The sequence below is a fragment of the Mauremys reevesii genome, linkage group 2, assembly GCF_016161935.1.
Source record: "Mauremys reevesii isolate NIE-2019 linkage group 2, ASM1616193v1, whole genome shotgun sequence".
NCBI lineage: Eukaryota > Metazoa > Chordata > Testudines > Geoemydidae > Mauremys > Mauremys reevesii.
This window is the reverse complement of record NC_052624.1, coordinates 210,707,200-210,851,378: the sequence shown is the minus strand read 5'-3', so window position 1 is coordinate 210,851,378 and position 144,179 is coordinate 210,707,200. Positions and strand designations below refer to the sequence as shown.

At 42.2% G+C, this 144,179-nt stretch overlaps 2 long non-coding RNA genes across 2 annotated transcripts; both read left to right on the top strand.

The window, feature by feature from the left end:
• The first annotated feature begins 96,842 nt into the window (after positions 1 to 96,842).
• LOC120398612 lies at positions 96,843 to 101,523 on the top strand. The gene is made up of 3 exons (XR_005594577.1): positions 96,843 to 96,922; positions 100,616 to 100,697; positions 101,387 to 101,523. It is a non-coding gene; the product is annotated as an uncharacterized LOC120398612 (long non-coding RNA).
• Positions 101,524 to 120,774: 19,251 nt separating this feature from the next.
• Positions 120,775 to 126,696, top strand: LOC120398613. Its single transcript, XR_005594578.1, has 3 exons — positions 120,775 to 120,841; positions 122,004 to 122,227; positions 126,546 to 126,696. It is a non-coding gene; the product is annotated as an uncharacterized LOC120398613 (long non-coding RNA).
• Positions 126,697 to 144,179: the final 17,483 nt, after the last annotated feature.

Sequence of the window (144,179 nt, the reverse complement as noted above, 5' to 3'; positions counted from 1 at the left end):
CACCAACAGAAGTTGGTTTATTAAAACATATTACCTCAGTCACCTGGTCTCAGGAATTTCAGAGACAAAATTGCTTTGTAAACAAATTTGAGAAATCCTTCCTGCAGGATCATCTGGTATATCCCTTTTTCCTGGAAAGAATAAGGAGCAACATCTGAGGCACTGTCCTTCACCCCACACTGACACTCTCCCCATACCTTAAGCGGGTTTTCTAGGAATCCAAAGACTGACATATAGGCAGAGGGCAAAACAGACACGCTCCACCCTATAGCCAGCAAATATGGATGCAAAAGCAAATACAGCCTCTGTTTGCCTAGCCTTTTGTTCAGCTCCTTTCCATACTATGGAACCTTTCCTTTCACAGATGTTCCAGGCACAGTCACCAGGTCAGGATTCCCTGCACCATTGCTCCAGTGGGATTTATTCTTCCAAGAAAGTAGGGAGCCCAGTGCTGAAGACAATATGGAGGTACAGGGACTCTATGTGGATGACACTCTTACTATTAGATCTTCAGCAATTCATGCTGAGCTTGAGAGATCCATGAGTTTTGGAGGTCAAACACTGTAATCTTTGCCAGGAGGAACATGCTGTCCCCAGTGGAACTACTGAGAAATGACTCTGTAGGGAAAACCACACAGAGGTTTCCTCCACTGCTGAAGGAACCCCCCTGGAAGAACATGGAGCGTTTGGCTATAATGAACACCAAAACCCATAGCAGACAGACAGACTTAAGAACACAGAATTTAACACTGATTTTAAGATCATATACCAGTCTCAGTACTTCAAAGAAATAGGTGAATCACATCAGCTAAAATAAGAACAGTCCTTAACTTCCACTGCAATTTTTTTGAGGTTTGAAAAGTTTAACATTTTCATCTGTGTGTTCCTCTGTACTTCATGATTTCTGCCAGTCCAGGCTCAGACACATATCAATTGCTGAGCTCATGATTTCTCCAAACCTAGTTCAAGAGAAAGCTATGAAAAAGTGTGGCCTCTCTGCATGTCATAAAGGGAGGATGCATTATACCATTACTCTGCATGCTTTGTCAGATCTGTGTGTATAAATATAATGCGGGGAAGGGACTTTATTTTTGCCAGATATGAACTCATGTATTTTCAATTTACCCTATGCATTTTCAGTTTACCATGTGCCTCATTATTCCTGTTCTAGTCAGAGTGCACTTCCTATTTATTCTGGGGCCTCACTGGTAACATTGACTAAAATGTGTCACTTTTGTGCTCCCTTGATCCCAGGGCAGTTGGACACCAGTTCACCCCCTGTTGCAATTTACAGCAGTCTAATAACTTGCAACAACCTGCTACGGGCTTTTATGACAGACAGGTAACACTAGTACCCAGCGTGCTCCAGCCATACTCCCTTCTTTGCCCAGCACAACCCCCAAGCTGCGGTGCCAGAAAGAGCTGGCTTACAGCTCTGCACTAGCTGGGGATTTCCCAGCTGCTCATCTGGGGCAGTTGTACAGTTCCTTTCAACTGCTTGGGCAGTGCAAAGGGGTCATAATATTTACCTCCATTTCTCTTAACCTATTAGCAAATGCTGCAATCACACATTCCATGTAACTCAGCAACACTATATACCCTATCAATATGTATTGTATGGTAACATTTTGTAGTTGGAACATCATAGCATGTCTTTCAGTGCACTGAAAGGCTTATCACAAGCTGGCTTTTTGATTGTAGCATACCTAAGTGGACAGGCTAGACTGGGGCATGCCTTTTACTTCACTAACAGGCATGCTGTACAACAAAATGCAGACATCTCCTAACATTGTAATTTTCTCCGACCGTATGAGTCCATTAAATAAAATAAAACTATTTCTAAAGTACACTGAATTATCTTCAAATGACTTATTAACTGAAAAGTACAACATCTAATACAGAAAACTAAACAACATATATGGCTAAGTATAAGCCATTCATTGTTTTATGGACTCACAGACACTAATCCACATAAGGTCTCTGACTGCTGGATTTCAAATTTACATCAGAGTTAGCTGAAAGATATAAAAAAATTACACCTAGGCAGAGAGCTTCCTTTTGTTTATGTATCTGAATTGATTGTTCTAGCAAACTTTGCACGTGAAATACCTTTCGCTCATGAAGTGTGTTTACAATGAATATATGTGAATGGCTGAAGTGGAGAGATGTACTCTTCCCTTACTGAAGAAGCCAGGTCTGTTTTCAGGGTATCTTATGACATACATTGCAATTCTTTAGGGGGGTTGGTTTCACCAGGTGTTTGCTAAGGAATTGTAGGTATATTCTTGTCTAGTCATGTTACTGGACAAATTCCTATTTCATCTTTTATGAATATCGCATACACATGTACCAATATATATTCTTTATTTTACTAATTTGTGTAACATCTCCATGACAGCCAGGCACTTCATCAACAGAGATTAAAACACTTAACACATATTAACAAGAACAAGCCTGCAAAACCAAACATGAAAAGCAAAATAAAATCATTCAGACGAATGCTAAATAAAATCAATGGGCCTTACTTTGTTCCCAAAGGTCACCAGAATTTGCTCTGCTGGGTTGAAAAAAGTAATACATTCCATAGCACGGATCCCACAATATTGAAGTCATGAAGTACTGAGACTCAGGCCATATTTACTCTAGGAAACTCAAAGTTTCCCACCATTGCTACCAGCAGTTAAATAGCAAATTTAATGTAAACAAGTCATTGACGGCCTCTGGCATTTTTGCCACTGTGTCATGCCCAACTGCATTGAGGACGGGTGCCTACATCAATGCTCTCTCATTGTTCCCACTGTATCAGCTCCACTGGTGTTAGCAAGAGTGGAAAATTTGTGGTAAAAATAAAAAAGAGTCTTATGCAGATGCTACCGTGGGAACCAACAGAAAGATCTTAACTACTCTGAGTGATTCCCATCCATATTAATGATGGCAAAGCAACTTAAGAGCCTCCTGTGAAAGGAACTGAAAGAGTGCAAGTAGTCAGATCCATAGTATTATTATTTAAATACAGAGCCAGCTTCACTAGTATATTCCACCTGCTTTACTTTACTTGAGCTATGCAAAGTGGTGAATCCGACCCACTGTTTTTTAATTATGGAGCACCAGTTCCGGTAGTCACTCTGTAGGTAAGGTTGAAGCTAATTTCGCATCATAAGCCAGATTTTCAATCGCCCCCTAACTTGCCCCCAAATCAGTCAACACCTGCCAAGTCTCATCTCAAGGACAACAAATGTTGATTGAGATTATAATAATACAATTGAGAATACAAAGAATTGAGATACACCACAGTCACTTTTTAATGGAGAAAGCAGTACTAACCCTCCTGCCCTTTACACAGTCTTGATAGAAAGATTTTTACATCTTATCAGGAAACAGAAACCTCAGGACTACAGTGTAATGCCATTACTGCATTAGTTTGCTCTACCAGCCTCTCAGACTTCTGTGGTCTGAGCTCTGCTGTGATATTCAGATCACAGCTTTGGTAAGAACTGTGGGACACATGAAAATACCACAAGAAGACTTTCAGATGTCTGTTGAAGCAGGACATGGGGCCGCAGCTGTCCTCTCAAGGTGGTAGGGGACGAGAAGGAAGCGTGAGAAATTAGTTCAAGCTGAAAACAGGCTACCGGTTAAAAAGCTGACATTGACGTACAATCACCATAGGGGCTCTCAGGGCTGCTCCAGGCTCCTCTCTTGCAGCGCTTCACTGAAGGTAAGCCCTGACAAAAGAAAGAAAATAGCACTAATGCTTCCACCTCCTGCCTTGCTAGGAATTGCTCAGATCAAAGGAAAACCAATAAGGAGCTTTCAAAAGCCTCTTCACCAAACCTTGTGAAAAGTTCTAGAGGCTCAGATTAAACCTGAGCCAGTATCTCCTACCTATGCCAAAAATAAAATGTACTGACTGATTTCAGAAGCTCTTGGCTTCCCACCAAGTAAGGCATAAAGATTCCCTTGCTTCCAGCCTGGATGTTCTTTTATTTAACATCTTAATTCTAACAAATCTTACCTTTTATCGATCCCCCATGGTTTTTTTAACAGTTCAATTAAGATACTGTGTTGGCTGTAGTCTTGAAACAGCAATGTTCACCACTACCATCCAAATGTATTGCAGCCTTTAATTACAGGATGCTACAGCAGTCATCAGTGGCACTTGGGAATTCCTAAATTTTTACTCCTTGTCATAGGTAAGATAAATGGAGCATCTCTAGTTTACAACCTCCTGTTCAAAGCCCTTTTGTGGACAGCAGAGCTGCCTTAAAATATATTAAACCTTCTGTGACAATGATTGCAAATTTCTCCTGCTGGAGACTGAAGTAGCAGTTAATGTATGCTGGCAATGTTACAGACAAAGAAAAGGGAAGTTTGAGAAAGAACGCAGTGAGGCAAGGAAAAGAAATACATTTTCATTGTTCTGCATTCTGAGCTGCTCTGATGCAGCATGCCTCTATAGCATTCCATCATCTCTGATCACCTTGTGTCTGTGGCGAAGGATCATTGAGAAATAAAAATAAAACACAATCCTTCTAGTCACATAGAATCAGAGGAATACTGAAAAAAAATCACTTAGGTCAGCTCCTAGATGATCACTTTCTGCTAGTGCAGGATTGAAGGTTAAGTGCATTGTAATGTTATTTACTACTGCTCATAGCAGCCAGGACTCCCATTCCAGAGCTAGAGTGACCAGATGTTCCGATTTTATAGGGACAGTCCTGATTGTTGGGTCTTTTTCTTATATAGATTACCCCCCTGTCCCGATTTTTCACACTTGCTGTCTGGTCACCCTATCCAGAGCATTTCATCCACCATGGATGGAGCATTGTTATGCGGCTAGTGAGTAGATTATCAGTGGCATCACCACAAACGTAGAAGCCCCTGATTGCTGGGTAACAGAGTGGGGACTTTGCAGAAACCAAGGAAGCCTCAGATCTGTGGGGACTCCACTAACATTTTGTAGGCATCATGATATTTTGTGGGCAGATCCCCTACTCTTAAAAAAGGCAGCATGAAAAATCACAACTACATTACACCCTTCTTTGGAACTGCATTAGCCCATTGGTCCCAAAGGGATGATGGGTTGATCTGGTGGCTATCCTAAAGCCATGGAACTGTGTCAGTATGTACTCCCCTTCTGTACAGTGTTACACAGGAATGGCAGCATATAGGCCAAGAAAATAAATATCATAGCTTTCTACTTATGCATCTATATAAAAAGGTTGGTGAATGCTCCTAGGAAAGTTTGGAATGGACTAACCTTTCAGATCAGGGCCACTTGCATATTTTCACTTGCCATGAATTAAAGATTCAAGGGATCTACCTTCTCATTCACTGGTTCAAGTCATTAATGCCCAAGAGTCATTACCAACTGATAGGTCTTTGATAGCATGTGCAAAATATTTGGTGGTCTCAGTCCATCCCTAAAGGGCAGGTGCTCACGTCACAGAATCTAGCAGCATCTCTTAAGGTAGTGGCACCTGAGAGATATTGGAAAGGCTCATTAAAGAGGCAGGAAAGATTTATATGGAAACTTTTTTAAAAAATTAAGAAAATAAATGGTAAAGACAAAAAATATGTGTTTAGTACCCAATTCTACAGGCAAGAAATTAACTACTATTCTGCAGCACAAGCTAGCATTAATACATCTGGCCTAGAGTCTACTTCTAGAATTAAACTTCTTCTGGGCTGCCCTTTTACCTGTGGCTTAGCAGAACCCTATCATGCCCTGATTCAGCAATGCATTTATACACCTGCTTAAGCGTATCCCTATTTGGCAAAGCACTTAAGCACACACTTAACTTTAAGCACTTCCTTAAATCCCATTGATTTCAAAGGACAGTAAACACGTGCTTATGGTTAAACACGTGCTTAATTGCTTCATTAAATAAGCGTGTACTAAAGTCCATCCTTAAATGCTCTGCGAAATTGGTTTCTAAAAGAGAACTGCCTTCTCTGGTCAACTCAGCCTTCCAAATAAGAAAGAGGATGTGTATTCTGCATTCAAAGGTATCCCTATAATATGTTTGCTGTAAACCCATCACCACCCTTTGGTTAAAAAGAAAAGAAGATTGCAAAATTATGTTTGTGACCCAAAATTTAATTAAAACCTCCAGCAACATGTAGTTATGTAATTACATTTCCTAGAGGATGATGGGAATGAAGGTCAAAGTTCATGGTTCCCACCCATATAGAAAAAGAACCCCTGGCTTCTGACCACCTCTCTCTACCTGAGAGCTCCAAATTTCAAGTTGGACCCCCAGTATGAGTATCAGCTTTCCAGCTCTTGCTGGGCATGCTGTTGCCTAAGCTTACAAATAACAAAACAGAAAGATAAGGTACCTTTAAACAGCACATAAATTAATGAATTATACACCAAGCCTCCCTGGGTTGTATATTTACGTACTGTAAAATTAGCTATGTAGTGAGACTCTTTTAATTATTTATTCTTCCTCAGAGAAACTAAACAATTCCTTCTCACATCAAGCCTTCTTAATGGTACAGTGCCTTTAATCCAGTGAGTCTCTCAAACAAAGTACGACTTGCATATTTCACAATTACTGCAAGACATGCCACAAAATAAAAGAAAATATAAGCTAATTATCAAAATAAATATACCCATTCTACCTATTTGCTCTCATACATTGTACACTCATATTGACAGTGACCTGCATTTCCTATTACATGCACACAATCTGCCCCCTGTCCAGTGACGGGAACTCAGTATTTTAAGCAAACACTTAGATTCTGATCCTGTGATGAGCTATATGAGGTCTGATTTATTGACTGGAGTTTATTGCAGGAATATAGAACTCTTTGAAGGATTTGGGCCTGAGACTATAAACAGGCGATATCAAAATAGCTAGATAAAATCTTTCCATTGCCACCGTCTTTGCTGACATCCTCAGCAGGATTAAAGAGTATAACAAACTGAACTAGGTGAAGGATTTCTCCCAGCTAGGTAATTTGTTGAAATGAGCACAAATGCATTATTGCCAACCACAATCACTCTAACCTCATGACTCAGGCTCCCAAAACCATGAGATTGTCTCAACAATAAAGAGATTTGTTTTAAAAGAATTAATTTTGGGGTCTTTTTAATGGCCTTCTGGTTTGTGAGTCTTTAGTGTTCATTTTTTCAGGCTTTCTTCCTCAAATACAAGACCTAGAAACTTATTTTTTGTTGTTTACTGAAAGATGAGGTTTTCATGTCTGACTTCTGCAGCTGGAGCTTTAAGACAACCCCTAAGTATCACAAGAACTGCAACTAAATCACATAAGGTGGCAACCCTGCTTTCATGAAATGATTCTCAAATCCTCTGTTCTTGCGCAGCTATGATCTGTGTATCTAATTTCCTATAGCACTCAGCATCAAGGTCCTGTACATACAGGAAAGCAGAAGACTGAGACTTAAGTCAGCCATCTTGATACTCCAGACTGGAGCTAGTCGACATTTTTCAAATTTCAGAATTTGAAATTTAAAATTTCAAAAGAAAAAACGTTGAAAGAATTTAGACTCCTAACTTTCAGTATTTATGTTCCTAACTTGAAATTAGGTTAGATTAAATCTCAGGGAAAACTTCCTAACTGTAAGAACAGTAGGACAATGCAACGAACTGCCTAGGGAGGTTGTGGAAGCTTCTTCACTGGAGGTTTTGAAAAGGAGGCTGGATCGCCATCTGTCCTGGATGGTTTAGACACAACAAATCCTGCAGCTTGGCAGGGAGTTAGACTAGATGACCTTTGCAGTCCCTTCTAACACTATGATTCTATGAAATCTATGGGAGTTGGGCACCAAAGCACCTTTGAGCATTTGGGCCAAAGTCCCTGTTTTTTTCACCAGCTCTGCTCCTGACACAGCGTGGTATATAAGATTAACTTATCATGAAAAAGAAAATGTGCATATCTAAGTGGTCACTTGCATATTACATATCTGGCTCTTAATGCCAGGCACCCCCGCCAGAGCAATTAGCACTGTGTCAGTTTTTGCACCCCATACGGAGGCATCAGCTGATTAAATGTGTTTATCAAAAGCATGATGATATTTAATAAGTACAACATGACTTCAATGCGCAAAAGCTTCTTGGGGCTGGGATCTTGCCTTACCTTGTCTACCAAAGATAATCAGAGAAATGGAGTAAACCAGGGAGGGATGGGTGGGAAACCAGGGAAGGATGATCCTCCATGTCATAGATAAGCAATTTGCTCTATTCTCTAAGGGCTATTGGGGAGTGGAGAATCAGCTGTTAAATTGGCAATACCAAACTGTCCCTGAACTCTGAGGCATAGAGTTATCCTCTTCACCTGTGCTGAAGAGTGTTCCACCAATACTCTTCTGTGTTCAGAACCCTGTGGGAGAGGACAGGATTTCCCATGATGTTTGCAGATCACCATGTAAACTTATACTGTTATATAATATTCAGCCAACTTTGCACAAGCATTGATTTAGGTGGAAATTTTAGTCAAGTCAGTAATAGAGAATTCAGTCCTCAGTGATCTTAAATAATAAAACTGAAGTGTTAAAGTCAACAGATGACCTTAATAAAAGGAAAAAATAGTTTGATATGCCATAGTGATTCTAGTACACTTCAAGTATATGAGAAGTACTGTATGGTTTCTCCAATATATATTAGTTTTTCAAAAGGAATCTTTGCTCTGAGAGGTACTTACTTGTATTTCTGCTTACTGACTGAGCATATCATTTATGAAAGTATACCTCTCTTAAAATGATCTTGAACTAACCAGATGTCCTTATGGAAGCAGAAATATTTGTCACACATGAACAAGAATTCATCTTAAGGCTATATTTCAGGTGGAAAATATACACTTGTATCTGTTTGATTTGGAAGCTCAGCCAACCACTTGAAGTGCTACAAATTCAAGGGTGGTTTGTATTTTAAGTTAAATATCACCTTTTGAACCACTGATTATTTCTCCAGATAGTTTGAAAATGTGACATCTCAATTGTATAAGATTTCCCAATAATCCACAGCTTTTCAGTGGCACTGCTTTGGAAAGAAAACAGAAGTACAATATATGCTTCTGGTGAAGAATCAGATAAAAGTGAGAACTCTTGATACAGTTTTGGGCTAGCTCAGTGTTTCTCAAATTAGCGCTGCTGCTTGTGTAGGGAAAGCCCCTGGCTGGCCGGGCCGGTTTGTTTACCTGCCCCGTCTGCAGGTCTGGCTGACCGCGGCTCCCACTGGCTGCGGTTCGCCGCTCCAGGCCAATGGGAGCTGCTGGAAGTGGCGCGGGCCGAGGGACATACTGGCCGCCGCTTCCAGCAGCTCCCATTGGCCTGGAGCGGTGAACCGTGGCCAATGGGAGCCACGATCGGCTGAACCTGCAGACAGGGCAGGTAAACAAACCGGCCCGACCAGCCAGGGGCTTTCCCTACACAAGCAGCGGCCCCAGTTTGAGAAACACTGGGCTAGCCTATTTTAATAACTTCATTTACTGAGCATATTAATAGCATTAAAAAGATCTCTGAAGAGTTTAGAGGTGTCTGACTGTATATTAAAAGCTTCAAGCCACCAGACTATATTGTTAGGATGGCATCATTATTTTAAAACAATTTAGCATGGTTAGGCAAAGCTGACTTTTTGTTAGTGTAAACTCATCTTTCTAAAATCTTGTGTTTAAAAAAAGAAGAGTTGAATAATTATTTCATGTGCTAAAGTAAATAGACAGATATTAAATGGAGCAAATATTTGGCTAAAAAGGAAAATGTTTTTAAAATATGGCACATGTTTGCAGATGCTGTACACATTTACTTAGCCTTGTTTACTTAATGTGTGACCAAATATTTAATAACCCACATTCAATTTATTTTCTTTTTTTGAATCCAGATAAGCAGCTTTGAAATTTCCTAATTTGTTTACACTTGATACCTTGCTGAACTGACATGATATTACTTTCTCCCACTCATAGCAACGTCCACACATCCAAAATATTAAGAAGTTTAAGGCCTTGTCTACACTACCATGGTAAGTCGACCTAAATTACACTACTCCAGTTACAGGAATAACGTAACTGAAGTCAACGCAGCTTAGGTTGATTTACTGTGGTGTCTACCACGCTGTGTCTATGTGAGATGCTCTCCCACCGACTTCCTTTACTCTTCTCGGGATGCTGGAGTACTGTAGTCAATCGGAGAGCTCCCTATGATCGATTTAGCAGGTCTTCACTAGACCCGCTAAATTAACACCGCTGCATCAATCTACTGGTAAGTGTAGACATGGCCTAAGAATGCTAGTCGAAATTTGGAAAAACAAAAATGGTTCCTTTCTCTTTGTCTTGTTGTCATAGTATCACAAGAAAGTTTTAGATAGAAAGGTTCTTGTTTTCTGCTCCATCCATCAATTCCTATCAAAGTGTGAGTAAACTTTAAACATAGGAAAAACCTCATCTTATCATCCAATTTGATGGCTCCTAGGCTATATTAGTACATGGCTAATTTCACATACATAATGCTAGAAATGCTGCAGAAGTGTGTAACTTGAGAAGCAAACATTTATTTGCATGTAAGTATTGTCCTATTATATTGTGCTCTGTTAGAGTTTTAGATTATTCTTGTTTATTATTATTTGTTTTGTCATAGCACCTAGTGGCCCCAATTAGGATCAGGGTCCATCATGCTAGGCAAAGGAAAACACAGTCCCCATTGCAAAGATCTAACAACGTAATTTAAGTTGACATGCAACAAGTAAGTTGAACAAATAAGAGAAGCCAGGGGAGTAGAATTAAGGAGGATACGAATATGTTATTACATGGGTTATCTCAGTGTTTCTCAAACTGAGGTCGCCACTTGTGTAGGGAAAGCCCCTGGCAGGCTGGGCCGGTTTGTTTACCTGCCCCATCCGCAGGTCCAGCTGATCGCGGCTCCCACTGGCCGCAGTTCACTGCTCCAGGCCAATGGGGGCTGCTGGAAGCAGCACAGGCCAAGGGACATACTGGCTGCCACTTCCAGCAGCTCCCATTGGCCTGGAGCAGCGAACAGCAGCCAGTGGGAGCTGGGATCAGCCGGACCGGCGGACAGGGCAGGTAAACAAACCAGCCCGGCCTGCCTGGGGCTTTCCCTACACAAGCGGTGGCCCCAGTTTGAGAAAAACTGGGTTATCTAAATGTGCAGCACTGGTCTGTTATAATAGGACCATGGATTGGGTGGAAGATAGAAGGGAATGATAGTAGAGGAAAATACTAATTGACATGTCGAAAGGAATTGGAAGGGTTAAAATCACACACAAGATGATGTTTCAGATTGTATGTAGTTTTCTGCAATACTCAAGCAACGACTGTCTTAGTGTGACTGAGGTTAGTAAATGAATATTTTCTAAATCACAGAGAATAGTCAATCAAAACAATATAGCTAAATGGAGTAAGAAACACTCACTTAAGAGAGGAAAAAATGTAAGTTGCCCCTGGAAGTGTGTGGGGGGGGGGAATCCCACCAGGATGTACAACACACATGGCCTTCATCATCTCTGGCTCAATATGGACTTTGTGGGACTATTGCTCATTTTATATCAACAAATACATTAATCTATTTCCTCAAAAGGAACTCAATGAATTATCTTCATTCAGTACAAGCAGGGACAAAAATCGGAATTATGCCACCCTCACTAACATTGAGTGTTATCTTACTCCCCAAAATCAATGTAGACTACTTACAAAGTAAGGAACTATGCATTATGAGTAAGGGTAGTGGTATCTGCTCTGCAAACAAGTCCATTTATTAATTCCATCTCCACTTCAATTTGATCTAAAAATATGTTCAATCCAAACTAAACACAGTATAGTAACAGACTAAATTTTATCTATAAAGTGTCTAGCAAGTGGTGAGGTGATATCATCCCTACTTACTTCAGATTTATCTTCAGTAATTAATTGTTTCAAAGGTCTACTGGTCTCTCTCACATATGACAAGCCACAAGGTCATATGAGTATATCATATGTTATCAAATACCAATAGATATTTTCCTATCAATTAATGGATGATTAAAGTAGCTACTTTTAAAGTATTGTTACAGTGGAAGATTTTTAAAAATACAAATGTGAGCCAGGCATCCAACTGCTATTGATTTTCAGTTGGAGATGGGTGCTTATATACCCAATGGGTATGTCTAGACTACCCGCCGTATCGGCGGGTAGCAATCAATTTCTCGGGGATCGATATATCGCATCTCATCTAGACACGATATATCGATCCCCGAACGCGCTCCTGTTGACTCCGGAACTCCACCAGCGCAAACGGCGGTAGCGGAGTCGACAGGCGGAGCCGCGGACGTCGATCCTGCGCCGTGAGGACGAGAGGTAAATCGATCTAAGATACTTCGACTAAAGCTACGCTATTCATGTAGCAGAAGTTGCGTATCTTAGATCGATTCCAGCCCTTTGTTTCTTTAAGAAGCACCACCACAATTACTTCATGGTAAATAAGCAGAACTCCTGGGACAAGGACCAGATGACAGATGATTTGTTTTTATATAATCAATAGAATCAGTAAAACATATAAATTCTTATTTCTCTTCTTAGAAATCAGTGGCAATTCCTTAAATAGATCAGATGAACTACTATTTAATCTTAATATATCTCAGTATTTCCTAATGGCTTTATTGATTTTTTTAAATGGGACTACATAGTAACAAAAGGTATTCCAATTTTCTTAATTTTAGTTTCAAATGTTATCAAATACTCCCTATGCGTTATCAATGCTTTTTATACATTTATCTGATAATCTTCATAAGACGTAGGTATAAACCTTATATACATAGCTGAGATGTATGAATTCTGTCTGATTAGAAAATATTCTCCTAACACTCAGGAAATGAGAATATGGTAAACTCCTAATTATAACTTCAGAATGAAAACAAACAGGATACAAGTAATTCTTCTAATCTATTCTTTTTCTATAAAGACCTGTAAATATTTTATTATAAAATGTAGCAACCTGCATATCCAAAAAGATCCCCCCAAACTGTATGATCATCAATATTTATTTCAAATTAAAGAGAAGAATGGAGAAGGATGGTCTAGTGATTAGGCTTTAGACGAACCTTGGCTTTTGCCAATCTGGGTTCGAGTTCCTGCTCTGTCACCGATTTTCCATGTGTCATTGGGCAAATCAGTTAGACTCCCTATGCCTCAGCTCCTTCCTCTAAAAGTGGAAATAATAGCACCATTTTACCTTACAGGGTGTTGTGAGGACAATTCTATTAAATATTGTGAGGTGCTTAGATATTATCGCAATTGGAGCCACGGTACTGAAGATAGAAAAAATACCATTTAATTCAGGTAAAACAATCAAAGCTATCAAGTTCAGATTTCCATAGAAAAAAATCTCATCTATAAAATGAACTCATCTAATCACAGATCTTTACAACAATTGCATACGATTTATACATATAAACTTGTGCTGGAAAAGCCTTACTCATGAATCAGATCCAAAACTCATTGAAGTCAATGGAAAGACTCCCAAAGACTCCCCACCAAGAGCAGCTGCTCTGAAGAAGAGGAAGTTCCATCCCTCCCCCGCTCAGCTGGGACTAGCAGCTAGGAGGTCCCAGCTGGGGCGCTTCCAGAAGCATGGGGGAGATCAAACCAACCTCCCATTGACTTCAGTGGGCATTGGCTCAGGCCCTAGACTACCAGATGAAGGTGCCATTTAAGAACTCCCAGCAATACTTCTTTTCTGAAGATAAAGCTTTTTCAGAAGTAAAATATTTTTATTTAATGCCATTTGAATTAATAGACTCTGGAATTCAAGAGCTGAGCTATTATATTGCTCATTATTTTTTAAAAAAATGATGAACTGCATGATATTCTGAGTATAAAGACTCTTTACATCCAAAAAAGCTAAATACCATTTGTCATGAATCTCAGTAATAGCAGATAATTTATTTTAAAAGAATCTCTTAAGAGTGATGAAAGTTGATACAAAAATTCTCTAAGAAAAATAATCAATAAACTACAATATTGGTTGATTAAGAGAACTGACACCCAAACCCATAGGTAGGACCCTACCAAATTCACGGCTGTGAAAAGCTTGTCATGGACTGCGAAATCAGCTCTCCCCTGTGGAATCTAGCTATTGTGGGGGGGGCATTCACCAGACTCCAGCTGCTAGTCCTGGTGGGACTGGGGTGGGATGGGACTTTCTCTTCCCCTTCCCCTTCCTCTCTCAGGGGGAGATCAGACCCACCTCTGGATACCTACCCCCAGCTGCAGGAAGCTCCGCAGTTGCGCTCTCTTTCAGCGCATTCAGTAACAGTACTGAACAGCTCTCTGAAAGTAGCTGCATTGCATGTCATTTCCCCCCGGTCAAATAAATACACTGCCAACAGAGTGGCGCTACCCTCAGGATCTTCCTAGGATCACTGCTTGCATAAAACTCCACCCATCCTTTTAAATAAAAATGATAGGTGCATGGGACTTGCCCCAGCAGCCTGGGACCACAGTGTTGAGGGCTTACAGGGGGTTTCTACGGAACTATTTGCAGCCATCAAAACCCAGCAGCCTCCTCCCTGACATAACACTACCCCCACAACATTGACTGTGAAGGCAATTGTCCACTCAGTAGCATTATTTGAATGCCTGTCAACCTTTTCTCCAGAAACCCTGTGTTTTAGGGGTTCCATCACTCAGCCATTTTCAATCATGTTAGCTGGGAACTCAGTACAACATTTATCTGCCTTGATCAAGGAGATCTACTCTAAAAAATTGGTGGCCAGATCCTCAGCTGCTGTAAATTGGCACACCTCTGTTGAAAACAGTGGAAGTGGGTCTGATCTCCCCACCAAGAGCAGCTGCTCTGAAGAAGAGGAAGTTCCATCCCTCCCCAGCTCAGCCGGGACTAGCAGCTAGGAGGTCTCAGCTGGGGCGCTTCCAGAAGCATGGGGGAGATCAAACCAACCTCCGTGAACCTCCCCCAGCTGCAGGAAGGTCCGTGACTGCTGCCTTCTCAGAGCAAAAGTGAGGGTCGCAATCCTGTGACCCCTTACAACAGTTTTGCGACCCCCCCAGGACCTGCTTTTGGGTCAGGACCCAAATAGTTACAGCAATATGAAATTTCAAATGTAAACATCTGAAATCATGAAATTGACTATTTTAAAAATCCTATGACCTTGAAACTGACCAAAATGGACCTTGAATTTGGTAGGGCCCTACCCATAGGCCTACCTATGGTCAAGCAGTGAGGTAGTAAAATCTGTAAACGGCACAAAATTATTTAGGTTTGTCAAGACCAGAGAAGACTGTGAGGAACTTCAGAAAGATCTAACAAAGTTGGGTAAACAGACAACATGATCACAGATGAATTTCAATGCTGACAAATGTAAAATAATACACATTGCAAGGAATAATCTGAACAGTGCATAAACCTTACTGGATTCTGAACTAACTGTAACATCCCAGGAAAAACATCTGGGCATCATTATGGACAGCTGAGTGACTATCCTCTGCTCAATGTGCAGCAGCAGTCAGAAAAATAGACACGAGAATAGATTGAAAATCATACTGAAAATATTATATTATGTTTATATAAACCATTGGTTTGTCCTCACCTGGAATAATGGTTTCAGTTCACATCATCTCTGTATAAAAACATCATATAGCATACAAAGAGGTACTTCTGGGATAGGCAATGAGAATATTAGCAGTATAGGGGAAAAAATCTTCCATATGGAGAGAGATTGAAAGGAATGGGGCTTTTTATTTTAGACAAATCTGAATATAAAGGAACATAATAAATATATAAAAATAACAAATGGTATAGAGAAGTTATAAAGGAAGACACTTCTATGCACCTTTTTTACAAAACTGTCTTACACAACAAGAAGGGAATATTAAATTAAATTGATAGGCAACAAATTTAAAACTAATAAAAGGAAATCCTTTTTATATAACACACACATAGCCTGTAGAACTCCTTGCCACAAGATATCAACGTCAAGAGGTTAGCAGTATTCAAAAGAGGATTAAGCAAAAAAACAAGTTTGCAAGGGATATAAAGGAATATATAAATCCCCCATTAGTCAATCTCTGACAGATGGGAATTAGGAAGAAAGTTTCCCTAGGACTACTGGTCTGAATTAGTATAGTATTTCATATAACAAACTTTATCATTTAGTTATTGAAGAATCTCACATCTTATTTTTTAAAATCCATTACAGAAATTGAGCTCCTTTTATCCACAGATATATTTAGGATAGACTTATTATTTGAAACATTCCTTATGACATCTTTTTTTCCTCTCCACTAATATTATTATGTATTCTATGATTAAATTTCATTTTAGATATTCCCTCTGAACCAATTTTATATAGGTCTTTATAAAATGATCAGAAGGAGGAGGAATAACTCTAAGAAATATTACATATTTTATATTAATTATTTGCAACATAGTCTCATGCTCAGAAAAATCTTAACATATCCAGAAGACTCAAACAATATTTTAGCCAACATTTTTGAAATTTAATCTTCCAAAACCTGAAACAATTCAAAATGATGAAAGCACTGAATTTAGTAGTAGGTATAATAGAATTTTCCACATTGCCACATTTCCAGCTGGGAGATCTCAGTGTGACATTACCAACTAGCATCTTCTGGGAAAGCTTTGAGGTTGAATGTAATTTCCTCCTCTTTTTAGCGTTCTTCATCCAACACCATTTCCTCTGCCTTGTTCAACTCAATTTGTACAGTTACATTGCGTAACAAGCCCGAGAGTCATCAGTGATGATCAAACCTTTACCGCCACGGGAGAAAGAAGCAGACTTTCAGCCACTAGAAGAAGTCATGATCACGTGCCCTACATCAATGAATTACAAATGTCACCTGTAAGAGAAGTTTGCTCTAGCTGTATCTGTAGGGTAACCAGACATCCTGTTTTTAAAGGGACAGTCCCATATTTAAGCCATCCTGCAGGTGTCCTGACTTTTTCTTTAAAATGGTCAAATTGTCCCGTATTTTCTGTCTCCCCCACATCAGTACTGGCAAGTCTTGCTGCTGGCCAGATCCCTGCTCGCCAGCCACCTGCCCACCATCAGTGTATGGGGGCTCCAGTGGCCAAGATTGGGGTGGGTGTGCAAGGCAGGTGGCAGGGCGAATATGCAGCGTGTGGGGCTGGCCGCTCCCCCTGCTGGTCTGTCAGTGTAGCCTCTGTGGCATTTTGGCTCTTGGCCAGCAGGGCCCCGGCCCCCATCCCGTTTCCAGACAGTGCTGGCTGTGCGCTGTGAACTGCAATGGTTGGTGAGTGCAGGCAGGCACCAGGCTGCGGCTGGTTGTGTGTCACCTCGGCTGCCCACCCATCAGCCCTTTACGTGCTCCCCTCTCACTGTCCTTTGTCCCTTTGCCCCCCACCCCAAACCCTGCTGCTCTGCAATATCTCCCCCAGCAGGGCACGTACCACTCTCAGTGCTATGGGGAGAACCAGCCCCTGGTCAGAGCGCTCAGCTCACCAACAGACTGACCGGCAGGATCCTTCCTTCCCCCACTGCTTCTGGATGGGCCGGCACCCTGGGAAAGCCCAAGACCCTCCGGCCCAGGGGGCACTGGCCCCGCACAGCACTGGCACAGGGAAGCATCTCAGCCCCTCAGCTAAGCTCTGGAGTCGCAGGGGGGGAGTAAGAAATTTCCAGCCTGTTCGCACCCCAAACCTGCAGGTTCCATAACAGCCCCCCAAACAGTGGCCTAATACTATCTTCACCTGCATTCCCCCCTACTCCCAGCCAGTGGTGAGCTCCAGCCGGTTCGCAGCGGTTCGCGCGAACCGGTTGTTAAATTTAGAAGCCTTTTTAGAACCGGTTGTTCCAGGACAACCAGGTTCTAAAAAGTTTTTAAATTTAACAAAGCTCAGGCAGCTGTCTGCCCAGCCCCCAGCCCCAGCTCACCTCCCCCTCTCCCCTGAACGCTCCGCCCTCCTTCTCCTCCCCCTCCCTCCTCAGATGTTCGCGGGAAGCCTGAAACAAGGAGCAGGCAGGTAAGCCGGGCGGGGCGGACGGCGCCCGTGGCCCAGTCCAGCTCCACTTGAGTGGCTCCCCCTGGCCCTGGCCAAGCTCCCCAGCCCGGTCCCGGCCAAGTACCCCCGGCTTGGTCTGGTCCCGGCTGAGCGGCTCCGACCCGGCCCAGCTCGGGACCCGCGGCACCGGCCCCGATGCCAGCCAAGCGGCTCGGCCCCGGTGCCGGCCCGGGGAGTCGGGCCCCGTGGTTCCGGCCAAGCGGTGCCTTCTCTGGTCCAGCCGGGCTCGGGGAGTTGGGCCCCGCGGCGCCGGTCGTGGTCCTGGCCGAGTGGACCCGGTCCCCAGGCAGTGTGGTAAGGGGGCAGGGAGGGTGGGTTGTGGGGGTGGATAGGGTCAGGGCAGTCAGAGGGCAGGGAACAGGGGATTGAATGGGGCAAGGGTCCCGGGAGCTGTCAGTAAAGAGCAGGGTTGGATGAGGTGGTGGGGGCACTCAGGGACAGAGAGAAGGGGTGGTTGGATGGGGTAGGGGTCCTGGGGGGCCATCGAGAATGAGAGGAGGGGTTGGGTGGGGCAACAAGGGGCAGTCAGGGGACAGGGAAGGGGGGGATGGGTCAGGGGTCCCGGGGGGGGGGGTGTCAAGGAACATGAGGGGTTGGATGGGGCACGACCCCCCTCCCGGGGTGGGAGGAGGGAACCGGTTGTTAATATTTTGGCAGCTCATCACTGCTCCCAGCCCTCGATCCTGACCCCAGGGAGTGCGGGGCTGCTCTGTCCCCTAGGTAACCTCCCCTGCTGAGCCACCTCTCTGGCTGGGTTGTTGAAGCCCCTGCAGTCAAGTTCCCTGGGCCCTAGTGCATAATGCATCCTTAGGGCTTAACCCCTTCATGCCTGCACTGTAGCCGGAGGCGGCTGGATTATGTTGGCGGCCAGCAGCAGCCTGGAGGTGTTAGCAGCCTTTCAACATTGTTTGGGCAGGAAGGGACAACTGCTCCCAGCCACATGTGGGAGCAGGAGAGAAGAGATGAGTTTTGCAAAGACATGGGCCAGGTCATCTCTTCCCCCCCTTCCTCCTCCCCTGCAGCTGGAAGCAGCTCCTGTCCCTTCCCTCCTGCACAGTGCCAAAAGGCTGCTGCTGGCCACATTCTGGTATAAACCCTGGCAGAATCTGGGGAGGGAGGCATGTGACCCTGTGTACCCCTCCACACATGTTGCCTCGGGAAGACACAGGACCAGGTACCAGGAAAGGCAGGTCCCTCCCGGGGGCCCAGCCAGGCATGGAGGGTCAGATCAGTCAGTCACACACCCCTCCATGTAAGAGAGGTATTACGGGAGTGTGTGTGTGTGTGTGTGTGTCACATCTCCCCGTGTGAGTGTGTGGAGCGGGTAGGAGTGTGTGTGTCATCTCTCCCTGTGTGAACCTTAAAGCCTTAAAGATAAGAAGGTAAATAAAAAGAATCCAGCTACGCAGTATTTCTTTTTAACAGGGGCTCAGTCAACTTGATGTTAATTTGAATGTTTATACTGGACAGTTCCAACTGATTGCCGTTAAACTCGCTTGAATATAAGTAATTTTACCAGGTGTCCCATATTCAGCATAGGGAAATATGTAAAAGCAGCAAAGAATCCTGTGGCACCTTATAGACTAACAGACGTTTGGGAGCATAAGCTTTCGTGGGTGAATACCCACTTCGTCGGATGCACGTAGTGGAAATTTCCAGGGGCAGGTATATATATGCAAGCAAGAAGCAGGCTGGAGATAACGAGGTTAGTTCAATCAGGGAGGATGAGGCCCTCTTCTAGCAGTTGAGGTGTGAAAACCAAGGGAGGAGAAACTGGTTCTGTAGTTGGCAAGCCATTCACAGTCTTTGTTTAATCCTGAGCTGATGGTGTCAAATTTGCAGATGAACTGAAGTTCAGCAGTTTCTTTTTGAAGTCTGGTCCTGAAGTTTTTTTGCTGCAGGATGACCACCTTAAGATCTGCTATTGTGTGGCCAGGGACACCTGTAGTGTTCTCCTACAGGTTTTTGTATATTGCCATTCCTAATATCTGATTTGTGTCCATTTATCCTTTTCCGTAGAGTTTGGCCGATGTACATAGCAGAGGGGCATTGCTGGCATACGATGGCGTATATTACATTGGTGAACGTGCAGGTGAATGAACCGGTGATGGTGTGGCTGATCTGGTTAGGTCCTGTGATGGTGTCACTGGTGTAGATATGTGGGCAGAGTTGGCATCGAGGTTTGTTGCATGGATTGGTTCCTGAGTTAGAGTTACTACGGTGCGGTGTGCAGTTACTGGTGAGAATATGCTTCAGGTTGGTAGGTTGTCTGTGGGCGAGGACTGGCCTGCCACTCAAGGCCTGTAGTGACATGAGTAAAAGCCTATAGGCACATGAGGTAAAGGTGAAGTTCTTTAGCTGTGGGAAAGTAGTAGGCTTCATAGTCACTAGAAGTCATTATCACATGCAATAGGCCCAGTGTATTACACTTACCTTTCTCAGGCATTATTCTTTTTTTCATTTGGGGGAGAGGGTAAAAATTACTGTGCTGTTTATTTAAGAGTTGAGTATTATTAATGATTATTATTATTGTATGTGTTAACCTGCTATATACAACACTTCTGGTCTGAAAATATGCTGTTTACTCTAAATATGCTGAATTAATGTAGCTAAATATGAACTGATATAATCCTTTGAAAACAGGCATGTGGCAGTAATGTGGTAGGGCTGGCACACAACATGGAACTATCAAAAAGATGTTTTTTCCCTTCTCAGTGGGTTGCTCATATGAACCCTTTGTTGTCTGCCACATAGCCCAAGGCTGGAATACTGAGCCACTTCCAAGCTGACACCTTGCCATTCTACGAGATGAATGGCAATGTAGGCAGTGAAGAGACAATGTATGTCAAGATATTTTTGTAAATATCACAGCTACCTTGCGGGGGTATTGAAATGACTGTCCATTATCAATGTGCCTAGTAATAAAGGTATTTGACCACAGATTACATTTAAAGACTTATGATTTGTAATCTGACACCATAATACACCTGATATCTCTTATCTAAATAACTACTTTATATACTTTCCCTAATTAGCTGCTTATTGTTAGTTTAGAAAATTTATAGGGGAGTAATCATGAGCTGAACATACCAAAAATGTCCAGAGGATACATCACTGGCATTAATGCGACAGATAGAGAGATCAAAAAGAAACAATGTCTGTGCATATTAGGAGACCAAAAAAACAACAACTTAGCCAAAACCAGCATTTGAAGAGGAATGTAGTTCTGCTAATAAGTGGACATGGTCCAAGGGAATTAATTATCTTGGCTGGATGTGTTGATGTAATCACAAAATGCTACAAGATACTTTTAATGCCTGGATTCCAAAGGTGCCAAGGGACTATGAGAAGAGATGATCTCCTCTCACAGACGCAAACTCTGTGAGCACTCTGACTGTCATGCTGTTCCGAGAGGATTTAGAGAAAAGAGCTGGCTTATACCATGTTGGATGTCTAAGTAAATATTTCAGCCCCTGGAAATAAAGTTTAGGGGCCTGCCTACCAAGGTTCTGCACGTTATTCATCTAGGCAAGTTTATTTTTACCTTATATTTTATGATTTTCTATCCAAAATATTATTTTGTTTAAACATATCTCAAAATAAATCTCAGAACTGTTAGGACAATTACTGACTAATGTCTCAGGAAGTGAAAATGAACTCTGGCGTACGTGAATGTGAAGCAGACTCTGCTGTGGGTATCAGTTCCAAAGAATAGAGGAGGCTGTGATGAAGCCATCAATCTTTAGGAAACACCAACTAATACAGAAGAATGTTCCCTCAACAACACAAGCTACGGCAAGCACAACAGACTTGACCTACGTGAACAGTTGGTATTTTTGGTTTGCCAAAAATATTTCAAAAAACAAACATTTTGAGTCAACTCAAAATGAACATTTTTCAAATATTTTAACAAACCAAAGAGTCAACAAAATTTAATTTCAGGTCAAATGAACAATTTTGTTTTTGAGTTTTTAAACATTTTTAAAATAACACTGAAGTAACTTTCAAAATGAAGTCATTCATTCATTCAAATCAAAACATCAAAACATTTCATTTCAAATGTGCTTAACTGTTTCAAATTTTGGGGAGTCAGGGAGAAGTGGAGAATATTTTTTGACTCAACAATTCAGCAAATATGACACAAATTCACTAAATGTTTCAGTTGACCTGAATCTGCATGTTTCATTTTTAAAAAAAAAGCCAGTTTTGGCTGAAAAAATTCACCTGGCTCTATATCAAACCTGTCCTTTGCCCTCTACAACAGCTTTCCGTAGAATATCATCACATCTTTGTCTTCAAGACACTTCATCATGGGATCAGGAAATCTAAAAGATCACCTTCAGCTTTGAGATGAAGACTGTGGTCGGCAGCTCTGGTCCTTAGGCACAATGCAACTCTCTACACTAAGGGTAAAGCTCAAAAGCTCATCTGTGCAGGAGATAGAGCTCTCTGGGGGGCTGATCCAAAACTGTGGAACCAAACCTCTACAGGATCGAAGGACCATCACAAAACTCAGCCCCTTCCACCCCAAGTTCAAGGTGCACTTTTTTTAACTTTTCCTACTCTAATATAAACACAAAGCAAACAAACAAACAACCAAGCCAAAAACCTTCCATTAACAAAATCCTACCAAAACCAAACACAGACGTTAGTTATATTATTTAATGCACTGCTGGAAGGCACTCAGATACTAATGACGATGAGGGCATTATAAGAAACTATATAGTAAGAAGAAAATATATCTCCCTTACATATCACAACCAGAAGGGCTGGCAAAGGTCATTTTGGCACAGGGAACATTGAACGTAAAGTATTAGACATGATTACACAATGCTATTTCAACACTATATTTACCTTTGAAAAAACACATTTTTGGGCCAGCTAAAGTGAATGTCTGATTCTAGGGGTGAGCTCCATTCAGATCAAAATCCAGACTTCCTGAAAGTGTAGGGAATTCAGACCTAGGGTTTTGTTTTCAGCCCATCTCTAGTTTAATGCAGGGAGCATTCTGGGTGAAAAAAATTCTTTTTATAAAAGTCTACAGGAAAGATTTATCTTCAGGAGTCTTCAAATACACAGGAAGGTTCCTCCCCACATATAGTTTGAGTATTTAATTGTTTGTTCTGTCCTCCAACAACAACACAGTGATTTCATTTTCTCTGATTTCACTGCAGCTGTATCTGACAGTAGATAAATTGTTTTATGGTGTGGTCACTAAGAGGCTGATAGATAAGGGATCCCCCAAACCCATCTATCTCTAGTCTCCAACCCCGATTGTTTCTCTTTGGGAGTCACTCCTCAGAGTCTGTCTTGACAAATACACCCGGTCCCAGAGAAGTTTAGAATTAGGTCAGCAGCCTGAAGAAAGTTGCTCTTCTACCTTTTCCTGCATTTCATGCACAGATGGGATATAGAATGTATGTGCAGAATAGAGCCCCCAGCACTGAGTATTCTAAGAGTTAAGAATACACAATCACTAAAAAGTGTCACTATTTTTAGATGTTACATATTCCTATTACACAGTTTCAAAAGCATTAGCCTTATCAGCTGTTCTTTAATGGAAGCAGCACTTACACAATTATGTCCACATTCTCCTAAAAGCTGGCAATCTATACAACTTGAAAAAAACAACAACCCTGAAATGCTTACTTTCCTTTTATGTCGAACAGTGTTATTTGAGTAAAACCGCATTGTACATTAAATGGCAACAATTAGTGTATGCAGCTGGAAGCTGGACTGAAATCATTGTCATTGCATGGTCTTACATTCAAATTTCAGCTCATGTGCATAAGTTAACCATATGCCTGTAACAGTCACAGTGGGCTCCCTAAAGTGTAAGGGTCTATTAAACTAATAAACATTGGTAAAGTAAGTCTAAAATGTCAGAAAGCTATAGATAGATTCAAAATTCCTCTACAAAAGTTACAATGCAATCAGGCCTTTGTCTTCCTGAGCCCTTAATGTCCAAGATATTTTTTATTTATTTAACATGTTTACTACAGTAGTGCCTAAGGGCTAACCAAGAGTAGGGCCCCGTTGTGGTAGATGCTGAACAAACACAGAATAGCAGATGGTCCCTTCCCCAAAGATCTTTCAATCTAAAAAGACAAGACAGACACAAGCTGTGAGAAGGGGTAAATTATATAGGCAGAGTGAATGTTATGGTGGCAAACATATTAGTTCCATGGTTATTTTTTGAGGTGGGAGCTTAAAAGGGGATAAGCTAATTGGAAAGAAAGGGGAAGGGAGAGGGGATGTTCAAAGGAAGATGAGGGCAAGAGGAGCAAGTGTAGAGTGAAGGTGAGGTGAAGATGCTATGAGGCAGGGGACAGGACAGAGAAAGTCCTGTCAAAACTGTAGAAAGTTCTCCAAGTGTCCAAAGGACCAGAGGTCATTGCTTCTGCTCCTACTGACTAGAATGTCTGGCTGGCCCCTCTCTGCCCCAGCCCACATGGTGGAGGAGAGGAAGCATGACCTGGGTCCTAGTGCCTCGGGGAGGGGTGGTTTCCTCCACTACTCAGTTCTGGGTTCAGGGATGTTATGGGGAAGGGTGGCCCTGATTAAGCCCCATTTTACCCCTCTCCTCCACAGCAGTCCCTGCTTTTGCTGCTTCTGTCGCTACCATCTGGAGTCTCTGGCTGTCTCCTCTGCAGAGATAATGAGCATTTTCTCTAAAAGATGAAGGCACTCAGCACCTCACAGGTTCAAGTTCTTGGTGTGCTGAGTGACAGAACATCTGGATTTGGGAACAACTCTGATCTTTACTCCCCGCATATATGGAATATTGGCACAGGGGCTCCAGAAAGGGGAGGAAGAGCTGATTATTTTCACAAAAGACATATACTAGGCATGTCAGTAAGCAAGCCATATTAAATGAATGATCACTTTTTTTCTCTTCCCCAGTATGGCTGAGCCTAGGAGATATATTTCCAAGGTATTAGACTGTAGTCACACTGTAAACTTGCACCAATGCAAGCCATAGCAAAGACACTTCTCAAATTTGCAATGAGTATTTACAACAGTATATTTCTCTCATAAAAATCACAAGAGCTTCTCTTTAACATATCATGACATCTATAAATGGGAGATTAGTTGAATTAGTTCAACCTTAAAATGAATACTTGAAATATTGGTGAGAACCAAGTCTACTTCCTCTCCTGTGACCACTGTTATCTCATATGTTTATCTCCAGCTGGCCCCTCTAACCAGTAGTCCATGACTGCCATTGTTGAGCTGTGGTGCAGGTTGGAGTAAGGAGCAGAAAGAAGCAGCAGGTATGCTTGCAACAAAGGTAGGTGTTTTATTAGCGATAATGTGACACAGGACAGTCAATACTAATGTGGTGAGACTGCCTGTCTCCTAGCATAGACCACAAGCGCTTCTTATCAGCATCAATTTGTCATTCTAATCTTTCTCCCCTTTTAGATGAAGTATGTGTAGAATTGATGCAAAAAAGAACTACCTGGTAGTGGCCACCAGTCTAGAGTGCCTTCTGGTCAGTAAAATAGTTGGGATAACTCACTGCTACTAGCTGTCCACCCTTTTGTTGAGCATCTACTTAACCTGAAACTCCAATCATTCTTAAAGATAGAAGAATAACCTTCATCTGAGACATGAAATTGCCTTTTCATTTGGGAATTTCAGCAGGCACAAACTCCCTGAAGACATAACTAAAAACTTTCAAAAATTGGAAAAACTCCCATTTCATCTGAGCTCAGAATGAAAACTGGTCTAGCTCAGCCCATCTATGGTTCATCTTTACCATTACCTACTTTCTAAGGTGCTGCCTTCTTGTTTACTGTAAACTTATCAAAATTCTAAAAACTGTGAGATAGCCACTGGCTAGCTTATCGAAATATTGTCAAATTGCTACTGCATCATGCTACCATAATTCACAGAATATGATAGTTAGTAAAATCAAAGCTCTCTTTTTGGTGTGAACAAGGTAACAATAATGCAGCTATTGTCTGTAACAAAAATAATGGGAAGCATTGGAAATGGCACAAAAGCCAGCCGTTGCTTTAGACTGTCTTCTAAAATGCTACCCTGCAGTAACTAAATAGTATGATCAGTTTCTTGCCTTCTGTAATATGAGTGTACTTGTGCAGACAGCACAGTCCCAATTTTAGAGAAAGAGTTGACATGAGTTTATGTCCTAATGTTCAATCTATCATTCATAGAGCAGAACTCTGTGCACTAAAACCACCTTTTGCCATTAAGAAAAGCAATACCAAATTGGCTGATTAGCATAAAAGAGTACAACCGTGTTGTCTCTTAAGAGCCATTATTATGCTCTCCAAATATACTTGTTTCAGTTGTTAAATTTATGAATTCTCCTACATTTTTTCATATCAATCTTGGCACCTACATCACACATGCTCTGAATCCCAGTAGGTAGAAAAACCCAGAGAAAACATAAAATGTACTTTTAAAGATATATATGAATATGAAAAAGAAGCAACTGAATTAGTCTTGGCAACAACCTCCAATAAATTCAGATTGGGAAATTTACAGAATGCAATCCATTGAGACTCTGTTATGTCTTAATACAAGCCACATAAAACAAATAAATTAGTCTCCCATCCTTCAGCTGTAAAAAAAGAAAATACTCTCTCACTTTTAGCACAGCAGTGATAAGGAAAACAATGAATACCCTACTGTAATCTTATTGACTTGAATAGGTCTAGCTGAATCAGGAAGGGTTGCAGGATTCGGCTCCAGCCCATCACTCTCAACATTGGGTCATAAATCACAAAAAGATATATTGTACTGTGTCTGCCTTTAGGCATAGTTCAGCCGTTGAAAGTTGTACTGTGGGTAACTCTTATCATCCACTAAAAATATACGTAAGATAATAAAACTATGCATTACCCTTTTAGATTTACAAGTCTGACATCACATGCAATGTCTGTTCTTTTTCTAAATTAAAATACAGAAAGACATTTCTTTATATTCTAAGAACTTCTTCTTTCTGTTACCCATTATTTTAGAAGTCACTTAATGAACAGAGTCATGATTTGATGGAATTCCCTCCTCCTTATAAGTTAGCTAATAAGTATCTAACATTTTAAGAAGTGCTGCACTATCTGTATTACTCCTCAGAAAGGTTGCCACTTATCCAGAAGACAAAACCCAGACTGGCAGAGGAGCCGTAATTTGGCTTAACTTCACATACTTAGCCTATCAAAGAATTTCAAATTAGAGCTGCACCATTAGTGAGCTCATTCATAGAGCAGACACTTCCCCCAACTTTTAGATATAGCCAGGGGTTTGTAGCTGATCTTGGGAGTACATATATCTCTTACATTCTGGGCAGTGGTGCTTTGTATATTGTAAATTATTCACAACACCACATTGGCCATAAATAGGCAGACAAAAAAGAGGGTCAGTAAGTTTTTTAATGAAAATATTGGTGGAGCTTATTCAATTATTTTGCATTCGTAACACAGCTGAGATCAGCTTCCTTACCTATCATTCTGAAAGCATCATCCTCTCTTTGAATCCACCACTAGTTCTACCTTTGCTCCCGCATCAAGTTCAACCCTTGCGTCTTTACCTTCAAGGCCCTTCATAACTCTACCCTTCCATATTTAGCTACTCTTGTATCTTATTACATCACTCATTGTACCTCTACTCCTCAACTGATGATAGCCTTGACTACTGTTTGTCCACTTCTCCCAATGCTAACTTTGTATCTTCTTCCACACCATTCTCCATGCATCGACCAGCCTCTGCAATGCTACTCTCCTTATCTCCTTCTGATCTAACCTCAAGATTCCCTTCTTCCATGATGCCTAGAAGAAAAAATAGGTTGAGGAGCAGTTGTATGTACATATAAAAATTGTACATATTTGATTGTATCCTTTCCCCAACATCTCACAGGCCACCTTAGATTGTAAACCCCTTGTGAAAGTTACTATGTCTTTCTATGTGTTTGAACTGCACTCAACCCCCAATGAGGGCCTCTGGACACTGTCACAGTACAAATCAGGAGTGATTCATTGTCAGCAGAGGCCACATCAGTCTGATCCTAGGTGGAGGTATGACTTCCTTTGCAGATAGACTACCCACAGAGAAGCTTGTCAAACACATGAGACTATCTCAGCAGCATGTAATCTGAGCCCTCTGGAGCCAGCTACTCTGCCTTATGTGCATGAGTTGTGTGACCCCTCGTAGAGCACTAGGAGTTTGGCTCACACCTGTGTGCTGTTCCTTTGGGCATTCAGCCTCCAGAGACCAGTGCACACACTCAGAACCCAAGAGGGGAGCTTATCAGTAGTACAGAAGGTAATGATGAAACCTTCCTTATGAACTGGTGAAGGGAATTCTTTTGAAGTTTCCGATAGTCAAGATCTCCCACTTAGTGGCTGTTGCTTCAGAAAAGGAGTCTGAGGATGTTGGGTGCTTTATACTTCAACTGATCTTTGCCAATGCAATGCTTTTCATTTGGCCCCACATTAAACTCCCCCTTGCACAGAGACCGTGCAGTTCTTCTTCTGGCTTTTTATTCTAAACCCGTTGTGTCTTCACTACCTCAATGTGAAGTGAGCCTCAAAATTTTGGTCGGCCAGGATTAAGGACTTTTAGGCAACAAAAATTATTGTTATTTTTATAGGTTCTGATAGGACCTTAAGGATTCAAAGACGACTATTTCCCAGTGGTTAAAATACTCTTTGGGCAGCTTCTTCTCAAGATGGAAGACATTGCCAGACCAAAAGGACATCCAGCCATAAAGATGATGCCTCTTTAAGGCATCTGTAAGAAAACCTCAAGCACTTTTACCACCTGCTGTAGATGACTTCTGATGTCAGTCATTCCCACTTATTTCAGAAAGAAACTTTAGCAAGCCCCTAAATAACAGGTATGTTTACTTCCTTATTGATAGAAATCTGTGGAAATGTATAGTCAAGGAAAATTACTTACAAGAAGTAGTAGTCTCCTTTACCTCCCTCCTGTTTCTTGTTTACCTCCCCTCATAGTCTTCTCCTGTACATATGCAGTGTAAATGAAGCCTCTAGATTAGAGGAAAAGAGAAGAAGGGAAGAACTTATGTTACAAGGATAATAGACAGTCCTTTTACCTCCAGATTCCTGGATCAATCTTGAACTCCTTGTTCAGTTTTTACTAAGGGAAAACTGTCAGTCTTCTGTGTGCATTTTATCTGAGTACAGATAGCTGAGTGCAGTTTGAGTAAGGATATGAATATTACCCTGTCTTTGTAGGCAGACTTATAACAGCTTAGCATAAGAAGGGAAAGATGAAACAACTATGGCAAATGCCAATTAGTGGCAAATAATTTCCCTTTTTCTCCCATCTGAATTGTCTGTTCCATGCACGATTCAAAAATTAAAATGCAATTGGTGACTGTCCTTAGTACCATGAATAGAGAGGAGAGAAAGGATTATAGTGTAGTAGGCAGTCTAGACTTGGGTAATTTCGCTCACTAAAGACCATGTTGTTGTTGTTTTTAAACAAGGGAGCTATTCAGCACATATTGTTTCCTTAAAATGTTATTTACATCCAGATGAAGTATTGACAAATTGTTGTATGAAAAGCTTGCACCTGCAGAACTGCAAATCTTTATCTAGGACCGTTCAAAAAATAAAATTAAGCCCAAACAACCTTTGCCATCATTAATCTTATAACACAAGTGATTAAAACATTCTATTTGCCCCAAAATAATGCCATGTAAATTTAGCGCATAAAGGCCATTTAAAATGAAATAGGCACTGATTCCCAGAGACCCCCTGATGGCTCCTGACATATACATTTTATAACGTACAAATGAGGACCAGTTGCTGCAGTCTGTTTTGTTTGTGCAATTAGTCATGTTACTTAGCAATACAAAAAAAGTGCATTTTACACCAACCTCTAGGGAATAAGATATGCAGAATTCATGAGATACAAAACACACAAAATTCATCTCCTGAGCAGAAGCACTGCAACATTGTATAGCAAAAACTATTACTTTTTTTCATTGTGTTTGTAATAAAGAACTCAAGCAACCATACCCTTCAGGGCTGGGCTCCTCATCACTTCACTTGAACTCAGCCTCAGCACTCAGCTATGGCATGTGAAGTTAATTACTCTGGGCATTGGGGCTCTGAACACTAGAATGACCCTATTTGCAGCTCCTTGTACTGTGTACCACGCTACAGTGAGTTCTTTCACTACCTACACATTGCACACTCACTGACTCTGAATGGAGTAATAATTCTAGCACACTGAAGGAAAGCTCAGCTGTCATCTCATTTTCGCAGGGACACTTGTCTTCCCAGGTAACCATTTAATGGGGGCTGACATCAGTCTACATTCAGTCATTGTCACCCTTCTAGTTTAAATGGCATCCAAATCCAAAGGTTATGACTTTCTGGAGGAGTTAGCCATCACTGTGGGTCTTTCAGTGGCATGTCATCCTGGCTCCTGCAACTCTGGGGCTTTTCGGGGCCAGTTTCAGTGGCAGGAATGTAAGATGTAAAAAACATGCAATTGTGCACAGCTCTACATTCATAGAATCAAAGGTTATCTACAGAATGTCAGGAGACCTGGTTTTTCTATATTCCACAATGTGATTGCCTTGCTGGGACTTTATTTGATATTTACATAAGAACAACATAGACCGAGATGAACATTGTTAAAACATATAAGAGACTAAAAGACAGCCCGGATGGTCACATGTAGCCATGTGTTGTATCCCCACCCTGCATCCTCTTCACCACGGATGTACTGAAAAGTTTCAGAGCTGCCCCACTGCAAAGCTAAAAATAAATAAATTACATTTTGCTAACACTCTAAGACTCAGCAGGGGATCTTCCAGTCAATACATGAGTAAAATTAGGTTGCATAATCAAGAATGGTGCCAGGGGGAGTGATGTATGTCTGCCTAGGGTAGTACTAATTTGGGAGGGGAAAAAATAGGGCCAAATCCTCAGCTAGTGTAAATCAGCTGAAGATCTGGCGCCAAAAGCAAAGATACTACTTTTAAGGAAGGGAAAACAGGATGGGGCCTCTTCAAAAGGATTTTATATCTGTGACCGGGCACAAGCTGTAGCACCTTGATAACTGAGGTTGCTGCAGCACCGCAAAAAACTGCAGGCTTAATTGAAGAAGTCGATTAACCTGTTTCTGTTGATTATTGACACTTGAGTGGCAATTGCTGGGCTGATGAGGCAATTGACTCAGTAATCGGGAGGGTATATATATTTGTGAGGAAAAGGAACAAAAAGGGAACTAAGAGATGAGCCTGGGAAAAAGAGAGAGTTGTGTGAAGGTCATCTCATCCTGCTGCACACCTGTGGTATGCTCTGTTTTGAGCTGGAACTGAAGAATAAATTCATATGTGGTGAAAAGGAAACAACCTGGGTGTGTCTGTGGGCAGGAGACCACAAGAACAGGCGAGGCAGTGGCACTCACAAGGTAGGAAAAGGGCTGCCCTGTGGCAATATCATATTCACTTTTAACATAAGGATAAACCTCCCCCGTGTTTTGCTTTTATGAAGAGTCACTCCTCACCAGGGCTCCAACTACTGTTTTGAACAGCAGTCTTGGGCTGTTGAATAGCAACTTCTAGTAAAAGAACATTGCTGGGCAACTGTTCTTTAGAATACTTCTGCATTTTACTACAATTCAAAGCAAAACTGTTGGAGTTTCCTTTGACCCCATTGCCCTCCTCTTTACTTTGTTCTTCTCTGACTTCATTTCAAAACTTTAGCCTAACCTAGCAGCATGCGAGTGGCTGGCATCTTTTAATGTCATTGCTGCTGTTGGCCTCAGAGACAAGCCTAACAGATACACTGCAGGGGAAACAAGGGAGAGCTGGGAATTTTGGGTTATAGGCATAACTCAGTATGGGGTGAGAGAACTCCTCTCCGTTAGTAACTAATAAGTTTGCAAACATACTGATACTCATCTAAGCCATTCTTAAGCGCACATGACATACTGGGATAGTAGAAACACTGGCCCAAATTCTGTGCTGCCAAACATCATCAGCCTCGTTGAGTCTAATTGGATTTGATTGAGTCTAGCTCAGCACAGGATTGGTCTCTTCCTACCAAGTGTGAAATCAACTGGGCTAGAGAGGAGGCAGAGATGAGCTATGTGAACCCAAAATGAGAACATCCCTTATAGGTGTTTAATTTTTTTGTGGCTGGTCCTCCTTCTAACCACATTGACTGACAGTCCAGTGGAACATTAGGACATATTTTGAACACTCAGCAGCATGCCAGGTGTTTTATAGCTGACCATAAATGGTCTGCTGCACAGCAATCAAATGGTAAATTTCTTCTTTTTTTTAAACTAGACAATTTTCCCCATTTACTTCAGTTAGGTTTTTCCAGGGCCCATAAGACTGGTAAGCTTTTTAAAATAAGAAAAAAGTAAACATTCACATCAGCCAGGCTTTTCCAAACTCTCTCAGTTCTGAAAGGCAGCTGACAGCTCTCCAAAAAAACACTGTTGCAGAGAGATCCTACATTCTTTTTTTGCAAGCTCTGAGCCATTTTTTCCTCCCAAGCACACAATCTTAAGCTTTAAAACAGACAGCCATGAAGGTGACACTTCAAGAAAGCTACAGTAGGTGAGGGTTGGAATGGTTTTGCTTGAACTGACAGTTTAATGCACAGAACTTTCATTTGACCCAGACTAAAAGGGAAACGTCAAGATTTCCGGAAGTGGTCAGCTAAGTCATTAGAATGTTTACATGTGGGAGAATTTGCTCATTGTGAGATGTGTGTTCCCGTAAAATCCTACTGAGTAAACCTTCAGAGAATTAAACTGTAAAATGGAAGTGGTGGTATCTAACTTCTTGCCTGCCATAATTATGAAACTCGTCTCTAGTATCTCACTTCTTTATGAACAAACTATTAAGGCCAGTCAAATTGTTAATTGCAAAAAAATAATCGTGGCAAATGTAGCCTTTTTTCTGCTTGTAAATTGTTTATTGAGCCAGTCCTGATTTCTACAAATACATTTGTTTTTTAGATGTATTCGTGAAACACTTAAAACAAACATTTTTCAGCTTATGATTGTTCAAGAACTGTTCACTTTGATTATTTGCTATTCTTTCTTTATGGTATGTAACTGGTCACATGGCACTGTTTCTTCTCTCTGATTGGATTATTAAAACTTTTAAAACTAGAGAATAATGAATGGTGAACAACAAATAGCAAATTATAAAACAGCATCTCTAGTATGCAGCTTTGGATGAGTATAAATAATACTCATGTCTGAATAATTATGAATAACAAAACCTTAAAAATAATAATGAACTAACCAAAATCCATTTACACCAACTGAGTAATTCTGCCTCTCCATATTTCTGATGAAAACTGACCATCATTTTTAGTATTTTTCTTAACTGCCATTGTCTACTTGTGAGAACTCAAGATTTTTCTTGTTTATATGATTGGATTTGATTTAATAAGTGTTGTTTCTTTCAACTACAAACTGTATCATTCATTAATTTCAATTAATATCTGTCATTTCAAAGTTATAATATTTTATGTACATACTTGTTTTGGAAGATACAAAATGTGTCCAGGAAAATCACTCTTATGAGGGCTTTCTACAGACATGCAGTGATTGCTTATAATCACCTTCTGTGCAGTTCTGTACATCTGACATAATGATGCATGTTCAATGTATATAAGAGATCAGTAATGGACAGCTGAAGGGCTCCCAAGTTGAAAAATTTACTTTGCTGATACAGAGCCATAGTAGCACCAGAACAGTGTGAGCCCAAATCAGATCTCAGATACGTGAATGCTTGAGAGAATGTACTGCACATGGAGGTGGATAATTTTTATTTCCTCCATTCCAATATTTTAATACACACAAAGGATAACTATAGTAGCATTAAACAGTAACATAATGGTAAGTCTTTACTGAAACATACAAAATCTGCCCCCTGATGCATGTACAACTCCCATGGACCTTTGTGCTTATTCTGGCTAGAGTGCATTGATTTCCATGGGGCTATGCCGATTTCTCCTAGCTGTGGATTTGGTCTAGATAGGGTTGCCAGCTCTCCAGGACTGGCCTGGAGTCTCCCAGAATTGGCATCAATCTCCCGGTGACTACTGAAAGCAATCCAGGAGAATTTAATAGGATAGTTTAAGAAAATGACATTACATCATGTTGGAAAAAGAAATCTTCCGGAATAGCTTCAGTCAGAGTTGGCAACCCTAGGTCTAGAATATGTAAAAGTGTCTTAAGTTAGGCATGATGCTTGCATGTGTCATATGTTCTTTTAATATTGTGGAACACTGATAAGCACTGTTGCCTTTTTACTGTCATTGCAATAAGAAAGGTGGGCACAGAAGTAACCACTTTTTTGCTATTCTTTTCTTTTTTCCCTGTGATCTCAAAAATGTAGGCCAGTATATGTCCCTTCTTTTTATTTCCAAGCTGTTCCTCGTCTTCTGTCAGTACACCACCAGGATATGCTTTCAGAAAGGACAGTCAAAGAGGGACTTAAAGGCAGTATCTAGCTGTCAATAGCCTGGTCTGCTTTCACAGGAAAGCACGGCCTAGTCAGGGGGAAAAAAAAGTGACAGGTGACTGGAGAAAACAGCTTGTTCTAGCAAGGTTTTAAACCCTGAGGATTTCTTTGTACCTGCCAATTTAGCACTGTCCAGAGAGCAGAAATAATAATCAGGTAGACAAAGTACCAAGAATAAGCTCCTACTATTCCTTCTGGCAACTCTTTTGTTATTTAAAACAGGGCCACCACAAGGAAAGGAGAAATGCTTAAGCCTGCTCCCTCTATGAAGGTAAGAGACAAGTTACTCTTAAGCAGAAAGCATCTCAGGAACCATCTCTGAAGATGAAAGCCAGCCTTTCCAGTCACATCTGCGGTGAGAGCAAGACCCAAAGTCTACTTTTGAAACTGGATTTGATTTGATTACAATAGATCAAGATAGTTCTTAAAACTGCAAGTCCTTAGTCTGTGTATATTTGTCAGAAGTTCCATGTACCCATGTCAGAATGGTGCAGTACTATATACGTTACATCTATATTCTACTATTTCCACAGTTCATAAACTCTGTGGGCCAAGTTGTCAAAAGGATATTTTAGGATTATGTGATGTATTTTTAAAGTCTTTGAAAATTTAGGCCCCATTCCTGCAAACTCTTTAGCACATGCATAACTTTATTTACATGAATAGTAAGCCCAGATCCACAAAGGGACTTAGCTGAGCATTGCAACACCTAACTTTTAGGTGCCTTGAAAATCACCAGGATCCACATAGCTTGAGTTAGGTGCCCAGGCTTCCTATACAAAGGAGGAGAGAGAAAGGGGTCTGACAATAGAATTCACAAAAGCCAGGATGTTAGGCAGGGAGCCACTTAAGCAAGCCAATGGGACATGCTGATGAGAAGGTGTGTCCTAAGCCCCACCTCTCTCACTAAGTTTAGCACCTAAATTCAGCCTTCAGAGAGCCACCTACCTCTGACTGTGATCCACAGCCAGAGTCAGGTTGTTTCAGCACCTAAGGCATTCTTGCAAGAAAGGGCTTAGTGCCTCCATAACTCCTTACAGAACACCTGATGGACTGGGGAGAAGGAGGAGCTTATGATGATGATGATGGAGACCTTTATAGTGCACTCACCCAAGATGTGGGAGACCCCGGTTCAATTTCTCCCTTTGCCTGATAAAGAGAAGAGATTTGGAGAGAGGGCTCCCATCTCCAACCACTGAACTGTAGAGTCATTCTCTGGCCCAATTAATATTTCATTAAAGTGGAATGGTTTCAACAATAGAGATTGAGAAATCCCTCCATAGCAGAGTAATCCATATCCCACTCAAGTGTGAGCTGGGAGACCCCAGTTCAAATCACCTCTGCACATCAGGCACAGGGAAGAATTGAACTAGGGCCTTCCACATCCTGAGTGAGTGCACTAACCACTGGGCTCAAGGTTATGAGAGCATCCCTTTGCCATCTTGTGTGGAGTTAGGCATGCCTACCAGACTGAGCTCTGCAGATGACAAGGTGCAGCTCACTTGTTCTGAGATTGTGCAAGGGTTTAGACATGAGAGTGACATCCTGAGGCCACAGTGCGCCTGTGCAGAGGTAGAAACGTGGGCACATAGAGAAATGTAACAGTAAAAATGTAGGTGCCAAGTGAGTTTAAGTGCCTACAGTAGCCAAGCAGGGGTTTTCTGGCTCAAAGTGGTGTCTAAAACTGGGACTTAACCACCTGTATCTGGACTTTAGGCCCCGAGTACCTTTGTGGATCTGGTCCACAGAGTATGTAATAATGTACCAAAGTGAAAAACAGACACCATGAAAAATAAGTAGTGAGGAAGAGATACAGAGTGTTCTTGCAAGATTTCCACTACATCCAGAAACAGCAAATGGAACAATGCGAGAGGGACATGTTTGAGTATGGGACTATGAATGACCTTCCATCAGTTCTAAGGAGCTAATTAAAATATCCATGGGCACAGTTATGGCACATTCAGTTTTCACTAGGGGAGGGAGTAGAGGATTTATTGTTCTTACCATGTAATTGAACTCGCAGCTCCCTATTTTCCAATGATGCTAAATGTACAGAAGTTTCGGAGGCCTTTCTTGTACCTGTTGCTCTATATTTATGTAAATTCAGCTTGTCTGCTCCAAGAAGTGACAAACTGCCTCAGGACAAGAGGTTGGACAGTAGGAGACAAGGCAGCTACATTTGCTGGCTTCTGTTTTTCTTTATTCATTTAACTTTTGACAAACATGTAACTCAACAACTTGTCAAAATGATACATGTAGTCATATTATAGCATGATGTGATATGGCACTCAGCATCAAGCACTGGGGAAACTATATTTTTCCTAATCAAGCTCTCAATTCTGGCTCTCCATTCTGGTAGCAACCATTCAGTCTGAGGTTGTGGGGGAGGATGAGGGGTTGGACAAACTTTCTTAAACACAGTTGTTCTGAGTGGTTAGTAGTACAAGCAAATACAAAGTCACAAATGGGTGATGTCACTTCTGGTACCACACTTCCCTTTCAGCATTATACGAATATACCACTGTCCATATGGATGATCCATATGGGTCTATGGACACTGCTTTTGTCCCACCCTTCAATGCCCTTTTTCTTTTAAAGGAAAAAATACACATGTATTTTTTTCTCTTTTTCTATGCCATATCCTGCCATAGGCATAGAATGTTAAGAGTTATAGCTTTCTCACAATTCTAGATCCAGAAACAGTTGTTAATCATAGCCAGATATGCACTGACTCATACTCTTCGCTCAAGGCCGGCGATTCATTTTACACTCCCACATCTTACATCAACCTGCCTGGCTTCCCACTATACTTTAAAGCCCCTGACTAACCACAACCACCACCCTTTTTTCTTATTCTACTTTAAATACCTGTTCAAAACTTTCTTCTTCAAGGTGATTTAGAGGACCAGATACTCATCGGACCTTTAAACTATAGTATTAGCCATATTAACTCAGTATTATTTATTATTTGTATTACCATAGCAAGGAGTCCTAATCATGGGCCAGGAAGTGCTGTACAAACACATAAAAAGATAATCCTTGCCCTGCCCTCCCAAAGAGCTTAGAATATAGGCCTTACAGTCTAGTAACTTGGGCTGAGTTAGGGCAGGTCCATACTCACCATGCGGGTCGACGTGGTGAGTTCGACTTCTCCGAGTTCAAACTATCGCGTCTAATCAAGACACGATAGTTCGAACTCCCCGCGCGCTCCGGTCGACTCCGGAATTCCACCACCGCGAACAGCGGTGGCGGAGTCGACCTTGGAGCAGCGGAGTTCGACCCCGCCGCGTCTGGACGGGTAAGTAAGTCAAACTAGGGTATTTCGAGTTCAGCTACGCTATTCGCGTAGCTGAACTTGCGTACCCTAGTTTGACCCCCGCCCTTAGTGTAGACCAGGCCTTTGAGACCGAGATCCTGGCTTCAGTTTTGTAAAAGAATTTGTGGGGCCTAATTTGGGACGAGTAATAAGAGGGTTTAGATCACTTGTCTGCACATATAAAAGCCAGCCTAACTTTGGGAGGTGAGGCAGAGACAGAGCTAGTAGGGGTTTGTCTGGGGAGATGTGCTCTGGAAACAGTTTATCCAAAGCATTTTTCCTTTGCAGGGCTTTTGGCTAGAGAGGTGTTCCCCTGAGTTAGTTTTTCTCTGTAGAGCAGGGACTTGGTTTTGATGAGTTTTGAAAGTATATTTTAGTGTTCTACAATTTGTCACTTTTTTATTTGCCATAAAATAAACACTTCAGCACAAATTGGTCATAGCCTTGAGACCGCCTAATTTATCCAAAGCCATGATGACACATCAGTGTAAATAAAAGAGGAAATGTGTGTAACCCTCAAGATCTGTGCATTCTCCCCCAAGCAAAGGCATGGTCTTACTGCCTGCAACCTCATTTCTCCCCCGCAACTCCTCATGGCGTCTGTCATTTCCTCCTGTTGTTCTTATCACAGAATGTAAGAACAGGGCCGGCACGCCACCCGTATTCATTTTGTGAAGCATGATGGGCATCCGTGGTGCTGTATAAATAATACAACCTTTTTGCCCCTGAGTAATTAAACTAACAGAAATGGGTCATGAATGAATTATAATGGGATGACCGAAATCAAGTGATTGAGTCTGTGTTGGGCAAATGTAAGAGGTTTAATTGACATGGAGGGGTGAATTATTCACTAGAGCAACTTCACAAACTTCAGTTCAGTTACTCCAGTGATGAATTTGCCTTCTAGGGATGAACCCTATATCAAAAGATTACACTTCCAGTCAGCCTATATTCTACATTCTCAAGACTAACTACACCCTAATCTCAGGACCTTTGGTACAGGGTATGAAACAAAAGGAAACTGGGTCAATCACAATTGGTGATCATGCTGTGGAGGAAGTAAGAGTCAGAGTGGGTATAATTAGACTCAAATGGATGTGAGAGAAATTAAGTGTTATAATTTTTGAAGACAGGATGCCTGTGCAAGACATAACAAATGGATTCAAGAGGTTTTTTTTTTTCTTTAGTGAGAGTGGCTTATTGATAAGTAAACATAGGGTGCTAGGAAACTAGGAAGGGTTACATCAGTAATTAAAATCTCAGCCAAGAATGAGAAAAATACCTCAGATTTAACAGAAGCAATAGTTACATTTTTATCAGAACAGGTGGACAAACCTTCTGACAATGCTTAGATAACTACAGGAAAAAATGTGGAATAAATCAGTGTTTTCTAGAAAAAGTAGAATATCCACTACAGGAGAATTAGGAGTCAAGCAACAAGGCTGGCAAATAATTGTCAAGACAATTTAAACAAATGGACAAATCAAGACCTGTGTTAAGTATTTGACCCCCCACTGCTTCCAGCATTGGAAACACCTTCATACCACCACTACAAATCAATAAGAGAACCAGATCCTCAGCACTTACTATGTTCCCTTTGTGTGTTGCTTTCAGCTGACAACCAAGGCTTCTTTGCACACACTCCGCCCCCCGGCTTTGACCCAAGATGGGGTTTGGGGCAAGGAGGGAAAAGAGCAGGGAGGTGGTAAGATTCAGCACTGGTTGGTGGAATCATCCCTTAATGTGTGGAGTACTTCCTGGCACGATTTAGAGGAGCTCTTAGATTGCTCTGACCTCAGGTACTGCTTTGGCCCCTGATCATCATGAAGATCTGAAGTGGCATAAAATATGCTTGGAGCTCATAGGTTTAAACTAAAACCTCAAACATTTATATGAGGGTATATTTAAATCTGAGTAACCAAAGCTAAATAACTTACTTTATGAAATTAGCCTCTTTTTTCTGTTAATGAATATCTGTGAGAAAGTCATGATTTTATAAACTATATTTATTCATTATTTGAAATAGTATAAGAAATACATTTTAAAATGTTTTACTGTAGATGTATAGATTGTCAACATTTGACTTATGTTGCCTACTTGTTACTGTTCAAATAAAACACATGGTATTATTTCTGTTCCCTAACAGAAAGAGCATACAAGCATTTGTGTATGAGTACTCTTGAGGACAAACTTAAAATTTAATTTCTTCTAATACTTGTACATGTGACTTTGTGATGAATTTTCCATAAACATTTGTGCCAGCAGAGTTCAATTTCATGGATGTTCCCCTCAAGTGAACACAAAAATTACACAAATGTGTTAATTCATGCAAAACTACGAACTAATCTGAGAATATTTTTATATTATTTGCCTTGGTTTAATCACTAAAAATTATGACATATTTTGGAGGGGTTCTGTCTGAAACAGATAAATCCCAAATGGGACAAGAGGCCAGGGGAGGAGGGAGGTGATGAAGGTTAAAAGAAATTATCTAGTTAACAGATAATTTAAAATACTGTATGGTAACACATCAGGTATTGATGTACTGCAAAATTAGTATTAGAATTACTGTTGGAAGGATAGGATTTTTATTAGTAAATGTCAGTAAACATCAAGTTCACTGTACACACACAAACCGACCATATTTCCATTGATAATAATCAAAATTTACAGATAGGCAAAGCAGGCAAAATGCTGCTTGAGAACTTGTTAGAGTTTGATTTGAGGATATTTACTTTGTTAATCTGTGATGTGCTGTTGACAATTTGTGTTTTGATGGTTATAAAGCTTTAATTTTTTGAATCTCAGTGTCTACTGTCAAGAAATAATTGTCCGACCTCCCTCATTTGTCTTTCCCCACCACCACCATAATTTCCAGCAACCGTGAAAATGTAAATTGATAAAAAATAAAAAATGCTTAAAATGAACAATTATCCATCAAAATTATAAACAAAAAATTAATTTTGTCAAGCCTAGTTATAATAAGACATTTCAAAAGATCTATGTTTAGTCAGGAAAGACTGGGAACTCCTTTTTCCCTTTAGTGATCCAACTGAATTTTTTTTGTGAGCAACTACTTCTTTTGATCATATTTTCTACATTCAGATTTTTTTCAAGGAACAAGTAATTGCTCGCCAATATTAGTAAGGGACTTACTACTTAGCCCTGAATCTGTACGATAAAATGTATAATTTCTACCTACTGGGAAAACTGGAATTAGATTCCAAAATCAAAATACGTACTCCAAAGTCCAGTTCTATTCCATAGTTATCCAGGGCAATCCATATATGTTGATTGTAGATATATTTCTCTTTGGAATATGGACCCTAAAATACTTAGAAAAATAATTATGAATAAACAGAATAAAAGTTGTTAACATTAATTAAGGATGGTCAGTAGGCCTTATATCTAGGAGACAAGCAGGAGACCGTTAAAGAAGATTAATGCACATGATCTGGGCAGTAAAAGGCGTGTTGGCATCTATACCTGCTCTATTGTTTGATGATAGAAAAGTGTTTGATGGGTTAAAGGAGGATTACCTGTTCTGTACATTGCAAAAAATTCTGGCTGTCGTAATAATTCCACAAAGCAATGAAAGAGAGAACTGAACAAACAGTACATGTGGGGTAGTCAAACCCTGCATGTTCTATTCGCAGGGGCTCGCAGCAGACCACACCAAGCAGGTTTACTTGGAAATAGAATTTATATTAATCCACCTCTTCCCAAAGTTCTCAATCCATGCTGTCTCCATCAAAGTTCCCAGACTTTCTACATTACCTCTGCTGCCTTCAGTGTGGCCTTGAAGCCTGCTTCCCTATTTGTTGTATTCTGGGGCCACATTGGTCCCTCAGTTCCTTTCTCTCCAGGTTTTATGAGGCACAGGGACCATTCCATCCCATCCTTGCAGCAAACCCTTTAGAGGCTGCCTAGTATAACTGCTCCCTAATTCTTTTAAGGCCTTTGGCAGACAAGAAGCATGCATATTCTGGACTGCTGCACTGGGAAACACATTTCTGCTGCCAGCTGGCTTTCTACAGAGTTTGACAGGAAAGAGATCCCATAATCCCTAGCACAGTAGCTAAAAAAGATCCACAGTTAATTGTTAATTATGGTAGTTTCTGACTGGCTGAAGCTTTATTATTTTAAATTCTATTCAGTTAATCATTGTAATTCATCCTGAAATCTGATTGTCTAGAATGGATTTCACCTTTGTGTGACTATCTTTAGAGTATAAAAAGGTTATTCTCAGTCATCTACCAATTCCATTATATTTAGGTAGAGCTAATTGCAAATTTGTGGTTGAAATTTTCCTTTGGAAAACACTATTTTGATTCAACTGAATTTTTTCATGAAATCATATCTATTTTGAAAAAGAATTGGAAAAATGACTCATTTTTCATTTTAACTGACATTTTGTTTTGCAATTTACTTTATTTTATATTTTAAAAATGAGAAAACAAAAAGGATTGAAATGAAACATTTCAAATTTATCAAAATGAAACATTCCAGTTCACCTAAAATAGTTTTTGTTGTTTTTTTTTAATTTCATTCCATGAGGAAATTTCAAAATGTCAGCTTTTTATCCCAGGTCAGGATGAATTTGTTTCAAAATCTCAAAAAATTTTCCTAGACAAAAAAGTTGCTTTCTGACCAGTTTAACCACTTATTTTATGTGATATTTAATATTAGGATAAATCCTGCACTCATCATTTAATATTTATTCAGTGAAAAGTGCTACTGAAGGCCATGTCAATTTGGCACCCAATTAGGGATGTGTGGCTCCTTTTGATGTCAGTAGCAGCCAATATCTATCTTTTGCCCTGGGTCAGGGCTGCGCAATTTGACTCATGGGTGTTTGTGAGTTGCCATGGTATGTTTTACTTAAACCCGTAATAGCTGACATAACAGCTATTTGAATTGTACTAATTATACAGATCTAGTTTGTAAGTAAGCTGACAATTTTCCTTCAAAACTTTTCTTTGATGAGAAATGTCCTTTTCTAATGATTTTTTTTCAGACAATGTTTATTTTATTCTAAAATTTCGGAGGGAGGGGGAGATTAAATGCAAAAACAAAAACTGATTTTTCTTTACCAAAAGCTGAACATTGTTCTGGTGTTATTTTTAAGTTTTCAGAAACTTCAAAATGATACCAACCATTTTTTTGTTTTGCATCCAAAAAAAGGGGAAAAATCCATGAAAAGCTTTGAAAAAAAATAAAATTGTTTCATTTCTTTCTAATTTTTTTTTTTGCAAAAAATTGTCCATTTCCTAACCAGCTCTATCTGTAGCAGTTAATTATTTCAGTGTATTGGGGGCAGTGCAAGTCCACATTGTCTATGGGAGCACTTGGGGTATATCTAAACTGCAGCTGGAAGCGAGCCTCCCAGCCCCAGTAGACAGACTCCTGCTTGCAGGCTCAAGCTAGCACACTAAAAATAGTAGTGTGGATATTGCTGCTTGGGCTGGAGCTCGGGCTCTTAAGCATAGCTGGCTGGTTAGGCTTGAGAACTTCAGTCCAAACTACGATTTTTAGCACACTATCTCAAGACCCGCAAGCATGAGAAGCAATGTAACATGTGCTTTGCTATGCAGAAGACCAGCTCTGAGGGCTGGGGTGGAGGAGAGGTCAGGTTGTAGCCCTGCCTCCTCACCTCCCCACTCCACTTTGCTGCAGGAAGGTTGCTCCCTGACTGCACTAGCTGTTGTTATGCTTAGCAGAGAGCTGAGACTACACAAGTTATTAGTTAACTAAGGACTAAGCTCCATGAGCCCTCTGCTCCTTGATCACCTGCAGAAAGCCAGCCACAAGCTGGCCCATCATTTTGTTTTGGAAGATGCCCTTCTTTTAAATGACATTTGAAATATTGTCAAAGTATTTCATAATATGTTTATTTGAGGTAAAGCCGGTGCTGGACGTAAGAATTCTGAAGCAATCAGGGATGATTGTGCTGCCTTGTCTAAATACTGAGCTATGACTGGTCTTCTCATTCCTTTTACAGCAGGGCTTGTGTCTGAGCTCTGGAAAGAAACCAGTAGGCATGGAACTGATTGTGTAGGCATCCAGTTCTTCTCCGAGTGCTTCATAAGCCACAAATGTGGAAGGATTTTCCCACTATTAGCAGAATTTGGTACATAAAGGCTGATATTGATCATGCCTGTGCAACATCCTGGACTTTGATGGAGATGGAGTGGTGTGAATGAGGCAGAATGTGTCTGCATAAATGGTTAGGATTAGGAAATATATCAGAAGTGAACAGTTTTATTTTTGCTTGTTTATGTGACCGACTTTGGGGAATGTCAATGAGTGTTATGTTGACGGGAGAATACAGGGAAATCCACATCACTGTCACAGACCAAGCCAAAAGTCAACTTTACCTTTTGCCTTTAAATTATGTCCACTTTTTGTTTTGTTTTGTTTTGCTTTATAATACAGCAGTGTTGTTTTCAGGAGCCATCTATCTGTTGGACCTGAATTTGGAGGGGCAGTTTTTTTAAACTAAGAAAGGAAGGTTAATTTGGAATGTTCTCTGGTGGCTCTGGGTAGGAGTCAAAACTCCAGCAATCCATAAAAGTGTGATGAAGATAACAAGAGGAAGACTGGCTATTCTGGTAGTTACTGAAATGTCATATGTTGCTTGAATAATGTACTGAATGAACCTTTCAATCAAACCTTACTACACTGGTGGTTGGTTTTGCTTTTCTGTTTGGATGGGATTTTGCTATGTTGTTCTAATTTAGCCACTAAGTCTTCTCCACTACTGAAAAGGCCAGAAGGCAAAATTACTCTGATTTTTGCACTATCCCTAGCTCTGTTTTTCTGTTATTTTCATCTCTTCAAGTCTCTAAGTACCAACAGATCTCAATGCAAATGCCAATTTTTAATTCAATTTTTATATTTACCTCAAGATGTTTTAATGTACACTTTTCCTATTTTCAGTGTGTACTATATTTTAAAGAAGGGAGCCAATTAAATTAAATGTAAAATTTAAAAATACATGTCACATGTACTTATGAGGAATACAGGGTCTGACATTATTGTTTGTATTGGGACAACAGAAACAAAACATAATGGTAGATTTTCTCAGACTCTCCAGAAATGTTATGTGGTTACATTTACTGTGTTTATAGTCTTCATGTCTCAGCTTTAATCAAAGTGAGTTCAGGCAGTAAATAAAGGTTTCTGTGTATGTGTATGTGTGTGTATATATGTAATATTAACCTTTATCTGAAGTGGAGTTGTTACAATCACAAAACGGATTCTATAAAAATGATATCTTGGTTTTTCATATTTATTCTCTCCCAGCGACTTCCTTATCAAATCATGCTCAATTTTCAAGTCAAAACAGAATGCTTCCAACAGCCAGCACTACAGGATCACTGGAAGCCAAGCAGTGTTCCTTATGCATCAGTGCCAATAATAAAGATTTTATTATCAAAACTTAGCTGCTAATTTAGCTGATGATGCACAAGGCAGGGTACACTACTCTCCAGCTCTGCTTTGTAATGACAACTGTGGTAAACATTTCTTCTGTTCTAATTAAACAGATAGCAGCTGTACACATGTGAGGCAAATAAAGAAGGTGTCATTTTTGCACTATTCTGATTATAACACCACTTCAGTAGTTTAGTGCTAACAATGGGCTTGATTCTTCGTGCCTTTTGTCTGTGGCCCTAGCATTGGAGTCAATGGGATTTCCACATGTGGAGAACCTGTCAGATTAGCCAGAATAACTGTAGCTGTTCATTTTAAAGTGTTTGCTGCAGGGCCACCCAGAGGATTCAGGGGGCCTAGGGCAAAGCAATTTCGGGGGCCCCTTCCATAAAAAAAAAATTGCAATACTATATTCTCTTGGGGGCCCCTGCAGGGCCCGGGACAAATTGCCCCACTTGCTCCCTGCCCCACGGGCAGCCCTGGGAAAAATAAACCTTTTGCATCTCAGCACAAATCCAGTTTTGAGAAAACGTCTTTACAAGGTATCACTGGTTCTCAGCATCAGCTAGTGCTAAAAAGCACTACAGCTCATTAAAAGGGTTGGACAAATATTTTCCGTCAAAACTTTTTCTGGATCAAAAACTAGGGGTTTTTAAAAAGCAGAAAAAAATCACGGACAATGTCTACTTTCCTTCAAAATTTGTTGTGGTTTTTTTAATTGAAAAGCTGAAATTAGTCTGCCAAAACCTGAATATAGTCTGGGGTTTCAGAAGTGTGTGGCCAAATATTTGCTGCTTGCTGTGTTTGATTGTTTAAAGAAACAATAAAAAAAAATCTGCTTTAAAAAATCCTAAACTTTTGAGCCACCTCAGTGTGTGACCAAACACCTGAGCCCATCCAGTCAGAGATTTTTCCAGGTTTCTGATACTCTGCTGGCTTCCTTGACTCATATCTGTCTCCATAACTTTGGGTTCATTTAGGTTAGAACATAAGAACAGCCATACTGGGTCAAACCAAAGGTCCATACAGCTCAGTATCCTGTCTACCGACAATGGCCAATGCCAAGTGCCCCAGAGGGAGTGAACCTAACAGGTAGTGATCAAATGATCTCTCTCCTGCCATCCATCTCCACCATCTGACAAACAGAGGCTAGGGACCCCATTCCTTACCCATCCTAGCTAATAGCCATTAATGGACTTAACCTCCATGCATTTATCTGTTTCCTAGACACTGGCTCCATGGGGTCCCTCACAAACTGGAGACGGTTATTGTGGGTTTGTTTTTAGTATAGCTTATGTACATACTCCACGAACTGAGCATTTGAGCTTGTTCCAGAATCTGGGATGAGCCTATGTTGTGAAAATTGAAATGCTCAAAATAGCACATGCATGTGAATGGATACAGAGTGCTAAAATTAGATTAACCCAGGGGTTCTCAAACTGGGGGCCAGGACCCCTCAGGGTGTCACGAGGTTATTACTGGGGGTCGTGAGCTGTCAGCCTCCACCTCAAACCCCGCTTTGCCTCCAGCATTTATAATAGTGTTAAATATATTAAAAAGTGTTTTCAATTTATGGGGGGGGTCGCACTCAGAGGTTTGCTATGTGAAAGGGGTCACCAGGACAAAAGTTTGAGAGCCACTGAATTAACCCCTCTGAAGCCTCAGTGAATGCAGGGGAGGGGGTCTCCCTTGGTAGGGTTGGGAAGGAGGTAGGTGGTGTAGGATATTGTTCTTCTCATGTGATCCCTCCCCCAGTCGCTAATTTTAAATGAAGCTACCCTCCCCTGACATGAATCTCCCTATGGCACTGAAATTAAATATAGACTATAATTTGGCATTTGAGAAGTGAAAGGGAAAAGCTAACAGCTTGGCTCTTCTGCAAGCCTCAAACTGCTGAATGAACAATAGGGTAGGGAAGGCTGTGCCTCCCAAACAGCCTGGCCCTGCCCCCTATCCGACCCCTACCCACTTCCTGCCCCCCAACGTCCCACCCCCCTCAGAATCCCCAACCCATCCTGCTCCTTGCCCCCTCACCGTCCACCAGAGACCTCCCCACCACCACCACCCCGGAACCCCACCGCTGCTCCCTATCCCCTGACTGCCCCGACCCCTATCCACACACCCCCCCGCTGAGTCCTGACAGACCCCCAGAATGCTCACAATCCAACCCTCCCCGTTCCCTGTCCCCTGACCACCCCCCCCTCTGCCCCCTCCCTGTCCACTGACTGTCCCCAGGCCAAGTGGAGGGAGCTCAGGCCCTGATGGAGCTTGCAGCCCCACCCCCTTACAACGTGGCTCTGAGCAGGGAGAAGCTCAGGCCCCGCCGGATCCATGCTGCACCACTGTCCGGGGACACTCCTGGATGCGCTGAGGGTCCGGGAGAGGGGCGGGGGCGGGCCATGGCAGGAGCCTCAGCCGTTCTCTTGGGGGAACCTATGGAGCCCGGGGCCTGGGGCAAATTGCCCCACTTGCCCCTCCCTCTGGGTGGCCCTGCATGCCAACCCTTACTCAGGGCTGAATCTTAAGACTCAATCTAGTCCTAAAACTTTAGTTAGCAACAGAAAGGGACAACCCATAATTATGGAAGTAAGGGAGACTTAGTTAAAAGTCCATGTGTTGTCTAACCTGTCAGAATTTTCACATACATAATAGAGCAACATGGGTGAATCAAGTCCATTAACCAGTTTCCATTTTTAACCCCTTTCTAACTTCTTCATAATAGGTTGTTTCATCTTCAAACGTGTCATTGGTCACATGGGGTGAGATATTCAGTGGTCTATAGCTATAAATGAGAAAGTATGTTTTGCTTAGAAATGGTCTGGTGCCCATGGTTAGAAGATGGCTAAAGATACAAAGACAGAGTTAAGGCTGTTGCTAGAACTTCCATACTGAATTTCCTTGCTTTCTAATATTTCGGGATTTGATTTCTTTTCCCATTGTATTTAAGTTTTTGTGTAAGGGAGCTATAGTTACAGCCGGAAAACTTTCCTGATAAAAGATTTGTCTGACATTTGTCTTTACAGGAAGTATCAGGACTGTCTGGCCCCCCTGCAGACTTGTCAGCTAAAGCAGAAACGTTGAAACAAACAAAGCTCAAAAGCTTGTCTCTCTCATTAACAGAAGTTGGTCCAATGATATTACCTCACCACCTTGTCTCTGCAGCAATACTGCAAACAAAAATGTAACCTATTGTCTATCAAGTACTCAGGGCTCAAATTATGAGCCTTTTCTTTAAACACAGTTTACAATTTAATAAAATACTGACTGTTCTTCCCTGCTAATCCAATTAAGATGAGGCAACAACAAAAACTAATATAACAAATATCAATGTTTTACTAAATTAATTATCTTTGGCCCTACAGTTGCATTATAATCTGTTTCTTCTCTTGCTCTGAAGGCACTATACTTAGCTTGCTCTAGTGTCCAATAATAGAAAACATTTGTGTCCTGTTTTGCTCAGCTTCTTCCTTTTTGACTTGTGTGAACTTTATCAAACATATTTGAGCCACTACCACTAGAGCAGTGGTCCTCAAACTGTGTGGCATTCCCCCAAGGGGGCACATAGGTACGTTTGTAGGGAGGCAGGGCTCGGGCCAGCCCTGGGGTGTGGGGGAGCACCATGCTTCCAGCTCCACTCTGCCCCCAAACAAGGTCTGCCCCCAGCCTCTCTTCTCCCCCAACTCTTTTCTACCCCTAGTCCTGCTCAACCTCCAAGCCCAAATCTGCTCTCATTCCCGCTCCACTCCCAGACAAATTCTGCCTCTAGCCCCAGCTCTTCTCTCATTCCCAGTTCCTCCCCCAGCTCAGCCTTCAGCCTAAGCCCTGCTGTAGAGGAAGCCTTGACTATGCAGTAATGGAGGGGGGACAGAGACATATTCCATTACTGGGTGGGGGAGGGCATGACTGAAAAAGGTTGAGCACCACTTCATTAGAGGGTATGTTTATATGGCACACAGAGGACATGATTGTGGGGCCTGGGTTTGTGGACTTGGTGTTTCCAAGCCCATGCTTGAGCATCCACACTCCTTTGTAAACCTAGGTCTATAATTGCCACAATTCACAGCCCCACTAACTCATCCATACGGCACCAACCAGACTTTCTCACACCAGTCTGCTGTCTGAACTGTGTCCACACTGCAAAGTGATAAGGCTTGAACTCAAGTCGCAGTGAGACTGTGGCTCAGACCCATTCTCATAGCAGATTCTAGGACCAGGGTTCTGAGTGTTTGTTGACCTGAGTCAGATTCATTTGTGTGTGGATAGAAGTGTGGCTTGTTGACCTGAGTCAGACCCTGGCCTTAGTATGCAGTGTAGACATATCCTTAAAGTCCAGAGTTTACATGAGTTCAGGGCAGACAGAAAGACATAGGGATTCAAATCTGAGGTCAGCTGAGCTTCACACAGACCTTGATTCAGCAAAGAACTTAAGTGCCTGCATAACTTTAGCATGCAAGTAGTCCCCTTGACTTGTACAGGACTACTCATGTTCTTAAAGTTATTGCTGAATCTGAGCCACAGATGGGAAAATGATACAAGTTTCCTAAACTCAACCTCTGAACTTCACCATCGATCTTCTACATACAAGCAGACATGCCCCCCACACAAACACCATATCTCCACTTCTCAAAACAATTTTTTCAATCTTTAACTCCCATGCTGTTTTCATTCTCCATACTTCTTCAAACCTATCCTTGCTCTAAGTTTCTATGAGCTGAGAGTCCTCATGTTTTCACTGGCTTTAAACTATTTTAAATGATAGGAGAATTAAGTGTATAAGTGCATGTATTTTGTCTCAGATGGTTCCCCAGAGAAACTTCTCTACCCACAAAATAAACACTGCCTGTTTTCTTTGCTTATATTTTTTCCACAGGAAGAACTCTTAAACATGTTTTTTTTTTCCCTTATCACTACTGTGGTTTTGTTTGCAGCTACCTTTCAGCCTCTGACTAATGTACAGCACGCTCCACAAACAGCTTTGTGTTCTTGCTGTAAATAAGGAAGGCAGACACAGACTTGTACCTATACTTAGACCACCCAAATGCGCTGCTGTTTCAATTTCACTTCACCTTTCATGTCTGAAATGTATGACGACAACAGAAATTGGACACCATTAGGTCCTCCAAAGTACATTAAAAGCAAAAAAAGCACCAATGAATTTGCACCGTGTTCTTTTGAGCCAAACTAATTTGGTTCACATCTTATTATAGAACTTGTGTGATGCCTGTGTAGTGCTGGATTTGTTTTCCCTCGGAACAATTCACCCAGCCTTAATTTAAACACAGCATAAGAGCTATAATCATGGGTCAAGAAAAACTGGGATGCAGCATGAGATACTCGAGTCAGGCAGTGCAGCTGAAAATTCAACCCGGAGGTGCTGCTGACTCATTTAATGTCTAATGCTGAACGAGGCTGGGAGCTATTCTCAATATTCTTCATTTAAAAATTAAGTACCAAATAAAGAATTTCAGCCAAGTATTGTTGCACATTAAAAGCAAAAGTCATTTTTCATCTCCTTTTGTCAGGTAGTTAGAATCATACAAAGAGAGAAAAAACCTATTCTTGGATTCACTGAGGTCATTGTTAGGAATGGGCAAATCAGTTTAGATAAAAAAAAGCAGCACAAATCTTTGACCTGAAGCTTGAGCCAAACACAGATAAAATGATTTGAGGTTCAGAAAAGTTTAGTTAGCTGTGTGGTACTCATGCTTCTCAGCACTTCATAGCTTCTAGTAGAACCAGAAGTGGAAATACTAAAATGCTGCAGGAAAACTTTTCTCATGATATTTACAACAGCTCAAATCAGAAAGCAAGAGATTAGACTGAGCCAGTTTTGGGTGGAGCATCAGATGAACACTTCTGTGGGATTTGGAGCCTTTTAGGGTTCTGCCATTTCACCTTCTGACCCTGCCAGAATGTACTGGAAATTAATCATTAAAGCCTGTTCTTTTCATATCTAATGAGATGCTATCTGTCCAGCCAGTCAGGAGCCTGGGGCTTGGCTACCGTAGGGCTCCATGCCTTGGGCACTAAGACTGTTGGTCAGGAGTGTTGGTTCAGCATGTTGTTGTGGTATGGAGGCTAGGGGCAATGGCTAGTGATCTGGCAAACTGGGGTGCAATACTGGTATCCTCATAAACTTACAGCCCAAAGGGTAGGGGAGCTAAGGTGGCTTTACACCTTCTTTGTGCCTGAAGAGGCTGGAGCAGTCCTCTAGGTAATTTAGATAGCCCGGAGGAGCTCTTTAAGTTACAGCAGCCTCCCTGGCCTACCCTACAGGCAGCAGGGCCACTGAGATTCTCTGCAGCACTGTCTGTGACACCATCACCCCAGGTTCTCAGCACACCTTCTGTGCCAGGGAGTCCTCAGAATGGTGATCTTCACTAGCTCCTGCTGTAGGGAAATCCTCCCCCAACCAGATCCATGGCTTGTAGTGCCTATTTATGCCACTCCAACCCTTTTACCAGAACAAAAGGGATGGAGTTGGGGGAGGATCTAATCTTGTAGATGCTTATCTGAACGCAAGCACTTAAGCAACTGTGTAACTTTAAATATGTGCCTAGTCCCAATGAAGTCAAAATATTGACCCATATGATAAACGATCTGCTGCTGTAAACTGATGCAGTTCAACAGATTTCAGTGGAGAACTTGCAAACTTTTTGAGGCGCAAAGAGGATATCCCTACAAACCCTGCTGCACTGCAAGCAGACATCTACGGACACATACACATTTAAATACATACTCAATAAGGGATGGAAGAACAATTCACTTAGACAAGATTTAAAACTGCATTCTAGGATAGATGTGCATATTAGTTATTTGGAAATGGGCTTCTTTGTCTAGTGCTGGTACATAAAATCAGCAACTGTAATTATTGGCAATGTGCATGTGGCATATTTAAACCCTTATACATACAGAATAGTTATTACTCAAAGTGTAAAACAATTTATTCTATTTAGTATTGAATTAGAATCTGAAACGTGTTTACCAAAATCTAGTAAATCACCAAAGCCAGACAAAGCAGAACAGTGTGCTATGTAGGGTCGCCTATTTGCAAACAGCAGGGACGTTTCTGTGCTGCTGCTGCTGCTAATGATGTTGTTGCATGCTGCTTGAAGCTTTTTTTTTTTCCAAAAGCTTCAGGATTAATTTGCTATCAAAATGGATGACAAGCATTCACACACCGAATAATGATATTTTAATTCATAATTTATCAAGTTATGTGATGTCATGAATTAAATAAATTATATTAATTCTGAGTGAACACATCCTTTCAATGAATAGCAATAAGCTCCCACATGACTCCTTTAGCAGAAAGGGAGGGATTTTTTTTTGCCCCTCAGAAAAAAATAATAAAGAGCTGTTTTCCTGGTGTTTGTGGTGTTCTGTCCCATATAGTGGCACCAAGACCACTTAGAGAGAGAGAGAGAGAGAGAGATTAATGAGTTTGCTCTACAGCCTTAGCTAACAGGCAGTTGGCTTTTAGCTCATGCAGTAGAGACTCATGCATTTAGCTCCAGAGGTCCGAGGTTCGATCCTGCCTGCTGACGACCTGGGTTTGTCAGGGTTACATTGGCAAAAGCTACTGGGGCAGATTGTTAAAGCTAAGAAAGTCTCCAGGGAGAAATGTCTCGATTTGTAAAATTAATGCTATCACTGTATAAAATAAAACTGAACAGAATAGGTGAAAATGATATTTGATTAAAAGCTTGGGGCTAAATCATGAAGTCAGTTTTCACTCAATCTGCCTCATTAAATCAGGACTTTGTAGTCAAATGGGAGTTTTGTCTCAACACAGACTGAGGGAAAAAAATTAAAGCAAGATCATACCCTTCCTGTTTCCTGGTGGAAAGTGTGCAGCTGAGGACTGATAGGGAGAAACATCCCATGAGGATCTGCTTATAGAATAGCCTCCTGATTCTTCCATCAGAGTATGGGTAAGAAGTGGGGACAATTTGTCTGCTCTGCAGAAGAACCAATGGATCCAGCCCACAGACATACCCAAGACGAAGAGTCTTTTGAAATGACTCGGCACTCCTTACACAGGCAAGAATCACAGTATAGCTCTGGGAGTTTGGGATGTTTTAATATTGCACGGTTGGCTCCCTACGAGGCCTGAGCCCACAAGCTCTCCAGGCTGAGCACCCTTTGGTTTCAGGCTTACAGGTTCAGACCCCAAGATCTTGGGGCTAATATCTCAGGGTTTGGCCTGTCACATTTCTACTCCAAATGTACAACTTACAGGCTTCAATAGGAGGAAGAGGAGGAGGAGCTTTTATGTTACATCTTTGTAACATTCAGCAAATTACCAGGCTCTCCACTTATATCAGATGTGTTAAAGCAAGCAGGCATTTATTGTAGAGAAAAAATGGCTACTCAAACAAATCCCATTCAGTTCAACCTGTATTTTGTCCTCCATTATGGCCAGAGACATTGTACGCACTGGCCAATTTGGTCATTTCCAGTGCTCTGAAAAGAGATGGGGGAAATTCTGGACAAAGCTGTCAGGTATAGTAATGAGACAAGGGAGCTGGAGAGCTCCTTTTGAAATAATTGTCCAGAAGTGTTCAAAGCCTTTTACTTTTTGGTGCATTCATACTCTGAGAGAATAACACTATACATGGCAAAGGAATCCACACAATATACCTGCAAAGAAAGAACCAAAAATTTGTAATTGGTACCCAGCTACTCTTGCTCCCAATGGAAATGCCTATGGGGATGAAGACACCAACATTATATTGCAGAGCACATGAGTGCCACCTCTAAAATACATCTCAGTATTTATCTTATTTGTAATTATTTCCTTCCAACATAGTAAAATATTATTGCAGAATTTGCAGCATTTCCTATAATCACCAAACTACATACAAGATTTCTAATTTTAAAAGTCTTGGGTTAATTTAGTTGTGAAAGAAAAGATAAAGTATGTCAAAAATATGGAAGCTCAAAGGGCAAGGATTCTTCTTCTGATACCGTATCTCCCATATATAACCCACAATCTTCCACCTATTCTCTTGAAAAAATAAAATCAATGAAAACAATTATTTAAGTGGAAAAAAATATGCTTTGGTGGTTCAGTAAAGTTCAGTTACTTCCAGATGTGGGTATCCTAACCTCTGCCGATAGGTTCAGGTAATTTAGATTATTCATATGAACAAACTATACATGACATAGAAAAAAGTCCTCACCTATAAAATGGTCTCAGTCCATTGCTGTCCTTCTGATAATGTTCTCCCATTTTTACACAGTATGCACATTATTTCTATATCACAGCTTTCATACAATATGTCACACAGAGAGGAGAGAGCTGTAGAATTTTCTCCGGGTTTCCTGTAGAACTGCAATCTCTCTGATTGGTCATTCTCTGTCCCATGTGCCCTACACCTATTTCTTCCCACCAAAGAGGAGAGAATAGAGTGCACCCTCTAGAGGGAAACAAACCAGATTTTTTCAGCTCAATGTTTTTATGTGAGGAAGGAAAAGATGGGTATATAATTTGTATGTATGTTTGTGTGTGCTCTCTGCATCTTCTAATAAATCTCTTTTTACTGGAAAATCACACAAAAATAAATGTTGTTGAGATTAAAAAATAATTAAGAATAACTCGCTATGTTTTCCATGATCAAATCTTTTTGAAGTACTTCTGTGCGAGTGTAAACTACAAAATGCTCTCAGATCTTTATGAGATCAAAAACCCTGCACCTTTGAAAGTCAGATTTGGTTAACTGCAAAAGGTCTTATTTAGATATTTTATGACTGCTAAAATTTGGGCTGTTTAAGTGAAGATATTTTGGTGAAAGGCTATCTGGAGATTGATGGGGAATGATATAAAATCTTTCTTGGGCACCGTGATGGGGTTTATAAACCTTACATTGTAGCAGCCATAAATGGGTTAATGGGCAAAGCAGTCACTTCCCCCAGCTGTGACTAAGTGGCTGACCAGCGACAGCTGAGATAAAAAGATGACTCCTAGAAAGAGAAGCTTGCAAGAGAGAGGAGACTACAGAGGAGAGGGGGAGCTGCTCCCAGGGAATAGGGAGGAGCACTCCAAGGAAAAGGAACTTAGGGGGGAAAACTATATACACCTCTACCTTGATATAACGTGACCCGATAGAACACAAATTTCGATATAACGCGGTAAAGCAGCGCTCCGGGGCGGCAGGGCTGCGCACTCCGGTGGATCAAAGCAAGTTCAATATAACATGGTTTCACCTATAATGTGGTAAGATTTTTTGGCTCCCAAGGACAGCGTTATATCAAGGTAGAGGTGTACTTTCAGGGAGCCTGAGGTGACTCTGTATCAGCCTGGAGGTAGGAATTGACCCAGGGGAACAGAAGCAAGCCTATGGAAGAATACAGGGTCCCTGGGCTGGAACCCAGAGGGGAGAGAGGACCTGAGTTTCCCTGCTAACTCACAAGGAAAGGGAGGTAAAAAAAATCCTGACATAATGGAAGGTAAAGATTATTATACCTAGGGTGGGGCTGAAGGTCTGAGGCAGGGTTGTTAGACTTCTGCCTTATTGGACTTTTTATTACCCCAGAAGGGGAGGGATTATAAATGACCTGGCTGGAAGGCTAGGTTGTGAAAAGGAGCAAGCCTCCCCAAGTGTGTGGATGTACTGAGGATGCTGTGGTGTATTGAGAACTGTGCTGGAATTGCAAAGTACCCTTTTCAAAGTGAGGAGGGGGCAGGGGTGGGGGACAGCTCTAGAGGTAAGCATGCAGTCAGCGTCCATCTGGAAAAAGCCAGCCTAGAACAATGTGGGGTGGGGTGTACCCCTGTGCCTTAGGAAGCAGCCTGCTGTGTTTCTGTTTCTGGAAACTAGGTGTTCATTGTTCTGAATTCTAAGACATAAAGAAGAGTTACATTGCAACCATCCAGCAAGACCATTTGATTTTTCTCTAACTTCTATGGGTATGCCATGAACGTAACAGGTGCTAGAACAGAAGAGGCTGCTATGCCATGCTTGGCCATGGGGGGTGCACCAGCCACTGAAAGACCCCTCCGCATGCAGTCAAAAGGGATGGGGAGCCCCGGCCTGATGCAGAGGAGGCTATTGAGCAGCCTGTTCTTTCCAGTATTGACTTTTTTAAAGCCAGAATCTGTGAAGCCATTAACTCTCAGGACACTAAGCGTTCAGGGGGAAATCTTGGCCCCATTGAAGTTAAGGGGAATTTTGCCTTTTACTTAACTGGGGCCAAGATTTCCCCCTCTGTACTGACATATTTATCCTCATTCCACCCAAGCATCAGTCCAGGACAAGCTCTATTCATTTTAGAGAGAGGGTGTCCCATGCGATGAGTACAAGAACGGGGCCCCACCAAGCTGACAGAACTTGCCACACTAACTCACCGTGTCACTGGCCTGCATAGTAGAGCTGGCTGGGAAAACAAGGGAGGGGGGAAATCATGGATTCATTCATTTCTTTCACGCCTGTCTTTCTTCCCTGAAACTCACAACTTGAACAACCGTGAGCTGCTCCATGCACAGTTGAAAAATGCAGTAGAAACTTCATTGGTTTTTTAAATATATTTCTTTAGTTTTTGAATTTTAAACTTTGCAGGGTTTTTTTTTTAATTTTATTTTTTTTGGTCAAAATTTCAACCAGCGCAGAACTCTTTAATGCTCCAGGAAACCAAATCTCAGCAGCCTGTTGTCCTCTACTCTCACTGCTCTCCCTACTCCCTATCGAAAAGGAGGGAGCCCCTGGCATGAAAGAAAGAGACCAGGATGATCTATTGAGATGGAGCACAGTAGGAATGTAAAGCCAGCTTGGGGAGAAACAGACCCCTTTGGGATACTGATCATGGTGGGCAGGTGCAATCAGCTGGGATATGGGAAGGAGGATGAGGGAGAGAGAGAATGGTCTAGCGGTTGGGGCACTAGGCTAAGATTTTGAGACCTTGGGTAAAGTTCCCTGTTCTAACTCAGACTTTCTGCCTGACCTTGGGCAAGTCACTTAGTCTCTTTGTGCCCCAGTTCCCCATTTGTAAAATGTATTTTATGAGGATAAATCTATTAAAGATTGTGAACTGCTTGGATACTAGAGTGAAAGGGGCCATATAAGTGTTTTTGGTAGAGAGATGCCCTCAAAGAGGGAATAATGGAAAGACAAAAGAAGCTGAGGCAGAACAAATCAGTTGGGGGCAGATGCAGAAAATATTGAGAAGACAGTCAAGATACTCAGATCCTGTGCTCCTGATTCTGCTGTAAAAGGACCTTCTGCACATCCCTACATATCCTAGTATGGGCAGGGTTGTGTTCAGACACTGTGTAAATCCTGGGATCCTTTTGTTACTGTAGGAAGGAGGGGTAGGTCCCATTTATCTTCCACCTGTTGCTGTGGAAATAGGGGAGTAGCCCCATCATATTAATAAGAAATTTGACTCAAGGGGCTATTCAATACTTGTGTGCTAGAAAAGGTTTATTTTCTACTTATTTTTGGTGAAAATAATGGCCTACAAGACACACTAGGTCTGTTGAAGCTCTTGGAGCAGAGAATGTGGCTTTTTTAAAAGTCTATTTAGCTCCAAATGTGAGTAAGACCCAGTATTCCTATTCTAATTAATGTATGCAAAGGATCTAGTTTCCAAGTGTATGTATTCACATTCAGATTCTAATAGGAAACACAGACATATTTCTCTGGATGACATAGATTGGAAATTCTTTTGAACATTTACCCATCTCATATTTATGGTAATATCATTAGATACATTTAGGACTTGAAACAGGGACATGCAAAAAATAAGATTACATATGCAATAAATCTTTAATAGCTGTCACTGCACTTCTGTCTTCATAACCCAGCTTTGTAAAACCAATGGGCTAAATTCTTCTTTATCCGTATGTGCTTCTATAATAATAAACACAAACCGTCCTTATGTTGGATTATTTGTGACTCTCCTGTAAGGCCATGTTGTATGATCTACTGCTCCTGTTGCTCAGAGTGCAGGCATGCTATGTACGCTGCCCTGAACATTTGGATGATGCAGCTTTTTCCCCCAAAACCAACTCCACCCACTGGTGTGGAGGGGCAGGTGGAGACTCATTCTCATTCCTTTCTCTTTGGGGTGGCTTGATCCACTGGAGATGGTAAGAGGGATCAACCTCTGTTTTTCCCCTAGTAATGGACTCTGACTCTGCCCTGTCCCTAAGCAGGAAGTGCAAAGGGGAGGATCTTCTTGAGCCATTCCTCACCCCGGCACAGAGATAGCACAGCCTAACCCATGACTAGAAACTCTCAGTGGGTTAGGAATAAACAAGCAGAGAGCTCCTAGACCAAGATGACAGGGAATGTCAATGTATAAGTGGAAAGTATTAATATTTTAGGTTATTTATAACACATTATTTTTCATAAGAAACAAGCCCAAATATGAAATTGAGTCCTACGCCTATATTGATCTTTGGTATTGATCTCCAATATTGATTTCTTCAGAAGTCTGCAGGATACTCCCATTTAGCTCTAGTGTGACTGCTTTCCCATTACAATTAGACTGGACTCCAATGGACTGAAATGGATTTATAAATGAAATGTCATCTTTCCTATTTATTCCCTACTCTTAACTCTCCTCATTTGCTGTGTTTTAAATCAGAGCTCTAACATTACTTTGGCTTTGGTTTGTGTGCTGCAATAGAATGATATTTATTAATATTGTGCCCCTTTAGTTTAAGTCTATAATTTAAAGCAACGGTGAACATCAAGATTCAGTAAAACCCGTGTCCTGGAGTTCACAAAGGCCCTGTTAAGGATGGAGTTTTTATTGAGTCTGGCTGTAAATTATAGTACCACAAATTGTGTTACTGATATAGAGAAGTATCTAGCAGAGTTTTTATTATGGACCACAGGGTTTGGACTGAGTCAATTAATTGTGGTCACTCCATACCAGGACTTATCTGGTGATCACATCTAAGCTTTCACTTTAAAAAAATCTAGCCCTTTTTGTTATTGTCAGTATGACCTGCTGAGACAAACAACACATAGCTCTGTGCAAGGCCAAATGCTGCTCAGAGCCCACCATAGCCACAAAAGTTCTAAATCCAGCTGAACCACTGTGCTTCCTCTGCACGGGGATACAGGCTATGCAGGGACACTCCATCAGGAGAATTCAGGGCTGTGGCAAAAGTGGGGCAGGGCACTAGCCAATGGCTTCATTACTACACAGATCCACAGACCTCAGCCTCCTCAGCAGGAGATGCACAGGGGCTTCCATTGCTACTACAACCTTTCCTAAACCTCTTAGGGCATGTCTACACTCTAGCTGGGAGATGTGACTTCCAGATCAAAGAGACATACCTAAGGTGACCAGATGTCCCAATTTTATAGGGACAGTCCCGATTTTTGGGTCTTTTTCTTATATAGGCTCCTATTACCCCCCACCCCCATCCCGATTTTTCACATTTGCTGTCTGGTCACCCTAAGACATACCTGCATTAGTTCTGATCAAACTAGCATGCTAAAGAGAAGTGTAGCCATGGAGGTGCATGCAATGGGCAGGGGTAGCTACCCTGAGCGTGATCTTATTTAAGATCCTATATACACAAGTGGGACAAACATCCCCTCATGCCACCATGACTACACTTCTATTTTTAGCAACCTAGTTTGATCCATTTCCAGTGCAGCCATACCATCAGAACCGCTATGAGTACCCTGTTTACACAGACCTTGCATGAGGTGTCTGGGCATGGAGCACTCAGCCTTAAAAGAATTGAGCTACACTTCAGGAATTGCTGAGGCTGAGTGACAATAGTGTAAATGTTAACGTTAACTACTTCACTGCTGATATTTTAGCAGAAACATCTAGTTTCTTTGGCAAGAATACCACCACTCTCCCCCACTTAATAAATCTTAACAAGAGTTAATACCTGAGCCATACATTTAGGGAACAGTATAGTATACAATAACTAGAAATAGGAGTGCATATTTGTTGTTCAATTTTTAAGTGGCTTCATTAGTTTTAAATGATGGCTTCAGTCCTGTAAAGCAGCGTATGCACAGTATGTCCATTGAATTCAATGGGAGTTCTACATGCAGAGTACTCAATCATACTATAATGTGCTAAACACCAATTAGGATGAAATTCAGGCCTCTCTGGGTGTGTCTACACTGAGATAAAAAACCCATGGAAATGAGTCTGAGCTTGGGTTAGCTGACTCGGACTTGGGCTACAAGGCTATAAAATGTTAGTGTAGACATTCAGGCTGGAGCCTGGGCTCTGAGTCCCTCCTACCTCATGGGATCTCAGAGCCCAGGTGTCAGTCTGAACCTGAATGTTTACACAGCAATTTTATAGCCCCACAACCCAAGCCCTGCAAATCCAAGGCCTGGTCTACACTAGGACTTTAATTCGAATTTAGCAGCGTTAATTCGAATTAACCACGCACGCGTCCACACCAGGAAGTCATTTAATTCGACCTAGAGGGCTCTTTAGTTCGAATTCGGTACTCCACCCCGACGAGGGGAGTAGCGCTAAATTCGACATGGCTATGTCGAATTAGGCTAGGTGTGGATGCAAATCGAACTTAGTAGCTCCGGGAGCTATCCCACACTGCACCACTCTGTTGACGCTCTGGACAGCAGTCCGAGCTTGGATGCTCTGACCAGCCACACAGGAAAAGTCCCGGGAAAATTTGAATTCCTTTTCCTGTCTGGACAGTTAGAATCTCATTTTGTGGTTGGACATAGCGGCGAGCTCAGCAGCACCGGCAGCAATGTAGAGCTCTCCAGCAGAGGAGTTCATGTAATCTCTGAATAGAAAGAGGGACCCAGCATAGACTGACCGGGAACTCTTGGATCTGATCGGTGTGTGGGGCAAGGAGTCTGTGCTTTCGGAGCTGCGCTCCAAAAAACGGAATGCAAAGACCTACGAGAAGGTCTCCAAAGCCATGAGAGACAGAGGATACAGCCGGGATGCAACGCAGCGCCGCGTGAAAATCAAGGACCCCAGACAAGGCTACCAAAAAATCAAAGCGGCAAACGGACGCTACGGAGCCTGCCACCATTGCCCCACCAGTGACCATGGACTCTGACGATGGGACAACAGTGTCGACGGCCAGTTCCCCGGTGATGTTCGTGGACGGGGAAGATGAGGAAGGTTTGTGGAGGACGAGGCAGGCGACAGCGCTTACAATGCTGGCTTCCCCGACAGCCAGGATCTCTTCATCACCGTCACGGAGATCCCCTACCAACCCTCCCCGGCCATTAACCCGGATCCTGAATCAGGGGAAGGAGCAGTCGGTAAGTGCTTTCACCATGTAAACTTTTATTCTTAATATAACAGGAATCTGAAGTATGTGAAAAGGAGGTCTCTCTATATATGGGGATAGAACAGAAATCCTCCTGGGAGATCTCCACGAAGCTCTCCTGGAGGTAATCGAAAAGCCTCCGCAGGAGGTTCCTGGGGAGAGCTGCCTTATTGGGTGCTCCGTGGTAGCACACTTTTCCGCGCCAGGCTTTCATGAGGTACTCAGGGAGCATTGCCTCCCCGAGCACGGCTGCATAGGGCCCCGGTTTGTGCTGGCTTTCACGCAGCATGCGCTCTCTATCTCCTTCAGTGACCGTCCTCAGGGTGATCTCGCTCGGAGACTCCTGCATCTAATTAGGGGAATTACTGTAATGTTACGCCTGGTCCAAAGTATTTTAAAAAAATCTCCGGACAGACGGCATAGCAGAGACTCAGCACGCTGCTGCGTGACGAGCATAACGGAAAGCCAAAGAATCAAATGGACGCTCATGGAGGGAGGGGGGACTGAGGACGAAAGGTATCCCACAGTTCCTGCTGTCTCTGAAAAGCATTTGCATTCTTGGCTGAGCTCCAAATGCTTCTAGGGTCAAACACAGTGTCCGCGGTGGGTCAGGGCATAGCTCGGCAATTTACGCACCCGCCCCACGCCCAGAAGTGAAAGGGAAAACAATCCTCTGTTGACTCTTTTACATGTCACCGTATCTTTACTGAATGCTGCAGATAGATGCGATGCTGCAGCACTCAACACCAATATCAGCTGACGGTACAATATGACTGATATCCATCGTCATCATCAGCCTATTGGCACTTGGGGCAGTGCAAAAGGACTGGTAACCATGCCGACTAGCATCTGTCAGGTCCCCCAATGTCAGGTGCACCTAATTTTTCATGGTAGATGGTGCAGTATGGTTGATAACCGTCTTCATCTTAGCAACAGGGGGCTGAGCTTCATCAGCCCCCACCCTTCACGTGTAAAGAAAAGATTCAATTGCCCCTGGACTAGCAGCAGGATGCTGGGCTCCTCTCCTCCACACTCCTTAATGTCCTATCTGGACTATCATAGCAACTGGAGGCTGCCTTCCACTCATTTCTCACTAACAAGTCACTGTGTCTTATTCCTGCATTCTTTATTACTTCATCACACAAGTGAGGGGACAATGCTATGGTAGCCCAGGAAGGCTGGGGGAAGAATGGAATGAACAGGTGGGGTTGTTGCAGGAGCACCCCCTGTGAATAGCATACAGCTCATAATCTATGCAGGATCTGACACAGAGCAGCTGTGCTCTCTGGTTCTCTGATACAGTGGTTCTCTAGTACACTTGCCCATATACTAGGCAGGACTGATTCTATTTTTAGATACCAAAAAGGAGGGATTGACTCAGGGAGTCATTCCCAATTTTGGCTTTTGTGCCCCTGGCTAAGAGCAGCCAGGGGCACTTATGACAGCAGCAAATGGTGCAGTGCAAAAGGACTGGTAACCATGCCCATCTTATTACCAATTTATGGTATGGTAGATGGTACAGTATGGCTGGTAACCATCTCTGCTGTCATGCAAAAGCAAAAGCATGCTGCTGTGTAGCGCTGCTGGACCGCCTCTGTCAGCGGCATCTAGTACACATACGGTGACAGGCACAAAAGGCAAAACAGGCTCCATGGTTTCCACGCTGTGGCGTCTACCAGGGCAATCCAGGGAAAACGGGCTTGAAATGATTGTCTGCTGTAGCTTTCCCGGAGGAAGGGATGACTGACGACATTTACCCAGAACCACCCGCAAAAATGGTTTTTGCCCCATCAGGCATTGGGATCTCAACCCAGAATTCACAGAGACAGACTAGACTGTGTTCATTGTTCGCAAAAATGTATTTTTGCAAGGAATTCACTCCCTTTTTCCCATCACACAGCTTCGACTGTCTCCAGACCTGCCACAGCATCCCCCTCACAGAGGCTGGCAAAGATTAGGCGGCGAAAGAAAAAGACACGGGACGAGATGTTCACTGAACTTATGGGGTGCTCCCGAGACGAGGCGGACCAGCAGAGCCAGTGAAGGGAGACCCTCTTTCTGTACCAGCGCTCACACAGCGAACGGGAGGAGAGGTGGCGTGAGGAAGACAAGCAGGCGACTCAAACGCTGCTTGGACTAATGAGGGAGCAAACGGACATGCTCCGGTGCCTTGTGCATGTTCTGCAGGACCTCAGGCAGGAGGACAGAGCCCCCCTGCAGTGTATCTGCAACCGCCCCCCCCGCCACAAAGTCCCATACCCCCCTCACCCAAAATAACCAGAAGGAGGGGCGCCAGAGGCCGTGAAAACTGTCACTGCACCCCAGCAGAGTGCTCAAGTACCCAAAAGCTCTCATACCCTAAATTTTGAGAAGTCCTTTCCTTCCCGCCTCACCCAAGCCCCCATCCCAGTTTCATCCCCTAACTGTCTAGTTGATAATAAAAAATACTTTTCTGTTAATTAATGTTTAAGTATTTTTCTTTTAGAGGATACTTTTTTTGAAGGGGTGGAAGGGTGTTGGTAATTGGACAGGACAATCACCTTTACCAGGGTACAGACATGGGGCAGGATCAGCAGCAGGTCACACACACACTGCAGTCAGTACGCACCCTGGTCGGTATGGGAGGTGGTTTGCAGGTTCTGTGTGGGTGGGGGGGTACGTGACTTTGTAGCGGGGGAAGGGGGTTACAGATCTCATGCAACGGTCCCTGTCCTGGACCACAGAGCCACGCAGCAGAGGAATCTGTATCCGTCCTCCCCCGCCAAAAGGCCACATAGCCCCCGCACACAGAGTCCCAAAAAGGAGGGATGGCAGGCTCCGTTGAACCATCCAGTCCGGCACTGCAGACCGCTCTGGGAGCAGGAGCCTGTCATTCCTCGAGTTTACAGGCGGTCTTTACATCACTGCACACCCTGCCCAGCACAGTCCGTGTCCCAGTTTCAACCCTGTAACGCAAAGTCATCAATAAAGAAACCTTTGTAAAGTTACAGTGGAACATGTATTTTATTTTTAAACGTGTGTTGGAAGTTGGGGAAGCGGGGTGGGCGGGGTATGTAACTGCAGATGCTAGTCAACAGTAACTTGGTAAAGAAACAGGGGCAGGTTCAGCTTCTCCGTAAAGAAACTGAACAGTCACAGGTCACGCTGCTCACTGCTCGCTGGTACTTGAAGAGTTCCTTGTCGCTGTGCAAGGCGCCTGCACAGAGCTTCACGAGCCAGGGCATTAGCGGGTAGGCTGGGTCCCCGACGATCACTATAGGCATCTGCACATCCCCAAGACTTATTTTGTGGTCCGGGAAGAAACTACCTTCCTGCAGGCGTCTAAACAGACCAGAGTTCCTGAAAACACGCACGTCATGAACTTTGCCTGGCCACCCGACGTTGATGTTGGTAAAACGTCCCCCATGGTCCACCAGTGCTCGCTGCTCCATTGAAAAGTAGCCCTATTTCTCAGCAGCTGACTGTGGAAGAGGTGGACGATAAGGTGCGAGGAGTTGACAACGGCCATAACTGCAGCGGGATCCGTGCTCAAAGTGCTGTGGTGCCCGCGCTGTCACTGAGCAGAAAAGTGCACGAACAGATTGCCCGCAGGCGCTTTCAGGGAGGGAGGGAGGGCGTGATTGACGGTTCAATGATGACAGTTACCCAAAACCACCCTCGACACATTTTTCCCCCCAGCATGCATTGGGGGGAAATCCCAGAATTCCAATGGGCAGCGGGGAGTGCGGGAACTGTGGGATAGCTTCCCACAGTGCACCGCTTCCAAAGTCGACATTGGCCCCGTTACTGTGGACTCACACAGTCGAACTAGTGTATTTAGTGTGGATACACAAATTCGACTTCATAAGGTCGATTCCACAAATTTGAATTAAGTTGATTCGAAATAGTCTTGTAGTGTAGACATACCCCAAGTTAGCTGATCAGGGCCAGCTGAGGCCTTACCAAGGGTGTTTATTGCAGAGTAGACATATTCCTTGAAGTCAATGGCAAAACTCCCAATTACTTCAATGGCCCAGATTTCACCTCTAGTCTTTTCAGTCTGGAATGTGTGTGACAGCTGTACCTCTATGTTCACCACTTTTACAAGACTATGATATATTTTATACAAAGCATGTCTTGTGAGAAAATGCATCTGAAAACTCATAGTTCACTAATCATTATTGTCCTGGTAAAACATGTGTGGCAAAATTGTTTGTAAAGTTATAAGATTCTACTGTATGATATTACACTGGGTATATCTACACTAGCAAATTTCTGCACCACAAGTTATACCACTTTTATTAAAATGCTGGAAATAAACTGCTGTTGCGTGTCCACACTGTGCTATTTGTGACACTATAGCACATACACATTAGCAGCTCTGGCAATGGCAAAGACAGCAGTGCATTGTGGTAGCTATCCCACAGTGCAGCTGGCCACAGGGTGCTTTGGGAAGGGTTTGCAATGCCTGATGGGGCAGGCACAGCATCACATGATGCAGGTTTTCCAATCCCATTGTTCCATGGACATCCTACTACAGTGTCAGCTGTTTTTCAACTTGGGGGAGGGAGTGTGTGTGTATGGAGTGGGGGAGAGACACAGTGTGTTTTGCGGGACAGAGTGTCAGCATGACGTCTTGTAAGTTCAGACAGCGCAGGAAGCAATTAGTCCTGGCGGCGGGGGAAACGCTAACATCAGCCCTCGCCTCCCTCCCTGGGCTCTCTGCACAGCAACATCTCTCTCTCTCTCTCTCTCTCTCTCTCTCTCTCTCTCTCACACACACACACACACACACACACACACACACACACCTGCCTCTGTATTCAACAGCATGAGCATTCCACATTAGTGTTTTGCTTTGTGTCCCAGAGCAGATCAGCATAGCTTGCAATGGCTGTCAGACATGGTGCTTTGAAAGGGGAGGGGCACATGTCTCCAGGGCAGCCGAGTTCAAAACAGTGAGCAGAGCAGTCAATTGAGGCATCATGGGACAGCTCTGGAGGCCAATTACAGTGCAGAAAGCAATCAAGTGCCTACACTGGCAATAGAGTGCTAGAGCCTCTGCGCAAATAGCCTTATGACTCTCGTTGAAGGTTTTTTTTTGCAGCACCACAACTGAGGAGTTTCTGTGCACAAAGTGGCATGGCTGTGTGTATGTGTCTGCAGTTTGAGTGCAAAAAGCTGCTTTACTGCAGAAACTTGCCAGTGTAGACAAGCCATAAGGCATATTCCAAATCTGGGGAAACAGCCAAGCCAGTTCCTTAAAGACAAAAGGCTAGTTAACACCTCAGCCAGGTGTCACCTGGATAAGCAGCTATTCTTTGGCAGGAAGAAGGTGTGAGCAAGAAATTTACATCTTTGCAGACAGACTTGCTGTCACTTGAGATGCCACTGGAGATGATTCTTCAAAGAGGAGGACAAGATATAAAAGTGAGGAACAAAGGATACAAATCACCTCTCTTCCCTCGTCTCCATTCAGTGTCAACAACATTTGGAAGACAAAAGAGGCATCAGTGAACTGCGGGAGTGTTTCTGGCTCAAGAAATCCACCCAGACTGCTGTGAATATATTGTGAGAAAAATCCATTTGCTTTAAGTTCACTTAGCTTGTTAAGTGAGGTATCAGTTTGCGTTTTACCTTTTATTTCTTTGTAACCAATTCTCACTTTTATGCCTCATTACTTGTAATCACTTAAAATCGATCTTTCTATAGTTAATAAACTTGTTTTATAGTTTATCTAAGCCAGCGTGTTTGGATGAAAGTAACTGGGAACCTCCCATTTTAGATAACAGGGTTTATGCATATCATTTTCTATTAATGAAATGATGGACTTTCTGTGTGCTTATACTGTCCAGAATGAAAGAGCTGGGCAGTAAAAGGCGTACATTTCTGGGGACAAGACTGAAATTGGGTGTCACTTTGATATATAATGCAGGAGTGGCTGGCTAGAAGGACTCATACAGCTAGGAGTGATTCTGCATGCTAAAGGCTGCATGTGAACGGATCAGGAGCAGTTGTTCTCATAGTGAAGGAGAGTTGAGGGGACACAGCTGGCCATTCGTCCAGATTGTACCTTGGGGAATGTCACATGCTGTTTTAAGCTTTTGTAATTCCAAAATCTCCATTTCAAAAATGAAATCTGTCTAGAACATGGCCTGCTACTCTGGGGTAATTTGAAGCAGTGTCAGATATGAGCTGGAGTAGGGGGCTACTAGGTTGTGTTCCTAAGGTGCTCCACTGGATTATTGGGTGACCTTGGACAACTTAACCTCTATCCACCTCAATTTAGCAATCACTAATTAAGTTAAAGTAGTGCTGACTTATCCCTCAAGAGTGCCGTGAGACTTAATTAATTTACTGTTTGTTCTGGGCTTTGTTTTTTTCAGATTAAGGCCCTGATGCAAACCCCATTGAAGTCCATGGAAAGACGCTCTATGGGCTTTAGATCAGGCCATAAAAGCAATGGAAAAGTGCAGAGTATTACTGTATAAAAAACAAGGATACTCAAGCACTGAACATGATTAGTAATTTTTTCTACCTATCCTAACATTTTTGTCTTGATGCCTTGATACAACAGAGTATGGTGAGTCTGATGTGGCTCTTAGGGCAACAGAATCAATAATATACAATTTATAAAATGTCCTTGTATGTATTTACACTATTAGTATTGTGACGTTGTGCAGTCTATATGGTTTTATAAAAATATGATAATAAGTGAATATAATGTAACTGGAATATGCTTCATGCAAAAGGTCTCTTCTAAGGTATCATTACAAAGCTCATAATGTACTGAGGTCTGAGTGTGATCTTATTTGTATAAATGTATCACGCTTGTTTCTGGGACTAGAAATATAAAATATAACTCTGAGGGCCTATTCTAATTATGCAAAGTGTGGGCCATGAATGGTGGCTTGGAATCTTAATGGCTCCCATCAGCCAGGACAATTGACTGGAGCTCTGTTTGCAAACAAGCCTTCCAGTGAGCCAGGCTGGGAGGAATGAAGGCTTGGGGGGTCTTACAGTGACATATGATCATGTCACATGAACTGGAATCCATCTTTAACCTGGTGCTTTTCCAGTGAGGGGCGGGGGTGGAAACCCAGAAAGAGACAAAGGATTCCAACCTTATGCAAAAGATATATAAAGGGGTGGAACAGAACAAAGGGAGGAGCCATCATGAAGAATCCCCTAGCTACCACCTGAGCTGGAACAAAAGCTGTACCAGGGGAAAGAATTGTGCTGAAACTTCTCTGAGGGTGAGATTTTCTGTATTCAGTTTGATTAGACATAGATTTGCGCATTTTATTTTATTTTGCTTGGTGACTTACTTTATTCTGTTATGACTTGGAACCACTTGAATCTGTATTTAATAAAATCGCTTTTTACTTATTAATTAACTCAGAGTATGTATTAATACCTGGGGGAGCAAACAACTGTGCATCTCTCTCTATCAGTGTTATAGAGGGCAAACAATTTATGAGTTTACCCTGCATAAGCTTTATACAGGGTAAAACTGATGTATTTGGGTTTAGACCCCATTGGGAGTTGAGCATCTGAGTGCTAAAGACAAGCACACTTCTGTGAGCTGTTTTCAGGTAAACCTGCAGTTTTGGGGCAAGTAATTCAGACCCTGGGTCTGTGTTGGAGCAGACGGGAGTGTCTGCTCAGCAAGACAGGGTGCTGGAGTCCTGAGCTGGCAGGGAAAACAGGAGCAGGGGTAGTCTTTGCACATCGGGTGGCAGATCCCAGGGGGGTTTCTGTGATTCAACCCATCACAGTGGCGTAGTCGAGCAGGGTCTGTGCACAGCTGATTGCTTTGAGATACTGGTAGTGATTTTAAGTGAGTTTTAAGTGTGGTGGCGGGAGGACAGACAAAGTGGTTACTTGTTTGTTATTTTCTGTTTGCTTATTTCGGGTGAGGGAAGTAGGGACAGAAAAGAAAGCAAAATAAGTAAGAAGGAAGATCAGAAGAAGCTAAAACTGCACAGGGTGCAAATTGCCCAGAAAGGCTGAACACTGCTCCTGTCTTTGCACATCGGGTGGCAGCTCCCAGGGGGGTTTCTGTGATCCAACCCGTCACAAGTATATAATAATGATTTAACTGATCCCCACTAGCTATACCCAGCTAACAAGTAATCATTTTGAAGTCTGATTATAATCAGTTGGTTAAAACACTAACACAAGGAAATTGAGAGTAAAGTATAAAATTCTGTGCTCCTCTCTATTCTTAACTCACTTCATTGGGCAGAAGTTTTTTGGTTTTTTGGTTTTTTTTAAGAACAGTGTCTCTGTCCATGTTTTTAGTCTTTTTTGCTGATTTAAATCAGACCTTTAACTGTATTCTGATACAGCCTTTTTGTGGCTTAATATTTAAACTGAATACCACAGATCAATATATTTCCAGACAGGTTTACTTGAGATGTTTCAAGCAGGATAAGAATAGATTTTTTCCCTTAATTGTTAAACCCTGCCACCTCTTCAGTGGTAGATCCAATAGCTAGAATTCTGAAGAAGGTCCTCTGTTCCAATGAACAATGCCTAACAATACTGATGGCAAAAACTGCAGCTCAGAGATGCAGCTTAAAACATGTCTCCTTAACATTGTAGGTTCATCAAAAAATCTTTCAGTCAACACTACTGTCTCAGTCTCCTTTCCTTTCTTGTCTCTCTTCACCTTTCTTCTCTCTTTTTTCCCCCTCTTATATTTATATAGGGGGCCAACAACAATGAAAATAAGAAAAGCCCTCTATGCACAGAACTGTCCAGGACTTCTGAGGGTACCCGGGTAGACAGGCTTCAAGTTTGGGCCCAGAGTGAACCAGATCCCAAACTCTTGTGCATAGAAATATTCATCCTGCAATGATTTGAATCTGGCCAGCAGCAGCCTAACCGCAACTCTAGTCAGTTTAACGCTGATGCTGGCTCCTTGTTGAAAGAACTCCTGCGCCGAGCCAAGAGCCTAATCTTACCAGCTTTACTTCAGCACAATTCCCAGTGAAGTCAGTTAAACATGTACTTAAGCAAATTGCACAGGATCAGTCTCAATTCATCTAAGGAAATATGGCAGACTACAACCCAAGCCAGGTGTATCATTTATGCACAAACTAACAAATTACTTTACAGACAGTAAAAAAAACCCCACCCCATCCCCCCAAAAAATGTGAAAAACTTTGACACAACTTTTGTGCCATTTTCTGCCACATTTACCAGATTGAATCTGTTCATCTTATGGCAGAATTTATTTGCACAATATCCACAGCAGTGACCGCAGCCTTCCTTGTTGCTAGTCACTCATACTGTTTCCTGTGCAATTTAATTGCATTCATGTACACTTTTATTCTGGAGTCAAAACAATAATGTTGCAAATCATTTAGCCTGAGTTAACCTAAATGTTGTAAAGATACCATGAATCTTTAACCACTTCCCAGGGTAAAACAAATATTTCTGAGTTAAAAGGAAACATGTCTTCTGGGGTAAATAGAAATTCAGCCTAATATTTCTCTCTAGGCAGATACAATCATGCAGCATAAATCATATAGTTAACCTTTTGACTCAATAGCTTTAATTAATACATTTTTAATTCATACATGACAAGATATATCTGAGAGACAGCATGGTCTGGATAGATGAGTACCATACTGAGGCCAGGTCTACCCTAGGAGCTTCTGCAGCTATGGTTCTGTTAGTCGGGATGTGATGAGGTGCGCTCTCTGACTGACATAGGTAGCCAACAGAAGTCCCTAGTGTAGATGCAGCTATATTTGAAAAGCTGTTCCCTTGCTTGTATAGCCTGTTTTGCTTGTTGGGGTGGTTTTACTATCCTGGTACAGAGCACAGCTTTGTCAGTATAGTTTCATCCACACCAGGAGTGCTTCACTGGTACAGTGTGTTGGTATTCCTATACCAGTAAAATGCTCCCAGTGTGGACATGGGCCACGCCTCAGGATTCCTGAGTTTTAACCCTGATTCCATTACCAACATGAGTGGACTTGGGCAATTTTTTTAGTGTGCAAAGCACTTAAGCCCATGTTAGCTTTAAGCATATGAGTAGTCCCATTGAGGTCATCAATGGCGGGTCTGCTTACATGCTTAAAATTAGGTATGTGCTTAAGTAACTTGGTAAATGAAGGCCTTAATAGATATGCCTACATTTCTCTACCTGTAAAATTAGGAAAATAGTATTTAGTTATCTCCCAGGATCTCCCTGAGGATTTATAAAATCTTCTGGACTAAAAGATAGTATTCACAATTTCAGCTCAAGACAGTTTGTCCTAATGTGTTCAGCTGTAATTTTCTATTTAAAATTGGGGGGTGAAGTGGCTAGAGATGAGATTTTACTCCTGTGTGATGTTTTTGGTGGTCCAGTTCAATCAAAGACCCACAGCATATGAAGATTTCCCTAGAGACCTCTGTTATTGGTTTAGCTCTCATCACAATTGAATACCTTTATTGCTGTGGAGCTTTTCACAGATGTCTGTGACAGTTTTTTCTTCCTTTGCTTCTTTTAACAACTACACTAAAAAAACCCAAAAAACTAGATTTAAAAAATGGTTACGTTTCTAAGATAAAACACTAAAAGCAATTCAAAGATCTCAGTTAGAAGTGAAATGTACCATATGCCCTCCAATAGCTATGCATCATGTGGAACCACCTTTATGACTATCTTAATGTTGTCTTCAGTTGTACCTATATGTCAGAGGAGATAAGAATAACTTTCACCCTAAGCTGTAAATTCAGTTCATTTCATTATTTTCTGTCAGAGTCTGTAATATTCTTTCAGTGTGGTTTTTGTGTGATATTATATAGATAAATCAGGAAATAGGTGATTAGTGACTTCATAGACATCCTATACTATGATCATTTTTAATTGAAGAATGTGGACCAACTTTAATTAATAGGGCTGAGTTTTTAAACTACTTGCTTTATATAAGACTTATTAAAAGATAAAAGTGATGTATGGAGAGTCACTGCCTTTGAGCATGTGCTATTACCCTCATTTGCATAATAAGACGCAGTGCATAAGCTTAATAATAATCATAAATGTATATTAAGGAAGACATTTATAGACACAGGAAAATGTACTCCATGTAAGGAAAAAATCTTGGGTATTAAAGTTGACAGATTCAGTATAGATTATGGTATTTATGTTAATATTATTATAAATCCCTATTGTTATGCATGGATTTATATTCATATTGTCATAATGAATCATATTCTGTCAGCTCCCATGAGAAAATAAAAATACCTGATGGCAATATGTAATGGCAAAATGCTATTGTGTTTATATTGATGTCATGTTCAAATTAAAATTAGTTCTAAAGTTTGTGACAGAGACATTGTTACCCAGCTGAGTAATAATTAACATTCCAGTTAAATGCTTCTAATTAATTGATGTTGAACTAACCAGCTTCAATAACTATATCAACATATTGAATGCGTTTGATGTCAAAGTGAATTAGAAGAAATCTTTCTTAAATTGTCATGACTGCACAACATATAGGCAAAGTGATGGGCAGGAAGTTCCATATACAAATGATCTGGCTATGAACAGGATGATTTTGCACTGTTGTAATCCCAGTGACTTCAGTGAGTTAAATCAGTGTAAATCAGAAGTAAGGACCTGGTCCAAAGCTCAGTGAAGTCCATGGGGGCCTTTGGATTCAAAGCTCATTGAAGTCACTGGGTATTCTCTGACTCATGAACCAATAGTTCCTCACTCTCTCATCACAACTAGAATCAAAATATAGCATTACCCCATGAGCTTTGGATCAGGCCCTAAGTGAGATATCAATCATAATGAATGAACACACATTGAGCATGACATCTTAGCCCTTAAAATTGTATGTAATTCAAAGTCCTTGCTGACTTGAATGAAACCAGCTATTAACTTTTGTATTTCAACTGTTGTCACTAGCACCACTTCAACCATAGTGTTGTGTGTTGTACACAGAATTTATTCAGGATTTATTGCGTAGATTCATGGATACCAGCTCAAGCTCTGCACAACAGTTTCACTCTCCGTTGTACCCCTCTGGGGCTAGCCAATGCGGGGAGAGAGCTGAGCTAAAAGAGGTGTTCCTGAGAGCAAAGCATGATAATTAACAGTCCTTTGGGGGCTGAGGTCAGACCTGGTGGGCCAAAGTCCCCACCTTTCTGCATCCGCATCAGGGGGAGGGTGCTAGGACTCAGAGGTCCTGCGAGATAGGCTGAGGAGAGTCTATGCCAAGGTATAGGTTATATAATAGGGAACCTCATAAGCCCTGCACTGGAGCAAATTAAATGTCTGGTATAGGAGAGTATTGGTGATGGGTGGGTAGTGCCCCTCCACTGTGTTAAAGTTTATTAAAAGTTGCAGCCTAATCCATGGATGTGTCTGTCCTCATTTTGCCACTGTGTCCATATCAAGCACAGAAACCTGTACTGACATCTTGGCCGATAAGCAAAAGAGAAGCTGTTCAAAATATTTGGGGCCTGTGTTTTCTCACTTACAATTGTGTAAAAATCAAGACTAATACCACTGAGGTCAGTGGAGGGTATAAAATGGTTTTAAAAGATAATCTGATCTTTTAAAATGGAATTTATTTGTGTGTCTAAACATTCTGTTCCTGGTTTGGGATCTTAAAACATTCTAAAATTTGTTTTAGCTAAAGCATTTCAGCTTCACTTTACCATTCTATTTATTGTAGTAGGAATTTTCAGTTTGATATTTGCTATAACACACTGTCATATTAAACTCATTTAGCAACATTTGTCAGCTCCTCAGCAGGTATGAATTAGTATAACTTCCTTGGTTTAGCCCTTAATATCTACAGAAGAAAATGGCAACAAATATTTGTTATGATATATTCATGATTCTTTGGTGCAGGTGGATTACTTCTACAAGGAACTTTTGTTTGAGTTCTCATTGTGATTTCCTTTGGATAAATGACAGTTGATACAATGAAACTTCAGTGCCACATACACATTATGTCTCCAGAGTGTCTTGGTCAACATTATATATAGTTTTATTAAACTGGTGTGCTGTATTTTTTTTATTATTATTATTATTTTCATCTGTTACTGGTGTCTCCAAAACTGACAGGAAACCCCACATGTTGTTCCCTCTCTACTCTAGATCTTGCATGCAAGGATTAAGGAAAAACTGTGAGATGCAGAGATGGTATCACACTAGTTATAAAATAACAATAAAAAAAAAAGCCGTGGGACCAGCGGACACTCCTCAGGCACGCCTGCGGGAGGTCCGCCAAAGCCGCGGGACCAGCGGACCCTCCACAGGCAAGCCGCCGAAGGCAGCCTGCCTGCTGCCCTCGCGGTGCCGGCAGAGCGCCCCCCGTGGCTTGCCGCCCCAAGCACGCGCTTGGCGTGCTGGGGCCTGGAGCCGCCCCTGCATGCCAAGTCTCAATGAATGAACTGTTTGCAAAATGAATATGAGAATCAAACAAGACTTTTGACATTTTTTTCCAGGAAACTTCTTTTCCCGTTGGTAGTGATCTATGATCTTTCAATTCTCTCGCTTATAGAAAACTAGGAAAGGAACTACAATGCCACTGAAGGAAACATAACTGTCATTTTTATTTAAACCAGTTAGTGTAGTCAGTAAGAATAATGTGAATCTCTTTTACTGGCTTATTTCTTGACTTCTTACCTGACTGACTTTCTGAGATACAGCAAAGTGTTATCATTTTCAAGATCCTATTGTAAGCTTTCAGTAGAACAATAATTATAGAAGAAAATGGGGCGTGAGGCTGTATCCTTCAACTATCACCAAGACACCAGTTTTAACAAGGCCAGCAATTGCTATATTTCACAAATATGTAAATGGTAAAAATCAACAAGGGGGGGGGGGGACAAAAACCCTATGAATCTGGCACTTCAACAGGTTTCTGTGGCACCATATTAATTCCACATTTGACTTGTATGAAGTTCAAAACTAGACCTTCTCACCTCTGTGTGCATCTGTTCTCACCACTCCACATTGTCTCATTTTTAATATAATAAGAGGGTTTTTTCCCTTAAAAATAAGACATCTGCTTGGGAAATGAACTCCGTAAAAAATCTCAACAGTTTTATGGGGTTTGGAGGATTGTAAACTGTGGGGAACATGTCTCAACTCACTTTTTCTGGAAATAGTTCCTTAGCCTCCAGGGATGCTGGTTTCAATCTCACCATGAAGCTTTCATGATCCTTATGCCAGAATTCTAGGCAGTCAAGAGGACTTCTCACTAATCATGGCTGCATACTTTTAGGCTACATATTTTTCTCTTTATGCCAGATTCAGATGAGAAATATCTCACAAGGTCATTTTAAGATCTGCTGGAGGGCAACTCCCATATAATTAAATTCTCCACCTCTGCCCCCCTCATTTTCAGTTGAATTTTGCTCATACAATAACAGCAATTAGTGATGAAAGACCTACTGGGTCATTTAGTCCTTTTGACTGCTAGTGGAAGATTATAATCTAAAGTATTTTTTCCAATACATTGCCTGTCTGGTTTAAAAATTAACATAGCTCCTGAAGGAAAAAATCAATTATAAAATTTGTCTTCACTTTTTAAAGCCTATATTTTCCTAGCTTTGATATCAGCCCATTATTTCTTGTTATACCCATGATCATCCTCAACAATTCCTAACCCTACTTGATAATTATACTTTCTATATATTTGTAGACTATTATTGTACATATTGTAGACTATTCCCTTACTCCCTATTTGGCCAAGTCAAACAATATATGTCTTTCCTCATCCTGTAAATCAGGGGTCGGCAACCTTTCAGAAGTGGTGTGCCGAGTCTTCATTTATTCACTCTAATTTAAGGTTTCACGTGCCAGTAATATATTTTAACATTTTTAGAAGATCTCTTTCTATAAGTCTATAATATATAACAAAACTATTGTTGTATGTAAAGTAAATAAGGTTTTTAAAATGTTTTAGAAGCTTCATTTAAAATTAAATTAAAATGCAGAGCCCCCCGGACCGGTGGCCAGGACCCAGGCAGTGTGAGTGCCACTGAAAATCAGCTCACGTGCCACAGGTTGCCTACCCCTGCTGTAAATCAATCCCAGGTGTAGTCTCACAGTAGATTAGGTTGAAACTCACAATTTCCAGTTCATGAGGAAATATCAACAGTTTGAACTCTGGGTTCTTCCCTTTTTGGAACAAAACCTTTTTTTCCCCTAAATTTCCGACTAACTGTAACTTTTCAAAGAGTTTCACTTTGGAAGCACCAACAAAGGGAACATACTTTGTTCTGAATACACCATTGACCTGGAAGTAGCTGAGTGAAATGGACATAATTCTTGTCAGTTTCACCACTGCTAGTCAGTGGTGGGTAGCTCTGAAACTGACAGGAATCACATCAATTTCACTCAGCCACTGTCAAGGCTTCTAGGTTCTGCCATTCTGAGGCACACATGCCATCCAACTGTTCCATGGCTTTCAGACTCTCAGGCCAGCTGGCTCCCTGGACTGTCCAGATCTTTGGACAGCTGCCTATGCAGGCTTCAGGAGTTGGGCAATGTAAGCAGCTGGCCTTGGAGTCCGGAAGCCCTCACCCAGGATAGTCCACATGGCAGGACTGCCCCAGAGCCAAACCCTGGAAGCTTGTCTCCACACTGGGATCTGAGCACAATTTAGAGCTGGGGCTCCCATTGCTTCTTGGATCTGCATCAAGGAATCTAGAAGACCTTGGGGTCACCAGCCCAAGAGCAGTCTGCATGATAGAGCTGCCCTGAACCAGAAAGCCCAGAAGCCATAAATCCCCAGCAGTCCATCAGCTACCTGGCAAGAAATCAGGCAGGTGACAAAAGTTCATCGTACCCAACATGTTCCCATGAAATATTTTGCAATCTGCTAATTGGCATTTTCTGATGAAAACACATTTCATCAGAAAATTCCCAATCTGTTCTAATCACCAGAGATGTACAGACAGTAATATTTTCCCTAGTCTGAGGAGTTATGCCTTTGAATACACAGCAAAATCACACTGGCTTTTTTTGCTACCGTATTTAATTACCTACTTCTATCTAGTTTACTGACTACTATTATCCCTGGATCTCTTTCAGGATGACTGCTTAACAAGTATCCTCCCATTGACTGTCTGGTTCCTGAAAACTTTTGTTTCCTAGACCTTGGATATTTTTTTTTCTGATTGAACATTGGCCAAGATTATCCCGTCACAAGGGAAAACACACAGCCCAGAACTGTGGGGGTAGAAAACTTATGGCATTTCTGCTGAATTCTTCTGTTTGGGAGATATTTACTTTCTCTCCCACTATTCTGTAAAAGAACAGATTTTTAGCCTCAAGCCACACAATTCCAGGGAATCAGTAGGAGACACAGAGCCAGCAATCCTGATTCTGAAGCCTCCTGTACCCCTCAGCACTTTACACTTACACTTATACACAGTGGCAGATTAGCCCTCTCGCCCCAACCCCGTTCCCCCAGGCAGAAGTGGAAGGTGGGGCAGGGGAAGCCCCAGCACCCTGACCCCAGTAGCAGCAGCCGGGGCAGGGTGGAGGAAGCCCCTTCATCCCAACCTCACTTCCCGGCAGAAGCGCTGGGCAAAGCCCCAGCACCTGGACCCAGCTGCGGCCCTGGGACTGGAGGACCTCTCACTCCCTGCCGCAGCCTTAAGGCTGGGGGAGCTTTCACTCCCCGCTGTGCCCCAGGACATGGTGGGGGGGGGCAGAATGGGGTGGGCTCATGGGGGGAAGTGGCAGAATGGGGGCGGGACCATAGGTGGAAGTCACTTGTTCTGGCCCAGGGCCCCCCCAAACCTTAATCTGCCTCCGCTTATACATCTTAAAGGGGAACAGCACATTAAGTTTTGCATTGCTTTACTGCTGCTAGTATCTTCTCCTGCCTTGACCCTATTTTCCCATCCTTCCTCACCTTGTCCTGTGTTGGGTCCTGAGCAAGGCAGTGGGATGGATTATGCTACGGAGGTAGTTGACCCCATTCCACTTGAGAGAGAGAGAGATTTGAATAATGACAAGACTCTTTCCTCACAGTTCCTGGGGAAACATGCCCCTCTGCCCTCCTTCCATACACACACTGCTTATTGATTACACTTCTGGGTCCCCATGTATTATTTCTCTGCCTGCTCAACACCTTTCAATTCAATATCATTTGTGTATTTTTTCCTATGTTATTTGCCCCCTTTCTGAGTCACTGATGAAACTATTGTATAAGATTTCAGGAGTGAAATCCTGGCTGCACTGAAGTCAATGGCCAAACTTCAATAGGGTCTGGATTTCACCCTAGCATTCTCCCTAAACGCTAAGGTTTAGAGCTTCTTGTGCAGAAGGGCTGCTGAGTTCCACTTCAGAGGTGGTAACATTTCAATGGTAGGTGAAGTGAACCCTCCTTATACAGGGCCACATATTCAAATATGGCCACTAGCTACAACATCTCACATTTGCACCTGAGGAGCACCTTTGTGCATTGCTAATGCCCGTCTGCATGCACAAATGTGGGCTTTAAGAAGTCAGTTTTGAACATTTTACCTCCTTTATATAAAGCAAATTGATACTTGTGAGGGATGCTATATAAATAAATCTCCTAATAGCCATTAGAAACAGTTTTAAAATAAAATGTGATAGGATAAGTGATACATCCTTAAAGTGATGAACTTGCAACCTATTTGTTACTAAAGAGGGAGTGAGAGACACAAACAGAAAGAAATCATCACCTGAAAATTCTAGACCAAGAGTCTGAAATAAGAACATTCCATCTCTCTGGGAGTTAATTTATACAGCTGAGGGTAAATTGTAAAGGATTCTCTGCACCATCAATGCATAGCTTGTAATTCTAATGAGTGAAGAACTATTACTTTAAGGATCAAATATAGCATTATTCTGAATTGCCGTGTCATCTACAGTAAATAATTTGGTTTGTATTGCTTGTAATTTAACATTCAACATATGTCAATTCCACTATGCCTGAGAGCTTTACAGGAAAGCAAACTGAAGAGCAAGCACTGTGTACTGCATATTTCCTGAGTAAAAAAAGTAAAGAACCTGAGTAACCTTAGACTATCAGATTTCTTGCACTCTTTGCATTTCCCATTAGTCTTTTTTTTTTCTTTTTACCAAATGATGCACTGCAAAGATAGTTACATTTATCATTCTAATACATGAAACAGGTTCAGGCAGAGCTTTTGTCCGGGGCCACAAGTCCACAGCTTGTCTTTTTGCCAATGTGCTGTAATACCACAGTACACTGCTGACCATTACTTTTTGCAAAAAGTAACAGAAACTCTGAGCAACATGAGTAAGCAGTTTCACTTCTTGCTCACAAGATGGCAACTTAGCTGTTAACTTATCTTAGGGGCTAAGTGATTAGCTGAAATGTACAATTATTTCTGTATCTGCTGCAGAGGCAGCCAAATTCCCAAGCCATCTGAAATCTTTTGCTTCCGCTTCTCAGGATTGCCTGAGTGTATTAAGGAGGATGCTTCAGTCCCTCAATTTTGCAGCCAATATTTTGTGTGTGTCTGCTGCTGCTTTATTTTCTAACCTCACTTCCCTTTTAAATAATGTTCTCTTTTACCCGGGGGATGAAATGATTAGGCACTTCTCAGCACAAAGAAGCCACCAATCAAACTCTCTTGCATAATTTAAACATGTGGCAGGGGAGAAACTACCAGTATAATTCCATTGTGTCCTTTACCCAGCATATTCAGTCAGATTTCCTGAAGGCACCACAGGCATATGCAAAAATGTTGCCTTTTCTTACTCCCTCATTACACAGTGGGCTGTCTTCCAGAATACTGGCAGGTCAATCTGAGAGCTCTTTATAATTTAGTCCTTAGAATCTGGGTTCTTATCATGTGATGTTACTGCTCTCCATTATGGAGGAGAGAAGAAGACTGCTTGTTTCCATTTCAATCTTTCTCTTTAGAAGAAGTTGGGTTCTGCATTCTGAGAATTATTTTTCTTTCTTTTCCTTCTGAATCTCTTTAGGTTTGGATAATCCTCTAATTACTTAGCATAAAATTGCCCCTGGGTTAGTGCTAATGTCTGATATAATATAGAATACTTAAAGTTATTATAATGTGACAAATTATACCTAAAATGACATTTCTTTTATTTGATAAAAATGGGTTCCTTTAATCAATAATTAATATTTATGGCAACAGTACTGGTTTAAAAATATATTAGCTTAAAATATATTATATTTATAATAACAGCCTTGCCCCTATGTATTCCTCTTAGCCAAAATAGATCCCAAAGCACATTACAAATTCATTGTGAACACCACATGCTGGCGAGGAGTTGCATGGACAATGTCCTTTGAGAAGTGAAAGGGTTAAATCCCTTTTATCTGTTGTTGTTACAAAAAGCACCATTCAAGTCATTTGTTCTATATGGCTGATGTCAGGTGTGCAGTTCAGAATAACAGAGTAATATATTGCTGACTTCAGATATCCCACAATCTTCTGTTTGACTTTTGTTGCCAGTAACTGTATGATCTCATTTTGAATTGTTTTTCCAAGGTAGTGGTGTGTGTACATTTCTTGGGTGGTGACTCTTCTTAGATGGTCCTGGAGTACAGCATCAAACTCAGCCATCAGCTCCACAATTTTAAGGATGTTTCCACTGTTTGACACATACAGCTGATCTGAAGTGCCATGCAGTGCGAAGTTTTGGGTAGCAAGCATTATCACAATGGCAATGAGCCTTTTCAGAACATTTTGCCAGTAAAGAGACTCTGATGCAATCTTCTCTTGATGCTGATCATCTATGGTGGCCTTTAACTTTAGTCTCATCTCAAGCTCTTTCCACCTATGGAATGATCTCTGGTGATTTGCTGTCTTCTCATGGCATGCCAGATTTCTAGCCAGATTTTTCCAGTCCTTTGTTCCTGTAGAAGCCAATGTGGCTGGAACATTAGACTGGAAGAGTTTGCAATAAAAATGGTATGCAGTATACTGGGGGTTTGAGTACATAAGTCATGGCCTCTCCACTTTGTCACCATTGGGGATTTCATGCCAGTAATGTGTTGGATGGAAACTTCTATTTTCATTGTCTTTGTGGACCATGAAGTTTTTCATTTGCTGTGGCCCATGCAGTACAAGGAAGTCACTCAGGCTACTGCTCAAGTGGGTCCACAGTCCTGGATCATCTAGACTTAAGGAACTAAACTCAGCAGCAGCCATTTCTTGCTCCTCCACCACACTCTTCTGTGATCTACACTTTTCTTCAGGAATGTGCATAGTTACATCCATTTGAGATGGAAATATGGATGCTGCAGTAGCTGCCAGGTCACCTGCACTCTGACGAACTGGAAGATCAGGCATCTCCTTACCACTCACATCCTCACTGGGGTTGGAAGGCTCACCGTGAACATTTGTGTCTATGTATCTCAGGAGAGCTCCTTCCTGCTTAGAAAGAAAAGCTTCCTTTGCTTTCTTTCTTTTTCTGAATGCTGTCCCAGAGGGGTGCTTTCTTCTTTCACTCATGACTGCTGTTCTGTGCCAGCGATAGTGGCTCTCAACACTCAGTTGAAGGGGACAAATAAGCAGGCGGGTAGCAGGGCCTGAGTGAGGGAAGATATCAGTATCTTAAGGGCCTAACTGGCTCCTACTACTTCAGTTGACTGCCTGTTCTCATCAAGTGGGTTCAGGGAAGCAGCAGGAAACAGGAAGCTCCCTGAGAAGCTGGTGTTAATCAGTCCAGGCTCCTGGGGGTGCTAGAGAGATACATAAGAGGCTCCTCCTCCTCTCTCTCTCTGCAGTTCCTGCTGCTTTCTGTTATTCCCTCTCACCTTTTCCCCTGCCTGCCTGTTATGTCTCTTGTGCCCTCCTTCCTCCAGCACAGCACTCCACCATCTCTGTGCATCTAGAGCAGAGAGAATACATATGCACCAGCTGCAGACACAATTTTCTACACTCTGGGTCCTAGTGGCGCCCCCCTATACACACACAGTCTGGCACCTGAGGCAGCCACCTCAGTTCGCCTCATGGTAAGGCCAGCCCTGGGTTCCTGGAACCTTCACTAGCTCATATGACAGCCATCACAACACCAACTTCCTTCAAACAGGCTGAAAGTGAGCATTCATCAGAAGGCCATTTGCCTATCTGCCTAGTTACAGGCAATATGATGCCAGAGAAAAAAGGTACAACTTTCTATAAACTGAGTGCTTCAAAAAAGTAACTGGCTCATTATCTATTTTCACGCCCAGAAGTGTCACCCACAGCATTCTATTCAAGTAAATGTGCTTGTCACACACTAGTTTTATTCTAAACTCCGTGCAGCTAGAAAAAAATGCAAGTTCTCCTCAAAACTTTTCCTTGTGAGTCATTTTTGGGCAAAGTCTTTAAAAGTTTATTTACAGAGGTATGACTCAATGGCAGTGGGACTGGGAGCATCATTTGGGTTCAGAGCTTGGTCAGGGTACAAACTCTGAACAAAATTTTCATAGGTGACTTGGGAGCCTAAGTCCCCTGATGTCGATGGTACAAATGCTTCTAAATGTCTAGATCACATTTTGGAAATGCCAATTAGACTCTTAAGTCACTTAGGCACTTCTGAAAAATTTGCCTACGGTCTGGAAGTGCAATGAAAACAATGCACTCATCCCTGGAGAATTAGGAATCTTCAGTCTCTCACGAGTGACCCCACCTCTGGCCAACAGGAAGACTAGCAAAGATTCAGTAGAAGACATGTCCTGCTTTTCATTTTATGGAGATTTCACTATACTGCAGATCCTTTGATTTGGGAGTGGGGGTGGGTGAAGGCCCAGGATCACTGTAAGGTTTAAAATAAAAGTGAATTAAAATAAAATAGAAGCAAGCAACACACAACATGCAGGAGACGTTGGTTCTAGGGTGATCATGCATTATTATTCCGGCAGCTGACTATAAGGAATATGTAGGTCATACTTTCAGTCTCAAAAGGGATGAGTAAATGCTTCACAAGACATGACCAGTCACTGAAAAGTCCCCAAGGAACTGAGTGCAGATTGCTGCTTCCTTACGAGAAATGCACAGGCGTATTTCCTGATTTCTATGTTAAAGGCTGCTATCAGTTCCCACTGCAAATTCTCCATTCACAAGTTGACAGATGAAGGGCTGAGCCTGGAGTTTGTATAAACATGATGTGGGAGTTAACAAGAGGATGCGGGTTCATTCCTGACTCTGACTGATATCAGTACTAGGAGCGCAGTTACAGGAGACAGAATACTTACAGAAAGTGGGGAGAGTTTAGTGTTGGTGCAGCATTAGGTGTGAATGCTGCATTTTGGTAACAGGGAAAAGACAGCTATTTTCTTAACTGTGTTAAAAGGGCTTGAGGAGCAACACATTCAATGGTCATGCATTGCTAGGAAGGAAACTGATGTAATTGACCCTCCTCATGTTATAACCTATAGTCACTTACATGGGTAATCTAGTTGCTACCCTACTGGAAATTACCTGTCTAGTGTACACAACGCAAAAGATTTTCAATGCAACTACTTATGGAAATTGCACTGGTGAGGTTCAGCATCTGTCTTCTATTTTTGTTTTTCCTTCAAACCTAAGATTCATCATTCACTAGATCCATGGGTCTCAGTGACTGTATTAGGGACCATGACCACATTTCCTATTGCTAAATAGGAAGGAGAGCCTGGATAACAGGGAGGGAGATTCCGTGTAGATCCTGGTATGGAAAAGATTGAGAACCACTGCTCTAGAGCTCTAAGAGCAGTGGTTCTCAACAAGGAGTTCTCCTAACTCCTTCCATCAGTCCTGGGCACATTCCCATTTTTCATCTCAGTGGACAAACCAACTCCTCTCCTTACCAGCTGGCATGCCACAAGAGGATGGGACAGGGAGAACATTCCACAATGGTATGGCATGCCACTGAGAATGGCAGGAGGGCCAGGTTAGCTTCAGCTGGTCTGGTAGGGACAGCCTCTTGGGGGTGAAATGTGAATTCATTTTTTAAGTTTTGTCAGTCCTTGGCACCTCTATTGAGATTGCTACCAAGATGGTTTTGTAATGCAGATCCCTCTCCACCAGGAACTTGACTGAAATTACTAGGTCATGTCACACATATAGTAGCTAAAGGTAGGAATGTCTCCCTCTGAAAATCAGGCAGTTCAAGGTTGAGCCTTCTAGTGACAAACAAGAGACCTGCTGGTGGATGTTCTCCAGGAAGGATCTGATTCCATAGCTTCCTTCTTCCCTTGGTCCTTCAGAGCCAGGAGTAACTTCTGAATATGCTATAAGGCCCTCTCCCCGCCTCTCCCCACAAGCATTTGGGAAAGAGGTGTGCTGAGGGATGGGGGGAGTGTTGAGTATTATTTTCATTATTGTTCCCCACTTTGGTCCCAAATAGCCAGAATCTAATGACTTACACACACACACACACACACACACACACACACACACACACACACACACACACACACATCGGCTTTTGAAAATGGGTTGCTGGGGAGGAAGGAGTGATGTGGGTTCTCTTACATTGCTGCACTTTGGATGGAGAGTTACGCCATGTAAAGGGCACCTGCAGCATACGAGTAGGTGCCTTCATAACACTTCTATAACTTTAAATGACTTCACTTTGATGGCTGTCCTGAGTTGATGTTTTAAGTTATGGGGCAGCTGAGTATTGATGTGTGGAGCAGTTTTATTATGTTATGGAAAGGGACCAGAGGATGAAACTGCAAATTGGAGGCCCTCCTATGAACAAATGAACCCCACTCATGTCATACCAAGAAGAAAAGTGAAACACTACTTTTCTGCCATAGTAGCCTGCTGGTTCTCTTAAGCCAGAAGAGTGGGAAATTCAAAATGGAAAGTTCTATCGAAAGTCAATGGGAGTTGTGCTTCTAAGTCACTTAGATGCTTTTGAAAAATCCCACCCGATGTGCCTCAAGTATAGGTCCCATTTAAAATGTGGCCCATGGTCACTTTCTTTCTTTCTTTTCTTTTTTAAGAGAAATACAGGCGATTTAGATGGAACCCCTCCAGACCAAAAGTGATGGCAGCTGTCACCTGCTGCTCTGTATGCAAACTGCCTATGCCTCTAGCTGGGCAAAATTTAGATAACCTTGTCTTTAAAAAAATCTTTTTTATATAGCAAATTGTACCTTATTCTGTGCTGTAAACTACATGCTTAGCTAGTATAAAATCAGTGTAGCTCCAATTAAGTCAGGAGAACTCAGTCAGTTTACACCATCTGAGAATCTGGGCCCTAAAACTCATCAAGTCTGTATTCAATCCTCATATTTATTTTCTTTGGAAATGAAGGCATTAAGGCATCTGGTGCGCCCTCCATGATAGTATATTAACAATACCAGTATGACAACCTACTTAACAGAAAGAAGTGATTTGAGTGCCTTGCAGGCCTGTTGCAGAAAAGGAGGTAATTTCCTTTTGCCCTTTTTCAGCATTCTGGAAAGTTATAATATTCCCAGAGACCGAGGGATGATCTAGATAGTGTTACTTGCTCAGAGCATAAAGCTTTCAAGGTTAGTCTTGAGGGACATTATTACATTTCAGGTCAATAATACCTAGTAACCTTTGCCATGTCTCCTGAGGATGTACATAGGTTTCACGATACTCCATTCTGCTGCAGATGAAAGCCTTTGGAAAGTCTGTCTTAAGGTTAGGAACTTTGTGAAAGAGTCCCCTTGAGAATACACTGTAAGGGACTGAGATGATACAGAACAGCAGCAGCATTGCCTTCCACTGTGATTTGGCTTTAATTTAAAAGCACATGTACTAATAGAATTCTTGACTGTAGCAGAAAGCTGACACAATATTAGTGCCGTACTCTCAGGGCCAGCTTTTTTTTTTTTTTTTTTTTAAGGGAAGTACTTTGGAATTAGCTGCTGACAGACTGTTCATTTAAAATGCCTTGAAAGGCAGATTTAATTAACAAAACATCTCCACTAAAGTTAGAAAATCACAAGATGCTTCTTGTCCACTCCATTTTGTGACTTCTCAGCTAATCACATGGAGAGTTCAAGGAAATGCTGTGCATATGGTTTTCCCTCTAGAGAGGGTTTCGCAGATGCAGGACCCAGACATGTGATAAATGTAGCACCATAGTCAGAGCCCTCCAATGGTTAAATTAAGTTGGCAAGAGCAGGAATAGTATCACTCCAGCTCTTCCTTGATAAGGTTCTGATTCCCCCTCCTGAACTAGACCACTGTAAATGGTGGATGCCTGCATGAGGAAGAGCTGGGATAGAGCCCACACACTAGGATTCTATCCCTGGAGTGTGGTAGGGCCTAGGCAGTCCATTTTCCCATGCAGCCAGCTCAGAACACTCTGGTCTGGGAATCCTCCTATAAAATGTGAGGAAGAGGGGCTACTTCCCAACACCTTTGGCCCAGAGAAGCCTGAATTTCCCCCTCTCAGTGCCACTTCCTCCTAAGTGACAATTAACCTGACCCTCCCTCTAGAGACAGGTGCAGTACAAAAGCTCTATTTTGGGAAGGATTTTGAAATTGGACTTTGTTCTGACTTGAACCAAAACCTGAAAATTTTGAATTTCTCCAGAAAGAAATTTTGAATTTCTCCAGAAATTTCTCCATAAGTGTCTGGACCTGCCTGGATAGAACTAGGCAAACTCCAGAGGGGGGGGAAAACATTTCAAGATGATTGACACATTTTGTTTCATTTTGACTTTTATTTTGTGTTGTATTGTAAGTCAAAATATTCAAACCAAAAAGTGTTTCAAAATTAATAATCAAGTAGTTTGTTCTGAAAATATTGAAAGAGGATGTTTCAACAGTGTTGGAACTTTTATTTTCTGGTTTTCTTCCATAATGAAATTCCAGTGAAATCAACCCAAATTTGCCAGGCATTTGGATTTCCTTGGAGCCATATATACTGATGGAAAATGATTCCATCTATGTGTCTCCAGCCAGCTCTACCTCTGTTCATCCCTGTCAATTGCTACAGCCTCCCACAGTCCCAAGTGACAAGCACCAAGTTATCCCTTGCCTTCCCAGTTTCCCTCCAGTCTCCACCCCCAGCATGACTCTGCAGCTGCCAAAATGGTGCTGCACTTCCCAGTGATGACTCAACCCACCAACCAGCTTAATTCCAGAAACTCTTCCTTGACAAATAATTCAACCCTTTCTTCCTTCTGCATCCATTAATGGGGCTAAATGGCATGGCAAACTCCCAAAATTCCTGGAAATTATCTTTGTATCTTCTCCCTACAGACACTGCAACTGTTCCTTACATATTGATGGCCCTAGAGATCTCATTCCTGTTTGAGTTGAAATGCTGCTATTTTAGGGAAGATTAGAGAGGGGCATGAGCCGTAAAATTCTGACCCAGATTTCAAACCCTGGGGAAGCTTGACATGTTTGGGCCTATGGTTCTGTTGCAGCCTATAATAGAACTACTAAAGGACAACTGCAAAACTCTGATCCAGATCTGGGTTCAAGTTCTTGAACTTCAGTAATGTTGGGCTGTTCAGACCAGGGATTTGTTTCAGGACAAAACATTAACTTGAAAGGTTACCTCTAAGGGCCAGATCCTCAGGTGGTGTAAATCAGCTTATCTCAACTGAAATCAATTATTCTATGGCAACTTCCACCAGCTGAGGATCTGGTCCATAATACATATAGGAGGGAAAGGCTAATAGTGCAAGAAGCTCACACTGCAACAAACATGTCAGCTGTCTTGGCTGTGAGGACTATTCTGCTTCAGTAGAAAACAGAGACGATTCTCTCTACTTTGGCATGAAAAGCTAATAATAGCTTGACTTCCTGCCTGTGGAAAAAGGCAATCATTGCATTGAGCCAAGGCTTACCTATCATTAATCGCTTGAAAAGGACCAGGTTGTCCATTCCATTACTACTTTTATTATTTTTCCAGAGACTTTGCCTAAAGGTTGACTCGTAAAGCTGGCAGAGACCCCAGATCTAGCCTTCCTTTGTTTCTAGGCTGTTTGCAATCCCCGGGTGTTTATTTTTATAAGCAAATGCTTCCACGCTCTTTTACTAGAATGAAAAAGAATCACTGCCCACTGCACAATACTCATCACAATGAGTAACCCTACTATGGGAAAGAGTGTTCATGGGACAATAGAAGCACAAAATCATTTTGGCATGGGAATACTTTGCAATTTCCAACTTCCAAGAAGTTACAAAGAATGGCAGTTCAGCGTCTACATCCATGTGTGTGAATATTTTCTAACTTAAGAGACTGAAATTAGGCACCGAAATCCATATTTAGGCAACTGCATAAGTGTCTGGACCTGCCTGGATAGAAATAGGCAGGACCTCATGGGTGCTCAGTATTTCTGAAAATCTGGACTCTTATTTAGGAGCCAAACTGTAGGCTCCTGTTGAAAATCTTGGCCACAGTATGCGGACCAACACCATGAGTACATTCTGGCTGTTCAGCACTGCTCCAGCAAACAAAGCAGTTATAAATATGGCTTAATGGGGTTTATGGCTGTTTTGCATCTCTGGAGCAGCACAAAGCAACCAGAGCGAATTGGTGAACCTGGCCATAGATTTCTAATACCTTAACACTGTCCTTTTCAACTGTCAGATTTTCAAAGAGATAAATCTATACCTTTTAATGTGTGCTAGATAATGGACAATGATAGTTAAAGAGCAGATTTCTCTGTATCCTTGGCCTTTCCCTGCTGAACTCAACTCCAGGATGAGTAGTTTTTGTTTAAATGAACTTTTGGCTGCAAAACTTTGCCTCAAATACTGAACCACTAGTATATAACTGGTTCACCTTCAAGTGCTTGTTATGAATAGGGAGCACAATATCCGCTTTCACTATCAGCAGCCAAAGAGCACATAGGACAAAACACTCTGTACATATTCCAACATCAAAAAGCATGACTGAGTAAGTGAGATCAGCTAAGTATTTTGTGATGGAATCTGAGATACAGTGAGTTTATCACCCTGATGGTTTAATAAATCAAATTTTTTCCCGATGATGGACAGAGCTCAAAAAAGGAGAGGGTAAAATTTCAAATGCTCCAATTACTTAACTATGGGCATATTTACTTGAATGGTGTTTGCAAACATGAATTTGGCAAACACATTGAATGTGCATGCAAAATTTGCATGTTTAAGTTTGAAGCTGGTTGAAACTTTAGCTCATAATGTACAGAGTAGCAGAGGAACAGCAAACCAGAATGAGTTTATTCCACTGTTAGATGCTCTGTTCGAAAGGAAATGTAGCTAGCAGTAACAAATTAAGGTGCAAAAAAGGTATTTCTTTAGCTGAACGCATCAAGGTTATCTTTTGCATTATGGTTGTTTTAGTAGTCAGTTCATTGTCCATAGAATCATAGAATCATAGAATCTCAGGGTTGGAAGGGACCTCCTAGTTGGACTAGGAGGTCATCTAGTCCAACCCCCTGCTCAAAGCAGGATCAAACCCAACTAAATCATCCCAGCCAGGGCTTTGTCAAGCCTGACCTTAAAAACCTCTAAGGAAGGAGATTCCACCACCATTCCAGTGCTTCACCACCCTACTAGTGAAAAAGTTTTTCCTAATGTCCAACCTAAACCTCCCCCTCTGCAACTTGAGACCATTACTCCTTGTTCTGTCATCTTCTACCACTGAGAACAGTCTAGATCCATTCTCTTTGGAACCCCCTTTCAGGTAGTTGAAAGCAGCTATCAAATCCCCCCTCATTCTTCTCTTCTGCAGGCTAAACAATCTCAGTTCCCTCAGCCTCTCCTCATAAGTCATGTGCTCCAGCCCCCTAATCATTTTTGTTGCCCTCCGCTGGACTCTCTTCAATTTATCCACATCCTTCTTGTAGTGTGGGGCCCAAAACTGGACACAGTACTCCAAATGAGGCCTCACCAGTGCTGAATAGAGGGGAATGATCACATCCCTCGATCTGCTGGAAATGCCCCTACTTATACAACCCAAAATGCCATTAGCCTTCTTGGCAACAAGGGCACACTGTTGACTCATATTCAGCTTTTCGTCCACTGTAACCCCTAGGTCCCTTTCTGCAGAACTGCTGCCCAGCCATTCGGTCCCTAGTCTATAGCAGTGCATGGGATTCTTCCGTCCTAAATGCAGGACTCTGCACTTGTCCTTGTTGAACCTCATCATATTTCTTTTGGCCCAATCCCCTAATTTGTTTAGATCCCTCTGTATTCTATCCCTACCCTCCAGCGTATCAACCACTCCTCCCAGTTTAGTGTCATCTGCAAACTTGCTAAGGGTGCAGTCCACACCATCCTCCAGATCGTTAATGAAGATATTGAACAAAACCGGCCCCAGCACCAACCCTTGGGGCACTCCACTTGATACCGGCTGCCAACTAGACATGGAACCATTGATCACTACCCGTTGAGCCCAACCATCTAGCCAGTTTTCTATCCACCTTACCGTCCATTCATCCAGCCCAGACTTCTTTAACTTGCTGGCAAGAATACTGTGGGAGACTGTATCAAAAGCTTTGCTAAAGTCCAGAAATAGCACATCCACTGCTTTCCCCTCATCCACAGAGCCGGTTATCTCATCATAGAAGGCAATTAGGTTAGTCAGGCATGACTTGCCCTTGGTGAATCCATGCTGACTGTTCCTGATCACTTTCCCCTCCTTTAAGTGGTTCAGAATTGATTCCTTGAGGACCTGTTCCATGATTTTTCCAGGGACTGAGGTGAGACTGACTGGCCTGTAGTTCCCTGGATCTTCCTTCTTCCCTTTTTTAAAGATGGGCACTACATTAGCTTTTTTCCAGTCATCCGGGACCTCCCCCGATCGCCACGATTTTTCAAAGCTAATGGCCAATGGCTCTGCAATCTCATCGGCCAACTCCTTTAGCACCCTTGGATGCAGCGCATCCGGCCCCATGGACTTGTGCTCGTCCAGCTTTTCTAAATAGTCCCGAACTACTTCTTTCTCCACAGAGAGCTGGTCACCTCCTCCCCATACCGTGCTGCAGAGTACAGCTGTCTGGGAGCTGACCTTGTCTGTGAAGACAGAGGCAAAAAAAGCATTGAGTACACTAGCTTTCTCCACATCCTCTGTCACTAGGTTCCCTCCCTCATTCAGCAAGGGGCCCACACTTTCCTTGACTTTCTTCTTGTTGCTAACATACCTGAAGAAACCCTTCTTGTTACTCCTAACATCTCCAGCTAGCTGCAACTCCAAGTGTGATTTGGCCTTCCTAATTTCACTCCTGCATGCCTGAGCAATACTTTTATACTCCTCCCTGGTTATTTGTCCAATCTTCCACTTCTTGTAAGCTGTTTTTTTGTGTTTAAGACGAGCAAGGATTTCACTGTTAAGCCAAGCTGGTCGCCTGCCATATTTACTTTTCTTCCTACACATCGGGATGGTTTGTTCCTGCAACCTCAATAAGGATTCTTTAAAATACAGCCAGCTTTCCTCGACTCCTTTCCCCGTCATGTTATTCTCCCAGGGGACCTTGCCCATCAGTTCCCTGAGGGAGTTGAAGTCTGCTTTTCTGAAGTCCAGGGTCTCTGTTCTACTGCTCTCCTTTCTTCCTTGTATCAGGATCCTGAACTCGACTATCTCATGGTCACTGCCTCCCAGGTTCCCATCCACTATTGCTTCCTCTACTATTTCTTCCCTGTTTGTGAGCAGCAGGCCAAGAAGAGCTTTTCCCCTAGTTGGTTCCTCCACTTTAAGAGAACTTTTTAATTAAAAATATTTCAGTGCAAACACATTCACAATAGAGAGGCATAATAAATAGCATAAAACATACATTTGCTGTACATTTATTCTCATTACAAAAAAAATCTACACATGTTAATTATTTCTGAGACCTGAGGCAGGGTGACAGAGGGGAATCAGTTGGAGCAATGGTCAATGTTTTCTCTCAGTACAGTGCTAAGCAATGACCTTCCTTCCAGAGGCTCACCTGACCATGACTGTATGTAAGTTGATACTGGTGCTGCCAGCATGTAACTGGTATGAAAATGACTATATAATTAGCTTCATGGCAGAAATGGTGATGTAGAGTCTACTGCATATATGTGGCAAGGCTACAGTTAACAGTATATTGCTTCTATTCTTTCCTTCTACACCTAATGTGGACAAGGAGATTGGCCAAGGTTTTCTACCATAACAGGGAAGTCACGGTTCAACCACTGTTGTGTAACCTTATGTTATGGCTCCTACAGTTTTCTGTCCTATCTCTGGAGTTTTTCTTTTGCTAAAATCTGCTGCATCTCCTAAAACACATTTACATTCTGATTCTCTGCTGTGCCCAGTATTTGCTGTATGCAGCTGAAAGGGAGGGGGATGCAAAGGAGTTGTTTGTAGCTTCCTGAGACTGATTCTATGGCAGCCTGATGCAATTTAGAGCAGCCCTCCTGCTCTGTCACCTTGTTATGGCCCCTCAGGGCCTGGGATCACTAGAGTGCAGCTGCACTCTGGCCATGATGCTCTTCTCCCGGCCTCACCTCCAGCCGGGGAATCCCAAGAGAGCTGGTTAAACCAGGTGTCCGACCACTGTGCTCTGCCAGAGCAGGGGATGAGAATCCCCCAAGGTAACATGAAGCAGGCAACTGGCACTAAGCCATCGACATGGCAACCAAATTACTAATAGTAATCAGCAAGTGTGATTTTTTTTTCAAATGAGCAAATTGTAGTGTTCTGTACCAACCATCCCAGATATCCTAGTAAAAGTAGGAGTGGCATTCAGCAGCACCTGGGTGAGTCTGAGCTGCCTCTGTTCTTGTGTTAGGCATTGTGGAGTCACTGGCAAATGGTTTGAGCTTTGAATTGTTATAAATCCCATGGGAACATGGAGTCACCCTAGGGAAAAAAATATTATGGTATTTTCCATAGGTCCGAATTGGGACCCCCATGGCACAAAGGTAAACACAGTCCCTGTCCTGGAAATCTTATATCTTAAAAGACAAGCATCAGAAAAGGGAGTGGGAGAGATGCACCATAACTACTATAAAAGATTATATACAAGTATTTTAAAGTTTTCTATTGTGGGACAGACTTTGATACCCTTACTCACTTCAAAGAGTCCTTTACACCTGAAAGAGCCCGCTCTGGACTGTAAATAGAGTTATCAACAGTTTGGTCATATATAAATATCAGATATTCTGACTGCCCCAAAGCCTAGCATATTTTTTCAAGTTCCCTTTGGAAATAAAATAATTTCCAAACTTTGCAAAATCATGCCACATACTAAAAATACATTGCTATCCATATCTTCATAATCTACTCTTGCTATTTTGAGAATTCAACATATAACTATTACTAATAGTATATTACTATATATAGTGCATTTTTTAAAATGCAGGTCTCCTTTTGAAGGTAAAAATGGCATCATTTAGCTTGCTTGAAATCTCTGCTTGAGAGGCTGAGGTTGTTACAGTGGTGTTACAGGTTAGATCTGAGATGCTTTTTTCTGCTCTAACTTATGCCAGAGGACTAGTTCTCCATACAGTCAGCCCAGGGATGAGGGGGTGCAAGTTGTGACACTGCACCCCATATTCTTAATAGTGGTATTATTATGATATGATTATGGGATGATTATGATGTATTTTATACAAGACAGGTCATGTAAGGTGTCATTGGAAAAGTTATGATTTGCTGAATATGATTATCCTATTCGTATGCATGTATCATTTTTGTATCTGAAGTTATACATATTGACTATGTATCTGTATTTCACATGTAGTTACACCTAGGTGACACCCAGGGGTGAGCTGGAGCCGGTTCGCACCGGTTCGCGCGAACCCGTTGTTAAATTTAGAAGCGGTTTTAGAACCGCTTGTTAACTAGCTTCCCTGCGAGGGAAGCTTTGATGGGCTCTGCCTGGGAAGCCTGTAATTCCTCCTCCCGGCCGCCGGGGGGCGCTGCGCTGTGCTGCGAGAGCCATGTGAGCTGCCTCCTGGCCCTGTTGCTGCTCCTGCTCTTTGGACCTCTGGCCCTGGGGCTCCTGCTGCTGCCTGGTGAGTCCCCGGCTGCGTCCTGCTGCTCCCAGCCCCCCCCCCCCCGTGAGTGTCTGCGCCCCTCCCCCGCCTTCCCTGCCCCAGCCACCCCCTGCCCCCAGCCACCCGCAGCCACCCCCTGCCCCCAGCCGCCCTCTGCCCCCAGCCAGCCCCTGCCCCCAGCCACCCCCAGCCAGCCCCTGCCTCCAGCCACCCCCTGCCCCCAGCCACCCACAGCCAGCTCCTACCCCCAGCCAGCCCCTGTCCCGCCCCTGCCCCCAGCCACCCACAGCCACCCCCAGCCAGCCCCTGCCCCCAGCCAGCCACAGCCCCCCCCGGCCCCCCCCAGCCACCCGCAGCCACCCCCTGCCCCCCCCAGCCACCCGCAGCCACCCCCCGCCCCAGCCACCCACAGCCACCCCCTGCCCCCAGCCACCCCCTGCCCACAGCCAGCCCCAGCCACCCCTGCCCCCAGCCAGCCCCAGCCAGCCCCTGCCCCTACCCCAGCCAGCCCCTGCCCCCAGCCACCGTGCCCCACCCCAGCCACCCGCAGCCACCCCCTGCCCCCAGCCAGCCCCTGCCCACAGCCGCCCTCTGCCCGCAGCCAGCCTCTGCCCGCAGCCACCCCAGCCACCCCCTGCCCGCAGCCAGCCCCTGCCCCCAGCCACCCCAGCCACCCTCTGCCCACAGCCACCCCCAGCCACCCCCGGCCCGCAGCCGCCCCCTGCCCCAGCCACCCCCCTGCCCACAGCCACCCGCAGCCAGCCCCTGCCCACAGCCAGCCCCCTGTCCGCAGCCAGCCCCCTGCCCCACCCCCTGCCCACAGCCACCCGCAGCCACCCTCTGCCCACAGCCGCCCTCTGCCCGCAGCCAGCCCTTGCCACAGCCAGCCTCTGCCCGCAGCCAGCCTCTGCCTGCAGCCCCTGCCACAGCCACCTCCTGCCTGCAGCCACCCCCTGCCCACAGCCGCCCGCAGCCACCCCCTGCCCGCAGCCACCCGCAGCCCGCCCGTCTGCATCACCTGCCCACAGCCAGCCCATGTCACTCCCTGCCTCCAGCTAGCCCTGCCCCACGCCCCTATCTGCAGCCAGCCCCACATCCACTGGTGCCCTGCAGTTCCCAGGGCAGTAACCCTGCACACCTGCTTCAATGAGGGGGGGGGCAGGGAGCAGCTGGGACCCACACATGTGCACACCCAGAGTGACCAGACAGCAAGTGTGAAAAATCGGGACGGGGGTGAGGGGTAATAGGAGCCTATATAAGAAAAAGACCCAAAAATTGAGACTGTCCCTGATCACCACCCACACATGTGAAACGGAGCTCATTTCTAGTTCAGCCCCATCTTTTTAAAAAAGAACTTTAGGTAGGGTTAAAATACATCTGTATTTTCCTGGACATGTCAGGCTTTTCGGTTCTTAATCACCTCCTGGGAAAATATGGACGTATGGTAACCCTATTGGTACAAAAAATACATGCTGTCGCACATCCCTTAAATCAGAACTTTTTATAGGGAACCCGTTGTTAAATCAGAACTTTTTATAGGGAACCCGTTGTTAAGATTTTGGCAGCTCATCACTGGTGACACCCAGTAGGCAAGATGCTTCCAGTCTAAATAGCTGGTTGTAATGGGTAATGGGCCATTAGGGAAAACAATAGGCCTTAGGAGAAGCTTATCCCCTACCTGGTGAGGCATCCTGGGAATGCTCCAGACAGCCTGTAAGTAATGGCTGCTCTGACTCTGCAAGGGCATGTGACCAGCCCACATGACTCTGGACTCCATTTTGGATACCTGTGTTTTTCCACAAGCTGGTCTGGGAACTGAGTTGGAACAAAGGATTCTCACCATATGGAAAAGCTATATACGGCGGAAGTGACATCATCTGTTGTTCTTCACTCCCCCACAACTCAGCACCTACGAGAAGCTCCTAAGGAAAAGGACTTGGAACGGGGATGGGGAGCCCAAGCTGCAAAGCAAGTGCAGCTTGTGCCTTGTGAATCTACAAGCCTGCTTACTTATAATCACTTAAAATCTATCTTTTTTGTAGTTAATAAACTTGTTTTGTGTTTTAATCTAAACCAGTGTGCCTTTGACTGAAGTGTCAGGGGAAAATCTCAGCTCGGTTACCACAAGTGTGCATATTCCTCTCCACATTGAAGGAAAGGTGAATTGGGTAATAAATTCATACTGGTAGGGGCTTCGATCAGGGCAGGGCGGTACAGCTCTGCGGTCCTAGTCTGGGGGCTGGGGATTATTTTGGCCTCTCTATTGTTGGTTCATGTAGTGGCTGGTCAATGCCCGCAGGTAACTGCAGCTGGGTGTGTCCCACTCACTGCCTGTGTGAATGCTAGTGGGAGCCATCTATAGCCTGCCACAGCAGCACAGTGCTGAGAGGGAGCCCAGGATGGTGAGTCAGAGGGCTCAGTATCCCAGTTCCAGGTGGCACCTGGGGGAACCTGTCACACAAATATGAACTGTGTCACCTTGACCACCTTCCTCCCTGCTCTGCAGGCTCTTCAGCCATAACTGATGACTTGGGCCGCTACTGCATCAGTATCTGCATAGTTGCTGAGAAATGGGTAAGTTGTTTCGTGGTGCAGATGCACAGAAAAAGCCCTGCAGACTTCATAAACCATGAAAGTAACATATCAATGTAATCAAAGCCCTAATATGGAATGACATGCGTATGATGTATAATTCGCTAAAATTATTTACAATTACACAGGAAGGATTATGTCTATTTAAAAAAATATAGAAAAAATATGCTTTGAATCCAGTGTAGGCCTGAGGCCAGGCTTAGAGTTCATACTATTATGAACCCGAGCTGCAGTTAACTGAGGACTTATAGAAAAATCCACCAAGGGACCCAAACTGGAACCATAGATCCAACCTTCCTTCACTCAAATTTTGGCACTTCAAATCAAAGACTCACTTCACAAGTTGTATCTGTGTCTTCAGTTGGCCACAGATCCTCAGCTGCTGTAAGTCATAATGGAGCTACGCTGACTTCCAAGATTTGAAGACGTTTAATTTCTGATCTGAATCTGGATCCAAACCCTCTGGATCAGACCTTCTTTACCTTTAGACTTTGGCCTCTGAAGACAAAGTAGTTCCATTGTGATGGCCTAATGTTTGTGCTGTAGTGCAAGTCGCTACATTAGTATGGTATGTTTCGGACACAAGACACCACATTGTCACTTCCTGATAGTGCATCACATTGTATCACAGTTCAAAATATATTTTTTGGACTATAGAAATGCTTTATCAGACCTGCCTTCAAATTACAGGACATCCCTATCAAACTTGAAACTGTTGTATGAACATGAGGAAGAGGATGGGGAGCCGACCCTGCTTGAGACTGACAACTTATTAGGCCTGGTGACTCCTCCTTAGCAGATTCACAGTATTCCTCTTACTACTTCAACCACCCACACTCATTGACAGAACTTCACTGGGAGCCAGGATGGCTCCTTGAATACAAACTTCTCTGTACAGATACATGAATTAACTGGCATTTTTTATATTAACTTCACTGGGGAGCAAGGTTGGGTCCTTTATTTTCTGGATGTTTGCGAAACTCCTTTTTACGATTACAAAGCTATATAAATAATTGTGATCCTACATTGATATAATTATTAATGCTCTTTTTGATTTGGCTACACCATGACAATCAATATATACAAACTTGGAAGGATAATTTTTGGGTCGTCATGAATTTCAGTATATTGTACAGTATGTGACATCAAATGGAAGGAAATTTAGTCTGTCTGAAAAAACCCAGAATATATATTTATATATGTGAGAGAGAAAGACAGACAGAGGTCATCTATTTGTCTGCTTGAAATACAAAAAGGTGTCATTAAACGTTAAATTATATTTCTCTTACATGTATTCCTACCTAGAATTCTTAGATTGACATGCAATCTCTAAAATATCTATTCTTCCACCGTTCAGATTTTACGTAAACTGTCTATCCCTTCTACTTCTGCTTTGGCATGTATGTACCAGTCTTAGAAAAGATTACTTTTAAAAAGAGCATTTCCTGACAAAATTATCAGAAATTAGTCTGGTGAGAAATGGCATATTAAAAGATAATGTGCATGGGGAAGTGGTCCCTTTGTGATGAATTCAACTGCTGAAACAACTTGATTTAATGCAGAATTTTATCAAAGCAATCCAAAGCCTTGTTCTTAAACATCTATTATTCTAGTGTGCACAGATGTGTGCATAATGGCTCTATTTTTTCCTCAAGAAAGGTTATTCTATTCACAGCAAGATATATTGCTGAAAACTTCTAATTAGGAGACAGGTCTCTCTTTTTTTTAACACCCACAGTCACCTTTTTCCACACTGAGTGGGAGTTGTCCCACCTTGAAATGTGTAAATGACAGTATAAATAGATCTCAAGTTTAAACGACAATGCTACTGTTCTAAAAAGTTTAAAATTTAAAGGATTTATTTTTATTTATTTGCTCCATGTCTACATATATTAAATCTATCGTGTATCAGTTTTGTTAAATATAAATATTTCCTCCAGTATGGAGTGACTTGATGTTTTCAAACTATCCTGTCAACCACAGAAGTTTAGATAACAGTTCTTAGCTAGAACAAGCATCATATGGCCTACGCCTGCATTCAGAACTAATGTGTTTTTTGTAGTTACTGTGTTAGTGGGCAGTGGACAACCTTTTCAGTTTGTTTCAACTATAAGACTTCAAATAAATAAATAAATAATACGGAGTGCATTCTAATACCTATATCAATCATCTGTGGCTCTTCTAAGAAGACTGTCATCTTGACATGCAAGCACTCAACACTCCAAACAAGTCAAAAAGCCATGCATAGATGGGGGAAAGTACCATGGTAGAACATGTTTTAATGAGCATGCTGACCTTAACCAGCTAAATACATGTTAAAACTACAATGGACTTTCCTACACTAAAATTTAAACATGAGTGAGCGAACACACTTTTTTTCCTTCTGTAAACTAGGTCTCTCTTCCTGTGGTCAAAAGGAGTTTTTTTGCTTGTCAAGATGCAGGGTGAAATTATGCCTGGTTATGACAGATCATATGCAGCCACTTGGTGTTACCTCATGCAAGATGTGATATGGAAGCAACCTGATATGTAGGTCTTAGAAATTCAGGAGGGAAAATCTCTCACCCACTTGCATATTCTATCATAACAAGCAGCTAGCTTTTTGTGTAGAGGCTTCTTTGTAGGTAAGGTCATCCAGTCTGTTTTTTTATTATTTTAGATTCCAGAAAATGATAGCATCCTGAGCTGACACATTGGTAGTTAGCATCCAAAGGTGCCCAGGCCAAAATCCTACAATAGCTGATGTTTTCAGATGATTATATTTGGAAGATTAAATTTAGTGATTAAATTTGGCCAAAGACCATCTCCTCTCCTGTTGCTCAGGCAATAACATTTAGAAAGGACTGGAACAGATCCCAGTAACTTCAAAATTGTCCAGCTTACAGTAGATACTATGGGGGGAGGGTATCCCCCTACAGATGATGTCTGGCAGATCTCCTGTTGTGTTCATTCTGCAGCCTTGATAGTTGAGAGAAGGAAATTGTGTAAGACTTTAAGACAAAAGTTAAACAAAATCTTAACGCTACATAGCATTATATATTTTGGGTGGAGAGAGGATAACCCAGTTTTTCACATAGCATGGAATAGTATTCACTCCTACTCTCCTATTTGAAGTTAACACTAAAAAGAACATGTGACCCTTCATATGTTAAATAATTATTGCTGTCTTAAACAGGGATACATTCAAGTATGCAGTATTTGCTGGCCTCAGAAAAAGGACAGATAATTACTGTGCAATGCCTGAGGAAAAATTCAGGTCCTAGGGTTTCTTTTGTTGTTGGTTTTTGCTGCTGCAGGTGATAATGCAGCACATTTGTTTAAGTTCTACAACAGCTTTATTTATCAAACTAATCTTTCCTTCAATGCAAAGCCTTGGTAAGCACCTTTTTAGCCACCTTTCCTCTGTGGTGCATCCCACGGTGATGCATGAGTGTAGATTACATGAGTCACTTTGTATTGTGACTATGTAACATCATGGAAGGTGATTTATGCAAAGTGATCTGACATATTGCAACATAATGCATCAGTCTGAAAAGCACAATTTAGGTGGGGATGGGGAGCAGTAATGAAAAATTACCACCATGTGAAAAAGCATATGGTGCTTCTTGTGAGTAATTTAAGAACTTTGTTAACATTACTGATGCACTGTTACATGCATATGCTGTGTATTGTCAGATTAAAGCCCACATGAGATGTAACAGGAAGAGAAGCAGCCATATCAAGAATGTACTCAGCTCTGAGGACTTCTCAATAGCCAGTAAGTAATGCATGCAGCTCATTTTCCTCACCAAGAAATGGATGTTAATGGCTAATACCAGACCCTGCTGGCTCTCTGCAAATAACTACCACTGTAGTTAATGGGAGTTTTCTATGCACAAACATTTCAGGATGGGTGTGACATTTCTCAGGGTACCCAGGACTGTGAGACACCTTGTTACTCCCGTCTCCAGGGTGAAGGAGTCTTACTTTTGCTTAGCTGGGTGCCAGCTCCCTAACACCACCAGCCGGTTAGCCACTTATGCATTCTCCAGGTTATGCCACTTTGCCTTGCAGATTAACAATAGGTGCAACCAGTCCCTGAGTCCCTTTGACACATTTCTCTGTGATATCCAGCCCCTGACACTAGCTACTCACAGAATTACCAAGGCCTCTGGGGAATAGCACATACCAGTTTGTAAGCTTCAACTCAGGATCAGCACTTTGCTTAATATTGCCACCCTTAGCTGTAGTTATATTGAAAACTGGAATAAGTTTAGATTCAGGTGATAGTGTATAAGAATATTGGAAACATGCAAAACAAAAATCATAACATGCTTTCTAGAGACTAATCTTAACTAACAGGTTAGTCTTCTGTTTAAAGAAACTTATCTCACCAAAGTTCTTTGCAGCATTTTCAATCAAGGTTAGCTGGGATCCTGTTTTCATGAATGTTTGTTTACTTCTTAGGTGCAGGATGAGGGAAGTGTCTTATTTTTGCCTCCCAGATATACCCCCTCCCCACCCCGAGTTCATTATCCTCGCTCACAGAGAGGCTAACTGCCCAAGGCTTGGTCTTCTGTGTGCTGCTCCCATGTTAACTTCACATCTCTTTGATAACTTAACATTTGATTCCACATGTAAATGGACACCCATTGTGTTAACTGACAGTGCTTAAATTACATCCTGACAGACAGATGAATAAACATCTCTTGTCTGACAGAACATCTCGTCTGTTTTTTCACCTCTCCTGGTGACTAACACTAGAAGAGCATATTTTCAGTATATATAAATAACAGTGCATCCATTTCCCAATGATATTAATAACCAAGGAGACCCAGGATTTCATTTAAAGCCTCACATGACATTCCTTAGCGAAACTGAATGTACATGCAGAATCATAATATACGTGTTGGCATTAAGAGCTTCTTGGGTCACAACTGAGTCCTAATTAAGCTGATGTTTGCTGGCTATCACTGACCCATCTGTCATCAGACGTCACCGGTGTGGTGCTCTGCTCTGTTCAATGTTGATAATTGTCGGCTGCCTAAGTTTGTTCCCTCTGTGTGCTGCCCCAGCTCTGCAGATCGCTGACACAGCAGACCCCAAGAGAACCCCCAATGACCACAGACTCCAATCAGGTACGAAGGCACCCAGCCAGGTTTATTGCCAAACGAAGCACGGTAATAGTTTCCTGCAGACGCTACAGGACATACTATGAATATGTGGCCCCTGACAATGGACCGGCTCAGTCAGTGGCAGAACTCTCCACTGTCCCCTAGGCCAGACAAAGACAACCCTGCAGGGATGCATTCTTATACACAGGTACAAACACGTTAATATCACTCCTGACGTATTGAGGTGCAACCCCACTACTCAGCAAGATGGAACCCCTCTACGCAGTGAGGTATCACCTCTCACCTTGTACATGTTGTTTCGAACAAAACAACTCTATCTATCATATTACCCTTTTGTCTCTAGTGTCCAATACATGTAGGTATGTATATTTTTGCAAAATCAGCCCTTTCCTTGCCAGCTTCTGTGAGCAGGGCCTGCCTCTGGCTCACACTTAACTTTGCTTTATGTTAACAAAATCTTGACCATTACTTTAGTTCAGGCCTTAGGCCTCATACTGGGCCTCTGATACAAGGGTTTATGTTTCAGGGCCTCATCTTACCACACCATCTACCAATTTTGTTAATGAATCTGCTGAATTTTAGTGCTAATGAAAACAGTTGGGCAGGTAGAAAGGTGCATCCAGAGCATAGGGTTGGGAGTCAGGTACAAATGAAATCTAATCCCAGATCTGACACTGTGGCCTTAGGAAAGTTAGGCAGCCTCAGTTTCCCCATCTTTACAAAAGGAATGGCAATACTGACCTATCTTACAGCTGTGTAATGAGAATAAACTAGGGTTCTTAGAATGGTTGGAAGTGCTCAGTAGTCTATTAATGTCTTGATTACAGAACTGGACACAGCTGCAGACAGGTGCTATGCAGACATGGCCCACTCAGAACTGCCAATGCACTTCAGTCCTTTTTCGGCCTGCATCAGCTGTGTCATTCTGTGTAACCTAGAGATACGCTGCCAAGAAAATACCTAGTACCTGCAGGAGTGATGTCATATCAGGAGACAATCGTTGCTGTAATGTCATTCCCAGGAGATTTGCTTTTAAATGTGATGCCTGTGGTAGTGACTTCAAAGCCTGGCAGAAACTAGTGGCACAAATATCAGACATCTATTGATAACTATACAAATACCTGTCCTTTCTATAGGCTGTAAAACCTATCCAGTCAAAGGAAACCAAAGGGATGTGGTAGGTGGAAGGAAGACAACATCTAGCCATCTGTATTAAAAATAGAAGCCAATATTCTTGATTGGGGCTGCGTGCTGTGAGTGGGCATCTGGAACAAAAAAAATCTGTATTCGTAAATAGGATATTAGAGAATGGTACTGTACTTTAAATACTTATAATACATGGAAGAAAACTGTATATAAAAGATCTTCCCAAATATGTATTGAAATCTTGATTGACCGATATTGCCCTCTTTTTAGAGCTGGTTGAAAAGCAACAAAATATTTTCATGACAATATTAGTGAAATTTCAAAAACTGTTCATCTGCTCAGCCTGTCTTGGTTGGATTTTTTTCAGATTGGATTTAAAAAATAAAATTTAAACTGGTAATACCCCAGTAAAGTAAAAGGTATGTTTTACAAAATATACACCAAAACTGCTTGGAATTTATCATGTTTGAGCGCTGGAAACTGTTTAAACTGTGACTTCAAATAGCAAACTAATCTTGCTATCTCCAGGAAGTCAACATCAGGTAGCTTCAAAGAAAACCCAAGTCTGATATAATGCAAGGAAGATTTTTTTAAAAGGCAAATTCTCTCTCTCTTTATTTTAAACAATGAGCCCTAACTTGTCTAAGAAACAGCACCTGAAATCAGAAAAAAATTGAATGTCTAAAACCTAGTATCCTGCAGTGCATCTGAGTTAGAAACCAATGGAAAGGAGTGGTTTCCAGGTTTCTGAAGGGGAGAAGCAGCTGCTTCCACGCATGAAAGATTCCAAGGTAGCTTTTTTTAACACAAAATCTGTCATGACCTGAATTTTAGTTTTTCTTTCTTCCATCTGCCCTAGAAAGACTTACACACTCCCCTGCCCAGTCAACAGCATTACTCATTTCTCAGGAACCACCCTTTATAGACCCAAGGATAAAAAATAATCTCAATGAGCAATTAGAAAATTCTCTACAAGTCTTTTCTTTGAAATGTGTGGTGTAAACAGAATATAGATGGAGTCGGGTGGTAAAGAGGCATCATTCATTTGTGGTAAGTAATGTGGCTATTCCAGTCTCATGCTGATAAATGTTTATATCACCACACCTGTATTCCTCCCCTTTGATCAGCTGTATCACTCTGACAATATAATACAAAGAGAGTTTAGAATCAGGAAAGTACATACAAACTTTGGCGCCACAGGGAAGATCAAGAAGCTAATGTAAATGGTTATCCAAATTACTTGGTTAGAAAAAATATATGAAATATGTATGACTCATAGCCGTTGCCATCTGTCAGGAGTAACTAGGCCATCTTTGCCTCATTAAGACAGAAATTATCCTTGTTTGTTCTCAATGACCTACTGACCCATATGCCAACTGCTCAGATCAAAGAGTGAGAGTAGATGCCCTTAGTACCACTTCTTTCTCAGCCTGACAAATGGCAGTTTACACAAGCTTTCTCCCCTGTCCTGAAACTATTGCTCTGGGCTATGGGTGGGGATAGGGTTTCTGGGGAATCATAGATAGGAGGAATTACACCTTTTGCATAGTATAAAGCTCAAGTCTGGGGGTGCCTTCTACATGCTAGCACACAGGCAGCACTGGGGGGCTGCGTGAGGGCAGGGAGAACAACTTGGCTGGTACCTGTGAGAATCAGAGGCAAGGCCGGAGGATTGGCTGTTTCATGGACCCTTCTATTGTCACCCCCACAGAACATTTGAAGATGTTCCTCACGACTGCCATAGTGGCCACGGAATAGCTCTACAGCAGGTCCACAGGCTGGGAGGACAATCCTGCTTTCATTACTGCCCTGCATATCAGAACAGTATATAGACCAGTGCTCAGGATGTGCACTGCTGCCCAAGATTGGAGCCTAAAGGCAAGGATAGAAAATTTGGATCTAAATTTTCTACGTAGCTGCAACTCAATGTCTAGATTTTCACCCATAAGATTTGTGCATTGTCTGAGTGTGCAAAACTTGTATGTGCATATGCATGTTAGATAGACAACTTCCTAGCTGGGACACAGGAAATGCATGAGCTATTTTGAAAATATGGCCCTATATTTCATCACAGGTGCAGTTCCAGGCTTCCATGTGAAATGGCTTTGGGAAAAGATTGCCCATTCACTTATTACAAATTCTGCCAGGATGACTTTTTGCTGAAGATCTGAGTCCTGAGACAATTTGATAGGCATCTCTGTGACACAGAGAATACTCTCATAAAAACACAAGATGTGCTATTGATGCAGAATATCCAAACTTTTCAGCCTGTGACCATTTAAATGCTGGAGAAAGAAGAGGATGAATCCTGCCTTCCCTCCAGAGTTACAAGTCAGGAAATTAAGACAAAAATTATATATTTATAAAGCACCATTGGTGTGTCTGATGCTGTGCAAGCAAACAAAAACAACGTGTTCATTGCTCCCAAGTAATGTGCTGTCTCCTTTATACACAGTTGAAACAATTCAGAAACATAGAAAGAGATTCTTGGCAACCATAAGCTGCTCCTATACCAGGAGAACTCACCTGTAGTCCTCTGTTCAGCAATTACTTCTCCTCTGTATGCCACTGGAGTACTGCATGGAGGTCTGCATCTCCTGTAAACAACACAGGCATTTGGGGATGAAGTGCTTTGGAAAGATCTGTGCTGAGAGCGGAAGAAATGTGTTTTCAGGAGGCATTTAAATATAACATAGCACTTTTCACCATGGAAGGTGAGAAGAAGCAGGGAAGTAATTCAAAAGGAATGGTGAGTCAATGTTAGGAGAGGAAGAGTATCTTGGTAACTGTGTCTTGGATATGTTGGAAATGCAGGAGGGATGGGATGAGAGTAGCCCAGAGGTGTCAGTTATTGTAGTCTAGGTGAGGGATGATGCAGAATTGGGCAAGGGTTTTAGTGACCAGGATGGAGAAGAAATGAGTGATTGTACAAGCACACATTTGAATAAATTTTCATTGCTCTTTATTATTTTGTTAATTTTCATTTTCCTTGTTTGAAAATTTGTCCATTTTCCCTCCAGTTGTAGCTGTTCAGGTTCATTGTTCCAGTGCTGATTCTTTCCTCTGTGGAAGGATAAATTTTAACTGGTTGACTGAAGTCACAGATATAAGCTCACTTTTCCAGTTGGAGCCTAATCTAAACACTTCTGAATACATGATGTTCATGGGAGTTTGGGTCTAAACTGGTTTTCCAGCCCTTTAGGCACAAACATTTGTTCCTCTTAGAACGTCCTTCTAGTTGAATGATTTTAATATCCTATTACTGGAGTCTGGAGCTGACTTTTATGTATCAGTGCTTTTTTTGTGTATCAAATACTACTGCTGTAGACAGTGTGACGTGTAGTCTAGTGCAACTTATCAAATATAGGTTGGCTGACAGTCAATTTCCAACGCATAGTGTTTGTCTCACGAGCTGTGACTAAGGCCTATATAGTTTTGATTTCTAGATCTACTGACTGACCCTGTACAGCTGCTGTTTACAGAACTGTCATATTCAGGCACAGGTTGTTAATACAAACCTTCTCACCCAGTAAAGATTATCTTACATGTGATTAGTCGGAGGAAATAAAACATATTGGAAAATACTCCTGTATACTGCAAAACTGTTATCATGTAAACAAAATGATGGAACATGTATATAGTATACACACATATACATATAGATATATTAAGATGTGTATTCACACCTTATAATATACAAACAATCCACATTAGGTGTCACTAATTAAGCAACATAAGATCACACAAACTCAAACAGTAATCTCTCACTTTAGAAGCACTGTTTTATGCAGAAAAACACATTTACCTCAGAATTTTGAATTACATGTGAGAAATAAATCTAGCATATGATTTTTTTAAAAGATCCTTTAAATGCTACTCTCTTTACTGAATCTTTTTTATGCAAATCATTTTTAATAGAAGGGTACAGTACGTACCCTGAACCAACAATTATAGATGACATCATTCTCTTTCATTATCTGGGATAATGAGCAATTTTCATTCCCTGGAAACAAGCAGATTTTACAGGAAGGCTTCAATAAACAGAAAAGTGCATAACAGACACTGAGATTGTATTATGTTTCTCTTAGTTTCAGGGTCTTTTTTTCTGGATGATAAAGTAATAATGTAGACTGCAGATTATTTTGAATAGAAAATGAGACATCTTGTAGGTAAGATCTTTAATTGGATTTTGAAAATTGCTTTTCAAAAGTGAGACTGTCTTTAGTGTGCTTCTGGTTCAGATGTTCTAGCTCACAGAAATGTGGTTGTGTACTAATTCATTTGTACTTTAACAAAAGTATTGTCAAGTAAAACTAGACATTCACAGCAACTCCCCTGATTATGAAATGAAGCACAAAGCCTTATTAAACAGCAAAATTTAAGAAAACAAAGCAACATCAAGAAATTATTAAAATTAGAAACTTAGTTAGAAAACACTTGACAAACATCAGGTAGTAAACAATTTACTGGAGAATGACTCACAGTAGCAGTCACAGTGCAATCTGCTGAAAAGAAGAGAAAAATAACACTAGGTGAAGTAATATTATAGTTGGAACCAAACTGAGAAAGTTAGGAAAAATCTAGGAAAAGCAAGGTAACAGTTGATGCTCCATTCCTGCTGTTACTAGAAGTCATTTTTAAAAAAAGACCAAAAAATGAGTTTGAGTGACCATAGTATATTGTTTTCTTTATTTGCTGTCTCACATGTTTGGCTGTGCTATTCCTGGTGATGTGCTTAATGGATCAGGCCCTGATTCAGCACGGTATTTGACATGTCTAACGTAAGCACGTCAGCAGGCCCACTGACTTCAAGGGGACTCCTGATGCAGTCAGTTAGGAACATGCATCTGTGTTGAATTGGAGCTTCTTTTATTGCAGTGGATTGTGTTTTCCCAGCTCCAGTTCTGCTCTGCAGCCACAACATGGTGCACAAAGGTATGAGGGGCCTGGCCATGCCTCAAGGCACCTCACCTCTGAGATATGGACTCAGAATGAGTCAGTCTCCATTCTTGTATTTCAGGAGTGCAGCCATACAAATTATGGCTGCCTGCCATATGGGTATGCTAGGGCAGGGCTTGGAAGGGGCTTTCAGCTGTCTTCCTATGCTAGCATCCTATGCTAGTGTGCCTATATTGTCCAGATATAATTTGGACCTTAAATGAGAGTCTGTTTTACAAACGGATCACAAAGTGTTTCACAGCATTAATTAATAGCAGAAGTGGAATAGAATTAAGAGGCATTGTGTATGCAAGGATAAAAAATTCAGCTGAGGTTTGGAAATAGAGGGAAAGTCAATGAGGCACACAGAGAAACAATGGGCTGCTCCAGATACAGGATTGGTAAGGGGGAAGACTCTTGCACCGACAGCAGTGACGCTGCACGAAGAACATGAATGCCAGCACTTAAAAATCTCAAATAAGATGTTACCTGGTTCATGTGTACTGAATCATGCTTTCGCACGCACATACACACACACAAAAACCCACCTATAAAAACCCCATTTACACCCCATTTACACATGCGAAAGGTGTACACATACCTTTGCAGGACATTTGAGGCTTCTCTTCAAACATATAAAATCTAAAGTCCATTGTAACATACAGGGAAGAATATAGAAGGATCAGTATAAAGGAACACATGGTATCAAAGTGACAGGATTTTGTGAGGTGATTTCTCAGTACATGGTTACTTATATTTGAGCTATAGTGACACTGCAGATCTTCCCCCCAAAAGTGGTTTTATCCCAATTCTCAAACAGTAATGGACCCTCACGATGAAGCATTAATGCAATACACCAAAAAATGGAAAAAACCTAGTTTATTCAAAATTAAGTCCTCACTGCCACTTAGCTGGAGAACAAAATGGTGCATTCACAACATATTTACCTCACCAACATAATGAGCCTCCTCTTTCCCAAGGTATCAGGCTAGGACAAGTGTTCATTCAAGTGAGGCTGTTGTATAATGTATAAAATGTTCAGCTCTTCCAGAGAGATGTTAAATGGACTTTTTTTCCCCACTTTGTAAAATTAGTGGATAATTTAGGGTTTGTGGCACAACTCTAGCACAGGGAGATTAGGCTGTGTATAGACAAAGGAATGAAATTCAAAACAGGAAATCGGCTTATTTGCTGCCATGGTATTTACTAGCAGTTTGTACAGCGCATACTGCTAGTAAATACCATGTACTTAGCACATGTAAGTACAAAGTGGATATTATGAGCCCAGCATTCTGACAGATTCTTTGCAAAGGGGATGTTTGCAATTTCAAACCATTCAGAAGCTCATGAGGTTCAGCTGTTGCAGATGGCAGGATCTGTTCCTCCCACTGCAGTCAGGGAGCTGTCCTCTCCATAACTAACATCTAAACAGGGCAGAGATGGAAATGGCATGATCAAAAGAAGTACCAATCACTTTATCCATTCTGTTTGGAGAAGATTCTCGCATTTTTAAAGGGGCCTTCAACTAGATATAGCAATAAAATGCAGCAATCAAAACAACGTAAACTTTATTCTCTGCAAACAGAATAAAGGAAAATCATGACAGGCAGCTGGGATTATGCAATGTGCACAACCTCATCACTGGTCCAAAAAGCCCCAAAAAATCAGGATGTGGATTTGAAACATTTTATAAAACACATTCACTGCCATAACCACATGGCAAGCAGAATTTCACAGCTTTTGTAACTTTTTACAGCCTGTCTTGATTTATACAAAGTGTTATCTCCCCTGCACAAAACTGTAACCCAAGGGAAACTGCTGTCTGCTGCGGCATAAACTGACCTAATTCTTTAAAATGTTCCAAATGGTTGGAGATTAAAATTAAGGACTCTGTAGATGTTAACATCTTCTGTGGCTGCTGAGCTCCAGAAGCTCCATGTGACCCCCAGAACCAAAATGGCTGCTGCCTATTGCCACAGGGTACTACCTTCCCTTGGTATCTGTGACACTTCCCAGGGATGCCCAGGATTGTGAGGCACCTTGCTAGCCCCTACCCTTAGCACCCCAACACCTCCAACATCTGTGTTGTGTATTTGGTTGTCATGGTTTTGTTGCTATGGCAACTGAGTTAGATTATTATGGGTTAGCTCAACCGGTTTCAACCGGTTGAGGAGCTCTGTATATATGTAAATAAAATGGAGGTTTTGGTTAGCTGCCTGTTCTCTGGCCTCAAGTGATTGCTTCCTACACCGGCTGCCCCAAGGATATAACACTGGCGACGAGGATGGGACTCCGGTGCTGCTCCAGTAACAGAAGGAAGTAGAAGTCAAGGTAAAGACCAAACAAAGGAAAAAAGCTGCTTCTTTGCACTGACTGTGAAAGTGAAACTAAAAATCATGGCTACTCTGACCAGGCCCCTGGAGCCTTTTGATGAGAATACAGAGCAGTGGCATGTTTATACTGAGCGTTTTGAGCTTTTTGGTATTGCAAATGACATTACAGAAGCGAAGAAGGTGCCAATATTCTTAACTGTTGTAGGGGCTAAAACCTACTCTCTGCTACGCAGCTTACTACACCCTGTTAAGCCTGAGACTAAATCTTACAGTGACATTGTGGAAATCCTGGGGTCTCATTTCTCCCCAAAACCACTGGTAATTGCTGAAAGATATAGGTTCCACAAAAGAGACCAAAAGGAAGATGAAACAGTTGTACAATTTGTAGCCATTTTAAAAAAGCTAGCAGAACACTGTGAATTTAAAGAAATGTTACATGATGCCCTGCGTGACAGGTTAGTGTGTGGCCTGTACAGTGAAGCTATCTGAAGCGCCTACTGACAGAGGCTCAGCTTACCTTACAGAAGGCTGTTGATATTGCTGTCTCCATGGAACTGGCTACAAGGGAGGCACAATACATCGGTGCATCCCCTAGGGTGCAAAAAGTGTCACAAGAACCGACCCACAAAACTGTGCAGAGTCAAGAATGTTACCGCTGTGGTAAGCTGGGTCACCAGGCATCAGAATGCTGGTGTAAGGACCTGGTGTGTCGACACTGTGGCAAAAAGGGACACATTCAGTGTGCCTGTAAACAAAAGAAAAAGAGGCCTGTGGTCTGGCCGACAAAAAGAGGAACCTTGCATACCCTAGAGCAGACCCAGGATGATCAAGGTGACACCTCATCGCAAGAGGAAGTGCCACTGCATGTTTTGTCTTTGGCAATGGGCTCACATGAATACTGGGTAACCCCGTTATTGGATGGCAAACGTATACGCATGGAACTGGACACCGGTGCAGCCGTCTCACTGATCTCCGAGACTGCGTATAAAGAAAAGCTACAGCATCTTCCGCTTAAGGCAACAAAAACTGTTCTGAAGACGTATACGGGAGAAGCTGTGCCTATGCTGGGCACTATTGATGTTAAGGTGGAGCTCAATGGACAGGTGGCTAAATTGCCACTGTTTGTGGTGAGGTAACTACCCAGCCTTAATGGGTAGGTCTTGGCTTGGGAAGATTCAACTGAACTGGGCAGAAGTGCACCGGATGACTAAAGAAGAAACCAGTCTAACCCCTATACTAAGGAAACATGCTGCTGTTTTTGGAGATGATTTGGGAAGTATGAAGGGAATCACTGTGACATTGAACATTAAATCTGGCAGTCCACCAAAATATCTGAAAGCCCGAACTGTGCCATATGCCATCAGGCCAAAAGTTGAAGCAGACCTGGAGCGCCTGGTCACCAATGGAGTCCTAATACCAGTTACCCATAGCTCATGGGCCACTCCTATCGTTCCAATCGTGAAGAAAGATGGCTCTCTCCGGATTTGCGGTGATTTTAAAGTCACTGTCAACCCAGTGTTGTGTGCAGAGCAATACCCACTTCCCCGCATCGATGACCTCTTCGCAGGCCTGGCTGGGGGACAAAAGTTCAGTAAGATTGATCTGAGTCAAGCATATTTAAAGATGCATCGTCGATGAAAAGTCCCAAGAGCTGTTGACTATTGTGACTCATAAGGGGCTTTATCGATACTGTCGTCTACCCTTCGAATAACATCTGCTCCGCCCTGTTCCAGAGGGCTATGGACCAGATCTTGTGTGGCTTGTCAGGAGTTCAGTGCTATCTGGATGATATCCTGGTCACTGGAAGAAATGAAGAGGATCACTTAAAGAATTTAGAGGCTACCCTACACAGACTGGAAGAGTATGGCCTACGAGTTCGCAAAGACAAGTGTGAATTCTTCAAGCCCTCTGTTGAATATTTGGGACACATCATTGATTCTGCAGGTCTTCATAAGGCCCCTGCAAAAGTTAAAGCTATTGTGGAGGCTCCCCCACCTCGAAATGTAAGCCAGCTGCGCTCGTTTCTAGGACTCCTGAACTATTATGGAAAGTTCATCTCACAGTTAGCCACACTGCTAAAACCACTTCATGAGCTCCTTGGGCAGAACAAGGCCTGGAAGTGGACTGAAGCCTGTGATGTTGCGTTTAACAAAGCTAAGGATGCATTGCTAAATTCTGAAGTTCTAACGCACTTTGATCCATCCTTACCACTGCAATTGGCCTGCGATGCCTCCTTATGGAGTGGGAGCAGTCGTGTCACATATTATGCCTTCAGGAGAAGAGAGACCTATTGCTTTTGCTTCACGCACTCTAAGCAAAGCAGAAACTAACTACGCCCAAATCGAACGTGAGGCATTAGGAATTGTTTTTGGAATTCTGAAGTTTCATCAGTACCTGTTTGGGCGAAAATTTACTCTTCTCACAGACCATCGACCTCTGACATCAATTTTTGGACCTTACACAGGCATTCCCCCATTAGCTGCTAGTCGTATGCAACGTTGGGCATTGTTACTTTCAGCACACACATATGAAATCAAATATCAGAAATCCACTCTACACGGCAATGCAGATGGCCTCTCAAGGTTGCCTTTGCCGGTCAAACACCACGATAGTGCCCACAAGGAAATCTTCTACTTTGAACAGGTAGAGAATACACCCATCACTGCTACTCAGATAAAGAAGGCAACTCGCGTTGACCCAGTATTGTCCCACGTTATGGACCTGGTGATGCATGGAACATCTCGACAAACCTCTCCGGTCTCATCCGACCTTGTTCCCTACATGTCCAAGCGGACGGAGTTATCGGTCCAATCTGGTTGTTTGTTGTGGGGGAGACGTGTCATTATTCCACCACCACTGAGATCACAGATGTTAGAACAGCTACATTCCGGTCACTGTGGAATAGTGCGCATGAAGGAAATTGCAAGCTATTTTTGGTGGCCTGGACTGGACAGCGCTATTGAAGAGAAGGCAAAAGCTTGTATGTCATGTCAGGGTGTGAGGAATGCACCCCAGTGGGCACCCCTACACCCATGGGACTGGCCTGAAAACCCGTGGCAACGTATTCACGTTGACTTTGCTGGCCCCCTTGAAAGAAGCATGTTCTTGGTGGCAATAGATGCCCATTCTAAATGGCCAGAAGTCTCTATAATGCAGTCCACTTCTGCAGAGAGTACTATCCAAAAACTATGAGGACTCTTTAGTCGTTTTGGTCTGCCAGAACAACTTGTGAGCGACAACGGACCGCAGTTCGTTTCTCAGGAGTTTCAAAATTTTATGAAAGCAAATGGGATACACCACATCACGTCAGCACCATATCATCCGTCCACCAACGGATTAGCTGAAAGATTTGTGCAGACAATGAAAAACGCTTTGAAATCAGTAAGGGGACATCACTCCATTCAAAAGCGTCTGGATACCTTTTTACTTTCCTACAGAAACACACCTCATGCTACGACCCACGCATCTCCGGCCTTTCTAATGATGGGACGACAGCTGCGCACTTGCTTTGATCTGCTGAAACCTTCTGAACCCCGACAAATTGTGCAACATCAGCAGCAATATCAAGTCATCAGACGGGCACCCAGAGCAAAAGACCGAATCTTTAGCCCGGGACAGCCAGTTTTGGCTCGGAATTATACTTCCAGAGCTAAATGGGTTCCGGCCACAGTCATCACTCAAACAGGACCTGTTTCCTACACAGTCCGGACTGCAGAGAATCTTACCTGGCGGCGACATGTAGATCAGCTGTTGCCAGGTCATGCCAGTCCTCAGGACCCATCTGCAGTTGAGGGGTCTGACTTCACCTCTTCTGGTGAGGGATCGAATCACGAGTCACCTGTTTCTGACTGTTCTCCTCCATTACTGCCGGCGGCTGAGATACCCCTTTGCCCAGCACGAGCTGATACCCCCTCCTCACCTGTTCGTGCTGCGGACCCTGAGCCCCTAGTGCTTTCGGGTGCAACAACACCAGTGGTTCGCCGTAATCCACCTAGAGACAGAAGACCTCCTCATCGGCTGGATCTTTAGCTAGGGCGAACCCACGGTTATGGGGCAAAATAATCCCCAGGGTTTAGCCGGGAATGGAGGCAGTCTATCCTCCTTCTCTAGTCTAGTGTGTGTTTTATTTAGGGGATGTTCTTATTAGGGGGAGAGGAATATGTTGTGTATTTGGTTGTCATGGTTTTGTTGCTATGGCAACTGAGTTAGATTATTATGGGTTAGCTCAACCGGTTTCAACCGGTTGAGGAGCTCTGTATATATGTAAATAAAATGGAGGTTTTGGTTAGCTGCCTGTTCTCTGGCCTCAAGTGATTGCTTCCTACACCGGCTGCCCCAAGGATATAACAATCTGGCAACACAAGCACCGCCTTCCAGGCCTCCCGAGGCCTCACTTTCTTTACAGGACAGGTTAATGATCAGCACACTCCAGCACCCCATGCATTTTCTGAAGTGCCCAAAGGGCCAGGGACAATCAGGGGGAAGGAAAAGGAAAGACTACCTCACGCACTACCCAGTAGTGATATGAGGTATGCCAGTGATCAGGAGCAGAAGCCCCCAGCTGTCCCTCTGCTGCAGTGTGAAAAGACTGACACAGTGAAGGCTTAAAAAAATTCAGAATACAGTTAACCTTGGGACGAGCCAGTCACCCCTGGGGCCCACAGCTCCAGGTGAAGTTAGGAGAAAGGCCATTTGCAGGTGTCCCCCACAAACAACTCTCTTACTTTATTTAGTCTCAGGGTAGAATAATGAAGTACAGCTGGGGAAACAATGGATTTTTTGGTTTGCTGGCAATTCAGAAACATCGAGGGGTTGTGGGGGGGAGGATTGTTTCCAGACAAAAAAAATGTATTTTAAAATAATATTTCAATAAATAAAAAAAATCAGATAAATTCATTTTGGGCCAAATGAAATGACAAATGAAAATTTTAATTTTAGATGTTGCCCATATTTACCCTTTATTTTTGTTTTACCATATTTATTTTTTTAAATAAAATTAAAGAAAGTATTTGAAGTATTTTAGTTTTTTTCAGCTGAAACAATTTGGCAGAAACAAAGCGAATTTGCAAAACATTTGTGTTGCCAAATCTGAAAAAAAAAATTGCCAAAAATATGTTTTGACCAATAGGTTTCATGCAGGTACATAAGGAACTCAGTTCCCAGCACCAGCTTTGCAGTTCTACCTTGCCCATGCCTTATCATGGGAATAGTTTTTGAGTTCATCTCTACTGCAACTGCCACTCTGCCCAACTAGCCTGGCTTCCACTCCCCCAGACTAGATCTCTTAGGGGGAATCACTGGGGGAGGGAGGAGTGCATCCTTTAGCCCCACAAGGCATTTCTCCTTCCTCAAATTGGCTCTGTTCAGGGAGGAGGGGTGGGGGAAAGGGACGTCACATCCTTTGGCCATCAAAGTGGCTCCCACTCCTTGCTGACTGGCTTCAGATGGTACCCCCACTAACCCAGACCAAAGACATCCTCTAACTCAGTGATGGGCAACCTGTGGCCCACGGGCAGCCCATCACGGTAATCTGAGTGTGGGCCGCAAGACATTTTTCTGATGACTGTCCACAGACATCTCCCCCCACCCCTCCTCCACCACAGCTCCCCGTGGCCACAGTTCGCTGTTCCCGGACAATGGGAGCTGCAGGAAGTGGCGGGCCGCAGGGAGATATACCAATCTCCTAGAGCTGGAAGGGACCTTGAAAGGTCATCGAGTCCAGCCCCTGCCTTCACTAGCAGGACCAATTTTTTCCCCAGATCCCTAAGTGGCCCCCTCAAGGATTGAACTCACAACCCTGGGTTTAGCAGGCCAATGCTCAAACCACTGAGCTATCCCACATGCTGGCTGTCACTTCCCGCAGCTCCTATTGGCTGGGAACGGCAAATCACAGCCAATGAGAGCTGCAGGGGACCATGCCTGCGGACGGTCAACGTCAGCAAAATGTCTTGTGGCCCGCAATCAGATTACCTTGATGGGCCGCATGCAGCTCACGGGCCACAGGTTGCCCACCACTGCCCTAACTCCTGTGGCGGTTCCCATTTCCCAGACTGGCTGCTGCTATAATAATTAATATAATTAATTAATATCAGATAATTTTCAGTTTTAAAGCATTAGGAATAAAATCCCCAGTTATTCTGCTCAGGGGCAGCTCTATGTTTTTTGCCGCCCCAAGCACAGCAGTCAGGCAACATTTGGCAGCAGTTCTGCTGGTGATCTGCCAGTCCCGCACCTTCAGCATACCCACTGCCGAATTGCCGCCAAAGCCGCGGGACCAGCGGACCTCCCAAAGAAATACTGCCGAAGGCTCCCTGACTGCTGCCCTCACGACGACCTTGCTGCGCTGGTGCCTGGAACTGCCCCTGATCCTGCTATTTTAACTCTCAGTGCCTCAGAAGCTCTAGCAATGAGTGAGAAGAGCAGCATTGGGCACGTGAAAGAAGCCTTCTATCTCCTTCCTGCCACAGCTGCAGTCAGAAGAGGCATTGGAGCTGAAAGAGGAGGTGATGATGGCAGGGACTTCCAGCTCTGGAACAGCTTCTTTCCATTGGTCTGTAATAGCCTAAGTCTAGGGCATTTGGCACAATGTATCTACTTGCTCCTGCTGTTGATGATGGATGGGAGGGCGGTGTCAGGTCTGCAGGAGGAGGGGAAATTTAAGGGATTTTTGTTGACTGCTGAGACATTTACTGCCAATTATCTCTTTTTCTTTTTTTTGTTCCTACAATTTTTGCATACATCACAGTAAATTAAATACACAGTAGAGCTATTTATATTGTAAGCTCTTTGGGGTGGGGACTCTCGGCTACCATGTTTGCACAGTGCCTAGGCACCACCCTAATAATCACCATGATATTTGCATTCAGTTACTGTTATTCGCCTCCTGTGAATTTCATTTGCTGCTTCTCTGGTATTGCACAATAAGCCAATATTTTCCCTTTATAGATCCATCCATTGCATAGGCAGCGTCTGCAGCTATGATATTTTCAGCTTGGCCTTAACTGTCTCAATTCTAAAAACGGATGCCTTTAGATGTAATCAGGTTCTCTCTGGTTAGCAGGCCAGATACAGGTGTCTGTGTTTTGTTTGTTTAGTTTAGGGGGCTGTAAGGTGGGGTGACCAAGAAGCGAAGCTGTAAAATGGAGGATGGTGTCACCTGTCAATTCCAGGTGGATTTCCTTGTGCTTAGTCTACTAGAACGGCACATTTCCTGCTTGATATGCACAAACAAAAATATAACAAAACAAAACTGAACTGAAGACTTTGATAGCTGTACTCAGGGGGAGGAATGGGGAGACAGCTTCCTTCAGTGACATAAAACATCATAAACAAAGTTCGAAAGCTCCTGCAGTAAAATGTTGCTGATATATAGTGATATATAATGATACCCATAAAATTAGTCATGTGTTATTGCACAAAGTGGTGTTCCTTATGAGCAGCCAATTTAGCAAGCTTGATCAAGACCATTAAATATGAAAATAAGGAAAAAACATTTAACATTGTTGAAAAGTAATTAAAAATATATTTCACCATATGCTCCTCTGCCATTATTTCACTTCAGCAAAACAAATGCCTGGAGCATTTATTATCCCCCATCATTTTTTAAAGAGGCCTAATGTTCTCACTTGGCACAGAAGACATGCAGATAAAATGAATCAGCCCTGAAATGAATTTGTCTGCAACACATTTGTCTGAATTCAAACAGCTTTCTGTAGTCAATAGATGCAGAAGTATTTCAAAAGGCATATTGCTGAAAATAACCGGTTTTGTAGCTGCTTCTCTACGTCTATTTTTTGTCAAAGGGTTGTATGGCCTTACTGGGGTTCTCCTGCAGCCAGTGTTACTAACTTTGTATTTTTAATATGGTCCCAAAGCAGCTTTGGTTTTTAAAAAGAAGATAAATAAAATAAAAGATCAAAAAGCTTTCAGAGCCTAACTGAATTCCTAAAACTAGCTTAATCATTGGTGCAATTACACTGATTTCTGTGCAGTTATGCCAAGGATGAATTTTACTGTTGGGTTTTTTAAGACAGGTTAAATGTGATTTTTAAAATGTAGAAAGGGCAGGCAAGGAAAGAATCATTCTTTCATAAATGATAGGCCAAAGAGAAAAAGCGCATGGTATCATGCTGGTTGGGTTTTGTTTTGCTTTGTTGTTTTTTTTTTTAAATACTCCAATCAATTAATAGGGGGAGCAATGTAATTGTTTGGAAGAACAATAGCTTAATATAACTGTAGCCTAGCGGAAATGTCCCCAGTGTAGCCAAGTATCAACAACACCCATCATTCATGGAAATCATATATAAACACAGCTGGAGAAGGACATTCCTGCTGTGCAGTTGATGACACTGTGGTGTATGCATTGTTGTCATTCAAGTGTGATACAGTTTCCTTTGTCTGTTTTATGTTTAACAGTAATTCCTTTGGAACGTGTAATTTGACCCAGCAGACACTGATGACAAAGCTCTGATTCTGAAGCCAGCTCAATGGCACTGACATGGCAGTTCAAGTTGTGATACAGATGACCTGAGACTGAAAGCAAACTTAGAACATTCTTGCTTGGCCACTGCAGACTAGGAATAGGCTGGAAATGATGAAAGATCCTCTTCTGCAGTACCCTGCTTCCTTCTGGTCAATACATAGCACAGCAAAGGTGTTACCGGCATAAAGAAACGGAAGTCAGAGTAGGAAAAGGGACAGCAGATCATCTGTGAAGGCAGAAATCACTGAAGAAGAGAAGTGGGTGGCAATCACAGCAAAGGATTCAGACTCAAGGGTTCTAGGAACCAAGGGCTGGGTGTTAACATCTTGTGTATTCTGAGCAGTTTACATTTCTACGGGCTTTCCTTTACTGCACTGTTAGAACAAGTTATAACCTGAGAGTTCCCCTTAACTGGATTCCCATCCCGCCACACTCAAATCTCTAGCTAGAGTTACGTGATGCTATAAATTTGAGCTAGCTGGCCTGTTGGAAGGGTTGGAATTGAAACATGGGTGCTGCTGATGCCTCAGCTAGTAATGCAATGGGGATACAGCTGCAGGCTATAGCACAAACTCAACTGCTAATCCAATCACTCTGTAGATTGAGTGTTTTTTTCACAGTACAGCTGCTCTCATTCAACCCAAGTGGACAAACTCCAGCTAATTGTTACAGTAAACACAGGTTCTATGTAAACATGTGGGAGCTGGCTGAATGGGTTCAAAAAGTCAGCCTCAGTTTTGGAGGGCAGACAAGCTCATACTCTCTTCTCTGTACAATGAGAGTGCTGGAGGCTCCAGACCTTCTATCAGTTCATGTTTCTGTTTGTGTCATGCGCATTCAATCCGCTGGTCAGGGCATTTTACGCATTCCTCTCTGTGCCCCGTCTTAGTACTGCCAACTCCAAGAATTCAAAAGTCGTGAGTCAGGCCTGACAATCATGAGATTGACTTACAAACATTGAGATTTTTTGGAAAAATAATTCATGGGGGGAAGAAGTGGGGTGGCTTTTTTTACTTGTGGGTTTTGGGCCCCTTTAGGGAATGCTTAGGTCACATTTTCATGCATTTTTTGGCAACCATGAGGTCAAGAAACTTATTTTTCAATGAAAGCTGAGATTCTTATGGAATGTCTTCATTCCAGGAGCTGGAGCTTTTGGAAACAATCCAAATATCACAAGATTGATGACTAAATCATGAGAGCTGGCAACACTATGGACAGAGGATTTGTGTTTGTTACAGTGACTCAAGCTTTCGGATCTGAAACTCTTTAATTTAGTCCTGGTGTGTCAGCCAGGAGGACCACCACCATATGAAGTGGGGACTCTGTAGTTAGTGGCTATAAAAGACTTTCACCCTCTGTCAATCAGGCACAGAGGAGGATGTATAATGCAAACTGTCCAGTGCATCTCACTTTAAAAAAAAAGTTTGAACACAAGGATTCCTTGCTCCTTTGAGAAACAAAATCCAACATGTCAGAATTTGGATAAGTCTCATAACTTTTCTTTGCCTCTGTTTACCCATCTATGAAATGGATAAAATCCGTACAGGATTTTCAGAAGCTTAATTGATGTTTGTATATTGCTTTGAAGTCCTCAGATAAAGGTGCTACATTACTACAAACAATTATAAAATAAATGTATTACAGTTGAAGAGCCACAAGTTACCAGTTCAGATATACAAGATATGCATGTCTTCTACAGTAATGTTATATCACAAAGACCCTCTGACGCTAAATGATTCTGGCTGCTTATAGCACTAGGAAAGCGAGGGCAGAAAGCTGCCTCACTCCCTATGGGTTCTTATTTTTATTTTTCATCAACACTGATACTGTTTGGCAAGTCCACTCCCAATATCAGCAGCACAGGATCATCACATGAATGCCTTGCAGGGTAAGATTTATTGTAGGTACAAGCTGAAATAAGCCCTTCTGCTTCTTTGTCTGCTTTATGATGCACTATAAAGCAGCACCATAAAATTCCTTACACCCTTTCCACTGCTGCCATGCACATTATAGATACAAAAGCAAAACATGTTTTAATTACTCAGAATGGTTGAATTTCACCCATTCTGTCCAGCAGAACAATGCACCAAGGTTCCATTTGGAGAACTTAAGTCGTGCATCAGACTTGCACTTACTGATGATCCCAGAAGAGCAAACACATAAGTAATCTGGAAATCGGATTATCCATAGATTTACAAGTAATAAATCCAGTTGCCTTGCTTGATTCATCAATAAATAGGAAAGGAGTAGTGTTTGATAATAAAACAAATTAAGTTATTCTTTGGAAGTAATCCACTTAAAATAATTGTGTGTTTTAGCATCAACCAAAAGTTATCATGTAAAAAGAAACTTTGTTTCTTTTTATTGTTTCTTGCAATAGATTAATTCTCATTTTTCTAAGCATCTAAGATCCAGCAGATGCCATGTTCTCTGCATCATTGCCCCCAAACATTAGAGACCAGAACCCATTGGTTTCAACACTCTGTCCCCCACATAGATGGATCTTTTGAAAACTCTGCCAGTACACAATCACCAGGTTTCCTGAGCTCAGTTAAGGAATAGTCCATGTTGATGGGGTCCTTGGTTGTTACTTTTAAAAATGTTCTGAGAAATGGCTTTTGTTAACAGGATTTTGCATAGTCATTTAACGGAAATTCTTCCATTCTTCAGAAAGAGTCAAGGTTCTGGAGCACCAATACCAAATAAAATTGCTCCCAATGTACAAAGTTGGAACACATTAACAATTTAACACATTTCAGGAGTACATTTAACAAAAGCCTTTGAGAATAAGAAGGAATCTGCTGCAAGTAATGCATTTTGGCCATAATATGCTCTTTCCATTCTAGTGAGTCCAAAGATGATATTTACAAATTTATGGGGTGAAGGTTTGAAAACCCCTAAAAATGACTTTTTTATTCTTTTCTAAATCGTCTCTCTGCAAAAAAAGCAGATTCTGCAGTCTTTGAACCTTGAAAACAACAAGCTAAGAGGCTATATAATACTCAGAGTTCAACATGCAAGAGAATCATTTTCCTTTTGATTTTGAAAAGGTGATCATCAATCAGACCAAGAACAGCGAAGTCTCTTTTTCCCATCAAAGATCTGTTTCATCTCCTGCAGAGTGAGAGCCAATACTTGGATTAGAGAGATTATCTGGCTGAGACCAAAAATTGCAGTATTCACTCTGCTCAAACAACTTTCTGGAATGGCTGCAAGTTTTCCATAAGTCTACACTGAGAGCCTCATATTCTAATGTGCTTCATTGCAAAGAAGTGTGAGTTATAGTAGCATAGAGTTTAAGCTAAGTCTCTGACTTACTGGTGCTAGTTAACTTATTCAGTAACAAGTTGCTAGAGTGTGTCTAATGCAATTTTTTGGAGTACTGCAATATTCCAGCAGGCCAATCATTTCTGTTGGAAGCTGCTATTAGCCCCTTAAATGGTTAGACTGTTCCACTTTTCTGCACTACGCATCTATAAGCATGAGATACAGAACATTTTAGAGTTCACTTAGCTTCACATTTCAATCACAGCAATCAAAATCTGTATTTTCTTCTCTGTGCTCGTCAAGGAAAAAGATCAGAGGGGCCACATTTTGAGCTGGTTAAGGCCCATTTGCATGCACAATTGTGCACCTACAGTTGGATGCACAGTAACCATAATTAGATATCAGCCCATAAACCATCTAAATCACATTGCTATAATTGCATGCACAACTGTGGTAATCTTATGTGCAAATGTAGGTGGATAAGTTGGGCCTCTTTCTACTGAAAATTTGATCCTATTTTTCTTATCAGAATAATTCACCTACATTTTTAATAGCTCATGATAAATATTTTCAACATACTGCAGTGAAATATTTTTGTTTGGAACAAATTCTAATACAGTTAATTGTCCATGTTTGTAAATTATCTAAAAATCTCTAATTATCTATTTAAATTACAGTATTTGAACATTAAGGATCATTTAGAAATTTTGTCAATGATACACCATACCTAAAAAGCACTACACCACTTATTCAGATCAATAATACACATTGAAACAATAATTAACCTAAAACCAACTTTTGAAGTGCAGTTTTGTCCAACAAGTTTCACAATGATACTCAGTCTTGAGTTAAACTGCTGTAGTTGATCTTGTAAGTAACCTGAATTCTATTGAGATCAGTTTTGATAGCAGTAATTAGTGACTTACCATACTGAAGACCAGAGTTAAAGGATAGCTTCTGCTTATGCCTGAAAGGTTAGTTGGAAGGGGGAAACAGTGGATGTTAGAATAAATGGAGAAAAACAACAGATCTGGAAACAAAGTAAGTCAAATGTCTTCTAGGAGAGTTTGAAATCGGCAATACAGCACTTCAGGGCTAATTTCTGGGGCAAGAGTCATGGTCAGAATTCCTTAGCAATTCTAAATAAATTGTTCAGTGGACACTGGGCTGCAAGGTGCGCTATAAACAATCTATTCTTGCCTTGAGGATTCTAGAAATCCAGACTTTTTTCAGTTACACTGTCATGTTGTTTCTTGTTTCCAGTGTATTTGGTTATATAAAGTTATCTATTGAGAAGGTAACTTGCATGGCAAAACAAGTGTGCCTCTGACTTACATGCACCCTAATAAAGTGTGTCCCAGATGTCAGTTCTGTTTTCCCTCTGAAATTTTGAAAGGTGTTAAAAATCATCCACCATTAGCACATTATAAAGAGCTGACATTTTTAATTCATCTAGTTTTGTGGGGATTCAGTAGTTCAGGGATTGGCAATGGGAAACTATGAAAGTGGGCAATCAGGACCTGGCATCCATGACGTCAGAAGACATGCTATGCCGTAGTTCCATGTGATGGTGGTGGCATCATTATGGGAAAAAAACTGCTGCCCTTCTCCTGCCTTTTCTTTGTTAACCTTGGCACAGGTTAAGCTCACCCAGCCTCTTCGTCCTCTAAGGGGGCAGTAGCTTTCATCTCCCAGGATCTTCATGTGCAGTCAATCGGTCACCTGTAACTCCACGTTACAGCCAGATCCAAATTATGGATGTGACCATGCAAGATGTTGAGCACCTTCAACTGCAGCTTGAAGATTCTCAGCATTTCTCAGAATTGAGCTCTTTAGGTGAAGTTAAAATATTGTTTATAAGAATACAGAGAGAAGTAACCCACACAAACACAGAAGGCATATCAACTTACTTTCAGCCAGTTACTATATGCTATTATGAGTGGTGTGATTATTTGCAAAGGTTAAACTGGGCTGCAGGCTTCATCTTTAAACGTCTCTCTGTGATTGTACCTAATTACCTGAGGTAACACCTCACTCTTCCTGGAAATGACCTCCCGTGACTACTGTGGAACTCTCTTCGAGAAGAGATCAGAATGATTATTAACCTCAGTGCCTTCAGAACAAAATGTAAAACACCTGCTTCTTCTACCTGGCCTTCCCTCAATAACTCAGACAGAATTTTTTTTTTCTTAAGGCCCTTCAGGCCGAAGAAGGTAGAGAGAAACAAATCTTCTTAAATAAATCTGTAGTATGCTCAGATAGCACAGTGACAGCTGCCACTGTAATAGCCTGGACTCATAGATATTACATGGTACAGTAAAAGTTGTGTTATCCAGCACTTTACCAACCAGAAAGCTCTATAAACCAGCATTTCTGATCTTCAGTAGGTTTGCCAGGTGTCTGGTTTTTGACCGGATTGCCCGATCAACAAGGGACCTGGCAGCTTCGGTCAGCACCACTGACTGGGCCATTAAAAGTCCAGCTGACGTGGGGCCGGCAGGCTCCCTATCTGGCTCCACATGGCTCCAATATGTCCCTGCTGCTCCTAGAAGGAGGAACGGCCACGGGGGCTCCATGCGCTGCCCCTGCCCCGCCTCCCCGCCCCACTGCGTTGGCCCTGCTCCGCAGCTCCCATTGGCCAGGAAGTGGGGCCAATGGGAGCTGTAGGGGTGGTGCCTGCGGGCGGCAGCAGCACGCAGAGCCACCTCCACCTAGGAGCAGCAGAATCACATTGCCATTTGCGGGGAGCCACCCGAAGTGAGTGTCACCCAAATCCAGCACCCCAAAACCCCTCCTGCACCCAAACTCCGTCCCAGACCCCACACCCTGCACCCCCTCCTGAGCCCCAACTCCCAGCCCTGAGCTCCTCCTGCACCCAAACTCCTCACTCTTACTTAACTGGAATTTTTGACTTACTGGCACGCCCCCATTTCCTTAGCATGCCAGATAACAAAGCTTTCACTGTAGTATGCAGGCTCTTGTTTACTCTGGCCTATAACAGTATTGCCAACCACAAAATGTCAAAAATCCTGAGTCAGGCTCACCAAAAATCATGAGATTATGTCAACATTTGGTGTGGGGTTTTTTAATTCCCCGTGTTGAGCCTTTAGGGTGCATTTTGAAGCTTTCTCCATAGCCATGAGGGCTAGAAACTCACTTTTTCTTTAAGAAAGAAGGCTGAAATCATTGCGTATCCACTTGACTCCATGAGCTGGGGCTTTAAGAAAAACAATAAGTATCATGAGACTCGTGACAAAATCATGAGAGTTGGCAACACTGCAATAAAGTCTATGCACGAGATTGTCACCTGCTGTAAAATGGCACAACTCCATTTACATTCAATCTGGCTCAAAGTCTGTTCTTTCCCAGCCCACCCAGCTCCAGACCTGAATACAGAAAGCACATTCTTTGTTGTTACCAGAGGCAGTCATCCTTAGACTCTTGGTTGAAGTTGTGTCAAAAGAGAGCTGTCTTTGGCAATAAAGATTCGACTGTTCAACTCCAACGTGAAATCAGTCTTACTGTATGGAGCTGAAACCTGGAGGACAACCAAAACAACCACCAGGAAGATCCAGACCTTCATTAATAGCTGCCTCAGAAGGATTCTCCAGATCCGCTGGCCAGACACCATCAGTAACATCCACCTCTTGGAGAGGACCCATCAACTCCCAGCAGAGGAAGAAATTAGAAGGAGAAGGTGGGGCTGGATAGGACATACACTACGCAAGCAGCCAACCAACATCACCAGACAGGCACTGCAGTGGAACCCCCAAGGCAAGCGGAAAAGAGGCCGCCCAAGAAATACCTGGCGACGCGACCTTCAGGTTGATAGCAAAAAAATGGGCTATACCTGGAACCAGCTAGAGCGAATGGCCCAGGATAGAAGACTATGGAGATCTGTTGTTGGCGGCCCATACCCCGGTTGGGGTGACGGGCATGAATGAATGATGAATGTTTGCCAATACACAATCTTTTAACTTCCTCCTACTTACCATGATTGCATTAGAGGCATTTCAAGGACTTCTTTTGAACCAAGGCACACTTAGTATCTTTTCAAAGGGCATTCCCACTCTGCAGGATCTAGGTAAACCTCCCTTCTTAGGAAGAGTCTTTTTAAATGTAAATTGGCTGACATCTACTCAGATGACAGGTGTCTGAGTCCCAGACCAGCTGCCCTCTCTGACTGAGCACACCTTCAGTTTCAATGGAACATTTTAAGGAATATTTTCAGTGATAGCATATTGATTAGAAAATAAAGGAGAAAATTAATGTATTACATAGACATAGTTAATGGGACAAAGCCTTTCCCCTATTTCATATTCTAGGTGAAATGTGTCAGTGATTTCAGTCAGTCCAATTCCTAAGGTGTCCACAGAAATCACCACCACAAATGGCAGTAACCTGAAACTCCGATGGCAGCTTCAGCAGATAGGTCAAGAACTAATTGAATGGAACAAAGTCTGATCTACCCTGCACACATGCTGCCCCTTACTGGCTAAGGAGAAGACAGTCAGTCTCTGGGGCTGTCAGTTTGTCATCTTTGTAGAGCATTAAAATACACACACAAAAATCAGAGTGCTTTCATCTCTATATAGTGTCAATTAAAGTATCATCAGACATTAACTAATCATGCACAGCCTTTCTGCTAGCCTAAGCTAGACAACGGTACCGAAAAGGAGACGATAAGGAGCATATTTTTAAAAGCTTTTAAATGACAGTGCTTTATATCTTAATAATATCATTAAAAATGCTTAAAACCTTTTAAAGACCAGTCCATGCCTGTGGGAATATTTTGCCCTGCAATTAAAGGTGAAGGTGCTGTTCTTTAAGAGGCTTTGAAATTTCATGAAGAAATCTCTTCCTTTACTTGTATCTAATCATGTTTTCATTTCCACTCTTTGGGGCATAGACAGCCCTCAGTCCATGCAGTTTCCAGTACCAACCTACCCATAGTTTGTGAGTGTACAAGGAGCATCACCTATCATTTATTAGAACATTGATAGAGAATCAGAATGATTTATTGTGAAATTTTAGCTTCATTTCAGAAGTAGACGGAAAGATTTGGGGGGTGGTTATTTGTTTATTTTGTTTTTCTGATCCCTTCGGGATTATGCATTGGGCTAATGCTTCTGTTGAAAATACAGCACCAAAATAGTCAAGAAAGGAGGAGTCCTGCTTATTATTAAACAAAGAAACTCTTGCTAACAGTGTGGGGAACTTCAAAAGGTTCACATATTCCATTCACATTTAGTTCATCCTTAGCCATACTTTTAGCTTCTCAACCGCTTTACATTGGAAATCTTAGGAGTTCTGTCTCATGAAATTTCTGGTGTTGTGCCTGAAATACTAAGGTCTTGTCTACATGTGGAGTTGTTCTCCACGGGCAGAAAAGCCCAAAGAAGAAAATTAGCAGAATGAGCACTAGCAATGCAAGCAACCTCTTTTGGTCCCACAAAACTACATGAATATGGCTACTCATGGCCTGGCCCCATCGCTCCTTCAGGCAGTGAGATCAATATGAAGATAAATTACCTCTAAATCCCCTATTCCACACCTTACTGCCCTGCTCCTATTTGGCACCTCAAAAAAATCTTTAATTAGGTCCTGACAGTGAGAACACAGCCTATATCATGGTATGTTATTAATTCCAATTCAACCCAAAAGCAGGAAATGCAGAAATATGCAAAACTCTCCCTAAATTTTGGAGTCTACACCATGGAAGAAAACAGATATGGAGCTATTGCCTTTAATTAAAGAACGTTAAAAACAGAAAAGTTAACCAGATGCCATAAATAGGTGCATCTTGCCCTGCTGGTCACTAGATTCACATTCTGACACTCAGGAGGGAGCAAATTCCAAAGATGAATACCTTCAAAATTGGAATAAAAAATAAAACCAGACTAGGAACCCACAGCTGGACTCACCCCTGCATTTCTCCAGATTTTGGCAGGATGTAATGCCACTGAAAATGATTGAGTCACACTGCTGCAAAACTACAGTGAAGCAGTGGTGAATCAGGCCACACATTTTTCAATCAGATTTGCCATCTGTATTTAGTGCTCTGAATCCTATCCTGTTTTAAAACAACTAGGGATGCATCTGTAAAAAGAAATATATCATAATTAGTTTAGCAACAGTGAAAAGCAAGTATCTTAAAAAATAAAATAGAGGTTCCAAGTTGTCAAACCTGACACTTCCAGTCAAATTAATCAATCCCAGGACCCAGTGGTCTCCATCAACTGGCACACTTTTGCAAACCTAAACTGGTTACCATTCCTCTTCCACTGAGGTCAAGTTGGTTTTCATTGTATAAAATGAAGGGAGTTTCAATTTCTTGCCTGTGCCATTGGGTCACCCACAGGAGTGAGTTTCCCAGTGCCCCATTGGTCATTCAACTCCATATCCTGAAAAAAAACAAAAACAAACAGACTTTTCATACCTAATGGAAATTATTTTGCAGTTAGGTCCAAATGTTCCAATATTAGAGAATGTCTTGTGCATGCAAAAAAGTGAGTGCACTTATACTCTAATTTGTGTGCCTATTTCTTTATCAGCCTCTGCTATTTGAAAATATAGCCTATGTACATACATATATCTTCATTTATATTTTTAAAATAATGCTCAGGATCTAGGGATTTCCAGGTAACACACTTTGATAGGATTGTCATATGAATGATGAGCTCTCAAAGATGCACTAAAAATGTTAGCAGGGCTTTCTAAATAAGACAGCTCAAATCAGTTGATAAGTTAAACTTTGGTCAGGGTACTCCCCCACAACCATGTACTGAATGGTCTTGTGTACATTATGAGTATAAAATGAAAAAGCCCTTCTTTGGACAAAGGCATCTGGAGATAAAATCTTCCTCAATCTCTCCCATGAGTGCTCTGCTTAATTGCTGATGTCTAGATGGCTTTGATTTCACTGCATTGAAATGTCCTGTCTATTGTTGTTGTAATGGGGCTTTGCTGCAGATCAAAGATATGGTGGACTCTGGCAATCCCTGAGAGGCCCAGAAACAAAAGAAGAACCTACCAGTTCAAACATATGTCTGCTGTGGGATGATGACTGTGCTGCAGCAGGAGACAGATTTCTCTCTATCAAAGGAGAAGACAAATGACTTTCTGACACCCTGTCTGTTGATGGGAATGACACATCACTACATTACACATCCCATTTCCTCATACACCACACTCACAATCACAGCTCATTATCAGTGACCCACAGTTAATGCTCTCTATGGTCTGCCTATAAGAAAGGCTGGATAGTCTGCTTCAACCTTTCTTTTCCCACGGAAAACTTTTTTGACAGTATCCATATATTTTGTCAAGGCAGGTATTTTCTCAATGCTGAAAGACCTTGCCTGTAACAGGAAAAAATTCTACCCTGTAATAGAAATCTCTTCCCTGGACAAGGAGTAAATCTATTACCTCTAACTTTTTCTCATCTTTGCTATTTTTCTCGCTTTGAGGGCCAGAAGAAGAAATATAGGCAGAGCTTGTGGGTGACTGGCTGTGAAGAAAACACTAAGTGCTACCCTAATGAGGAAGATGGACTGAATTAGTCTGTACCCAGCATAGTGGAGAATGTGAAGAAGGAGCAAAAGTCTCTCTCCATGTTGGCTGCCAGACACAATGATTTTAAAATTGAATTTTATTTTAAAAAACCCTAGAGAAACATATTGCATTTCATTTAGCACAATTCTTCAAAGTCCTAGAGGCACTAGGAGCAATAAATAGGGAATGCTGTGCTATAGGATAGGATCATTTCAGAATAGCTTGGAATATATTTGACCATGCTTTGCAAATGAGGATCCATTTTCAAAAGCTGTGCATCCAACACTCAGTATTTCTTCCTGGGCATTATCTGCCCTCAACTTGTCAACACAAAGGCAGTGCTGCAGTTCGCACTCCTCTGAATGCTATTAATGGTGTTCCTGTTTAATTACAGTTGGTGCCTCTGACATACTTCTGAGCAAGTCTTGCTTCACAAACTACTGAGCTGGAGTGGCTAGAGCACAGCTGCAGAGTGCATTGGCTGACCTTTAAAATGAACAGGATATTTTTAAAAATAGGAATATGGGGAAGGGAAGAGGATAGAAATTGGGAGGAGGAGAAAAGGGAGGGGAGACAGACAGGTAGTTTATATTACAACAGATAACTTCCCCAGTCGGCGGGAGGGTGTTGTACTTTCTTCGTAAGCATTCTACTTTCAGAAAGTGCTTGGTGGGAAAGTGCAGTATATGTGGAGGAAGGGCTAGAGCCTGAATGTTACCTTGTCTTGGCTCTCTCGCTTCTTATGCTTGAACACAGAACTAGTGCGAACAGGAAAAGGAAAGGACAGTGGAGAAATGGAGAGTAGGTGAGGAGAGACTAAAGAAAAAAATATTAAAAAACCCAGCAATAACCCCATGAAACCATCAGAAAGTTTCACATCTGCCTTAGTGTTCAGACCCCTGATAGCTGTCCCCACCCCTATTTGGGTCCCTTTATACCAGGGTGACCAGATGCCCCAATTTTATAGGGACAGTCCCAAATTTGGGGTCTTTTTTCTTATATAGGCTCCTATTACCTCCCACCCCCATCCCGATTTTTCACATTTGCTGTCTGGTCGCCCTATTTTATATTCTAAAGCATCCCCTGTATGGATGCTTCAATTGATGAGCTAGATTCTTCCCTCAGTCACAAACTTCCAACCACATTTGTTCAGAAACTAAATGGTAAGGATAGGTTTGGGTTCTAATTTGAACAATCCTCCCTCATCCCCACCTTGATATTCAAATAGATCCAGATTTGTGGTTCCAGCTTTGCTCCTTTCTAGTTACTACTTCACTGCAATGGATGGGAGGGAGATTCTCACCATTCTATTTAGGTAACAGATCTGAGGAACTGTCCCAGATTAAGGTGTCTGTAGAGGAGGTTTTGGAACAAATAGGTAAATTAAATAGTAATAAGTCACCAGGACAAGATCGTGTTCACCCAAGAGTTCTGAAGGAAATAAAATGTGAAATTGCAGGACTATTGACTGTGGTAAGTAATCTCCGCTTAAATCAGTCTGTGTACCCACATGACTGGAGGATCGCTAATGTAACACTGATTTTTAAAAAAGGCTTTAGAGGCAATCCTGACAGTTACAGGCCAGTAAACCTAACTTCAGAATCAGGCAAACTGGTTGAAACTATAGTAAAGAACAGAATTATCAGACACATAGATAAATACAATATGTTAGAGAAGAGTTTATAAAGGGAAATCATGCCTCACCAATCTATTAGAATTCTTTGAGGGGGTCAACAAGCATGTTGACAAAAGTGAGCCAGTGGATATAATGTACTTGGACTTTCAGGAAGCCTTGGACAAAGTCCTTCACCAAAGGATCTTAAGCAAAGTAAGCTGCCATGGGATAAGAGGGATGGACCTCTCATGGATCAATAACTGGTTTTAAAGACAGGAAACAAAGAGTAGGAATAAATGGTCAGTTTTCAGAATGGAGAGAGGTAAATAGTGATGTCCCTCAGGGGTCTGTACTGGGACCAGTGCTGTTCAACATTATCATAAATGACCTGGAAAAAGGGGAAAACAGTGACATGGCAAAATCTGCAGATGATACAAAATTATTCAAGGTAGTTAAGTCCAAAGCAGACTGCGAAGAGTAACAAAGAGATTTCACAAAACTGGGTGACTGGGCAACAAAATGGAAGATTAAGTTCAATGTTAATAAATGCAAAGTAATGCACATTGGAAAACATAATCCCAACTATACATACAAAATGATGGGGGTCTAAATTAGCTGTTATCATTCAAAAAAGAGACCTTGGAGTCATTATGGCTAGTTCTCTGAAAACATCTTCTCAATGTGCAGCAGCAGTCAAAAAAGCTAACAGATATCATGAATGGTATGGAGAAAGTGAATAAGGAAGTGTTATTTACCCCTTTACATAACACAAGAACCAGGAGACACCTAATGAAATTAATAGACTTCATATTTAAAACAAGCAGAAGGAAGTCCTTCTTCACACAATGCACAGTCAACCTGTGGAATTCATTGCCAGGAGATGTTGTGAAGGCCAAAAGTATAAACTGGGTTCAAAAAAGAATTAGATAAATTAATGGAGGAGAGGTTCATCAATGTCTGTTAGCCAAGATGGTCAGGGATGCAACCCCATGCTCTCAGTGTCCCTAATCCTTTGACTGTCAGATGCTGGGACTGGACGACCGGGGATGGATCACTGGATAAATGCCCTGTGTATTCATTCCCTCTGAAGCATCTGGCACCATCCACTGTTAGAAGACAGGATACTGGGCTGATGGACCATTGGGCTGACACAATATGGCCATTCTTATGTTCTTACAACACTCAGTGGGCTAAAGTCAGTGGTGATGCAAATAGGGGAGTAATTTTATACCAGGTGTAAACTGGCTAGAAAATAGATGCAGAATGGCAAAATAGTATAGTTTTCTCCTATTTGGCTATTGAGGGTGTTGAAAGTGAGTGTACATTACACTAATTTAATATTCTGAGGGATCAAATTCAGCTGCTGGGGTAAGTGGAGCAACTCCCATTGGTTCTAGTGGGAGTTACACCTGTTTACAGCAGGGTTGTGTTTTTCCCCCGCTTGTGTTGGAGAAAGATGTGGCTTGGGAGGAAAATATAGGGGATCTGCTTTATTTTACTTTACTGTTAGTGTCTTTTACTGCTTCTAGTTTCTTGGGACCTGATCCTGTTTCCATTTAAGTCAATTGCAGTTTTGCCATTGACCTTGCTAAGAGTAGGTTTGGTCTTTGATGTGTAAGGTATATTTATTTTCCTCAACTACTGATGCCGCTAATTAATATTCCACTATTATGCACTTACACCAATTGTTTGAGCAAATCATACAAGGCATGAACCTTGGGAAGGAAGAATGGCCTCATAGTTAAGTTACTGGACTGGGACTTGGTAGATCTGAATCTGTTCCAGCTTTGCCATAGACTTTCTGTTTGACCTGTGGCAAGTCATTTTAGGCTTGAATGACATCTTGCAATCCCAGCTCAAATAAGGAACTGGGCATAGCTGCACTGGCCCAGGAATGGGGCAGGGACTCTGAGGGTCACATTTTGCACCCTGTGTCTCCCTTGTTTCATGCGGGAAGTAACCCACACCAAGCCTTTTCCTCTCTGCACTGGCTCAGATTTCCCACCCACTCCACACCCAGAGGAACATCAGGTGTGTAGTTGGCTGGAAGCATCTGCCCTTCACCCTACCCTCAAGGGATTTGATGATGCAGGTACTCTGCACCGAGAGATAAGGGGACTTCTTCTATCCCCCTTACTTCCTTGCCTTAGCACACTGCTAGGCTCATGAATGAGCCCCAATTCCTTTATCCCTCAGTCATCACCTATAAAATAGGGACAATAACATCAGAGGGGTGTTGTGAGGATCAATTTGAGGTGCTTAGATACAATGATAATGAGCCCCACAAAAAATGATTACGTATGTTATTATTTTATTACAGCGCTAAATTTGGCTCTCGAATTTCTACAGCAGTTGCCCTTACTATGTTTGGCTGAGTCTTTGCTCAGATTTTGATCTTTACCAGCTGTCAGATCTTTAAGAGTTTTAACTTTTTCATACTAGTTGTTTTACTTATTTGCTCGAAGGAAACATTTCCTAGTTCAATGGAAAATGTGATATAGTTTTGTTAGAATCACCAAGAGTAGCATGGTGAGGAGAATGATATAAATGTCTCTGGACATTCAAATGTCGGCCTGGACATTTCTGTGCTATCTGTGCAACTTGTTGATGCTGCTGGGCTTTCTGCAGCTGACTCAGATGTATGTATTTTAAAGGTACTTTTTCATCACTGCTTTTGTATTGTCGGTCATAGGCACTCACTGACACATTCCCTTTCATTCCAGATGAAAATGTGCCTGGAGCATTTGATGCACCGATAGAATTTCTTCTCTCTCTCTCTTTTTTTTTTCCTTGACTTATTATTTTTCTGAGAAAAATAGACAACTTGATAAACTGGGTTACGTGAGGACAACTTGGATGCCAATATCTAGAGAAAGAAATAAGACTACTGTATGAGAAAGAGAACTGAGTCGTTGTCTATGCCAAGCAGTGCCACCTTGAAAGCACAGAGGATCCACCTCAATATTTGCTCTGCATATTTCTCTCCTTCCATGCTCTCTTTTCTACATGCTATTTGCATTTTCTCCCAACTTTTTTGCTTTCTTTCCAAATGTCGTCTTCATTTTTTCTCCACAATGCCACCCCAGGCCCATTGCTTCTCACCTTTGAAAAGGGGGGCATTGTGCTGGTAGCACATAACCAAGAACATCCTGGGCACATATCTCCAGCATGCAACACCATCTCCGAACTAAAATGTCTCCTGTATCTCGCTGGCTCTAGAAGCATTGAGGAGGTAACATTCTTGGTCTTCCAGGGAGACAGAGTTAATAGGTATCATCAGTCAGTCTTGCGCCTACTTTAAAGCATCTTAAGGCATCATAATAGTATCTGCCCTGGACCCATCCAGCAAGCCACTTAAATAACTTTAAGAATAAGGAACACAGACTGACCAGAATGAACTGAAGTGTGAATAGCTAATATTCAAAACCACTGTCTCAAGGTTCTTGGTATTATAATGAGCTCCCCCAATTAGCTGAGTTGCAGGTAGATGTGGTTTGAGAGAGATCTGCTGCCCGGGGAAATGAGGATTGAAACAAGGTGCTCTGTTGCTGGGTATTGCTGCCTGTCACAGTTCGAGGGGAGGCAGGCGCTGCTGGGTGAGAGGTTAGGCTGCACTGTTGGATTTTTAGACAATATGGGGTCGCCTCTACCCTTTGGATATCCCTCATGCTAGTCTTCTGGCTCATAAGCCAGCACTGGGCATAAGCAGAGGCAGCAAGGGGAACCACAAAGGAGCCATGTTAACATTTAGAATGTAGGGTTTGAGCCAGGGCTCAGGGTAGTCACGCTTTATTCAAATTAGAAAAATCTGGAACTGGTATGAGTTCAGAGGCCTGGATCCCATGGCAGTGAACACGATGCTCAATAGTGGCAAAAATTTATTTCCCGAAACTGGGATTTTGGATAGTCCCATGGAGTAAAGAACATGAGTTTGGTTTATATCTCTAACCCAGATTAATGATTTGCGATACTGGCTGAGTGCAGTTTTTCCCGAATCCAATATATTTCAGATCTGATTTTCTTTTTGGATAAAATGGGTTTTAAATCCCCCGGTGTCTTCTTAATATCAGAGTGTATATTGCCTCCACTGGAATCAGATAATTGTTTAGTCATATTTAGCCCCTAGAGTTTTCTAATCTTGTTTGGATAGCATACTGAGTTTGTTAATAGGAAACTGCATTTTTATAACTGGGCCTGCCCCTGGATTTTTTGAAAGCCTTAAGATTTCTAGGGAGAGAAGAACTAGACTCTGCTCCAGCTGCAACCACAGAACCATTGGAGGCAATCCTTATTCTGAAGACAAAGCACTGTAAGTGGGGCCTTTCTGCAAGGGCGCTGGAACAATTTATACAGTGAGGGTGCTGAGAGCCATTGAACCAAACTGTAAACCCTATGTATAATGGAAAGCACTTCAAGCTAGGGGATGCGGCAGCACCCCCAGTTCCAGCACCTATGTCTTTCTGTGTTATCTGTGTGGCTCACTAACTGATACAATAATTCCATCTAACTTAATTGATCGAGATCCATAACATCCTTTGGGTGTAAAGGGACTATCTGACTTTTATTTTGTATTTTTATATTAGGGTTACCCCATCTGTCTTTAGCAAGAAGTTATATTTTAAACTTACATTGGGCCATGCTGCAGGCTGAGCAGGGTTGAAAGCTGCCCAACAACAGCTGAGGACACCCAAAGTGTAGGTTCTATACTACTTTCTTCTCTTCCCCAAGAATAAGAGGTGTGTCAGGAGTAGGAGGAAGTAGGAGCAGGGCATACTATACTCTGGTGATACCCTGCCCAGTAGAACTGCCCCACATGGCCATTAAAAACTGGGGTAGTAGTTCAAAGTAGGCCTGCCCCTAGATCCTTGCCACTTGGGTACTGTTTCTGCCATTGGATCCTTGAGAAGAAGCATCATAAATATGAAGAGAGACTTAAAATGAAACCATTGATAGTAGAACCATTTTTTTCTTGTTTGATAACTGCAAGAAGCATCATGTTTTATGGCTATAATAAGAATTATTAGTCAAATGAGTGGGATTCAAGATATGTCACTGTCAAAAGTCATGTTACTCATTCCTCCAAAAAGGCAGTGAGGCCTGTAGTCCACAGGAATAAAGACCCAGCTCCAGTCTCTAGTTAAAATTAATGGGCTGGATTCACCAGCATGCTCCGGCTGCTTTGCACTGTCCCGCCAATGCAAAAAAGCCATAAACCCAGTTTAACTGACCAGTTAAACCAGGTTTATGGTTGTCTTGCCTCACTGGAGCAACACAAAGCAGCCAGGGTGTACCAGTAAATCTAGCCCCATGTCTCTCCTTTTCACTTCTAAGAGTCAAGATAGTTTTGTATCAAAATAACAGCTCATATTTCAATATATAATTGAAAATTCCTTTTTTAAATCTGCAAAGTATAGAAATAGAAAGTAAGAGATTTAAGTGATGTATTTAACATACTGTGCTAGTATTAATAATAATGTATAAAGCCTGTAAAGATAAGTCTAAGTATAACAATAAAATATGCAAACTAGTACTGAAATACTGCTAGAAAGGCATTAAATACAGTGGCGGTACTATCCTTAAGTTTCCAAGGAGTGTAGGGTTTCAGCCCTATCATTCATGTTTTCACAACATGTCCTAATAATGAAAAGGATATATTACATGCTGAGTAAATGACAGAAGGCCATTGCCTCAACCGTTTTCTATACTCCATGTATATAAGTGGAAGCATCAAAATTATTGGATCTGAGACTTTCATATTCCAAAATGTGAGGGACTGGTTGCTATCAAGGGAAATACTGAACAACTTTCCAAAAACAAGATGTGTAAGTATCTGCAGCCCAAGGACTGTAATAACTTACATGCTAAGTAATACAGATGTTCAAAACAACTTACTCTGATATTCAATAAGCAGCACATACTTTCTATAGCAAACCCTGCATCACAGGATCCCTGTATCAGGGGGTAGCCGTGTTAGTCTGTATCCACAAAAACAACAAGGAGTCTGGTGGCACCTTAAAGACTAACAGATTTATTTGGGCATAAGCTTTCGTGGGTAAAAAACCTCACTTCTTCAGATGCACCTGAAGTGAGGTGTTTTACCTACGAAAGCTTATGCCCAAATAAATCTGTTAGTCTTTAGGATCCCTGTGTCACTTTTGAGACATCATACAAAACACATACATCAAAATTTCAGGAAATGTTCTGAGGTAAAAGTATGCGCTCTGGACAATGATATGTTTTCCTAGGTTTTAATGAACATAAGAACATAAGAACGGCCATACCGGGTCAGACCAAAGGTCCATCTAGCCCAGTATCTGTCTACCGACAGTGGCCAATGCCAGGTGCCCCAGAGGGAGTGAACCTAACAGGCAATGATCAAGTGATCTCTCTCCTGCCATCCATCTCCATCCTCTGACGAACAGAGGCTAAGGACACCATTCTTACCCATCCTAGCTAATAGCCATTTATGGTCTTAGCCACCATGAATTTATCCAGTTCCCTTTTAAACATTGTTATAGTCCTAGCCTTCACAACCTCCTCAGGCAAGGAGTTCCACAAGTTGACTGTGCGCTGCGTGAAGAAGAACTTCCTTTTATTTGTTTTAAACCTGCTGCCTATTAATTTCATTTGGTGACCCCTAGTTCTTGTATTATGGGAATAAGTAAATAACTTTTCCTTATCCACTTTCTCAACATCACTCATGATTTTATATACCTCTATCATATCCCCCCTTAGTCTCCTCTTTGCCAAGCTGAAGAGTCCTAGCCTCTTTAATCTTTCCTCATATGGGACCCTCTCCAAACCCCTAATCATTTTAGTTGCCCTTTTCTGAACCTTTTCTAGTGCTAGAATATCTTTTTTGAGGTGAGGAGACCACATCCGTACACAGTATTCGAGATGTGGGCGTACCATGGATTTATATAAGGGCAATAATATATTCTCAGTCTTATTCTCTATCCCCTTTTTAATGATTCCTAACATCCTGTTTGTTTTTTTGACCGCCGCTGCACACTGCGTGGACATCTTCAGAGAACTATCCCCGATGACTCCAAGATCTTTTTCCTGACTCGTTGTAGCTAAATTAGCCCCCATCATATTGTATGTATCGTTGGGGTTATTTTTTCCAATGTGCATTACTTTACATTTATCCACATTAAATTTCATTTGCCATTTTGTTGCCCAATCACTTAGTTTTGTGAGATCTTTTTGAAGTTCTTCACAATCTGCTTTGGTCATAACTATCTTGAGTAGTTTAGTATCATCTGCAAACTTTGCCACCTCACTGTTTACCCCTTTCTCCAGATCATTTATGAATAAATTGAATAGGATTGGTCCTAGGACTGACCCTTGGGGAACACCACTAATTACCCCTCTCCAGTCTGAGAATTTACCATTAATTCCTATGCTTTGTTCCCTGTCTTTTAACCTGTTCTCAATCCATGAAAGGACCTTCCCTTTTATCCCATGACAGCTTAATTTACGTAAGAGCCTTTGGTGAGGGACCTTGTCAAAGGCTTTTTGGAAATCTAAGTACACTATGTCCACCAGATCCCCCTTGTCCACATGTTTGTTGACCCCTTCAAAGAACTCTAATAGATTAGTAAGACACAATTTCCCTTTACAGAAACCATGTTGACTATTGCTCAACAGTTTATGTTTTCTATGTGTCTGACAATTTTATTCTTAACTATTGTTTTGACTAATTTGCCCGGTACCGATGTTAGACTTACCGGTCTGTAATTGCCGGGATCACCCCTAGAGCCCTTTTTAAATATTGGCGTTACATTAGCTAACTTCCAGTCATTGGGTACCGAAGCCGATTTAAAGGACAGGTTACAAACCTTAGTTAATAGTTCCGCAACTTCACATTTGAGTTCTTTCAGAACTCTTGGGTGAATGCCATCTGGTCCCGGTGACTTGTTAATGTTGAGTTTATCAATTAATTCCAAAACCTCCTCTAGTGACACTTCAATCTGTGACAGTTCCTCAGATTTGTCACCTATAAAAGCCAGCTCAGGTTTGGGAATCTCCCTAACATCCTCCGCCGGGAAGACTGAAGCAAAGAATCCATTTAGTTTCTCCGCAATGACTTTATCGTCTTTAAGCGCTCCTTTTGTATTTCGATCGTCAAGGGGCCCCACTGGTTGTTTAGCAGGCTTCCTGCTTCTGATGTACTTAAAAAACATTTTGTTATTACCTTTGGAGTTTTTGGCTAGCCATTCTTCAAACTCCTCTTTGGCTTTTCTTATTACACTCTTGCACTTAATTTGGCAGTGTTTATGCTCCTTTCTATTTGCCTCATTAGGATTTGACTTCCACTTTTTAAAGGATGTCTTTTTATCTCTCACTGCTTCTTTTACATGGTTGTTAAGCCACGGTGGCTCTTTTTTAGTTCTTTTAGTTGGGCCTCTATTATGGTGTCTTTAAGAAGGCCCATGCAACTTGCAGGGATTTCACTTTAGTCACTGTACCTTTTAACTTTTGTTTAACTAACCCCCTCATTTTTGTATAGTTCCCCCTTGTGAAATTAAATGCCACAGTGTTGGGCTGTTGAGGTGTTCTTCCCACCACAGGGATGTTGAATGCTATTGTATTATGGTCACTATTTCCAAGCGGTCCTGCTATAGTTACCTCTTGGACCAGCTCCTGTGCTCCACTCAGGATTAAATCTAGAGTTGCCTCTCCCCTTGTGGGTTCCCGTACCAGCTGCTTCATGAAGCAGTCATTTAAAGTATCGAGAAATTTTATCTCTGCATTTCGTCCTGAAGTGAAATGTTCCCAGTCAATATGGGGATAATTGAAATCCCCCACTATTATTGGGTTCTTAATTTTGATAGCCTCTCTAATTTCCCTTAGCATTTCATCATCACTATTACTGTCCTGGTCAGGTGGTCGATAATAGATTCCTAATGTTATATTTTTATTAGAGCATGACATTTCTATCCATAGAGATTCTATGGAACATGTGGATTCGCTTAAGATTTTTACTTCATTTGAATCTACACTTTCTTTCACATATAGTGCCACTCCTCCCCCTGCATGACCTGTTCTGTCCTTCCGATATATTTTGTACCCCGGAATGATTGTGTCCCATTGATTGCTCTCAGTCCACCAGGTTTCTGTGATGCCTATTATATCAATATCCTCCTTTATCACAAGGCCCTCTAGTTCACCCATCTTATTATTTAGACTTCTAGCATTTGTGTACAAGCACTTTAAAAACTTGTCCCTGTTTATTTGTCTGCCTTTTTCTGATGTGCCAGATTCTTTTTTATGTGACTGTTTATCATCTGATCTGGCCCTTACATTATCCTCTTCTGTCTTCTGCTCCTGACTATAACCTGGAGATTCTCTATCATCAGACTCTCCCCTAAGAGAAGTCTGTGTCCGATCCACATGCTCCTCTGCAGCAGTCGGCTTTCCCCCATCTCCTAGTTTAAAAACTGCTCTACGACCTTTTTAATGTTTAGTGCCAGCAGTCTGGTTCCACTTTGGTTTAGGTGGAGCCCATCTCTCCTGTATAGGCTCCTCCCATTCCAGAAGTTTTGGTCTCCCATGTTTAAGAAGGATGAATTCAAACTAGAACAGGTACAAAGAAGGGCCACTAGAATGATCCGAGGAATGGAAGGCCTTTCGTATGAAAGGAGACTTGAGGAGCTCGGTTTGTTTTCCTTAACCAAAAGAAGGATAAGAGGAGATATGATTACACTCTTTAAATATATCAGAGGGATAAATACCAGGGAAGGAGAAGAATTATTTCAGCTCAGTGCTAATGTGGACACGAGGACGAACGGATATAAACTGTCAGTCAGGAAATTCAGGCTTGAAATTAGACGAAGGTTTCTAACCATCAGGGGAGTGCAATACTGGAACAGCCTACCGAGGGAAACAGTGGGGGCGAAGGACCTCCATGACTTTAAGATTAAGCTAGATAAGTTTATGGAGGGGATGGTATGATAGGATAACGGGCTTAGTCAATAGGTCAATTAAGTGCCACGCTGGTAAATAGTACAATGGGTCAATGGTATGATATAACCTTTTCCAGAGGGTTTGGCTGGAGAGTCTTGCCCGCATGCTCGGGGTTCAGCTGACCGCCATATTTGGGGTCGGGAAGGAATTTTCCTCCAGGGAAGATTGGCAATGGCCCTGGAGGTTTTTCGCCTTCCTCCGAAGCATGGGGCAGGGGTCGCTTGCTAAGGAGTGGGTGGATCGGCTTATGTGGCCTGCATCTTGCAGGAGGTCAGACTAGATGATCATAATGGTCCCTTCTGATCTTGAATTCTATGATTCTATGATTCTAAGTTTCCCCAGTTCCTAATGAACGTGAACCCCTCCTCTTTACACCATCGTCTCATCCACGCATTGAGACGCTGAAGCTCTGCCTGCCTACCTGGCCCTGCGCGTGGAACTGGGAGCATTTCTGAGAATGCCACCATAGAGGTCCTGGATTTCAGTCTCTTCCCTAGCAGCCTAAATTTAGCTTCTTGAAATGCTTATTGAAGGACCAATCTCCGTTTCTTACAACCTGACACACCACTGGGACCCAACAGTAGTGGAAGTGTGAGATATAAAAGGAATAAACTCTTCAAGTTTATTTTGAATAAAGGACATTTTAGGTAAAGGTAAGTGAAGTGAAAGATCTCCTTTTTGTTGTTGTTTTCAGTGTTAACAATTTACTTCCTATACAGAAATGAGACAAAGAGCCAGTAACATTATTAGAAAGAACAACAACAACAAAAACTATGTAAATTTCAGGCACTGAAAATAACTACAGTTCAACCAACTGTGGAGATGGTAAAATAATGAAAAAATGTGTTCACTAATAATTTCTCCATCAAATGAAAATGAAAATAATTATCGAATACACTAATCACAACCAGTATTCAACCGGCTCGAGGCACATGTCGGCCCATCCCCTCTCAACAAACAGGGCCTGACTCTCCCCTCATTAACACCTGTGCAAATATGAGTAACTCAGTAGACTTCAAGGGATTTACTTCAAGGGATTTACACCAATGTAAGGAAAGTAGATCACACCCATAGAATGTGAAGCATACACACACATAGATGCACAGATGGAGTATTCCATAGTAAGGGCCTGTTTCTAGAAACACTACCAAAAGCTGTAACAATGCCTACAGGATATCAGCAGCTGGCTCAAACTCAGCCTGGGAAAGGCCAAAGTGATGCCAGTCAGAACGGGGAAATGTTTCAAAAAACTAGAGGACAATGGAGACAAAGGAGATTTTTCTTCTATTCCTCAAAGTGCCACAAAATGCTGGAGTCATTACTAAGCCTAGCTAATCAGGTTTAATTACTGGCAGAAAATATTTTCTCTCACCTCCAGCATGCTAGAAAACTTCATCGCTTCCTCTGAGACAAGAATCTGGCCTCAGTGAGTCATGCACACATCATATCCAGACTGGATATAGGAGGCTGAAGGCAAAAGGACTGTTGAGGCTCCAACTTGTACAAAAGCTCCTGCCCACCTCCTGAACAGGAAAGGCTTGCAGGAGCAGATCACCCCTGGGATACAATCCCTCCACTGTCTCCCTGCCCCCTTCTTAATTGGATGGCTACAATTGGGTGGAACATGCTTCCAGAAGAGATTTGACTCACCACCAATAGGGTATTCACCAAGACCACCTCCTCTTCGATAAAGTTTCCACACCATAACCAGAAGGATGTGGGAGAAGGAAAGGAAAGTATATGTATATCCCAAGCAGTTTCTCAAAACCAGAGAGAGGAGAAAAGCATAAGACTCCTTGAAGTCTGCCAGGGACCTTGCCATACAAATCTAATTTACGTGGGAAGCACCTGGCTACCACAGTGATGGAACCTAAAGAAAACCAAGAAAACCCAGACCTAGATGGGCAAAGAGCTGAAGGTCCCTTTGTGTTCACTATCTTTGTGCCTGATTCCAACAGGAACAGAGAGTAGAACTTTTCTGAAAGAGAATGGTGAGTCATAGATCTCTGGGATTCTAATGTTTGTACGTCTGGCATGCCAAAGCAGGGATGAGTATTTGCCATACTGCATGGTTTGTAAAACTCAAAATAAAGAAGCAGACGAGGCTAGTGTGGTCCCTGTGGTAACCTAAGCTTCTATGAAAAGATACCAGTGCAATCAGAAGGCTCTGGGTACCTAAAAATATTCCTATAATAGTTAATTTGAGAGAGCTACATGGACAAAATATTAAGAAAATGAAGAACCTATATTCAAAAGGGCTGCATAGCAATATAGGCAACACAAAATGCTGAGGAAGCAGGTTGAGTTGCCTAGAGATGAAATAATTATTTTGTGTTGTTTTAAAAAATATTCTCCTACTCTAAGGGGTTTTATTGTTAGCCAGGTTGGAGGTGAGTTCCCCTCCCCCCCCCACACCTTTATCAGAGAGTAGATGAGTGATGCCTAGCACAATCCTCTAATATCAGACCGCAAAAAGCTTTAATACACATCTACCTTGATATAACACTGTTCCCGGGAGCCAAAAAATCTTACCACGTTATAGGTGAAACCGTGTTATATCAAACTTGCATTGATCCACCAGAGTGCACAGCCCCGTCCCCCAGAGCACTGCTTTACCGTGTTATAGCCGAATTTGTGTTATATCGGGTCGTGTTATATCGGGTTAGAGGTGTATTGTTTTGGGCCATATAGATACCCAAGTTCCCTTGTAAAGGGACATACTTCTTATAGAATCACAGACACTGGAGACAGAAAAGAGTGATTAGGTCATCAGGTGTGTCCTTCCTTATATATTCACTAGTGTTGGGCTAATCTAGTTTTC